Raw genomic sequence first — 144179 nt, 5'->3', positions numbered from 1 at the left:
TGAAATAAAAACCATCCCAGACCCGAACCTCATTTATGTGGCAAATTTGATCGAGATCGGTCTCGTGGTTCACGAGTGCTTGAGTTTTATTAACTATGTTTCCCCCTTCCCTACGTTCTACAAAGTGAAATGATAACATCACTCCTAGGCCCGTCTATGTTGAAAATTTGATCGAGATCGGTCGGTGGTTCAAGAGTTAATAAGTCACATAGTAACTTTCATTTTGTATATGTAGATAAATATAGTTATTTATTTGTAAACTGACTTTTCACCACCTTATATTTTAGATTGTTGTTCAGACAAGAACCGTTAATATTCATGATTTTCCCTTTTATTTATTTATTTTTTATTTATTTTTTTTTTTTTTTCAGTTTTTCCAAAACTAAAATTTTATTTTCTTCGCGTTGCCTACAAAATATAGTTTACACTTGCTTTACTAAATATTACTCTCCATTGAGAATAGTCAGATAAATGTCATTCCAAATATTTGGATGATCTTACTTAGCTAACAGGTTTTTATAAAAATAAACGTAGTTACCAAACACTGGTCAATTTACATTGTTTTGTAAGAGCTTCAGTGTGGCATTGGACTGGAGTTCTCGTTCTTTGATTTTATAATTGAAAATTACGGAAGTTGAATGAGACCTCCAAGAAGTCGTGTCTGGCTAGCTATCAATACCCTAGTGATAATTTTACGTTTATTTCAACCTTTAAGTGATCATTGAAATTATAAAAAGTATTGTGATTGCATAAGAGATCGAATGTGAAATTTCGATGGATTTAGATGGACATTGTAGCTCAGTGGTAGAGCGTTTATCCCATGTTCGATTTCAAGCCACGTGAGTTTGGTGTGTACAACATCGTATCCGTCAAGTTCTTCCTTTCCATTTGACTATCTACTTCCAACCCATTTCCTTTAAATTCCAGGGCAACTGAGACATTAAATCCCACCGAAGAAATTCTTGTTTTCGTTAAGCAGAAGTACAGATTCTTCCTTATTGTCACATTATTCATGGAATCGGAAGGGACTTGACACGTAGGGCTTTCAAAGAACGCTCCTTTTATTTACTTTACTTTCACCGTACTTCAAATTATAACAGTTTACTGATTAAAAATAATATAAATTATTTTCTTCTTGAAAGGTGCTCGAGCAAGTTTCATATGTTGGAAATCAGTCTCATTGAGAACACTGCAATACAGTGTCACTATTCCACTTCTTCATTCAAAATATGCAAAGAAAGAGTTCCGTATGAGTTACTTCATTCAATTTGACGAGGCAATTAGTAACTGACCCTGACGTTTCCTGTGTGTTTACTGATCATATAGTTTACCACAATCGCAGTTTTGTCTGTGTCGGACCAGAAAGTCTCTGATTCTCTAAACAGTCCAATCCTTTAGCAAATAACCCAGTCAAATATGCATTCGATTCAAGCGAAATTATAATACGAAACTTGTGAATGAAGTGTGTTTAAATTACTGTGTGCGCTCCCGAATCGCTACAACAGTGTTTCCCAAGCTGTGGTTCTCGAACAACAAACTGTCATTGTGATCCTCTTAGATTGAACATAAGTAAAAATAAAAATTAAACTTACACCACTATGGTTGCGAATCTCAAACAAGTATAGATTATACGAGTAATACAAGTAGTTCGAGAAGTCCCTAAACTCCTATTCTTAAGTATCACAGACAACAACGTGTGTAATTTTGGTTCATTTATTTAGTATATACTGTAAGAGGGTACTTACATCTACAAACATATACAAACTATATACACAGCGGACCAGTATATGCCCCATCGTGCTGTAAACAGAGATATATATGCGTCGCCATGTCTGACATGTTGCAGAAGATCCGAGCGGTTATCATTTAAAAGGCTTTCTCCACGCTTTCGCACCATTCTTCGCCTGTACCGTCGGAGAGATACATAAGACTTATTTCTCGCAATCAGTTGTCTAGTGTTGTAAGGTCCGGACATGGTTGAGATCATTTCAATGGGAATGGAGATGTTGGAGAACCATGCCCAATTCGGCGGCTTAAATATTTTTCATTTTTAGTAAATCACACACCTGAAGAGCAAGATGGGGTGGAATTTTGACCTGCTGTACCCACACGCGATCCAAGATTCTCTTCTCTTGCAACTGAGGTATTAACCACGTCCACACCATGTGTAAATAAGAGTGTTAGTTCACATATTTGTCAAAAATATGGTCCGACCAAGTTTCGTGATATCATTCCAGCCCATATAACATGCGGCGGGTTTCGTTCCAACTCTTGCACATAATGAAGATTTTTCTTTCACCAGAAGACCACATTCCTCGTGTATGAACTGTGATATATAGCACATTCATCTGAAAATGACACTCGTAAGCAAAACATAACATTTGGAAATTCTTAAGAATGCACAGAGGAGGCTGCCTACATATTGTTTCATGTCGTGAGATAATTCATTTCACAAGCGTCTATCTAAATGCTTTCATACGCAAAATAGTTTCTAATATGGTTATGCATTCTTGAACACAGTATATTCAGCTCAGCTGCTCTATTGTGAAGCGAATTAAGACACATCGCAACTGACCGAGGACGGCATCACACGTTTTCTCACGCGTCTTCTTACATCCATGACGCGATTTGTTTGACACATCCTGCGGTAAACAATCGTGTTGCTTAACGAAATTATATTTGCCAAAGTGATCTCTAAATAGTATTTATTACCTGTCATTGTTTGCTCTATATTGAGTCGTTTGTGCATCCACTGATAACCGTTCTCTAACTGTGTAACAGCAATCGCTCACGTCAGTCATGGTTTCACGTGATCTTGAACGCAGGGATACCAGACAATGCTGTCTGTGGCTATGAAAGCAATGTTACTAATATCACAACAAAAATTACACTGACGTTGTTCTGTGATATTCTAATCTAGGAGTACGTACATTGTTTTAGATTATAAAGTTTAGTAAAGATCATAAACTATATGTTCTATTAATGCGAACATAAAATCACGGTAATTTTGATGACGAATCTTGCATTCTGACCTTTTCTTTACAGGATGCAGATCCATTTTTCCATCACCAAGGAGGATATGATCCCCATGGATTTGGTAGTGGGAGCTCTTTCTTTGGCTCTCATTTTGGCAACCCGCACGTACAGCATGGTGGCTACGCACATGCACATGCCCATGCTGATCATTCCGGAGGGCGTACATGCAGAACTGTGACGCAGAGAGTTGGGAACATGGTTACTACGTACACGCAATGTTCATAATGATTCTGGATTTATATGCAGAATCAAGAGTTCGCCTTCAAGCTACTCAGGACACACACAAAACAGGAAGGACGGTTGTGGAAGACTGATTGTACATCGTAAATTATTTTGTGATTATTTAAGTATGAAGTTAATATTTAGTAGAAGTCACATGTCGAACGTAAAACTACGGAGAGAAGCGCTGGGAAAATATGTTTCCTAGAAATTTCAAGTACGAGGAAACATTAATTCATCTAACACTTCATCTGGTGCTTATTATGTAAGTTCGATGTGACTGTATGTCAAGTAAAGGCAGTTTCAATGGATTTCGAAGATACGTCCATATATAATTTAAAATGATGAATTCGTTCAATTTATTATTAGTGATTGTTATGTTACAGTTTCGAGTTACTTTTCACTTACATTTTGTCGTCCAAACTTACTTATGGGCTTTCTCATTGTTTTAACTTTTCCAAAACTTTGATTCCTGTCATTTGTTCATGATAAATAGCTGTTTACTATAATTTTAAACGTTGGACAGGTTACTGTTGATATTTCAAAGAATTCAATAATCACTTTAAGTTCATATGCATGTGTGTGTGTGTGTGTGTGTGTGTGTGTGTGTGTGTTTGTATGTGTATTATATAAAAATTTGTGTACATATTTGTTGTACTTCGTAAAAATTTTATTTTTTCAAAGTACCAAAAAAAGTAACTTTTCAATAGATTTTCTCAATTGTTGTGTATTTACGTATTTGTGGAAAGTTAAATGTAAGAGTTTTACCAGTGGCAGTACTAGAAATGGGTGATTGCCAAGACTATAATTTTATGGTATATTTATAGGATGCGCACAAGTATCCCTTATTCTAGTCGTATTTTAAGCGTCATGTTACAGTAATTTTAATATACTTACCAAGGATCTAGGAGAGGAAAACCGCTGTTTTCTGCAAGGTGGGTTTTCGTTTTAACTGCTAGATATTTACATCACAAGAGCTGGTACAAATTAGTTTTTTGTTACGTTGCTTTCTTCCTTTCATTTTCATTATTTCTTGTAGAATGTTTCATGTAGTTTGTACACAAGCGTCAAAATACGCAGAAGTTTCTTTCCAGTTAATTTGTTTTGTTTTAGTTCTTAATTTTTATTTTCCATGGTAAACCCAGGAAAAACCTTACTTAAGATGTCTGGCCTGAAAAAGCAGTTACAATTTTTTTGACCGAATGTGTCCACCTGGAATTGAAGCCGGGATCGCTCGCACCAAAGGCGAAAGCGTTAGCGACTACGCTACACAGGGCAACAAATTTTCTTAATGAAACATCTGTACGTCTAATGAACCTATAGAATCTATAATCAAAATTCAGCCGTGTTTGAAATGTATTTCCCATTGAGCTTTCGATAACACTGATAACAAATTTTATGACTACTGTTCACATCCGTTTCTGAAGTCTGCAGGAGCAAAGATTACTGTGTTTCTTGTGTGTATCAGTTTTGATACGATTGCAGCAAAGTATGTGTGGGTCAGCCCTACCGTCACATCAAAATCATACTAGTTTCAGACAACCAAACGAATATTTTTTAATATTTAAAAACGGAACTGCTCTTGTGTGAAATCGAATCACGGAAAAAACAACAGCCGATTAAAATGAATTCTTAAATGTAGTTATCACTAGAGACCGAATGTTTAGGGATTAAAAACCTGGAAAATAGGCCCTTAAAATTTAAAAACAGGCAGTAAAATAGGCACTAAAATCAGAACTCGAGATAATAAAGATAAAATACTCAATACAATTAAAAAATAAATTCAAGTCATAGATAATGCTCCAATAATATAGAAACATATCTATTTGTTAATATCATTTTTTACTGTATATATAAAAACTAAGCTTGACATGTTTTCCATGTATATTCCAAGCACCCTTGTCACTTTTTGTAAGCTTTTGGTTATTTTAATCTGTTGCGTATATTCCTTGGCCGGGATTAGAATTCGGCATTTGTGAACCTTAGACCTTTAAACAGTCTTTTGAACTCGAACATTTTATTTTCAGGACTTGCACTTGCTTTTTAAGCACTATATATTGACATAAGTTTGCTAGAAAAAAAATGGAAGGACGTAGGAACTAAGTTTAAATCCTACGCGTGCAAAAAATATAAGGCTTTTAAGAAAAGTGATTTTCAGATTTTTACTGCGCCACGCCGTTTGTATTTAACCTGTATCTGCATAAAAACATTTATCAGTCTGATTCTGTTGACTTTCTCTTTATCAGTTCTTCTATACATATTAGAAAGCTAGGTTATAAACACCTTTATACATTTCCCACTTGCACGTTAGGACACGAGAATGACAACATTATCTGAAATGGTTTGTTATTGATCAGTTTGTAATAGCTCTTTGTGACTAGTTAGTTTAACTTAGAAAGAATTGAAAATCAGCAGTCCCAGGATTTTATTCTGTTAGTACGTTTTCTGATTGAACATTTTTTTTTTTTTTTTTTTTTTTTTTTTTTTTTTTTTTTTTTTTTTTTTTTTTGTTTAATATGTATTTCAAGGTTCAGATGTAATGTTTGAAACATGAGTACAACATATGTTGTCACTTACTTCGAGCTGCATTATGATGGAAAGCATAAAGTTGTTGCATCGTGTATACGGTTTCCATGTCTTTAATCTGAAGAAATTTTCTATAGAATAAGCATCACTATTCGTGCTCTGTGTGAAAGAATTGCCGTTCAGAATCTCACATCAGTGGTTTATATCGTGTTTCTAAGGGTTGTAGAGAAGTAATTTTGTGCCTTTAATGTTTATACAACATATCTCGTTAAAATATCGAAGTTCTGGAGTTGGGTCGATAAGTTAATGGGATGCTTCGATATCCAACATGGTGGAAGTTTTCTCATTGGCGTCTCTGGCATGTAAAATTTTGGGGGGATATAAAGAAAGTGATTTAAATGGTACTACCTAGGCCAACCTGTTCATTATCTTTGATTACATGTGTTACTTTTCTGCTTACCTTCACGGACCCTCTGAGGTATATCAAGAACTCTGCTATAATAGTTTCACAGCCTGAATATTATATTCCATATTATTTATTATTATTATTATTATTATTATTATTATTATTATTATTATTATTATTATTAGGCCTATTATTTATATGGTATTATGTCGTTAGTAAATAAATTAAACTAGAATAAAATATTGAATATTTTGTACTTCAAAATATTGGGGGGACGCGTCCCCCTCGTCCCCCCGCCAGAGACGCCCATGAGTTTTCTTAGCAATATGTTTGTCAATTCTCTCTCTATTGTTATTAAGAGCAAAATGGAGTGCTGTGTTTAGATTTAATCTGGGAGCGCTTATCTTACGTTAATTTTTTTTTAATAAATAATAAATAATAAAACTATAAATTTATTTAATTGAATCCGGTTTGGAAATCAATCATAACTGATCATATATTAAACTAATTAGTGAAAGTATTTAATGAGAGAAATCAACGCGTATTTGTAATAATTAGTAAGGATAGTTTTGTACATGTCTTTTTAATACGTCTTGCAAAACTAAAAGTGTACAGTTTTTGATAGTTAAGTATTGGATTCCGGAATTGTGTGCCAAATTCAGTTCTTCCAAGAAAAGGCATCTGTCATTTCAAGTACAACATAGGAAATATATAGCAAGAGATAATAAACAATAGTAATAATAAAAAAAAAACTGGTTTCTAAAAAAAAAAAAAATGAATTTACCATTTTTGAGTCTTACAGACACAGTGCAAGATGACAGTTTGAAGTGATATGATGTGCGTGTTAAAAAATAAATAAATAAAATAAAATAAAATAATAGGTACTACCAAAACTGTACAGGTTTAATTTTACAAGACCTATTAAAAAGGTAAGTGCAAAACTTACTATTATATTTCCAATTGATCGACTATTGAACAGTAATCCCAAACCTTATGATGCCAAAAATGTGGCTGAATAATACTTTAAATAAGAATATATTTAATTTGTAGTACTTCATTTACCGGTATCTTTCTTTACTCGTACGCCCATCACGTGTCAAAGTATCGTATTTTGAAGACATTAAACAAATCTCACTACTACTAATACAGAAACAATTCAAAATTCAGCTTGCGCCCGTGGTGTGTCTGTTGTGAGTAACTGGCCAAAATTCGTGATACGTGAGTCAAAGAATTTTACGGAACTTTATTTGTGACTAAGTTTCTACAGTGTCGTAATTGAAAATCTGACTTTACTAGAAGTCTTGAATTTATCAATATTCTTCATTTCAAAGAACCTTTTTTCTAGTGCTTGATTCAAATTGTTAGTATCTAGATTGGTCCATTACTGACCACTGTACTCTAAGATTTTGTTTTACAAATGATCGCAGGCGTTTAATTTTGAAAAGTCAATATAAATACAAATTTTATACAAGTTTTATTGGAAGAACATGAACGTTTTAGGAACTCAATAGGTTCCTAACTGGTAAATTATGTATATGGTATGTCTTATAAGTTTCATAATTGACTCTAGAAATTGTAGGAATGTCAAGGATCACAATTGGAGACTACAAGGGAAAAAGGAGGTAAGTCAAGAAATGGCCGAAAATGAGTTAACAACAGAATAATGTAGTCTGAAAGGTGTAGTCTGCATAGACAAAATTCCACAGTAAAAAGAAGGTTAGTCACTAAGAAATTTAATTCTAAAGATTTCGCCTACAGAAGAAGTCAGTGGAAAACAGGGCAATTGTGTAAAATCATAAAAAAAACTGACTTGCCTCCTTTTTGCCCTGTAGTCTTCAATTGTGATTGATTTTTAATTGCTGTTTCTAAAATATGTAAAATTGGTTGTTAAATCATAACCCGTATGCTATCAGCACGCAACCACAAAAACTTAATTCTAATAGTAGACAAGCAAAATTTGTCCAAGTTGTAAGTCTTCACACATGTTTGAAAGCTTTGGAAAGTTAGTTTTCAACTTAACTAAAAAGTTACGTTAGTGTTTTTCATTTGATGGTCGATTGATATTACTCGAGTTCCTGGTTTGGTGTTAAGCGAACGTTTTCCAACGGAAAGCGCAACATTTGAAGGTAGTATCTGTGATAAGTAGCTATTTAACTAATAAAGGGGGGATGAGGGAATCACAAAAGAAAGTTTTATATTCCTTTTTAATGATAGAATCATGTTAACCTGGTAGATTGTTTTTGTTAATTATCTGTTGCTGTGATATTAAAGAAATTTTAAGTGTATTTTACGTATATAACCATAGTAGCGTTATATGTTTTTCGCTGGGGAAAATTTTAAGCAGTAAATATTTAAAAAAGTGTTGTGAATGTTGTACGCTTAAGATGATTGCTTATTTAGTGAAATTTCTTTGTTTATTTCATAATTGTTGAACTCACATGAATCGTAGGATATGTACAGTCACCAGCAAAAGTGCATTTCTACTTTCTTTTTTTTTTAGTCTGTTACAAATAACTCTGGAAAGATTGGATCAAGTATGGTTTTCGATAACTTACCGAGAATTATATTATCCGTACGACAAAGAAAACATTTTTTTTTTTTTTCCTTTTTGGACGTATGGAAAATCATTTTCAAAACTTCATGACGTATCTATGGACAATTCTTCTACTTATACTTTTCTCCCTTTTAGTTATTTGTATCGTTCTCTGAGTTTCTCGTGGAAGAGGACAGGATGTGCTCAAAAAATTTTATTTCTCTGTGTGAATTGTAAGATAGCAACGAAAGTAAGGTTACAGTTTCTTTATTGTAACATTATTCTCCAGTGCAGCAATAACATATATGTACGCAAATTATTTTCTTTCCAGAATTATTAACAAAAGAACCCATTATGGAAGTAGGTATGCACTTTGCTGGCGGCTATTAAATATATTATTTATTCAGCTATTTGTTTAGAGTCTGCCAACGAAAACTTGGTGGGTATTGCAATTTTCGAATTAGTCAATCACTAAGTTACTGTAAAGTCAACCTAAATTGAAATAATTTTGTGATTGACAGACACTTTATTCTTTTCTATGATTCAAAAACCTGAACGCGTAATCAAAGCCACATGTGTACGTATGTGTAATAATAATGCAATGGCGAGGTATCCTGATGTATGACCATTTCGTATATATTCTGATTTGGCATTGCTGCAGAATTTTCACGGTTCATTCTTGAGTACCAATCGATTTTAAGGTGCTCTTATTCAGTCACTCTTTAACATGGCTGGAACGATTAAAGATTGATTGCAGCGAAGATAGACTGTATGACATTAAACGAGATACCTCATTTTGTCTTGAAGGAAAATGTACCTTATCCATTGCGTGACCTAAATACCATAAAAAGGTAGCGTTAGAACGAACGTTCGCAACGATTTATCTTAATATAAGCTGTAATACATTGAGAATCTTGCAGAATTTATACAATTGCGTGTAGTTTACTGCAAAATACTAGTTATTGTGCCAATACTCTTGAGTATTGAACTTTTATCTTGTTAATATTGTCTGAAAACGCATTTGTGTATATAATGTAAATATTACCCACCATAAAAAGTAAATGTATATTTTGAATGTAAATGTAATATTGTAAAATTTGCAAATGTAAAATAAAAGCGAATATTACTGTTTATTTATTTATTTTTATTGAAAAGGGAATTTCTTAAGGGCATACACGACGTTCAAGATTTTCGTAAAATAATGGGAAAATATTTCTGATTTTTATTGGAAGACTGATAATGATGATATTTATATCGTTCCTAAATATTTTTTCCGAAGATTAATTAATTAATTATGACATAATTAACCATTAATTAACGATAAGCTATTCCTACTTTTCAACTAAATTAATAAAGCAAGAACAGTGAAACTAAAATATATTACTCCCTACACTTTCTCTAAGAGATCTAATAACTTTACAAAGTTTTGTTCTTGTTTACTTAACTTTTATGTGACTTTCTTTGAAGAAGTGCGCAACTCAATTGTAACAATTCTTTGCAAAACAACGCGCTCCAAAGTAACACTCTTTTTTCACTTTCCGTTACATTAAGATAGTGAATATGTTTATGGATTAATATATATAGTTCTATAGCCTGAGTGTTGTCCTTTCTTTTGCAGTAATTATTTACTTTTAAAATTGTACGTATTTCGAAAAAAGTAGGAATTTATTACAACATTCGATAATTTTGAATTTCCCGTCGTACGGTGGCGCCGCCATGTGAACTGTAGCCATACTTCATCCATAAGCGTAGAAAGCATCAGTGTTACTAACCACTTGCTGCTCTTTTCTATTGTGAAGCTGGTGCGTGATTTTCTATCCGTGATAATGGCTAGTAAGAAACGACCACTGTCAAAGACGAGAAAAAGAAATAAGCAATCTAAAGCACGTCGTCTAGCGTGGAAACTACGAAAACTTGAATGTGATAATGAACCGGTAAATGCCGTTACAGAGAATTTGGAAGATACTCCACTACAGGGAGACAATAGCCTTCGGACAGACCAAGACATCGGTGAAGAACCTACGAGCTCTTCTAGAAGTTTTCAACAGGAAGATAGTTTTAATATGAGGTAAGGATGTTTACTTAATAGTTTATATATTTTCTACACAAGAAAAGCAGAGTAGAATTATGTTTCTTTCAGAAACTAATAATAATAATAATAATTAAAATTAATAATAATAATTTGCTTATTATATTACTGAGAACAGCTATGTAGTAAAATTACAGCACTACGTTTTACATATCGTATGTAGACAGTGGTGTGTTCACACCGGACTCGGATATCTGTTTGAGAACTATATCCTATCAAGATAGTAACTTCGTATAGGAACAAATTAAATGTGATTAATACAAGGACTGTCACAGAATACTTTTGTACGTACAAAGGAGTTATTACGTAATCAGGTTAGGGGAGAGGGCGGATCTGCGATATGATTATTTTTTGTTACAAGGGGAGGGGAGCAACGACTCCCGAAGAAAATTTTCTGGAGGGGTATAATTGGAGCTGGTAGAATGGGGAAAAATGCAATCACGGGTCCCAATGCTCGATCTATGCATTATACATTTCCGTGAGTCAGGGGAGGACCGTGCCCCCGTTCCCCCTTAGGGCGCCCATGGAGGGGAGGTATAAGAGCAGATTAAAAAATCAAAATAAATAATTTTAAAATTTAAATTTAGGATTGTTATTATTAACTTATAGACATTTCATTTTGTGTCTTTATGATAAAATTGGAAAAGTTTCTTATTCTCATATTGAGTTCTTTTTTCTCCACAGTACCGAAGCCGAACTATTCTATGTTATCGAGCCTGAAAAGAATTATGTGTCTTCTGTAGCTCTGTGCTAAAAGGAGTATTATAACCAATAAAATGGTGAAATATGTTTCACATAATTTTAAAACAAGAAATATGTATATAGCCGCACACATTCTGTTCTTTATACTTTTTTTCTTCTTCTTTTAGACATTTGTGTTAAATTGTAATGAAGAGTAATATTGTGCTTTATATATTGTAAAATATTTCCAATATAGGGTCTATAGGAAAACTAATTTTTATATTTCAGGCATGCGTTGTTGGACAAGCGACGAAGCAACTGTTATTTGTTGGAGTGAGGAACAAATATTGTTCAGTGTGCGCTTCAGCTGAATCTAAGAAAAAACAGCCAAGCAATCACAAATGCTACAAAAATTGGTCTTCATCTTCCTCGTCAATGGAAGCTGACATTATAGTTGAAGCTTTCCAAAGGAGCGAAGAAATGCATGGCGTTCGTTATAAGAAATTCATTGCGGATGGGGACTCAAGTGTTCATGCAAGAATTATTGAAAGAGTTCCGTACGGGCGCTGTGTAACCAAAGTAGAGTGTGCCAATCATTGTGTCAGGAATTACACGAGTACCCTGCACAAACTTCGCTCTCAAATTAGTTTTTCCCCTGAAAGTAGAGCAATCTTGAGGAATAAAATTCCTCGTTTAACGGCAGCTGCTCGAGGAGCCATCACCTACAACGCCAAAAATAACCATACTGTTGAAGAACTCCGTGATGATTTAAAAAATGGTCCATCGCATGTTTTTGGAAGGCACGAGAAATGTAAAGAATATTTCTGTAGAAATGAGAAAGAAGACATTGATATGTTGCCTGTTCTCGAAGCATCTGGTCTGTATTACCATATCATAGCAGCGGTGCAGCAATTAGTGCGCAAAGCTGATAGATTGGTGCCAAACGAAACTACTAATAGAGCCGAACTGTTTATGAGCTTACTGTGCAAGTTCAATGGAGGAAAGAGATTGAATTTAACAAAAAGAGGTTCATTTCAACGTAGATGCTATATTGCTGGACTAGCTTACAAAAAAAAAAAAAAAAAAAAAAAAAAGCCATGTGGCATTACAGTCCATGGAAATCTGCAACAAAAAAGAGTCCTGGGACGTACTTCCAAAAATTCATGAAGAAGAGAAAAGCCACTAGAGACAGAGACCGGCAGTCTAAATCCACATCACGGAGAGTTAGAAGAAAACTGGAGTTACAGCCGGAGAATAACAAAGACTATGGGCCAAATGCAGAGAAGCCACCAATGTCACCGCCATCTCTTCATACGGTATGCGAAGGGAAACTCTCTTCATTTACAGTAAGTAATCCATTACTACGTCTATTATTAGTAGTTGTAGTGGTAGGAGTATCAACACTGCTTTGTTTGAGTACAAATTAATTTCCTGAAATTGCCTTGCTTCAGGACACGTAAGAACGCAGTTTTCTTTCAAGTTGTAGCGTTTTTTAAAAATGCCCATTATTCACCTGCAGCAGATAATAATAATAATAATAATAATAATAATAATAATAGAAATATTTATGTGATCTGCAATTTCCCTGCGAAAAGAAATAGCCAAAATATCATGATAACTGATGACAGGTTGGGCGGCCTCTGGGATCGATCCCAGGATCCTCGGATACCACACTCGCGTTCTGCCGCTGACCTCCATCCCTCAGATATGCATATATTTGATATCTGCTTTGTTTTGGCCGCCAATACTGTATAATTCTGGGTTTTCGTTCAAGCAACAGGAGGTAGTCCAGATTACTTCATATCATGATCAATTCTTTCCTTTTCAAGAAGATAAAATCAAAAATAGACTACGAGGTTTGTTGCTAATCGTTTTCATTCAGATTTAGCCAGGTTTCATTGGGTTTTACTAGGATTTATTCAGGGCTTATTTTTCTTGTTTCTATTTATTTATTTATTTATTTATTTATTTGTGCATTTGCGAGAGTGGCGGCGACCCCTCAGAGGGAATTTCGAACAAAAGACAAAGGCCTTCCTTCCAGGACCGACCCTTCTTTCCTGTATTTTCCTTTCTAAAATTATGCAGATTTTCAGTGTTATACTTTGTACACAAGGTCTACTTGGGTGTGCGTATAAAACTCTTTTCATTGTATTTTAGATTACTGCCGATGAGAGAGCAGCAATCGAATCTTCATCCAGAGGACAGCATGGAAATTTGATATATGAGCAACATCGGCGTAACAGACTCACTGCCTCGATGTTTGGAAAGGTGATGAAGCGAAAAGATAGTACGCCATGCCACGCACTTGTAAAGCAAATACTTTACCAAAAAAAATATTTGGACGACAGCTATTGAATATGGCAAAAATAACGAAGATGTGGCTCTTCAAAGGCTTGCATATGAAAAGGGATGGACAATAGAAAAAAGAGGACTAATTATTGATCTCCAACATGGTTTCTTGGGAGCAAGTCCTGATGGTAAGTTTTCTGACTTCTTGCAATTATTTTTATATGATGATAAACATGCAGCGGCCCTAATCTGGTCATACAATCCTTTGCAAATACTGGAGCCGTTTATTGTCCATGATTTGTCTTTCCTATTAATGCATTTCATATTGTTTACTTTATGCGTTTACTTAATGCATATTTTTTATACTTTATGCGTGTAAGCTACTTTCCCAGACGTAGTGGGAACAGTGTTGAATTCAGGCATCTTCCTCGGGAGGGCACATACTTTACCATATATATCTAGTGGTTACCGTTTCTGACTGCTGGTCGTGGGATCCCAGGTTCGATTCCTGGCTCTGCCAAAGCGAGATGGTCTAGAACGGTGCCCACCCAGAATCGTGATGCAACTGGGAAGCTACTGTGTATAAAAGACAGTGGCGAACAGGGTTGAGAGCTTCAGCTCTCCTGTTGTAACACTTCTGGTAAGCTTGTGAAAACATCCTCATTTCCTTTCTGAAAATTTCCAGATTAATTCGTGCCAGCCACTAGAGAAAAACAGTCATACTTGCAGTAGGGACCTCATCTTGGGAAAACATCCTCATTTCCTTTCTGAAAATTTCCAGATTAATTCGTGCCAGCCACTAGAGAAAAACAGTCATACTTGCAGTAGGGACCTCATCTTGGCTTTACTACGCACTACTGACCAGGGCAGAAGGAGCCTCACTTTGTGGAGATCCCTGGTTTATATATGCATTATCCACGTGACATGTCTCTTGTGGCCAGTTCCTATCTAAATGGTTTTGTTTCTTTTCCCTTACTCTTTTCATGAACTTAGGTTATAGATAGTTATTGCCTGATTTTGCAACAGTACATTTTTCTCTTCTAGATTATACCGTATAGACCAAATATGGATACCTTTTACATAATAATATAGACTTTACATAAAGTTTTCTAGTTAACTTTTCCTCCTATATCAAACATTAATTTAACATATTCATACAAAACAATATATTGGATGTTATGCCCCTTCCGTTCTCCACAAACCACGACCGACACTAGGTTCGCGGTAGTTTTTTTTCTTTCTTTTTGTGGCCGTCATATTTGTGAATCAGTAAGTCATCTACTCATGATGTTCGGCGCTTTTCATGGCATACGAATATACCTGAAGTTGCCCAGAAAATATTTTCTCTCTCACCGTGGCTCGACAGGAAGCACTCGCTTGTCAGACAACTTTTCGTTCAGCGCAACGAATTCTTTCACCGCTGTCCGTCTTCCTTCACGGGATTACGCTTCATATCAATGCATATAGCTCCAAAACTTGTGTTGGTGGGGGGTGGGAGTGGGGGTTAGGAGGAGGGCAACGAAAAACCGCAAGATACGACAGAGGTAACTCCAAACTGCCGATATATTTGGTTGTGGTGATTATAATATCGTGTGGGGGCGAGGATGTCCTAGAGAGGATGGGCATCTCTTTACATTCTTATCAAAGCCTATTCAGCCGTTCTACTGTACTAGGGGAAGTAAGTAATTAGTAATTAGAAATTAAACGTTCACAAAACTTGTTCAATCAGCTATTTTTATAACTACGAAAGTGCTGCTTGTAACACATACATGATTTACAATTCGTATGAATCTGTGCTTAATCCTTTATCCTATTCTTGTATTCTTCAGGTTTTATTGTAGAAGAGAATGCCCTAGTGGAGGTAAAATGTCTTCCTTCCCTTAGAGGCAAAAATATGGAAGAAGAAATAAGACGGAGGAAGGGTTTGTTCCTAGAGATCTCCGGTGAGGGTAGCTTGAGGCTAAAACGGAACAGTGATTGTTATTACCAGATCCAAGGACAGTTAAACATTTCAGAGATCAGTAAGTGTTACCTCGTTGTCTATATTGATGAGGCCACACCATTGCACCTTGAGGTTGTGGAGAGAAATGGAGATTTGTGGAGCAATGTAATGGTTCCAAAATGGTCAAGATTTTTTAAGGAATGCATGTTGCCAGAGATTGTTGACCCCATGGTACCACGCAACATGCATTGCAGAGACCCAGAATACATTACGAACGCTCAACGTGCATTACATGAAAGAAAAGAATGTGGGAAAAGATAATTTTCAGTACTTCCTGTTATATATATATATATATATATATATATATATATATATATATCCGTGTAACGTAGGTTCCTGTCACCACGGCATGGCGCGTCCTCAGGTTGCGGATCGAGGAGAAGGCCTCTAGATATAGAGGTTAGCTGCGAATATACTGAATAAGCAGTCGCGGACAGCCGACTAGGAGTGGTCCTCCAGCTTGGGGGTTTGGGTAAGGCTAACAACCTTATCCTGTATATATATATATATATATATATATATATATATATATATATATATATATATATATATATATATATATATATAAACACTTGTTCAGAAATATTCACAAAAGCCTCGGACAGGGATTGATAACTTGCCACGACCTCAGCAAAAGAAAATGGACATGAGATTTGGAACTTGAAATATTAGAAGTCTTTATATTTTACGCATTAAAATCCGTAACGAGTGAATTAGAGAAATACATAATTGACCTAGTAGGAGTTCAGGAAGTTAGGTGGGAAGGAAATGGAGCTGTGAATTCCGGAAATTTTAAGTTCTTTTACGGGGAAGGAAATAAAAATCACCAGTTAGGAACAGGGTTTTCGCCCACAAACGAATATTACCAGCAATTAAACGGGTTGAATTTGTTACTCAAAGATTTTCTTTAATTACTCTTAAGGGACGGTGGTGTGATATTATTGTTTTAATTGTACACGCTCCAACTGAAGATAAAGATGACGATATAAAAGACAATTTTTACTAAGTGGAACGTTTATTTGACCAACTCCCGCGGTACCATGTGAAAATTCTATTAGGGGATTTCAATGCGAAGATAGAACGAGAGGATATTTTCAAACCGATTATAAGGAACGAAAGTCAGCATAAGGAAAGTAATGACAACGGTGTTAGACTCGTGAACTTTGCAACATCCAAAAATCTAATCGTGAAGAGTACATTGTTAGGGTCGTCAAGTCTAGGAGGCTTAGGTGAGCAGGTCATGTAGCTAGAATGGAAGAAAGTAAAAACATTTTCAAAGTCTTGAATGGAAGACCAATCGGAAATCGATATATATAACTCTCTGGCCTATGAAACCCAGAGGTTCAACGCCGCGTTCACAAAAGCTCTCCACTGACTTATATCCAGTATAGCTAACTGCATCCAGTTTCTACTTTGTATTCCTATCTCTGCGAGATCCATCTTAACATTGTCCTCCCATTGGCGCCTAGGTCTTCCTAATGGTCGTTTTCCAATTGGTCTTACCATTCAAGACTTTGAAAGCGTTTCTATATATACGAGGGTCACTACGAAAGTTTTGAGATGTGAAATAACTTAATACTTAAAATCAATTTAACACTCACATTTTCTCAAAGTATTCACCATTACACTGTACACACTTTTGCATCCTCGAAAACCATTTGTGGAAGCAGTGTTGCCAGTCTTTTTCTTCAAGTGTTGAAAGTACATTCTCGTAAGCCACTACAGCTTCTTCAGGGCTGCAAAATCTCTTCCCACGAATGCTATCTTTGATCCTGGGGAACAGAAAAAAATCACACGGGGCCAGGTCAGGGCTATACGGCGGATGAGTCATACGTTTGACCTCCGTAGATTCTAAAAACTGAATTGTGATGTTGGCCGTGTGTGCGGACGTGTTGTCATGATGAAGCAGGATCCCACGCAATTCAGTTCTTGGTCGCCGTTCCCGAAGCTCTGGAACACTTTTGTTCGGCAAACAGTGGTGTACCACTGAGCAGTAACAGTCCTTTGTTCATCAAGTGGAACAGTTGCAACATGACCAGATTTGGAGAAGAAAGTTGCGACCATCTTCTTCCCCACACTTTGCGATCGCTTCACTTTCGTGGGTGGATTTTCGTCTGAAAAGATCCAAACTGTAGACTGGCGTTTATTTTCAGAGTCAAATTGATAGATCCAAGTCTCATCACCAGTAACAATGTCAGAGATGGTCGAGAATTGCCTCCATCAAATCTTGCAAGCATTTCTTCACACCATTCCACACGCATGCGCTTCTGCTGTTCAGTGAAAGTGTGAGGCACCCAACGAGATGAAACCTTTCTGAGCCGAAGATGATCATGAAGAATTTTTGTTACTGCTGGCGATCCAATGTTCACTGTAGATTCAATGTCCTTGAAAGTTGTTCGAGGATTTTCTCGAATCATTTGTTCCACAGCGGCAATGTTTTCATCTGACACAGCTATTGCCGGACGTCCAGCTCTCTCTTCATCTTTAAGCGATGTCTGGCCTCTTCTGAATTCACCAAACCATCGAAAAATTGTAGCACGGGAAGGAGCGAGGTCCCCAAATGCCCCCTGCAAACGGTCAAGGCTTTGTGTCTCGTTCAAACCACTTTTGAAATCGTAAAGGATCATTGCCCGAAAATGTTCCCTTTCGAGCTCCATTCTAGACAGCCGAATACTGCTCATATTAACAAACAAGTGAAGGCAATACGGCCACGCCGATAAGCGAGGCAAGTTGAAACTTTCTTCGCTTCTTCACTCTGGATACCACTACCGAACGCAATTGTTGGAATTCAAATACTGTACCACAACAATGCGTATCTCAAAACTTCCGTAGTGACCCTCGTGTATATATATATATATATATATATATATATATATATATATATATATATATATATATATATATATATAGAGAGAGAGAGAGAGAGAGAGAGAGAGAGGGGGGGAAACTTGAATAAAACGGAAATTCCCCCCGGACCACCCCCTGAAATCATGACTGCATAGGAGAAACCGGGGTATTCTCGAACACTGAGGTAATGCCGAACACCCAAGTTTACACCGAAGGAAACTTGTAAGAAAACAGACGATTTTGCTGCATGCTAGCGGAGGGACCTGGACAAGTGTAGCATACATTTGATAACAGTCAATTGAGTGGATTACCAGGAAGATGTTTTGTTGTGTTTGTCGATTCACCTATGAAACTGATTCAACAATCTGCGCAAAGTAACATGGCTCTTCTCTTATCTATATTATTACAGATAAGGCTATATATTTCTTTATATTTGAGCATTAGTTTTTTGTAATCTTACTAGCCAGTATGCAGTCAATAATTAGTTTCAATTTTAACAATAAATTGACGCCTCATGGGGAAACGACAGACAGAATGTTCACCATTACCTGGAGTGTTCGGGATTGCCCAATGGTGTGAAATAAATTATGAAAAAATTTTAATTAGTTTTTCCTTATTGAAATGTAAGTAATAAGTTAATGAAATTGGTTTGGGAAATACACCATGTCTTGGTATTGAGCGTTATTAGCTTTGTTAATTAGAATAGTTTGCTATATTTATTATTTTTAGAATTATTACTTCATTATTTCATAGTCAGTAATCCTATTTTACATATCTGATCTTTCATTATAGGCTGCAATTTTTTCTGTGTGTGTGATTCACAGAGTGTTTTACAAATTTATTTAGCCTAGTAGCATTCATTAGCAGTTAGCTAATTTTGTTCAGCCTATTAACCGCATTTCAACACTGGACTAATAAAGAATACTGTCTTTGGGAGAAAACATAAATATATATATGTGATTTCTACAGTTCAAAATAATGTTTTCATTTTAATGAATAATTTCCTTAATGTACCGTTATTTCTGAATTTATTTCATAAGATTGCATTTGTTTAGCCTAGTATGTATTAACTTTCATGTGTAATAATTTCAAAGATAATGAGGTCTGGACACGTTTCTCATTAATTTGAGTTATGTTTGTAATTATAATTCCTATTAAAGATTTAAATACTAAATTACAGTATAATTTTAATGTATTTTAATGCATTTCCCTTCTTTCGTAAAGGAAAGTTTAAAGTAAACAGTATGTTCTGGATTACCCCGACCACTGGGGCAATCCCGAACATAGGAACATTTTTCAAACATCTCACTAATTTATTGAAAAATGTTACTTTTGACTTTCCTCTGCATTTTAGTAGAAAGGAAAAGCTCCAAGCTTTCTATACACAAGAAATGTTAATGTTTTATCTCTAAAAACAAAGGAGTTATTTATAATCAAAGCTTAAGTGTTCGTGAATACCCCGGTCTCCCCTACATACATCCCCTGTAACTCCCGTAGAGCTGACTGGGGTGTCTTACCCCCACAGTGTTTGGGTATAATATATATATATATATATATATATATATATATATATATATATAGAGAGAGAGAGAGAGAGAGAGAGAGAGAATATGCTTTACGAATCCCCCCTTCACGAGTTTCTGGCTACGCCTCTGGACCTTTCATGCATTTCGGTCCTTCGCTATTCTTGTCATCTTGACGTAAGTATTGCACTAGGGATGCACACGAGACGAACCGAGACAGGATTTTCCTGACAAAATTCGAGTCGAGACACGGCTCTTCCAATAGAGAAATATAAATTTTTCGAGTGGAGACATCACTTTTACATCACATTTTCAAGACGAGACAGCCACAAATCTTGTCTCGTGCGCATACTTATATTGCACATATAGGCAGTAGCGGCGTAAGGGCAGGACGAGCGGTGCCCTCGCCCCGGGCCCCACTTTGTTGGGGCCCCCGACGGTAGGTAAAAAATAATTACTAAGGAACCTTGTTAGCATGAGCCGTACAAGGGCCGTCAAGGTTTATAATCCATACCTTCCCTAAAAGTAAACGCAATTAATTGTCAATCAATATTACACCAAATAACGGATAAAACAACAAATATCTGTCTAATAAAGCTAAAGAGTGCTGGATTTCCGTATAAGCTAAACAAGCTATGAGCTTCGGGTCTCACTCCCTTGGATATAGGTGAAAAATAAAGTAAACGCTTCATACTCTTGGGGGACCTAAGAAACAGACTGAATGCAGGTAATATATATATATATATATATATATATATATATATATATATATATATATATATATATATATATATATATATATATATATATATATATATATATATATATATATATATATATATATATATATAACGTTTCACTTCTTGGGGCTCCCAAGAAAATTAAAGAAAAATTTGAATATAGGTGAAAAATAAGTAAAATAAAAGTTTTACTCTCTTGGGGCTCCAAAGAAATTTAAAGGAAAAATGTACTCGTATGTGGATTAAAATATGAATAAAACGAAAGTTTCACTCTATTGAATAACCTAAGAGAAATTTATAGGAAAAAGTTGAGTGTAGATTAATATATATATATATATATATATAAGTCAAAGTATATTGTGTTGTTTACATTCTACGGTCTTATGATGCAAGTAATGGGGATCCGTCTGCTAACCTGCTTCCTAAAATATCACTGTTTATTTATTCCTTTATTTATTTATTCATATATCAGTTCAATAGAAGGGTAGAAAGAAGGGATCAACGTACATAATGCTTTATTAGGGTACTAGCATTCTTTGCTAGCTAAAAGCTCTTTAGTGCAGACGCTATAGTCGCTGATTCACTTCTTTTCCTTTTTTTTTTTTTTTTTTTTTTTTTGTCCTTTACAAGTCGAATTTTCGATGTTTATCAGACACTATGCATCGAAGAAAGACTTTTATAATAAAAAAGAATTCTGAAGTCACCACCATTCTCTGAACAGGACACAGCATGCTGGACTCACTCACTCTCCTCCTCGTTAGGGCGGTGGCACAGGAACATTACAAGAGTCATAAGTTCGTAACAATTCGCATGCCATTCGTATACTTTTACTGCACACAGTCTTCTTCACCACATGCTTTGAAACCAGAAACCGGTTCCGGTTCTCCTTCCCAACAACGGGAGAGGGAGTGGGAAAACAAATTACTTTGAAATAGATGTTGTTTCAGAAATCCGCATGTGTTATTGATCAACACTCGACCGTGTTGGTGCAAAGATGTCAAGATTGCAACGCTTAACTTTTCACTCCTAAGACATTTTGAAAAACTTTTCAAAAACGCCACAGAGTGCGCGGTCAGTCCGCGATGGCATTGCCCTCTTTAGAGAGCGCCACAAAGTTCGTGTACCTGGAAAAACTTTAAATACGAAAGTCAAACCCCGTGTCCAGAAGATTTAAACGCTTACTCGAAGCACGATAATTTCCGAAACACGTTAGTGTACATCGAAAGGTCACGAATACTTGAAGATGTAAACTAAGTTCTTAGCATACTGATTATGGCTGTTGGGTGTAATAAGTATAACTACTGTCAGCATGATTAAAAATAACTTACTTAGTTTGGTGTTAAGGTATTTTTTTTTTAATGAATACATTTTCTTAATATATGCACTATAATTTGATTTCAATGTTAAAAATTTGTCATACGTAATATTGAATCTTAATAAATGAAAAAAAATGAAATGAAATTGAGTTTTACGTCCCATGCTTATGCCGGCTAGGTTAAAGGAGACGGTGAGGATGATAAATGAGTAAAATGGTGGAATGAAGAAAGTGGGAGGAAACAGGAGAACCGCGAGGAAACCCACGCACACGGTGTTTCTCCACCACTGAATTTTAATAAATGTGACCTTTACTGAGTATACTATATTAAAAAAAAAAAAAAATGAATCTAAAGGAGTTTACTCTTGTTGACTCGTGAATGTTACAGGAGCTCTCTCGTGACTAAGCAGTTAGCGTACGTGCCGTTGGTGTGGGAGACCTGGGTTCGATTCTCGGCCGGAGTTCATGTGGTTCGCATACCACGTCAAGCTGGAGGCCCATGTCTCACATAGCCTCGCTACTACAAGATACGCTAAACTCAAATTAGTGTTAAAAGTAGTGTAAAATGTAACCATCAGTGTCAATAACCGGTTAACTTGTAATTAATATATCACAGTTATCCTGTTTGTAATCTACTTCATGCATATGTGCAAGTTAATACGAGTGCAGTTTCGGAAGTTACTTCCAGAACATTTCAGATCATCAGCAGAAATATACACAATCTCGATAATTATTTCATAATTTGCGATTAAATTGACCACCATCTTGTACAGTCCGCAGCAAATAACCTGCAACATGAGCATGTAAGTTTGTGAAAGGACGAAGTCTTTTGCTCCAAAATAAGTGTGCAGGGAGGACGCCAAGGTTTGTCCTCGCGTGATTCTTAGCATTTAGACGTTATGTTGATTCCCTGTGCTGTTACGCGTACTTTCACAATAAACCTATATTGCTCATGTTGCAGGTTTTTTTGCTGCGCTCTGTACACTCCTGGTTAGAAAAAGTGGAGCTGCCTTCCAGAGACCGTCCAAAAAGTTGAACCTACATTCTTACGTCTCTGGGATCTCCTTACAAGGGAAATCTACTTTTCCTCCGTTCTCATAGAGAGCAATGTGTATTTTCTATTAGAAATACACCATTTGGACATTACCTCCAAGTAAATATTCAGACAGCATGTAGAAAATAGTTATAGAATATGACACAAAAAGTAAAAACTGGCATACTATATAATACAAGATTAAAGTCTGTGGAAAGCACACAGTCTACAGAACAGCAACAGGTTAAATGCTAATAGTCATGCGCTCTTTCTGTAGTAGATAACGTAATGGGTTCGCGTGCTAATGTTTAATATGGTTCGAATCCTGGCTAGGCAAAAAGTTTTTGCAAGTATACTGACCAAGAGCATCATGTTTGAATGCAAGGAATTTATAAATTTATATATATATATATATATATATATATATATATATATATATATATAAATTTATAATATATATATATATATATATATATATATATATATATAAATTTATATATATATATATATATATATATATATATATATATATATATATATATATATATATATATATAATCACAGCTATGTAATGGAGGACATTAGTCAATTTGTATTAAAATTAAACAAAATCACAACTCCTTCTCTTGTCTTTAGTGTTTACTCCTGTGTGAAAGATTCATATTAGATTCCAGACGGGAACTCATGTGGTTCGGATTCCACGTTAAACAATATGTCCAAGGTCTTGCATAACCTTGGTGTTGAAAAGGACACTAAATTCCATTATAACATGGTCCTATGTTTCCTCTTGAACGGAAAGATGTTCATCCTAGAAACTAAGGGCTTTATGGAGAGTCGTTCTGATGCATGATTAGTACCATAGTAAAGAGTTCGACTAAGGCCTGCTATACACGAGATAAATCTTAGGAAATATCTTAGGATTTATCTTTAGAAAAATGTTATGACATATCTCGTAGGTTATGACATATCTTTTAGAAATCCTAACGTTTTGTGCCATACACGTGAAGAGTATTCCTGTCTGACCGAATGACGTTTTTCAATATTACGAAATAGTTCTATTTAATAAAAGTACAAAATTGATGAATTCCTATGCTAACTACGCTGCACATCATACTGATATTAATACCAGGTGTTAAATTGGATACCTCTAAAAAAAAAAAAAAAGAAAAAAAAAAGAAAGCGAGCAAGCATAAAAGACTGAATGGTGCTGGTGAACTTCTCGCGCACCACATTTTAGAAGATTTACAGGTAAAATTCAATACTTTTCATGAAAAGACATATTTATAAAGAACAAATTTCTACAAGCGATAGAATTAAATGCAACGTAATACACCTGTATTTTATTTTACAAGTGTAGGGTCATTAGAAGTGTTTTACGAAGAATAAAATAAGTGAGGGACGATGTTTAGCAGAAGGGGGAGCTATTTTTTTTTTTCTAAGAAATGTTACAATTTCGGTAGTTCCTGTTCATATTAGTTTAGGTTAGTTACTGTTAGGTTATGTTACATTATATTAGTATAGGAGTCCAGCACAATTTTCCAAACGAAAAAAAGATAAAATTTCGCTTATTTCTAGTAATATTAGGTTAGTTTAAGTTAGCTTAGTTTCATAGTGTTAGGTTGTGTTAGGTCTACGTACTTGCATCTTCCATTTATCTTGTAAATTTTGTATTTTTTACGTACTTCTGGGCCCCTTCTGCGAAACATTTCCATATGAAAGATGACCGGTGATAATAATTTCCACCATCTGTGTATTTCTGCACAGTTTACGAAAGCTGTAATTTATGTTTACAAGTGGAGCGCTAGTACCATGATACCATGACAAGCGATATTCAAACTCATATCATTGCTAAAACCCACCCGTTTTCACTATCTTCGCTCTGCCTGACTGTGTTAGATAGCATTCGCGTTTTTCAGTGGCAACCTAGCACAGGTTGGTTTGTGTTTTCCCCTACATGTTTTATATTATACATTCGGACGCCGTATTTATACGCAAATTGTAAAAGAATTGTAGTTTTTCAACAATTGCTTTTGATGATCCCCTTCAATTTTATCTATGCCATGTGAAATATTTTCATGTCGCTCAGCGAAAATCATTTAGGAAAAAGAAGAAGGAAATTAATGACAAATTATAATTTTTCAACAATTATTTCGAGGGGTCGGCCAAATGTAAATCTGCACGATCAGGCAAACATACCTCATCAGTTGTTTTCACTAGGGATGCGCACGAGACAAGATTTGTGGCTTTCTCGTCTCGAAAATGTGCTGTAAAAGTGATTCTCGACTCGAAAAATGTATATTTCTCTATTAGAAGAGCCGTGTCTCGACTCGAATTTTGTCAGGAAAATCCTGTATCGACTCGTCTCGTGCGCATCCCTAGTTTTCACTTGTTTTGTTTTCTCTTTCTCTCACCTGATGTCGCTTAAATCGAAATCTTACCATTTTTCTTTCCGAAATAGAGCGTGCTCTAAACAAGAGAATCTCATAGGATCTCAAGAAACGACATGCGATCTGATGCCATACACGTTGAGATTTGGACTCTAGGACAAATTGTAAGAGATTTCCTAGGATCTACCCTATAGTGTACAGCCGGCCTAACATATGTTTCCTGCAGTAGTCAGTCCTTTGGTACGACAATAATCATACGTCAAAACGACTCCGCATAAGACCTTAATTCTCTAATAATTCGCGCGAGTTGGAGCGCCATTTCCGGAGGGCACGTGGGCAATTCCCCGCCTCCTTGAGTTTGAGATGTTTATATATTGTACATTTTAATCAATAGTATAATAATCTATGCATAGTTTATGTATATTGTATTCTTGCTCCCCCTTCCCCGAAAGCAAAACCTAAAATATCGACTGTGGGCAAGGAAAATTATTGTGTAAGGAAATAAACAGTTACTAAATGTTGTCAATACCTACAAAAGTGTCCTTTCTGTGTACAGGAAGAAATAATAAATATAAAACCAGATAATTGAATATTGTAGAAATTGTCCCTTTTTTCTTTAAAATGTGCGCTTTTTTACACGCTGTATCAAAGTATTTTTAATCAATAGGTTGTGTAAGGCGGAGCACACGTCCAACTTAAGCAAATCCCAATATTGAGCATTTTCAGAAATAAAGAAATAGAAATTTGAATATTTTATAGATTTTTCCCTTTTCTTCCTCAGAGAGAAGTTTCCGAAAATTATTCCCTTACTTTTAATTAAGAGTTTATATACCGTATTTTACGCCTCCAACTTGAAGCATGCTTAAATTGGTCATTTTTTTTTAATAAAAAAGAGGAAATTTGAATATTATAAAAATGAGTTAGTTTTCATCTTTAGAAGTGGAATTTTTAGAAACACTGAAATACATATTTTCTTACTTTTAATTAAAAATTAATTTACCAAATTTTACACCTCTATGTTAAACAAATCCTTACATTTGGAACATTTTTAAAAGGAAATTTGGATGTAGAAATGCTTCCCTTAGAAACTGAATTTTTTAAAGCAGTGAAACCTTAAATAAATGTACGTGCCTAGCGTTTCAGAAAATTCCGCTTGTAAGGGGACAGGAACAGGGGGCAATTTTATAATATTTTTCTCAATATACAAAAGCTATATCAACATTGTCTCTCTTCACAATCACGGAGAAGCATTTGAACGGTTTCAGATGAATTTTGAAAGTTAGTACATTAGACTTGTGTCGAGCTGGGTTTTTATTATTTCATTTCAAATGAAAATTAAGTTTCAATTTAACGTCCCACGTTTATGATGTTTAGACTAAAGGAGACGATCATTGAGGCAAGTGAATGATCATGGAAGAATTGGTGAAATGAGAGAGTGGGAGGAAACGGGAGTATTCCGAGAAAACCCACGGACACGATGTTATCCACTGCAAACTTGTTTGGCCAGAGAAGGAACCAAGAACCTGACGAACCAGAGATAAGCGCTCTACCACTGAGCCACCGTGCCCCTAATTTCATTTCAATTCAAATACGTATATTAAGTGGGAGAGAAGGGGTTCAATTATATATTTCAAATATTTAGTATAATCTTTTTTTCTCTTGCAATGAACTGAGATTTCGGTAGTCTCTATATTGATTTCTGGTCAACGGTATACATTATAGAGAATTATAATTTTGTTTAGGATATACGGATACATGCTGGCGACATTTCATAGCAGTGATGTATTTTGTTATTTATAATTACTTTTCGCTTTGCATCAGGAAGACTTTACTAGACGAAACATACTTACAGGCCATAGACAAGTATGTCAGTGAAAAAAATTATTTATACCAACATGGCTTCTTTGTTCTGGTTTATCAAGTTGTCCTTTTCCCTCCCAACTTTGTGCTTATTAGGGTCATTATTTTGTGTATTTGTATTCACAAATGATTTCGAAACAAATATTGCTTGTTAGTAAAATCAAAAAGTACCCTACCTGGGATCGAACCTAGAACTATTGCTTTAAAAGCAAGAACATTAACAACTTGCCTACAAGAATCATTCCGCCTTATGCAAAGTCATCTTGACGTATGATTAGCATCATACTAAATGCTTGACTAGTGCAGAAAATATGTTAGTCGAACTCTTTAGTATGGCACTAATCATGCGTCAGAACGACTTTGTATAAGGCCCATAGAGTCTAACAAAAACTAGTAAATATAATCGTTATATGTTGTAGAAGTGGGCTGGAAAATTGTAAGTCTCAATTGAAGTCAAGTTACAAGAGAAATAGATGCAAGTACGCAGCTCTATAAGGAGCTTTTGTTGTTGTTTTTTCTTGTCTGTGACTTTATTCAAGATTAGAATATTGTTTAGTCTCCATCAGCTTCTACTATGGCTCTTAGTCGCCTTGGTAGGGATTTAATTAAGCTGGCGATATATCAGTGTCTTTGTGCCACTTCTTCCCATGGATTGAGAACTAGCTCCCATAGCTCGTTAGCTCTCCTTGGGTTGTCAAATCAGTTTTCCTGTAGAGTTCAAATAACTTCTACTCATTGAGTTTCCATTGGATTCAGATCGGATGCTCTCGGAACCTAGTCGAGTATTTTTTAAAAAAAAGTATTTTTAAAATATACTTTGAAAAATATTAACTAAATAATCGATTTTTTAGTCCTTCGTGTGTAAAAAACTTTGGATAAGTTTTTTCGTATATGCATTTTATTAGTTGAAATGCACGTTCTTCGCAAGAAAAGGAAAGGTCTATGGAGATCATTTGACAGCTATATTTAAAGGACTAGCTCGGGAGAGTAATGCTCCAGGAAGTAGAAACGAGAAACACATTTCTGATTGGTTGGCGTTATCCACTTCTTGCCACGTTGCATTCAAATAGCAGACAACAAACGCTTGCTGTTGTCGGCCTCAGTGGTCGAGTGGGCTAGCGCTGTATGCTAGTAACAAAATCCTCTTTTGGCGCGAGTTCAAACCCCGACCGAGGAAAGTTTTTTTTTTTTTTTTACATTTTTATAACACTTATTAAATTAAAATAATATGAAAATAATACTTAAAAAAGTGATTTATTTATTTTTATGCAGATAAGTAGTAGTAGTACTTATGCCCTTGTACTCCATGATATATGGTCGTTTTGTTCCCCTTGTACTTCATGATATAAATTGTGACCAACTTAAAACAACTGGCTAGGATAGCGCGTAAAACAGCTGTCTAGAGTAGCGCGCGGAAAAACGTACTTCCGGGAGTATTACTCTCCCGAGCGGGTCGTATATTTAAGGATTGAATTGGATTGGACCCCAAAGTTTGGACTCCTCCCAACGAAAAGTTTCTGGGTATGCACTCGTGTTAGTAGTTATTTCCTAAATTCGTCCAGAAATTAGGAACTAATTTCCAAAAAATATCCAAAATTCTGTTTTTCATGGTTTTTACGTTGTTAGATAGTGTTTTTCGTATTTCAAGTGAAAAAGTAACAAGATGTTATTTTCTTCATAGTGCACTGCACAGAAATTGTTTATACAGTATTATCGTAAGATGAGTGTACTTACACTTGAATTGCGATAATTAGTATTGTAAAGAGATCAGTGTTTATTAATCATCGATTGGTATAGATTTTCCACTCATCGATATATTAACTGACTGAGAAACATTATTTACCATTAAAAACTGTCATCAATGTTGTTAATCTGTTCTTTCTTTTTTTCTCTCTCTAATTGCTTAAAGCTGTTTTGTTCGCATCAAGAACGATAAACACACGGAAGGACAGTCCTAAATAATAAATTCATTTATGTCTAAAAATTCAAATTATGTATTCTTTCGTAGTTTTGTAACTTTATTGCTGGATCGTAAAAGTGTTTGTTTACGTTTATGTATTAAATTATGCTAATGTGTATTTTATATAATAAAGTTAAAAGTATTCCTTTTCCAATTATATAACCATCATTAACGTCAAAGTGCCTCTTAAAACTAACTCATATCATCAACACGTGGCTCGAGTCAGCACATCACCAGCAAATTTGAACCCTTTAATACTCGGGAGTTCTTAAGTTGACACAACCAGAGCAACAGGACATGACGTTACTTAATGTCGTCATTACCCTGGAGCACTTCATGCGCAGTGTATCCATAAGCAAGGCAGCTCTGTTGACAGCATTACGGCTGAGATAATATGCCAAGGTGGATTATAATTTAAGACATACCTGGAATTTGTTCGTGTACTGGTGGACAATAAAAAACACATTATGTTGTTACAGCGGTTGTGTGAGTTGGTTTTACATTCAACAAACGAACAAGATTATACACAAACAATGCACTGAATAATGCATAAATAATTGCGGCTTCTCCCATCAAAGGCGGGAAGAACGCCGGGATTTTTTAAAAAAAATCTCATTTCGTGCTGCGCGCTGATACTGATATCAAGATTGAAATTTCAAGTTTCCTCAGTTATGTTCTATTTTATAAGTGTACTGACATTCATGATATATCAATTTCTTTTAGTACCAAATGAACTCTTGTAGGTTTAGTAAGTGTTTTGGAGTGGCAGAAACGTGATTAAGAATACGTGGACATTTTTAAAATTACAATTTACTGGTAAAAGGTGTTAATTCAGAACAAAAGACAAATGTTTAGGGAATTTATTTATGGAGGCACAGAATGTGTATGTCATCTGTGAACATAGATACAGCAATAAGATGTTGCTTTCATTTCTATTAAACTTTCAATAAGGGCGTTATTCCAGGGTTGCAAACTAATGTACAAGGGACTTGAAATATGACTATTTCGCTGCCTGAAACTACCCTAACCTAACCCGAACTACTGCTACTCTACTACTAGTAGTATACTATTATTACTACTACTACTCAACTACTACCATTACTGCCTTACTATACTACTACTCAGGTGTAGTATAGTACCTGGTGTAGCCAGCAGGTTTGTATAGGGGGGGGCCGTCGTTTTTGAGGGGGGGCCAGCTACAATGTACAAAGCCAAAAAAAAGTGTCGCTGCTAGTGTTTTTGAGGCCTGAAAGAAAGGAAAATTTTGGTTTCCTTTTGGAAGACTAAAAACACTATTTTAGCTTCTTCTTCTTCTTCTTCTTATTATTATTATTATTATTATTATTATTATTATTATTATCCATACATTATATTCAATATAGTTTTTATTATGCTTAATCAAGAACTACTGCCCGGGACCAAACGCTATACTTTTGTGCATAACTATAAAGGTAACCAAGAAAGTTGTGTCCCTTTTTGTGGAGGTCTGTGTTCAATTGGACCTCACACTGTGAGTTGAATGCAAGTGGAGATAAGGCGAACGTCAGTTGTTGGTGTGGGTATATCCAACATACTACCTGGTTGTGGCAATTCAGACACACCGTGAACTTGCGTAAAGACAGAGGGAACATGGGACATCCACAGAGCGTCATAAGAGCATGTATGCTGAACGAGTTCAAATGGAGGTCAAACGCCGCTGTAGCGGGACAGAAGATGATATCCCAGGCCTTTGGTGAGGGTGTCGTGACAACGCCGACAGTGCAGCGGTGGTTTAACAAGTTTAAGGACGGTGACGAAACACCCGAAAACACCACGTGCCAGAAGACCAACACATATACAAAGAGGAACTGGGACTACAATTCAGTATGTGGTGAAACCATTCAGCAGCACATCCATCAACTTGTGAAACACTACAAGTTGGGTCGATGGGTCTCTCATATTTTGACTACGATCCAGAAGGCAACGCGGCAGTCGCCTGTGTTTATTTACTGTTTCGGAGCCATTTCTGGACAGGGCGTTGACATGTGATAAAAAGTGTGTCCTATACGAAGCTCCACGGTGCCGTCATCATTGGTTAGCATCCCATGAACCGATTTCAAAACAGCAGAAACCAGCACTGTACCAGAAGAAGGTCCTTCTGTGTGTTTGGTGCATCGTGCATCGGGAACTGCTACCAGCTGGTCAGAGTATCAATTCAACTGTGTATTGTCAGCAGTTGAGCTGTGCTCAACAAAAACTCAAAACTCTGGAGCCATCACTTCTGAATTGCAAATGGGTCCTCGTTTACGGGACAACGCTAAGTCCCACGTGGCTAGGATGACTCAGGACACCATTTTCCGCCTTGGATGGGAAACAATATTGCAACCACTATATTCCCCGGGTATTGCACTGTCCGATTATCACCTGTTCCATTCTTTGGAGAATCACCTTAGAGGACGCCAGTTCAAATCCCTAGTAAAAGTCCAAAATGCACCTCATACTTTCTTCGTTTCACGGCCCACCAAGTTCTACCGCGATGGATTGCATGGCCTTCCAGAACGTTTTCAGAAGGTCGTCGATGCTGATGGGACTATTTTTTTATCTTCCAGGTTAGGTGACATATCGATGTTCGAAGGTGGTGGGTGAAAAAGCAACAAAACTTTTCTTGGTTACCTTTATATTTAAATTTAAGACCTTGTATACAGAACCTGTCTACACAAGATTGGTTTTCATTGATATTTCACTTAATTTCTTTATGGTCTCCTGACAAAAATATTTATTTATTATTCGTGACAAAAACAAAACAGAATTATTTTATTACACTGAGTAGAAATAAAAGAGAGCGAATGAAATCCAAATTGAATAAAAGCATTGTTTCTCACCAAATTTTCCATCCTCTATGTCTTTTAAAAAACTTGTTAAAGCATATAAAATATACTGTACTTACAAATAAGTTTAGTACCTTTGTTTTATGGCTGTATTTGTAGTACCTTGTTGAAACGTTTGTCTTCAAACTGTCAAATATAAATTGCAGTAAATTGTGTAATCTGCTGTCACAAAAAAGTATCCTATTTTTCGATCGGTATAAGGAAAAGATACTATACTATTTTTCGATCGGTATGGAAAAACTGTATTTCTCCATACTATTTTACCATAAATTATTAATTGTCAATAAACTTTGCTACATTTAAATGAATGAAGCCAGATAATTTTACTATGATGTTTTAATAGTTGGTCATTTGGGGGGCCAGGAAACCATTTGGGGGGGCCGGGCCCCGATGGGCCCCCCCTTGGCTACACCCCTGCTACTACTACTACCAGGGGCGAAACCAGCTACAAAGGTTTGGGAGGGCCAAGTCATTAAAATTATCTATAAATATCTAAATTGTGTTTTTGTATTAATAATAAAATTTTGTATTGAAGTGTGGAGGGGCCAAAAAAGTTTAGGGGGACCTGGCCCCTCTATTCCCCTCTGGTTGCGGGCCTGGCTACTACCCTACTACTACCGCCTTACTACTACTAAGTGTGCACCCATAATTGTTTTTAAAAATGTAATTTTTGAACAATTATCTCTTGTAGCGCCCCTGAATTTTACCTGTTCCTGGTGGATCACTAGCATGCGCCAACACATGTACAGTCTAGAAGGTGTGATGACACTTTTCATCGAGAAATGTGGGTTTCAAACTAATATGAATTTGTCCACGTATTGTTTATCTGAACTGCGGAAACTGCTCTATCCCAATTTAAGGATGCATATTAACACTGATGTAATAAAGTAATTATGCAGCCTATACCTAAGCTACACGAGGTTTATGTTTACGCACCCACTGGCTCAACTTTTGAAGTATTTCGTTTTATTAGCTTATCGACGTCGACCATACCCTAGACGCCGAACGGACAAAATCGCACATAGTACGAACTATTCGCAAAATCAAACTAGGCGAATCACTTATCGACAATTTTCACATTTATTACTGCCTTAAAATGGGAAGGTCATTAAGTGACATGAATTCCCGCCTATATCTGTGTGCGTTGTGGATTACACGCACAACATTTAATGGATTTATCAAGAAATACTGAACCCACAGGTTCAGCATCCACATAACTGCATTAATGAACAAGGGCGCCTATCAGGGGAGGCAAGGTGGGGCGCTTTCCCCTAAGAGGAAATTGTACTTGGGAATATTGAAAACCCAATAGAATTTTTACATTACTTACAGCAAAATTTGAAACTACATTTGAAACGTCGCTTATACTTGCTCCTTCTTGGAAACCACAACATGAGCGCCCTTGCTTATGAACTACACACTAAGAAAAATCCGTTCTCCAGACAGCGGTATATTGTACAAATATACGAAATCCTCTTGCTTACTACAGAAATCAGTATAGAGCATATGCTACATACGCACTGTCCTTAGATGTTACATCATTCCATTGGAAGATGTCTGACATCTAACAGTTTTCCGTATATCACCTATGTTAGATTCTGCAGCTATATTCTATTCTACTATGGACATTCTGCGTCGATTTGTATGTGAGATCCTGTCCACCTATATTGTTTCATACGGAAAGTACGTATAGATGGAACACTTATACAGAAAGTATTATAATACATGCGTTTTCAGTTATACGTTTGTTGTACGTTAAGTCCAAAAACTACAGGAATTACGCATGTAACCTATCGTTTTAAGTACGCTACTTACTTTTTTTTTCTCAGTAGGCCCTATGTGCTTTGAAAACTAGCCATATGTCGGATTACAGGGAGAAAGAATTTTTTGTTGAAAATCATTGCTGTTTTCTTAAATGTTTTTGAGGTTAATCTACCTACAGCCAAACATACCATCTAACTAAAGAGCTTCAGACAGTATTGCTGAGCATGAGTAGTCGCTAATGCTCTTGCCTTTGGTCCTGGGCTCGATTTCCTGCAGGGTCAGTCGGTCGAAAATGTGTAAAAGCATTTTCAGGCTAGCTATCCTAATTGAGGTTTTTTCTGGGATTTTCTCATTCACACTAGGTAAATGCCGGGACGGTATCTATTTTACAGGCATCATTCCGCTTCTTTCCTTATCCGTTCCTTATATCCCTCCCCCGTACCGTGATTGTGTGCTCGCCGAGGATGTCATCCCTCCAACGTGACTTGCTTAAGGCCATAGATGCCGGTAATGACCATGACTTGTATCAATAAATAAATAAATAAATATTGACGAGCGAGCGCTAGCAAGCGAAGTCTGATTAGAACGCCGCAATGCACGTTGTATTCGTCCATTCTAATTAATAGCAAATAGTAATTGCAAAATTTTCCATTCCGCACACGGCATTTCCAGTCTACTCAATTCACAAATTACTCACATATCAATATCAATTATCTTTCCGCAACATGAACTCATTCTACCTATAAACATTGTGTTTTTACATAGTTTTGGTCCCCCGTATCCTACAGAACCCGAGAAATATATTACACACTTCTTTCGTAAATTTTGCAAATTCAAACTCATAAAATAGGATAGCACCATCATTTTCTACATATAGTAAACGTTATATAATTTTTAAAAATTAGTAGTACAGTCCTCTTTCACACGCAGTCATTCATTTTAATCATAAATTACTGTTTTTATGTTTATGTATTCTACACCTGCATCCATTTAACCAGCGCCGTAACTTAGATTTTTTTCTTGGGAGGGGGCTAAGCATTAATACGCGTATTTGGTGCTCTTAGAAGAAAGTTGTTTCTCTAATTCTTGGGCTCCCTCTTTCCATCTTTCTCTTACTCTTTATGGGCCCGAGTCGTTAGTTACACCTTTGGGCCCGTTCCATACATGACAAATGAATTAATAGGATAAGGGCCCCTAATAGTAAACTTTTTTATTGAAATGGGCCCACGACTCATTTTTGTTTTATTTACCTTTTAATGTGTTGTTTTGTTTATGTAATATAGTGGACATATTCGATGCTTCATTTATAATTTCATGTTCGTATCGTATACGGAGTAAGAAAATTTTGTCTTAAAATGGGTCCCTTCGAACGGCGGGGAGCTTCCTTGGGGAAGCATTTGCCCCCTCCCTCCTCAAGTTACGGCCCTGTCACTTATCACATACTAGGCTGGTAGCCAGCCCAAACATCTAGGGGAAGCGCGGTAGAAGTTTGGGAGTGGGTCCCGATCCAAACGTATTTTAGGCCTAGTTAATCATCATATTATAGCTCAGCGCACAAATTTTCCGGTCGCCATTGGCGACTAGAAATTTAAAGCTGGCGACCAGTGTTCAGTAGGAATGGTTTCTGCCTGAGCTCACAGGGCAGCACATTTTCTAATAATTGTCACTGAGTGAGAGAAAACACGGAATGTGAAGTCTTTCTTTGTCAAACCAAAGGCCGCTTTGGGGGGGGGGGGACATCTCAATTTGTACGTGAGAGATACTGGCGACCATTATTTTTGGATTGGCGAGTGCGTCTGACTTTGAAATTTTGCACTCTGTTATAGTTCATTTGAAAGCGTACTGTGAAAATTTTAGGGGACCAGTAAACATTTAGAGGGGGCCCGCCCCCTAGAACTCATGGATACGGGCCTGTCACATACTAATATGATGTAGACCTATCATTAATTTTTATGTTAATTATATACTGTATTGTGAATCTCCAAATTTTTTGTGGCAACTAATCTTTTGCGGAGCACATCATCAAATTTTGCGTGTGGAGATGCTATGTTTTCATACAAATATACAAATATCTCTTTACGTATATTACTTCATTAACAGATAATCATTTTTAAACATATTTTCTTTACCGGTCTGTTACTCTAGTATAAAATTAGTAAGTTGACACCAAATCAGTTGCAAACACTGCTCAACTTACTATCACATTTAGTGACGTCATATTATGTGGTGCTCTGGTTTTGTCAACTTAAGATCTCCCTTAAATACTCTGGTCAACCCGGAAACAGGAAGTTAGTCAAAAGAGTTAGTCAGACTCAATGGAACAAAACGGACACCGTTGTCGGAGATAATTAGTTAAAATAAATAAATAAACGCAAATATTGAAACAAACTTCAACTTCTTTAGTTAAACATACTTCAACTCAGTTGTCGGCAGGTTCTAGCCCGGTGGCTAAAGAGTCAAATATCGTTGTAATCAAAACAACAAACCTCCAATCTTACACCAAAAAAAGAAGAAGAAGAAGCCCAGCTAAAATAATAAATCGACAGGTACTATAATATCAAAATTCCTTCCTTCCTTCCTTCTCCCCTCACCAGCAAACTCTCATTAATCCTCACTTTTATTTATTTTGTTTTAAAACGTGTGTCGTCCTGTTCCAAATATCTAATCTACCAATGAAACACATGCTTAGTAAATCTTGTAAACAACATAGCTTTCTTTAAATATCCATTTCAAATTAAGCAACCGTAAAAAGGTGGAGATGCTTATTTTTTTTCTTTTTCCCTCCCGTAAAATGGTGCAAATGCTGTTTTTTTCTTTATAATCTTTCTCTCTCTCCATCCGTAAAATGGTGAAAATACTTTTAGTTTTCTGTTTCTTCTCCCGTACAACTCTGATAATTATACTTTTAATTAAATTCTAATTAAGTTAATTAAGTCCTCTGATTAAATTTATGTGTGTATGATGTCAGGGAAAAGGTGATATCATATAATACTAAATTTTGATAGCGTATGTAGTTAAAGTATTTAAGGAAAAAGGTTGAAATGTATACTTACTGCTGGCAGATATAATTTTTATGATCGACAGCACTAAGCATAGATTTTCTCCCCATGATGTTAAACGGAGAATTGTAGATGCTCGCTTTTGTTAGCATAGGTTGCAGGCAGTCTTGTACAGACATGTTGGTCATTGAAATGTACGGGTATTAAATATTTTATTTGGTTTATAATATGTTAACTTACCGTAGTACTCTGTATATCATTTTCTTAAAAAAAAATATTTGTATTAACAAAGTATTAAAATTATGAATAAATATTAGGTACTGGTCTATAGGTAAAATGCCGAATATCAGCAAAGAAGTGTTGGCATTTTCCTTTATATAGTATATATATATATATATATATTAGGGATGGCCAATTCCGGAATTTTTACTTTCCGGAATCCGGAAAGTAAAATCGGAAAATTCCGGATTTCGGAAAAATTCCGGATTTCGGAAAAATTCCGGAATTCGGAAAAATTCCGGAATTCGGAAAAATTCCGGAATTCAGAAAAAATCCGGAATTCGGAAAAATTCCGGAATTCGGAAAAAATCCGGATTTCGGAAAAATTCCGGAATTCGGAAAAAATCCGTATTTCGGAAAAATTCCGGAATTCGGAAAAAATCCGTATTTCGGAAAAAATCCGGATTTCGGAAAAAATCCGGATTTCGGAAAAAATCCGGATTTCGGAAAAAATCCGGATTTCGGAAAAATTCCGGAATTCGGAAAAATTATTTTTTCTTTTTGTAATCCTAAGAATTTTGTTCAAATGCAAACGAACAAATTTCCTTTTTGTAATCCTAAGAATGTATGATGCAAGTTAAGCTGAAACTTATATCTTAAAGTATACACTACTCAATCTTCCCATGGTTAATGAGATGTAGTCCAAAAGTACGATGTACTCCTAATATTTAATTTTTGTTTTACTGTGATATTGTCCAGAGGTAAGACATATATTACACTGAGATAAACAACTTGACATAATGAAGATGTTATCATACGTAGTTTTCCAGAAAATCGTGAGAAACGATTTTTTATGAAGTTAAAATATGCGTCGCTTGTTGCCAGTGTAATGCAATTGATAACTTTTATGCTGGAATAGTCTTCTTCTTCTTATTATTATTATTATTATTATTATTCTTATTATTATTATTATTATTATTATTATTATTATTATTATTATTATTATTATTATTAATCGTTTATGTACTGTAAAAGAAAAATATGAACCGTTAAGTAGTATATTTTATCTTGTTTTTTGATATCTTCTAACAGTAATAACAAATTGCTTGTAAATACGCAATGATTATCAAGGACAATGGCATATTAATGTAAGGACTACTCTGCAGACTAGCAATAAACAATAAACAATAACATAAACAATAGTCCCAAAAAAAAAGTAACTAACTTGGGCACGTCAGAATATTCGCGAGAATATAGGGACGCATTGAGACTAGCAAAAAACGTGGTGTTATTATTACTCAAAGGGCCGTACGATGGAGGCTTTAACGTTAATGTTAATGGCACCAATGAGCACTTACTTGCTCTAATGGTTAACCTCACTTTTGAGATGATTCTTAGAAGTGGGCGTGTTGGCATGCAGTTGGAGTACTAACGATTTGCGTCACTATCGAACACTAACTTAGCACTAGCGACGTTTAAAGTCGAAATTGGAGTCTGACATAAGTGGCTTGTCAACTTCACGGACATTATATTTTCCTTGAATGCGAGAATTTTGCGCCCTACCACAAAAATAGGAAAAAATGCACTCGCAATATATTTGCACTGGAATGTTTGCGCCCTACCCCAAAAAGAGGGGAAAATGCGCCGGCTATATATTTGCACTGGGATGTTAGCGCCCTACAATTCAACTTATTATTGTATTGTGTAAAGTAACTTCCACTCGCACTTGAACTAGGCTTGCCTCTCATCGTCTCAGTGAGTTACTCCATCCGTTATAATATTCCGAACAAATGAAAAAAAATACAATTTTAGTTCACTAAAGGGCAATCCATACAAATACAATTTTTCATTATACTACAAAATTTACAATAAACGTATAAATGACTGATATATAATTATTTATTAATATAATCAAAGAGTATAATTTAATCTACAAAAGGCTGTTTGGCTCTACCCAGATATCTCTGTTCACAATCCTTGAGAGTTGTTTGGCTTTTCAGGACACAAAATATAGAAAAGAAAATGTAAAGTGAATGTAAAATCAGTTCAGTAATATTATCAAGAAAACTATGTACAGTGTGTTTACTTGCTGGAATTACACTTTAAACACACAATTGCGTTCAGTCGTTCTTTCAGGAAAAATGTTCCGGGGGGCACATTTAGTATTCCGGAGGGGGGTCACTGCTGGTACTATTCTATTTATTATTATATTATAGACGTATTATTTTGGTCTCCTCCGAGGGGGCACTCTGAGAGCTCTGGGGAGGCCAGTGTTCCCCCAAAATCATCTCTGGAAGAAGCAGTGATTGCGTTGATCCGTTGTGTTCTTTTGGCTTATATTGAAGTTTATTCTCCCCTTATATAGCCACAATGAAAATAAATCACAAATGGCATGGTTGTGGGGGGAGGATTGTTTATGCTGTAATGTCAGCCCCTCCGAGGAAATGCGTAAGCTCCAATAGGTTCTTTTATTTCGCAGGTCTCAAACTTCCCGGTGGAGGTACATCGCAGGCGCAATTTTCCCTGTTCTTGAGGTAGGGCGCAAATTTCCCAGACGCAAAATTCTCGACACCGTTCGAATGACCTCGGAAGACTATATCTTTTTCAATACTTTTTTATAATTTTTTACTCGAGATTTCTTCATAGCTTCTTATTAAAATACTTACTAATATATCCTCATTTTATTGTCCTAACCAATCAATATGGGTATGGTGTCAGTAAAATATTTAGATTGATCGAGCCTCTGGTGTGTAACCACAGTATCATGCCCCCATTAGAAATCTTGGCTAAACGAATCAATATATGTTGCCAATAAAATAGTTTAGAATGATTGAGCCCCTGGTAAATAACCATAGTATTTCGTGACAGACCCCCCCCCCTTCCTATTACCATATTCTAGCTACGTGCCTGACTCAGCTAAATCTCTACATTCTTTACCAAGCACACATTTTCTAAAGCGGAAAATGCTCTCTAAATACCTAAGCTCATTATTTTCAGCAGATGCACAAACTGGGTAACATGCTATCTACATGAATGTTATATATGTCGATTACTGGAAACCGCTTCTCGCTATCTATTACCATATTTACTATATAATGATTAACGTTAAAACCGGAAATGGTTGATTTGTACCGCTTCCGGTTTGAATATTACATTCATCAGGGAACTCGATTCTTAACTATTGACTCTGTACATCATGGCCAAAATTGATTGGTAATCCATCAGATAGTTCTTGAGACTGTTTGTTTCACTGACGGACAGAATGAATATATGGCTATAGAGTTTTGATAAACTAAATTCGTTAATGAGTGATGATGGAACAAATATAAGAAAGGGAACCAAGAGTACCACCGGGAAAATTTTCGAACACAAAATTAGCCATCGAAAACCCACATGTCCTGGGTTAGAATACCATAGATGAAAACTCTACCACTGAGTCATCAATCACCCGCTTATTAGTTTTGTTAACTATTATATTAATATAAATTAATGAATGCCTGCTTATGTTAATTATTGAACAATTACATTATATACTTCGTAAAGTCAATTTGTATTTACTGTACATACAGTGAGCGCAGAAAGTGTTCGTACACCTATGCTATTGAAACGAGAATGCCTGCGAAAAAGAAACAGAAAATTTAAGAAGTGTAATAACACACACAATATGAATAATGAAAACTAAGCTTTATGAATATATCAATAAAGAACCACAAAGACAAGTTTAATGGTCAGAAAGTAAATAAATTCCGTAGAAAATATATAGAGTAGACGCAAAAAGTGATCGTACACCTGACGTACGAATACGAAACAAAGATACCACAACTGGGGTTCACTAGTATTCACCTGAGTATACACCTCTGTATAGCATGACGAGTAACAGAATGAGTTTAGTTGTGAATAGGAGTGAAAAAACTGCACGGTGGGCTGTCGAAATGGGAAGCAACCGAACAGAAACAAATGAGGAGACAAGAAAAGTAATTATTAAAGTGCATAAGAAGGGTAAGTCTTTGAGAAAGATAGCAAACCTCAGGGGCAGATCCAGAGGGGGGCGATCGGGGCCATCGCCCCCCCCCCACATGAGGAAACTTTCTTATTTTATATATAAATAAACCCATCCATAACAAGTTTGGAGCTCTTAAAAGTAGCAGTATTACTGCCGACCGCCCCTTCCCCAGAAGTCCGTCCTGGATCCGCCCCTGTATAGAGTAGCCACAATCGAGTATTTTCCGCTGTATGTTTGGAGTCGTTGTCTTGCTGAACAATAAATTGTTTTCAAGAACCATCTTCTGCCCACTAGTATGGAGATATTCCTTTAATATGTTAATATACACTTTGTAGATCATCACTCCATCGATAAGGTGGAGACGACCCACTCCTGAGGCACTCATACAACCCCAGACGAGCACGGACCCTCCTCCGTGTCTTACTTTAGAGACGAGATTTTGAGGATTCATCTCTGTATTCACCTTGCGCCATACCATACGCCTCCCATTGGACTCGATAAAATTAAATTTATTTTCGTCCGAAAATATGACCCTATTCCAGAAAGAAGCCTGATCCCTTATCTTTATACTCTTTTTCAAACTTTAGTCTCTTTATACGATTTGTCTTGTTCACCCAGAACATTTTCCTGGCTATCCGACCATGATACCCTGCAAATATTCCGCACTGTACTGGCTGATACTTTAACACCGCGTGTTTCCAGATCCGTTGCCAATTGCACAGCACTACTTTTTGGAACCTTTTTTCTTTCCCTAATAATGTAACGTTTAACTTGTTCACTCAACACTCTTGGTCTTCGAGTTCTTTTTTTATTATTTTTTTTATGGTTTCGCACAGTGATAGAAACATTATACATCGCAATTATTGTTTGTACTGTTGAACAAGGCCTGTCTGCAAGGTTTGCCAGGGGCGGATCCAGGACGGACTTCTGGGGGGGGGCGGTCGGCGGTAATACTGCTACTTTTAAGAGCTCCAAACTTGTTATGGATGGGTTTATTTATGTATAAAATAAGAGTTTCCTCTTGTGGGGGGGGGGGCGATTGCCCCCTCTGGACCCGCCCCTGACTCTATAATACCTTGAAACAGCTTCGCACACCTCCCCAATCCCCAGACATGAACCCCATAGAACATCTATGATCTGTTCTGGAGACAAGAATCAGAAGGCACAGCTTGTCTACTAAAGAAGGCCTAAGAAAAGCTATTCAAGAAGAATGGGACATAATCAGTCCCGAAGCTACAGAACTACGAACTACTACAGGTGAAATCAATGCCACGAAGATTACAGACAATCATTAACGCACAGGGTAATCCCACAAAATATTAAATAACGTAATATACTTTATAAGCATTAATTCAAGCATAAGTGTACGGTGACTTTTTGCGTTTACAAAAAAGGAATTCTCTCTTTTCTTCTGAACAAAACAGTGATTGTGTTTGTTTGGCCTTTCTCTTGTATATAGAAATAAAATGTATGAATGTGTAGTCTTAATTCTGGTTATATATATATTTTTCCACCTCCCGTTCTCATGCTAGCTGTTTTCAATATAAACTATGCACGGTGTACGAACACTTTCTGCGCTCACTGTAGGTATGTTGACAATAAGCGAATGTTATTAGAATATTTGTTGAGATTTATTTTCCTTCACTGCCTTTCGCCTGATTAAAAAGTAGTTTGCAGTGCTTTGGAGCAGCTGCAGGTGGGAACGCGATAATGTTTGAGACATACCGGCGACTTTTTTGTGTGTGAAAATAAGATCTTTCTCATAAAGTAGTAAATAACTGCAGTAGCAATTGTCTACGTAAATGATAAAGACATATCCAACTACAAGAAATTAATACAGTATATATAGCCTATTCATTATTGTGTTTCTCTTTTAACAACTACTAGCTAAGGATGGCCAATTCCAGAATTTTTACTTTCCGGAATCCGGAAAGTAAAATCGGAAAAATTCCGGATCTCGGAAAAATTCCGGATTTTTTCTGAATTCCGGAATTTTTCCGAAATCCGGAATTTTTCCGAATTCCGGAATTTTTCTAAATTCCGGATTTTTTCCGAATGTCGGAATTTTTCTAAATTCCGGATTTTTTCCGAATGTCGGAATTTTTCTAAATTCCGGAATTTTTCCGAATGTCGGAATTTTTCCGAAATCCGGAATTTTTTCCGAATTCCGGAATTTTTCCGAAATCCGGAATTTTTCTGAATTCCGGAATTTTTCCGAATTCCGGAATTTTTCTAAATTCCGGATTTTTTCCGAAATCCGGAATTTTTCCGAAATCCGGAATTTTTCCGAAATCCGGAATTTTTCCGAATTCCGGAATTTTTCCGAATTCCGGAAAGTAAATTTTCCGATTCCGGAAAACAAAATTTCCGGAATCCGGATTCCGGAAAATTTTGGCCATCCCTAATATATATATATATATATATATATATATATATATATATATATATATACTTTGTATAAAATACTTTATTAATTTAAGATAAAACAATATTAACAATTTTATTAAACTTAAATAAACTTTGTATATTCTTATATATTGTATGTAGATATTTATATTCATGTATTACATAATTTTATACAATTTATTTTTACAATATATATAATACAATATTTACAATGATAAAATACAGCTATATATTTATAATAATACGGTATATACAATATTCTATTTTTAAAATATTTGCAATTTGGCTATGACACTGGAGGGTGACTAGGAAAGTTTTGAGATACAGCCAAACAGGACACTGCAGGAATAAAATATTACTTGCGTGAGAATCACCTCCTTTGTATTGTAAGTGAACTCGCCCAATCTCGCGACGATCATGTCATATGACGTGGTGAGCGGTGTTACCAAGTGACTGGATTTGCCACCATTTGCACCGCAGCCATGGCAGCAATGGAGTTGGAAAGAAGGGATGTGCAAGCCATGATTCTGTACGACTTTAAATGTGATTTAAGTGAATCGTAGTCGCTGGAAAGATTGACGCGAAACTTTGGGGAGAATGCACTATCTCAAGCAACCTCGTTTCGTTGGTTTTCAGAATTTAAACGGTGTCGGACCTCATTAGAAGACGAGGATCGCAGTGGAAGGCCATCAACAGCACTAAGATAAGAAAACATTGATGCCGTGGAGCAGATGATTTAGGACAATCTGCGAGTGACATCGAGTGTACATTTGGGATTCGTGCGCCGAGTGTTTTAGTCATCCTGCACAAACACTTGCGTATGAGAAAAGTTTCGTCTCGGCGAGGGCCACACAATTTAATTAAAGTCATATGTAGACAAGAGTGGAATGGCGTCAAAACATGTTTCAGAAATTTCAAAGTGGGAGCTCTAGAAGGGTTTTAGACATTGTACCGGGTGATGAAACCTGGGTTTACCAGTTTGACCCAGAGACAAAGCGCCAGTCATCTGTTTGAGTGTTTCGTGGTGAAGCATGACCGATAATAAGCAAGAGGCCGCCAAGTGTAGAGAAGAAAATTATGACCAGTTTTATTATTATTTTTTTTTCGAAAAGTGGGTATGTGACTACGGTTACTCTAGAAGATCAACGCATAGTTACTGCCAAGTATACACAAGCGTTTGTTCATCTAAAGTGTTCAACAGAATCAGAGAGAAGCGACCAAAGGCCGATTTGCGAGGAATTCTACTGCACCATGACAATGGTTCAGTCCATTCTGTCAAACAAACAGTTGATTTCATTGACCATACAATATTGAATTTTTATCCCATTTCCCCTACAGCTCCCATCTGGAACCGTGTGACCTTTTCTGTTCCCCCTGTTTGAAGAAGAAACTTCGTAGGTATCAGTTTTCCACCTCTGAACATGCTGTGAATGTCTACAAAGAACAATTTGATAGAGTGCTTGACAGTCAATTGCACCAGTGCTTCCAAGATTGGTTTAGGAGGATAAGACATTGTGTGGAATGTCGGGTATTACACTTATAAACCTTATAATAGTTGAAGTAAAAATAGGCCTATCTATACCCAGATCTGCATGTCTCAAAACTTTCCTAGTGACCCTCGTACCTTCACCACTAGATCAACCAATTCTACTTTCACTTCCTTCTCTTTTAAATGCTTACCTACATAATTGTGACCGCCATTTTCATTGCTTGAGTAAAACATTATCTATCCTTTCCTTGTCAACTCCACAATATCTTCCCATCTGAATTCATAAACTCCTACCAATTCTAGACTATTTTGTTTCATTTCTACTTGAATATTTTATAATTTCCCTCTCTGTAACATGGTACATACGTTACATGACCTTATCCTAAACCTCTTGCTCTTGCTTGTTTTGCTTTCTCTAGTGGTCTTCCCCACACTATTGTTCTCTCGTCTAATAGTTCTCAAGATATTCCCTCCCGGAGATTCGAATGGGGTGATATTTTACCTCCGGAACTATATTTTGATCTGCAAATGACTATTGTACATACGATTTCCTTCTGCTGTCAGCAAACTGGAGGAAAATATAGTGGTGGTTTCCCGTTGCCTTCCACCCTTCAATATCCCAGCCGTTAAAGTCACTCTGACTACTTCTAGAACCAGGGGTGGATCCAGGACCGACTTCTGGAGGGGCGGTGGGTTGTCATACTGCTACTTTTAAGGGCTCCAAACTTTGGGATGGGTTATATATATATATATATATATATATATATATATATATATATATATATATATATATTAGGGATGGCCAATTCCGGAATTTTTACTTTCCGGAATCCGGAAAGTAAAATCGGAAAATTCCGGAATTCGGAAAAATTCCGGATTTCGGAAAAATTCCGGAATTCAGAAAAATTCCGGAATTCAGAAAAATTCCGGAATTCAGAAAAATTCCGGATTTCGGAAAAATTCCGGAATTCAGAAAAATTCCGGATTTCGGAAAAATCCGGATTTCGGAAAAATTCCGGAATTCAGAAAAATTCCGGATTTCGGAAAAATTCCGGAATTCAGAAAAATTCCGGATTTTAGAAAAATCCGGAATTCGGAAAAATTCCGGAATTCGGAAAAAATCCGGATTTTGGAAAAATTCCGGAATTCAGAAAAATTATTTTTTCTTCTTGTAATCCTAAGAATTTTGTTCAAATGCAAACGAACAAATTTCCTTTTTGTAATCCTAAGAATGTATGATGCAAGTTAAGCTGAAACTTACATCCTAAAGTATACACTACTCAATCTTCCCATGGTTAATGAGATGTAGTCCAAAAGTACGATGCACTCCTAATATTTAATTTTTGTTTTACTGTGATATTGTCCAGAGGTAATACATATATCACACTGAGATAAACAACTTGACAGAATGAAGATATCATACGTAGTTTTCCAGAAAATCGTGAGAAACGAATTTTTATGAAGTTAAAATATGCGTCGCTTGTTGCCAGTGTGATGCAATTGATAACTTTTATGCTGGAATAGTCTTATTATTATTATTATTATTATTATTATTATTATTATTATTATTATTATTATTATTATTATTATTATTATTATTATTATTATTATTAATCGTTTGTGTACTGTAAAAGAAAAATATGAACCGTTAAGTAGTAGATTTTATCTGTTGTTTTTTGATATCTTCTAACAGTAATAACAAACTGCTTGTAAATACGCAATGATTATCAAGGACAATGGCATATTAATGTAAGGACTACTCTGCAGACTAGCAATAAACAATAAACAATAACAGATAAACAATAGTTCCAAAAAAAAAGTAACTAACTTGGGCACGTCAGAATGTTCGCGAGAATATAGGGACCTATTGAGACTATACGTGGTGTAATTATTACTCAAAGAGCCGTACAATGGAGGCATTAACGTTAATGTTAATGGTACTAATGAGCACTTACTTGCTCTAACGGTTAACCTCATTTTTGAGATGATTCTTAGAAGTGGGCGTGTTGGCATGCAGTTAGAAGACATATCCATTATTTAAAAAGCACACGTTATCTGTGGAGTGCTAACGATTTGCGTCACTATCGAACACTAACATAGCACTAGCGACGTTTAAAGTCGAAATTGGAGACTGACATAAGTGGCTTGTCAACTTCACGGACATTATATTTCCCTTGAATGCGAGAATTTTGCGCCCAGGAAATTTGCGCCCTACCACAAAAATAGGAAAAAATGCGCTCGCAATATATTTGCACTGGGATGTTTGCGCCCTACCGCAAAAAGAGGGGAAAATGCGCCGGCTATATATTTGCACTGGGATGTTAGCGCCCTACAATTCAACTTATTTTTGTACTGTGTAAAGTAACTTCCACTCACACTTGAACTAGGCTTGCCTCTCATCGTCTCAGTGAGTTACTCCATCCGTTATAATATTCCGAACAAATGGAAAAAAAAAAAGAAAAAAAATACAATTTTAGTTCACTGAAGGGCAATCCATACAAATACAATTTTTCATTATACTACAAAATTTCCAATAAAAGTATAAATGACTGATATATAATTATTTATTAATATAATCAAAGAGTATAATTTAATCTACAAAAGGCTGTTTGGCTCTACCCAGATATCTCTGTTCACAATCCTTGCGAGTTGTTTGGCTTTTTAGGACACAAAATATAGAAAAGAAAATGTAAAGTGAATGTAAAATCAGTTCAGTAATATTATCAAGAAAACTATGTACAGTGTGTTTACTTGCTGGAATTACACTTTAAACACACAATTGCGTTCAGTCGTTCTTTCAGAAAAAATGTTCCGGGGGGCACACTTAGTATTCCGGAGGGGGTCACTGCTGGTACTATTCTATTTATTATTATATTATAGACGTATTATTTTGGTCTCCTCCGAGGGGGCACTTTGAGAGCTCTGGGGAGGCCAGTGTTCCCCCAAAATCATCTCTGGAAGAAGCAGTGATTGCGTTGATCCGTTGTGTTCTTTTGGCTTATATTGAAGTTTATTCTCCCCTTATATAGCCACAATGAAAATAAATCACAAATGGCATGGTTGTGGGGGGAGGATTGTTTATGCTGTAATGTCAGCCCTTCCGAGCAAATGCGTAAGCTCGAATAGGTTCTTTTATTTCGCAGGGCTCAAACCTCCCGGTGGAGGTACATTGCAGGCGCAATTTTCCTTGTTCTTGAGGTAGGGCGCAAATTTCCCAGACGCAAAATTCTCGACACCGTTCGAATGACCTCGGAAGACTATATCTTTTTCAATACTTTTTTATAATTTTTTACTCGAGATATCTTCATAGCTTCTTATTAAAATACTTACTAATATATCCTCATTTTATTGTCCTAACCAATCAATATGGGTATGTTGTCAGTAAAATATTTAGATTGATCGAGCCTCTGGTGTGTAACCACAGTATTTCATATCATCCCTCCATTAGAAATCTTGGCTAAACGAACCAATATATGTTGCCAATAAAATAATTTAGAATGATTGAGCCCCTGGTAAATAACCACAGTATTTCGTGACAGACCCCCCCTTCCTATTACCATATTCTAGCTACGTGCCTGACTCAGCTAATTCTCTACATTCTTTACCAAGCACACATTTTCTAAAGCGGAAAATGCTCTCTAAATACCTAAGCTCATTATTTTCAGCAGATGCACAAATTGGGTAACATTCTATCTACATGAATGTTATATATGTCGATTACTGAAAACCGCTTCTCGCTATCTATTACCATATTTACTATATAATGATTAACGTTAAAACCGGAAATGGTTGATTTGTACCGCTTCCGGTTTGAATATTACATTCATCAGGGAACTCGATTTTTAACTATTGACTCTGTACATCGTGGCCAAAATTGATGGTAATCCATCAGATAGTACTTGAGACTGTTTGTTTCACTGACGGACAGAATGAATATATGGCTATAGAGTTTTGATAAACTAAATTCGTTAATGAGTGATGATGGAACAAATATAAGAAAGGGAACCAAGAGTAGGCCTACCACCGGAAAAATTTTCGAACACAAAATTAGCCATCGAAAACCCACATGTCCTGGGTTAGAATACCATAGATGAAAACTCTACCACTGAGTCATCAATCACCCGCTTATTAGTTTTATTAATTATTATATTAATATAAATTAATGAATGCCTGCTTATGTTAATTATTGAACAATTACATTGTATACTTCGTAAAGTCAAAAATTATAAATTTTTATTTACTGTACATACAGTGAGCGCAGAAAGTGTTCGTACACCTATGCTATTGAAACGAGAATGCTTGCGAAAAAGAAACAGAAAATTTAAGAAGTGTAATAACACACACAATATGAATATGAATATACCAATAAAGAACAAAAAGACAAGTTTAATGGTCAGAAAGTAAATAAATTCCGTAGAAAGTGTATAGAGTAGACGCAAAAAGAGATCGTACACCTGACGTACGAATACGAAACAAAGATACCACAACTGGGGTTCACTAGTATTCACCTGATTATACACCTCTGTTTATAGCATGACGAATAACAGAATGAGTTTAATTGTGAATAGGAGTGAAAAAACTGCACGGTGGGCTGTAAAACTGGGAAGCAACCGAACAGAAACAAATGAGGAGACAAGAAAAGTAATTATTAAATTGCATAAGAAGGGTAAATCTTTGAGAAAGATAGCAAACCTTGCAGACAGACCTCGTTCAACAGTACAAACAATAATTGCGATGTATAATGTTTCTATCACTGTGCGAAAAAAAAACAAAAAAAAAAAAAAAAAAAAAAAAAAAACTGGAAGACCAAGAGTGTTGAGTGAACAAGATAAACGTTACATTATTAGGGAAAGAAAAAAGGTTCCGAAAAGTAGTGCTGTGCAATTGGCAACGGATCTGGAAACACGCGGTGTTAAAGTATGAGCCAGTACAGTGCGGAATATTTGCAGGGTATCATGCTCGGATAGCCAGGAAAATGTTATGGGTGAACAAGACAAATCGTATAAAGAGACTAAAGTTTGAAAAAGAGTATAAAGATAAGGGATCAGGCTTCTTTCTGGAATAGGGTCATATTTTCGGACGAAAGTAAATTTAATCTTATCGAATCCAATGGGAGGCGTATGGTATGACGCAAGGTGAGTACAGAGATGAATCCTCAAAATCTCGTCCCTAAAGTAAGACACGGAGGAGGGTCCGTGCTCGTCTGGGGTTGTATGAGTGCCTCAGGAGTGGGTCGTCTCCACTTTATCGATGGAGTGATGATCCACAAAGTGTATATTAACATATTAAAGGAAAATATCCATACTAGTGCGCAGAAAACAATTTATTGTTCAGCAAGGCAACAACTCCAAACATACAGTGGAAAATACTCGATTGTGGCTACTCTATAATACCTTGAAACAGCTTCGCACACCTCCCCAATCCCCAGACATGAACCCCATAGAACATCTATGGTCTGTTCTGGTGACAAGAATCAGAAGGCACAGCTTCTCTACTAAAGAAGGCCTGAGAAAAGCTATTCAAGAAGAATGGGACATATTCAGTCCCGAAGCTACTAACTAACTAACTAACTCTATGGCCTATGGAACCCGGAGGTTCAATGCCGCGTTCACAAAAGCTCTCCACTGACTTCTATAGTCCCGAAGCTACAGAACTACGAACTACTACAGGTGAAATCAATGCCACGAAGACTACAGACAATCATTAACGCTCAGGGTAATCCCACAAAATAATAAATAACGTAATATACTTTATAAGCATTAATTCAATCATAAGTGTACGGTGACTTTTTGCGTTTACAAAAAAGGAATTCTCTCTTTTCTTCTGAGCAAAACAGTGATTGTGTTTGTTTGGCCTTTCTCTTGTATATAGAAATAAAATGTATGAATGTGTAGTCTTAATTCTGGTTATATATATATTTTCCACCTCCCGTTCTCATGCTAGCTGTTTTCAATATAAAGTATGCATGGTGTACGAGCACTTTCTGCGCTCACTGTAGGTATGTTGACAATAAGCGAATGTTATTAGAATATTTGTTGAGATTTCTTTTCCTTCACTGCCTTTCGCCTGATTAAAAAGTAGTTTGCAGTGCTTTGGAGCAGCTGCAGGTGGGAACGCGATAATGTTTGAGACATACCGGCGACTTTTTTGTGTGTGAAAATAAGACCTTCTCATAAAGCAGTAAATAACTGCAGTAGCAATTGTCTACGTAAGTGATAAAGACATATCCAACTACAAGAAACTAATACAGTATATATATTCATTATTGTGTTTCTCTTTTAACAGCTACTAGCTAGGGATGGCCAATTCCAGAATTTTTACTTTCCGGAATCCGGAAAGTAAAATCGGAAAAATTCCGGATCTCGGAAAAATTCCGGATTTTTTCCGAATGTCGGAATTTTTCCGAAATCCGGAATTTTTCCGAATTCCGGATTTTTTCTGAATTCCGGAATTTTTCCGAAATCCGGAATTTTTCTGAATCCCGGAATTTTTCCGAATTCCGGATTTTTTTCTGAATTCCAGATTTTTCCGAATTCCGGAATTTTTCTGAATTCCGGAATTTTTCCGAATTCCGGAATTTTTCCGAAATCCGGAATTTTTCCGAATTCCGGAAAGTAAATTTTCCGATTCCGGAAAACAAAATTTCCGGAATCCGGATTCCGGAAAATTTTGGCCATCCCTAATATATATATAATAAGAAAGCTTCCTCTTCTGGGAGCAATCGCCCCCCCCCCTGGATCCGCCCCTGCGTAGAACTTATGTCCAAGTTTCCGTACCAATCACTGTCTATTCCGCGAACTTAAATTCTGGAGAACTGTTGCCTTCTCTCAAAACACTCTTCGTCTGGCTACTCCATTTAGACCAATTTGGTTGGGATGGCCCTTCTTGTAGGGAACTACTACAGACATGGCTTTAAATTTCACTGTAGCATGCAGTTCTCCCTACCCGACAGTGTCTTAAGTGTCTTCGTAAAAGTGACGTTTATCGAGTATTCACATATTAAAATTGGCTGTCTACGGTTTTCACACCCCACATGTTGTGTGTTTAATGGTCTGCTTTCAAAGATTATCAATACATCCTGACGAAATTTATATGGAACTGCTGGGAAAGTATACAATTTGGAACAATATATATATATATAAATCGATGCACCTAGGTCGAAGTTAGTGTGAACATACGCACATCATGCATATAGTACCTAGGTATACAAATGGGTCGAATTTAGAACTTCCTTCTTTTTTCGAAGTCAGTTAAGAAACGAACGGACAGACAGAAGGACACGACTAATATTTATAGAACATTTCGTTACGACATTAACGTCAAATATTGTAGGATATATCATATATGTTATTTGATAGTAGGTAATAGCAGCATTTGACATGCGATTAGCCGAGCGTATTTCCCAATGACGTACACTCAATATTCAAATTGCAGTTCCATAATTTCCCCGAGTGAAATAAGATGACATTCGACTGGTCGGCTTGCACCCTTTGGGCTTCTACTTAGCAAATCTTGATTATAAATACACTGCTCTTATCTATCTATTAAAATGCTACAATAGCAATTAAGAGCGACTGAGCTCCAACCTATAACTTTCGCTTTCAAACCTTTGATTTACGGTTATTTGTGATTTCACGTTTATAGCAAAGACAAATATTTTTTAAAGGTGTAATTTAAATAAATTGTAATTTAAATGAATTACTTAAAGATATCTTTTTCACAAAATGTATCCTTTTAAATTATTGTTCAAAGCCTTTGCATTTTAATAAGCCCTCTCCGAAATAAAAGCAAATGAATTGTGCTGCCATCTCTGGAGTTTTTTAAACTATACGTTTGTGGACGTTTATATGTTTGTGGCAAATGCTTTCGACAGTGAGATCTCGGAAACTACAGGCTTTAGAAAGATGACGTTTTCACTGGTCGATTGCATATTTTGCGTAATTGTCCAGTTCTAACTCAATATTAAAAAAAAAAAACATGGCCATTATTTGTTTATTAAATTTTTACGGGTACACTGGAAGTGTTGAAATAAATAAAAAAAAAAAAAAAAAAACTAAAGCACCATATCCTACCTATTATACATTCCAACACCATATAATTGTATATAGGGGTTGAATATCTCTCAGGTGTTAGTTTCATCGCCAGATAATAATGAAAAAAGAAGGGTAACCATTTCTCCAGTCTAAGTTGAATCTTTATTGTTTGGAGTGTTTTGCCCAATGAACACCATATATCACTGACATTATAATTGATTGTATGTGTAATGTATTAGCTTATTTTCAAATGTATAAAACGATAAACATGCCTGTATTCTGTATGGTTGCGAAATATGGTCTCTTACTCGGAACGAAGAACATAGATTGAAACTACTTGAGACGAATATTCGAACCCAAGAGAAACGGAAATAGGGAATGGATGAATCTTCATAACGAGGAACTACATAATTTATACGGTTTATCCAACATTGTTAGGGTCATCAAATCTAGGAGGCTCAGGTGGGCAGGCCATGTAGACAGGATGGAAGAAAGAACGAACGCTTTCAAAATCTTAACTGGAAGACCAGCCGGAAAACGATCATTAGGAAGACCTAGGCCAGATGGGAGGACAATATTAAGATGGATCTCGCAGAAATAGGAATGCAAAGTAGAAACCTGATCCAATTGGCTGAGGATAGAAGTCAGTGGAGAGCTTTTGTGAACGCGGCATTGAACCTCCGGGTTCCATAGACCAACGAGTTACTTAGTTTATGAATTTGCTTATTGCATACTGCATGCAAGAAGAAAGAAAGCACAGATCATACATGAATTAAAAACTGCAACCGGAAGTATGCTCAAATCTTGCAAACGGTACGAGATATTGGAAAAATAATCGGAAAAATCTCCCCTTTACGATATCTCTTGCCTATTTTTACCAAGAGTTTTTTCACTTGTGTCTGCAAAGGGACATGTACAGATGTGAGGAATAACAAGGAGATTCATGCTCATATATGAATGATGCGCTGTTTAAAGAGTGAAGGTTCAGCTAGTCTATATTTCAAAATGTTTGTCTCCAAACAAAAGTTTATATGTTTGTCTCGAACCCTTTCGACAATGAGATTTCGAAAACCACAAGTGCTAGAATCGTGCCGTTTTCACTGGTCGATTCCAAATCTTCTGTAGATTGTCCAGTTCTAATTGAATATTAAAAAAAAAAAACATGACTGTTATTTTTATTACATTTTTAAGGGTACACCGGAAATGTTGATTTTTTTAAAAAAAAAAAAAAGCATCATATCCTACGAGTCATACATCCCAATACAACATAGTCGTATATGTGGGTTGCACATCTCTCAGGCGTATGTTTCATGGATAATGAAAAACGAAGGATAATTTCTCCAATCTAATATGAATCTTTACTGTTTGGGGTGTTTTGGCTAATGAACACCATATTTCATTAACAATATAATTAATTGTGTATGTATTGTTTTTGATTATTACATACTGCATGTAAGAAGGAAGAAAACATTGATCATACATGAATTAGAAACTTTAACCGGAAGTAGGCTCAAATCTTGCAAACGGTGCGAGATATTGAAAAGATAATCGAAAAAAAAATCTCCCCTTTACGGTATCCCTTGCCGATTTTTTTCACCATGCCATTTTTCACCCGTGTCTGTAAAGGGACATGTACAAATGTTGTAAAGAATGACAAGGAGATTCATGGTCATATGTGAATGATACACTGTGCATAGGGCGCACAGGTTCAGCTAGTCTATATATTAAAATGCTAGGTTTATATGTTTGTCCCCAATCCTTTCGACAATGAGATCTCGAAAACCACAAGTGCTAGAAACGTGCCGTTTTCACTAGTCGAGTCTAAATTTTGTGTAGATTGTCCTGTTCTCATTCAAATTTTCATAAACCGTGCCGTTATTGTTCTATTCAACATTTTTGTGGTCGTTTTGAGTCCATAAGATTAACGTTGTTGGAGGCCGAAACTACGGTATTAGACAACCAGTAGGGATGTTATGTATGGCAGGTTGACGGACATTGCAGGTGCTTTACTTAAATCTGAATGGCAAAACCTATTGCATGCGGGCAACTTCAAAGGCCTCAAGAGACACAATGAGGCATTCTCGGACGGATATGGATTTATTAGAAAAAATATTTCCACTTAATATCGGAAGTAAAAGTGGTAGTACAAATTTGCTACAAACTCATTCCAACAACTATACATACCGTAGCAATTCACTTTTTTTGTGAGTGTCCTATCCTTTAATTGCGTGAGTAAGGAGACATGCACAGTGGGAAGGAGATTCATAGTCATAACAGAACGAAGCGCTGAGTAGACAGCGTAGGTTCAGCTAGTCTATATATTAAAATGCTAGGTTTGTATGTTTGTTCCCAATCTTTTCGACAAGGAGATCTCAAAAACCACCGGCCTAACACCGTTTTCACTGATCTAGTCTAAATTTTGTGTAAATTGTCCTGTTCTCATTCAAATTTTCATAAACCGTGTCGTTATTGTTCTATTTAACATTTTTGTGGCCGTTTTGAGTCCGTAAGATTAGCATTGTTGCAGGCCGAAACTACGGTGTTAGGCAACCAGTAGATAAGTTACGTATGGCGGTTGACGGACATTGAAGGCGCTTTATTTAAAAATGAAATTAAATCTAAGTTTTAACGTCCCACGGTTATGCCGGTTAGGCTAAAGGAGACGGTGATAATGAGAAATGAGTGAAATGGTGGAATGAAGAAAGTGGGAGGAAACGGGAGAACTCCGCGAAAACCCACGCGCACGGTGTTTGTACACCACAAAGTGCACACGGCGCGAGCTTTGATCGAACCAGGGACCCCAGGAACCGGAGGTGAACGCTCTGCCACTGATCCACCGCGCCCGGTGCTGTGGTGTCTTTAACAAGTTGCGAAACCAAGGGAAAACGACGTCCAATCGTCGAGGGGTCGGGCGCCCCCCACCTCATTACAGATGTCTGACGTCGTAAGCTGGGCAGACTGGTAAAACAGGACAGACAACGAACTGTGGCGGAACTAACATCAGACTTTAATGCTGAGCAAAGTACGAGTGTGTCTGAACACACAGTGCACCGAACACTCCTAACCATGGGCCTCCTTAGCCGACGACCCATCCATGTGCGAATGTTAACACCACGACATCGGCAACTACAACTGAAATGAAGACGTGACCATCGCCACTGGACCTTGGCGCTGTGGAAGAACGTTGCATTGTCTGATGAATCCCGATATCTTTTTCATCATGACGATCGAAGGGTGCGAATCTGTCGTGTTTCAAGGAAACAGTTTGTTGACACCTGTACTGTGGGACAGAGACAAGCTGGCAACGACTTAGTTGTGCTCTGGGGTATATTCACGTAAGCATCCATGTGTCTAGTGGAGCTCGAGCAAGACACGACGACGGCCGAGGCGTATCGCACACTGCTTGTAGACTACGTACACCCCTTCCTGACGACCATGTTTTCCAACGGTAGTGACATTTTTCGACACGATAATGCACCATGTCACAGGGCCAGGAGTGTAATGGACTGGTTCGAGGAACACAAGGGCGAGTTCCGAGTAATGTGCTGGCCCCCTAACTCGCCGGATCTGAACCTAATTGAACACATCTGGGATGTGATTGACCGTGACGTCAGAGCACATCGCCTCTCTCACCATAAAGGAAGAAGCCATTTCGGGACAGGGTGTTGACATGCGATGAAAAGTGGGTCCTGTACGAAGCTCCACGGTGCCGTCATCATTGGTTAGCATCCCGCGACCTGGTTCCAAAACAGCTGAAACCGCCACTACACCAGAAGAAGGTCCTCCTGTGTATTTGTTGGACTTGGCATCATGCATCGGGAACTGTTACCAGCTGGTCAGTGCATCAATCCAACTGTGTATTGTCAGCAGTTGAAAAATATTCAAGAAAAACTCAAAACTCTGGATCCAGCACTTCTGAATTGCAAAGGTGTTCTCCTGTTACATGACAACGCTAAGCGCCACTTGGCTAGGATGAACCGGGACACAATTCTACGTATTGGATGGGAAATACTCTTGAATCCGCCATACTCCTCGGACATTGCAATGTCCGATTATCACCTATTCCATTGTTTGGATAATCACCTTAAAGGACGCCAGTTCAAAGAGGTGCAAAATGCACTTCATATCTTCTTCGCTTCACGGTCCACCAAGTTCTACCGCGATGGATTACACGGTCTTCCAGAACTTTGGCAGAAGGTCGTTGATGCTGATGGTTACCTTTTTATTTTTTTTATTTTCCAGGTATGTCTTAAGTGACATATCGACGTTCGAAGGTAGTAGGTGGAAAAGCGGTAGAACTTTCTTGGTTACCTTTGTAACTTAAGGAATAAATAGAAGTCTCTGGGAGCAAGATCTGGAGAGTAGAAAGGATGTACAAGTAGTTGAAATACTGGAACTTCAGATGTTGCTATTGTGTAATAACTTCTGTGGGTGGGGGCGTTATCCTAATACAGGAGAACTTGTCTGCATAACATACCTGTACCTTTCTGTGTATTCAATACAGTGGTCATAACTTTACCAACGGCTGGTTCGGCATTTAATTTCCAGGAAGGGGGTATCTTTGGTGCAGCCGCAGCATGCCTTACTGTTAACCTTCATGTTCAAAATGGTGTATCCATGCTTTATCTACAGCTATGTATCTGACAATAAAGTTCTCAGACTAGCTTGAACAGGGCTAAATTGGTTTGTGATGTATGTGTGCACTCTTTCGCTTTATTGATCCAAGTCAACATTTTTAGGATCCATGTGGCAGACAATTTTTTCAACCCTCAAACAGTTGTCATGCAAAATTCTTTCTTCTGAACTTGTGGATATGCCTGTGGTCTCACTTATTTTTCTCAGTGTTATTCTTGAGTCGAGTTGACTTGATTTTAACATCTCTTTCAGCAGCAAGGCTATATGAGGCGTGATTAACATGACATACGAACCACACGAGCTGCCGCCTAGAATCCAACCTGGGTCTCCCAAGCATACGGAGCGTATGCTAACCTCTTAGCCACGAGTGAGCTCCCACTGTTACTCTTTTCTCATTCACTACCAGATCATGCACTAGATAAATGTTTTCTTCCATACACAGTACACACTGTTATAGAGGACCACCACCACTACTTGCGCGTTCACAGCTTTATCTGCCACAACAAAGTTAACGTGATCAGCCTTTTTTCACTTGCTAGAAGAGAGCACATTCACTCAAAACACTAACCACATCAATGTGCATCTTCAACGGTGTTGGGACTTTCATCTTGAAGTATTTGAACACGACATACCTTTACTACTTGCCTTGCAGTTTTCTCCACGTTCATAATCCCGACGCACTTGCTACCTGTAAAGCACAGAGAACACACCCAATATGAATAACATTACCCCTCACTTTGACACACGTTCTTTTAAAGATTTAGTATAGGTCTACAACATATTACAAACACAATATTTTTTGTTTAACTTCTATATCAGGGACAATAAATGTTGAGCACACCTCGTACGTGATTGAACGTTAAATATTTTTTTTCCTTTTTAATAAAGTCTTTTGGGAAAAATCCAGTTTTCAATTCCCTGTAACTTTGTTTCTATTCATTCGAAAGACGTGATGCTCATAGTATCTTAGTATCATCATGATCAAATAGGTGATATTTGACATTAAGGTACTTTGAATGTGCACGCCCTTTCCATCTCACCTGCATCATTATTGTTGTGGAGACTCAGGGCCGTAGCCAGCCCAAAAATGTAGGGGAGGGCAGTAGAAGTTATGGGCCAGATCCAACCATATTATAGTTCATTTGCAAGCCTAACGTGAAAAATTTAGCGGACCAGTAAAAATTTAGGGAAGGGGCGGCCCCTCATGGATACGGGTCTATGGAGACCTCCAATATTTGGATATTTATGATACCGTAGCGTCCTTAGTTTGTAACATTCAATAATAAATCTGACATTGTAGGTTTTTGTTTAACATGTAACAATTGGCATGGTACCATTAAAAAAAAAGAATTTTATGTTGGGTTGGCAACACTGTTAATCTAATCACAATATAGATGAGCTAATTTGGTGTTTAGCGTCCCGTTTAGCACCGAAGCTATATGAAACGTATATACGTGAAAGTTTACGTGGGACCTGAACTGCATAAGCACCCACGGGGAATCAAATCTGGATATCTCGGGCCGAAAGCGCGCACTAACCATACAGGCATGAGGGAGTTCTGGTGCTATAGAGTATGTCTCACAATGAGTCTCTGCCTATCTTTATGTCGTACAAAATTTCAGCATTTTTTTATTCTATTGGTGTAAAACTTACAAAGGAGTTTCAAGATAAATGGTCCAGGCTAGAGGAGCACCCACGAGGGACTACCGGGTCTGGATGGACCACCAAAATTTCCTAACTCAACATACGTTTGTACACTATCTTACTAAAAGTATACTTGTTTAACAAGAACATCATTGATGTAGCATGAATTACACTTGTAAATTATTCATTGTAGCTTTGGAAATTTCAAGATTGCAAATAAAACTCTATCTGACCAAAGCAGTAGGGGAGACCGAGACTGGTTGGCAGCAGGGGCTGGTTGACGAACTGCATATAACTCCTTCATTAATTAACATAATGAGCTGTTGCTGCTGTCATAAAAGAGCGACCTATGGATGCAGCTGCCACCTTTATATGGAATTTGTAACTTGCGGATTATGGCGTCTATTAGATAAAGAGTGTTTTTGCCAGTCTGAAGTATTTTTTTCCGTTCTCCCTTACAACATCACAGAATCGTCACTACTTGGAGTACAGAGGTAAGTAATATAGCATTAGTTAGATCTGAATTTTGTTTTTATGGATATTCAAACAATTAAACGTAAATGCCAAACAATTGCTGAGTAATTACGACTTTGTTGCACAACATGGGCTTGGGGTTAGTTGGCGTATAGCATTTGGGGTTGGTTGGTAAGTGCGCCAAACAACCCCGTGTGGAATTTTATTTCATTTCACTTTTATTGTTGCATTGTTTGTTTTATTGTTATGTTGTTTACAGTTCTACTAATCTTTTACTTCAATATTATAGAATAGCATGCACGTATTGGATTACTGTCAAAATTTAGAAATCGAGATAAGACTGTATGCCGGACTCTGAATTTTCTGAATAGGCCTAATTCTCAGGATCAAGAATATTTTGTATTTATGTGCTCTTTTGTTACAAAAATAGAGGCCTAGCTATTGCTTTCTCTTTCTCTGTGGAAAGTAGGATGTAAACTGCATTTCTCGATAATTCAGCTAAAACATATCTTAGTTTATCTTAGCTACTTTGTGAAAAACGGGAAATAAACTACGTTTCTTGATAGTTCAGTTATGTTAATTACATTTTGAAATAATATGAAGAATTAACCTACACCAAATCATATTAAAACTGATGTGGTTTGATAATCTTGTAGCTTTCGATGTCATGACAACCAAGCTAGAATGAAAGAAAGAAGTTTTCATCTTTCATAATGCTGATTCTTTTAAATGTTGTGAATAAAAGTAATTTCAAACTTCAAATAGCCTACTTCATTGCAATATATATATAATAGAATTTAGAAAAATAACGTTTATTTCTAATAAATCCAATTTTTGTTTGTGTTTTGCTATATTTAAAAGGTATGCCAACTAGTCCCACAATATCAGCCAACCAGCCCCTTACTAGGGGTCGGTTGGCATACTCTGTTTTAAAAGAAAGAAAAATTTATTTTTCGAAAACTGTAAGCAACAAAACAAAAAAAAATGAATTTATTAGAGGAAACATTGGTCTGTCCGTACACATCAATTACATTGCAATACAGTGCACCATCTGCTCATAAAAAAATAAAGAATGAAAAGTTTGCCAACCAGCCCCGGTCTTCCCTATATGTAAGTTCGTTACTGAATCATCTATGCGTGTGTGTGTGTGTGTGTGTGTGTGTGTGTGTGTGTGTGTGTGTGTGCGTTTGTCTGTCTGTCTGTCCGTCTGTTTGTTATTTGAGATGTTTTTTTTTTTTTCAATTTTGATCCCTCCATTCGATAGAGCATCAAAAACTATCTGATAAAGTGATGGAATTTTTTTGCGTCACTCTTACCGTTCCTGAGATATTGGCCAAAAAATGGCCGATTTCGAGAGATTTAAGGAGCCATATCTCGGGAACCATAAGCTATAGAGAGATGATATTGTTGTTGATCAATACCTAAGAGGATGGTAAATATTTTGGTACCAAATAGTAACGGGTAGCCACTGCCTAACTGGCCACTGGTTTGGCCAATCGTCAGCTGGCCAGTGGCCACTAACTAATAACGGTACCAAAATGTTTACCACCCTCTTAGATATTGTCTAACACGGATATCATCTCTCTATGACTTTCCGTTCCCGTGATATTGTGTAAAAAGTGGCCGATTTGCAGAGATTTAAGGAACCATGTTGGTCAATATCTAAGAGGATGGTAATTATTTTAGTGCCAAATAGTAACCGACGTCCGATGTCCAACTGGCTTGGCCAGCGACCGTCAATTAATATCGGTACCAAAATGTTTACTATCCTCTTAGGTATTGATTAACACCAATTCATCTCTCTATGACTTACCGTTCCCGTGATATTGGCCTAAAATAGTTCCGATTTCGGGATATTTGAGGAGCCATATCTCGTTAACTGTAAGTCATAGAGAGATCATATTGGTGCTGATCAATACCTAAGAGGATGATAAACAGTTTGGCATCAAATAATAACCGGTGGTCAGTGGTCAGCTGGCTACTGGCCAGCTGGCTACCGTTCCCCAGATATTGGCCAAAAAAGTTCGAATTTTGGGAGATTTAAGGAATTACATCTCGGGAAATGTAAGTCATAGAGAGATGATATTTTGCGTATGTTTTGCGAGAAACAGAACAATGTGTGGATAAAAAGATTTACTTTTACGTGTAGATACAATCACAGTTTTCCTTCCCTCTCCATCAATTTAAGTTCGTTCTGGCAATGCTCTTGGAGCATTCTCTACTTTTTTTTTCTAAATATATAGGAAGAAGTATTTTACAATTACTTATCGGGTACAGAATAATACCCGTTCAATACTACATAGACGTAGTCACTTTTAGTATTGAACCCCCCACAGGTTGGACCCCCCCTAACAAAAATTGTGGGTGCGCGCCTGGTTCAGGCTGTGTTATATGAAGAAAAAGTAATCTTGTTTTAAGGAAAAGTATTGCAACCATGCCCGGCCTCCCCATTCTCTCAATGTTGATGTGCTAGTATTAAGAATTCTGGCCCATAACAAGGACTGAAACTTGTAACCTTGCCCATTATCTTTACATTTAAAAACAGTTTTAGAATTTTACAGAATTGAGAAAACACAATATGTAGATAATGTCGTGGCTGAGTTTGAAAATTTTCATTGCTGTTCGTTGAAGGTTGGCGTCTACTTTCAACACTGATGCAATATGAGACAGTTTAAGGTCGAATTTGAAAAACCGTAATGCATTTAATGCTCTACTTCGGGGATCGAAGCCGGGCCACATGTGCCAAAGGCGCGTGAACTAGCCACTAGACCAGCGAGAAGGGCATTAAGAGAACCTATAGATATATATGCTCTGATCAACAGTAATGTACTCATACCCTCCCCATTTGTTCAGTGGCTAGCGCGTGCACCTTTGCTGCATATGGTCCTGAGTTCGATTCCTGATGGGAGAGATTTTTTTAATGAACGTATCACGGTGGTTTGGTTTACATATTAAACTGTATATCTGCGTGTTATATAACCCCGTGCTGAAAAAGGAGGCTAAACTTCGACGAACAAACCAGAATTTATCCTTGATTCTCTTTTATTTGATATATGTTACTAGTGATATATAATTCAATATTTGAATTTATTTGAAATCACTAGGACTGTTTGTTTCTAGAGTAAAATGAAGTATGTTAGAACTTCAATGCTTTTTCTTTCCTACTAATAAAGGGAAGTAAATAGGTTAGTGGGAATTTCTGGAAATTCAATCATAAAACAGTGTAGGTTATTGTTGGATAGTCACAAATACTTTTACTTTGTGTTCCAAATGTTTTAGGCTTCAACCAAGGGGTAATGTTCTTTTTTGCAATATCCCGTCTAGATTTACATGATGAATTGATGTTCACGAACGATCACGACATCTGTCGACAAACCTCGGGAACTGTGCTCATGCGCGTTCGGGAGTTTGCTTTTAATTCACCCGAATTGATTGCGAGCAGTAAGAAGAAAACCTCACGTCTCCTTCCTTATCGAATCAACAGAAAGCTCCTCCTTGTAACAAGTAAGTTATATATATTTATATAAACTGACTTTTTGTAATCAGTTATTTGTACGCTTCACCAATGCCTTCATTTGTTTCATGATCAAATCACCTCTCTGACACAGAGATCTCCAAAAAATCAATACAAACCCTATGTTGCAATAGTCCCCTGTTATTGTTACAGCTGAAATCGTGGAAAATCAGTTCGTTTACGGACCTGTAAAAAAGAAATAATTTACAATCATTCGCAAGTATATATTTTACAAATTTGCCTGCGAAATAAGCTGTTTTCAAAAATATATCTGGTGAAAGATTATTTTTCTTTTTGTTTAACAACAATGTCACCTACGTAAATATAAATAAAAATATTACATAAATGTATAATTGTTTTTTTGTGAATAATCAGTACGTTATTTATTCAATTGACAACAATTCCGTTGAATTGTAAGTGTAGGCTAAATACAGAGATTTACGTTTTTTAAAAAGGAATACAGAGGAAAGTTCCTTCTAAAAGAATATAGTTCGAAGGAAATAGAAAATAGATGTTCATTTATTTCTCAGTTAATATATTTATTAAAAACAATTTGATATCACATATAGAATTACGTTTAGAAGTATTAAACACGCCAAAACATACACCGACAATTGCCTTAATGAAATATTATTTTTAAAAAAAATAAAAACAATGTATTTTGGTGTTTTACGAAAATAACGAAACTTCCGAGGTTGTGCATGTGTTGAGCTATATTTTCAAACGTACCATTTCTTTATTAGTTTACATTTTTCTCTCATTTGAAAAAGCTTCCAGTGGTGAAACTGAAATCAAAAGTGAATATATGATTAGTGTACATAAAACGACTCCATTTTGTGAATCGAGGTTTTAGTTTGTTTTCGATTTTAAGGTCATTAATTGATCCGTATGTAGAAAGAGAAGTGTTCTTATTCTGTATACATTTTTGGTACTATGTCAAGGAAGAATGTTTTTAAGTGTTGTTTCGAGTGTTGTGTTGAGTGTTAAGTTTTATCGAAATGTCCTTAACTATATGGATCTTTCTCATCCAGCACGTTCAAGCAATTGGGGCGGACGTGACAAGAATACTCTTAATACAAATTGGAAGAATGCTTAATCGAGTATTCAAGTAAATATGTCACAGTCTAAAAGAAATAAAGCGCTGACTTGCTATAATTAAACAGAAGAATAACATTTAAATACGATAGCACAGAAGTTACAAGTCTTATGTCTCATGGCTTTAAAGTCAAGGTTCAGATACTGTGCAGGGCCGTAACTTGTGGGGGGACAGGGGGCAACTGAGTTCCAGGGAAGCTCACCACTGTTCGAGGGGGCCCACTTTAAGACGAAATTTTCTTACTCCATACAAGATACGAATATGAAATTATAAATGAAGCATCAAACAAGTTCACTACATTACATAAACAAAACAACACACAAAAGGCAAATAAAACAAAAATGAGTCATGGGCTCATTTCAGTAAAAAAAATGTCTACTATAGGGGGCCCTAGAAACAATTGTTCGTATGGCTTTGAGATTTGTCAATATTGTCCCCATAATTAATTTGTCATGTATGGAACGGGCCCAGGGACATAACGACGGCCCCGCAGACCTTGCGATGCGGGAGGACCCACAGGTTCCGGGGGACACATGAATAAGAGAAAGATGGAAAGAGGGGGGTCAAGAATTAGAAAAATACGACTTTTTGGGGGGATGCGGATACATGTATTAATGCTTGCCCCCGAGAAAAAACATCTAAGTTACGGGGGTGATCTTGTGATTGATTATTCACTACAATCTTCCTTCCTTAGTTATAACTTGTCAAGTTCTTTAAGTGAAACTATACTAATTTGACTTTCTTCTTCCTATTATTATTATTATTATTATTATTATTATTATTATTATTATTATTATTATTATTATTATTATTATTATTATTATTGCTGTTTCTCGGTTTAAACCGGTTTCAGCGTAATAATCTGGCTATCTCTGGTAAGTGCAGATTATTTGAAGAGTTTTTCACCAAAGAACTTTCTGTCCATGTAACAGGTGTCTAGTATTACTGATTTTTGTAGGTTTGTTAGATGTTTTGCGTTCATCTGCTCAAGTTGCGTAACAGTACTTTTAGGGATTATTATTATTATTACTATTATTATTATTATTATTATTATTATTATTATTATTAATAATAATAATAATAATAATAATAATAATAATAATAATAATAACAATAATAATCTGTTTGTGACCTGAAAGTATAGATAAATGCGAAAGCGTTGAATACATTTTGGTCATAAAAAATATATTGTGGTTATATTTGTATATAACTAACTTCATGGCTTAAGTGCACCCGAAATTGCATCATCACAGAAACAAAAGCTCGACCTCACCTATATCGTACCCAGGGCCGGATTTAGGGGGGTGCACTGGAGCACGTGTACCCTCCCTTCGTTGCAAATATACACTATCTAAAATGAGAAGCTAGCAGTGAAAATAGCAACACCTACATAAGGATTGTGTACGATTCAAGTGCCCATCATATTCCAAGAGTCCATGATTAAAGAAATTCCTGATCTAAAGCGACGAGCTAATTATATATTTAAAATTATACTGTTACGAAGCGGCCGTAGCTCAGTTGATAAAGTGTTGGCTTTGTATTCGGGAAGTCGTGGGTTCCATTCCTGAGACCATAAATTTCCAGGGTAGTTCCTTCATTCACACCATAGATGCCTAAAGACATTTTTAAAAAAATCAATTTTAATTCAAATGTATTGGCAGTTATTGGTGCACCCCCGTCAGAAAATTCTGGATCCGGTCCTGCTCGTACCAATCCATTTCAAACAGAATGGCTGTTACTCATTTTCCTAAGATTCTGCTTTATATAATTTTATCGTCTTCATATTGGTTTATTATAAGGTCCCTTTCTCAATAGTTTTTCAAATATCAATACATCAAGGCATTTCAAACGTAATTCTCATGCAAATAAAATTTGCCACCCATCTTACGGTCAGATGTCTTGATCTCATTATCTGTATGACATTTAGTGACATTTCTTATGCATACTTATGTTCCAGAAAGTTTGAATACCTACTATTATTTCTAAAGCTGTAAATTCTTATTCCTGTATAGAGTTGAGCTCTCTCGTAGCTAAGTGGTTAGTGTACATGCCTTTGGTGTGGGATACCTGGGTTCGATTCCCGGCGGAAGCTCTTTGGATCCCACGTTAAATTGTAGATCCACGTCTCATATAGTCTCGTTGTTGAAACGGATGCTAAACTCATAAAAAGTTTTTTTTTTAATACAAAGATATGGATATATTTCAAATCCTATTCATTAAGTATACCACGTACAAACTTACATATAATTAGATAGAGAGCATTTAAAACAGATAGATATTGAAGTTTTCTCTTGAGTCTACTATTTACCTATTTTGAAATTTGTATTGTGTAGCTCATCCATTCATCTCCTTTTTTCACCAAATGTATTCGTCCATATCTTTGAACCATACAGATTCATAATATTAATATGATCATCACACAGTGGATTTGATATCGTCATATACTATGATTAATATCAATCAAAACAATCATTGATAGATCCTTAACAAGTCACCATCTGTGAAAAACGTGTCCTGCGTACTTATTGTGGAAGGAGTTAAAAGTTAAGTTATCCTAATTAAGATGTAAATGATTAAGTCATCGTTGCAAATGCGACGTTCCTGAAAGATTAGAGATGACCAGCATGCAAAATGTGTGACTTCATGTCACAGATGAAGAAAATATTACCACCTGTGCTATGTTTATGTTTTATTTATGCTCTACGTAATATTTTTTTCTCACTGTGTGTATATCGTTTTTCAAATGCGGAGAAAATCATTACAAAATTAAATTGAAATGGTTAATGTTACGTTAAAAATCTCACTTAATAAAATTTGTATTCGTAACGTTTCCATTCACATTTCACTCAGAGATGTGTATGATGGGCAGCGTGTATAGATAGTGGACTATTTTAATTTCTTGGCGATGTTTATTCTTGGTGAAGAAGTTTTATTGTCCGAAATATTTTTTTCATTATTTTTTGAATGATGGACGTACACAATGCTTGTGATGGATTCTGAGTTGAGCAAGGACATAACAAACAGTCTTACTTGTTTTGACTTTGAAATACTTTCTCTACGTCAAACTCATGTACGTATCTCTCACAAATGGAAATAGAATATCATGGTCGCAGCACGTGTTCCTTACGCAGTCAAAAAACAATTATGCAGAAGAGAGTCTATTTTGATTTAACGAAGCATGTGCATTTTGCCATAAAATTCTTGGCTGAAGGCAAGCAGGCAGAAATCTTGCCAAAAATCCTAATACTAAATGCATATTTCCGGAGGAAAATACTCGTAATGTTCTCTTCAACTTTTTTGCTTTTTTTTAGCGTAGATAAAGGTGAAAAATACAAATCGATTTATTTTCTATAATTTGTATACATACAGTATATGCAATAAAAATATTTAAGTATATTAATACAAAGTTTTGGAAATATCTGTAAGTGGCTCATTTTTTTTAACAAGTATGTCTCATAAGAAAATATTAATTAATACTAATTGCATATAAGTGCAAGCGCAGGACACTATTGTTATCTGAACAATTGAATATGATGCAAAATAAAATCGGTGATTCTTATATATCCCTGTCCCCTCCCCATGTTGCGGGGCACGGCATTGGAAGTATCATTGTTCATCTCAGCGACCCCAAAAACAGAAGTGTCACTGTTCATCTCAGCGACCCCAAGAACTATAGATTCGACACTAATATCGGTCATTATCGATCATTTTCAAATGTCTCTCCCCTCCTTTCAAATGTCTCTCCTTCTCCTTTAAGTTACGCGTCAAAGTGATATGACAAAAAACATGTCAGATTCGAACTTCATCTAGGTTGATGAAAATTTGATCGAGATCGGTGAGGTGGTTGAAAATTTGATTATTTCAACTTCCCCCTCCCCTACGTTGCATCGTCAATGTTAAATGATAAAAATTATCCCAGGCCCGAATGTCATTTATGTTGACAATTTGATCGAGATCAGTTAAATGATAAAAATTATCCCAGGCCCGAATGCCATGTTTGTTGAAAATTTGATCGAAATCGGTCAGGTGGTTCAAGAGTTATTAAGTTTTATTTATTTTTATATATATTTCCCCTCCCCGTCTCCTGCCCTAAGTTCTACAGTCAAAGGGATATGACAAAAGCCACCACAGGTCCGAACATCATCAATCTTGATAATTTTATTAAGATCGATTTGGTGGTTTAAGCGTGATGAAGTCACAAAGACAGTCACTTTCATTCTTTTTACATATATTGTCCCCCTTCCCCTCCCTTACATTGTGCTATCAAAGTAAAATGAGGAAAACATCCCACGTCCGAAACTTATCTATGTTGAATGTTTGATTGAGATCTGTCTGGTGGTTCAAGAGTTATTATTAAGTTTTATTCATTTTCATACATCTACTCTCCTTCTCTTCCTTCCCCTAAGCTCTACCATCAAAATAAAATAGTAGAAAAAAAAACTTCCCAGGTTCGAACTTCATCTATGTTGAAAATTTGATTGAGATCGATCGGGTTGTTCAAGAGTTATTAACTCCGAACATGGTCACTTTTATTTTTATATTTATTGATTTTTGTATATCACCCCCTCTTGCCCAACCCCTAAGTTTTTCCGTCAAAGTGAAATGGTAAAATCCATCCCAGGCACGAACGTCATCTATGTTGAAAATTTGATCGAGATTAGTCGTTTGCTTCAAGAGTTATTAAATTTTATATTTTTATAATTCCCTTCTCCCCCCTCTCCTAAGTTCTATCGTCAAAGTGAATAGCTAAAAGCACTCACAGGCCAGAACTGCATCTACGTCAAAAATTTGATCGAGATCGGTCGGGTGGTTTAAGAGATTAAAAGTCACAAACACAGTCACTTCTAATTTGGATCTGAAGTTTCTTAGGCCTCATCCCGGCGAAATTAAAATACCGATAAATTTTGCTATAATTATGTGATATCTTCAAGTAGATAATAGATAATCAAAATGTGGAACAAGACCGCCCTAGACAATATCGTTTTACATGAGATATCGTTATCACGACTCACTATACTTTCGATTTCGAGCCATTTTGAAAATCGGCATTTATTTTCGCGTTTCTAAACAGCTGAAAACGGAAACCCAATAGGTGACTTGTGATAACGGTACTTCACACAAAATAATATTGTCTAGGGCGCTCTTGTTCCACATTTCAATTATCTTTTATCTATTTGAAGATATCACTTAATTACTGTAAAATTAGCGGTATTTTAATCACGCCGGGATGAAGCCTACAGTTCGAATTGATTAATTTTATCTGTCTTTCTTGTTTTAACTAAGAGAGTTGAGTTGATTTTAACGTCCCTTTCAGCAGCGAGGCTTTATGAGACTGGACCTACTGATTAACGTGGAATGAGAACCACATGAGCTCCCACAGGGAATCGAACCCGCGCCTCCCACGCCAAAGGCGCGTACGCTAACCGCTTAGCCACGAAGGAGCTCTTTTGTCTGAGAGATGGAGTATTCTAACCATACTTCATTTATAATTCGAAAGTTATGGTGAGCTTTTCTGTACGTAAAACAAGTTCTTGACACAATTTAATTAACATAAAATTGCACATAAAACGTTTTATAAGACACAATAATACATTCAAGTATTCATAACGATTAGAATTACTACTTATCGTTAAAAATACTTCATTTAATTAATATATTTTACTTAAACACATATTGTATTATTATTATTATTATTATTATTATTATTATTATTATTATTATTATTATTATTATTATTATTATTATTATTATTATTAAGGACAACCGTGGAGGAAATGAAGCTCAATTTTACATAACGAAACTGTACTGTATTATGCATTTCGGCGGGTCTAATCTTTGTTTAGAGTTTAGCGTTGTTTTTTAATACGTTATACGAAAAGTATAAAAATAACCATATGACCTATCGGATATCCATCCAGATCTTCTGGGCCAAATATATCCCTACTTGCCCACAAGGAAGCTCAGAGTTCAATTCTTGTTTCCATTTTCTTTCTTATCCAGTATTTTTTATTTCTGATCTTCATTATATTTATTACTACTTTTCTTAATTTTGTTAAGTAAGTTAAAAACAGTAAACAGTATAACAAAACATGAAAAGTAATTCTGATAGCATCTAGAGAAGATATCTGGAGGGCTAGCCCTAGGCAATTTGCAGCTCCGTGCAATGGCATCATTTACAGCACTCTTTCCCCAAAAAGAACAAATCTTAAAAGCCACGATTTTAAGCATGCTACCCCATCATGAACAACGAAGAGAAGGAAAATAGCACTCGCACTCAGAAATGTCTAAATACTACAAATACAATCTCGCTGTGTCTGTTTTCTAAGTGTATGTTATGCTAAGTTTTATGTTAGTGAAAGATAAAGCAAAGAGACTTGCATAGGGAAGATGGTAATCAATTTTATATAATTCAATATCGAGCTTCAATCTCAATATATCAGTTTGCAATTCCAGTGCAACTAGCTCTTTGATATTTATTTCTTGATTTGCCTTCTACAGCTGTTAAAAATTTAAAAAGTAAACTTGTTCTCACCTTTAATGATAAGGAACTTGTTTGTAACAAAGACAAGACTAGTTTTCATATCAAAACTGTGATAACTAACTAAATGGAACAGGTGTTCGCTACTGTACTGTTCGAGAATAGAGTTCTTGTATTTTACAACAATCAAGCAATTCATTCTGGCATTTGTTTGACCATTTGCTTTAGCGCTGTCCATATGACCTTAAACTAATGCAACCTAAATGTGATTTATGAATGTAGTATTCAAATAGAAGGTTAGTAAATTTAACTATCACCACCATGAAGTCTGTTTCCAACAGGAAATATTTACTTTAAATAATATAGTTACGACAGATTTTGCCGTCCCGTGCAAATGCATGTGTTGCACATATGATAGAACCGGCCATGCTCCCAATAGAAACGCATACACTTTAAAATGAGACATCACTTTCACAACACTTGTTCGAGATGAGACAGCCTCAACTGTTCCCTCATACGCAATCTTATTTGTAATACAAGTTTCATACGTTACTGTAGGCCTATTACCTTTTTATAATACCACAAGAGGGAGACCCGGATTCTATTCCCGGTTGGAGCTTATGTCGTCTGGATTCCATGTTAAGCTGTAGGTTCACGTTTCACATAGCCTCGCTGCTGAAATGAATGGTAAATCCAAAATCCAATCAAAATCAAAATAACATCACAAAAATAATTTTGAAAATACAAAAAACAAAAAGAAACAAAACAAAGTAATGAAAGGATAAGAAAAAGGAAAAAAAAATGTTGTTTACAAAGGTGTCCAGATATAACTACAAATTTGCATATAACTTGTTAATAGCTCAATTATGTTCTGTAAACCACTTAATATTACCTGCTACTATTATTCGATTGATATGATCTTTCACACACAAAAGCAAGTAGCCTATAATAATCACTTGCTACAGAAGTATAAGAAATATTGAAAGATACCCGAAGAAATTAAATATAAATTTCATGTTGAATCGTTACAGGAAAAGAGAGAAGAAAAACGTGTTCTGGTGATAAGGTAATTGAGTAATTGAGTAATCTACTAAAATTCAAAGAAACAATGAAGTGCGAAGAGAATCCTAAAGTCAAAAGTGCAAAGATTTCACACGCAAAGTATGCATGTTCTTGTTGATCGAGAATGCAAATGGAGCACTTAAAATATCAAAAACAACTCCAACTTTTGTACGTACAAGCAGTTAATGCTTGAATGATAAGCTTCTATTACTAACTGCTTTTGTACTATTAAAGTCTAATGTACCGTAAACTACGTAGTGTTTACATTTTTATTCAAAATGTAAAAGTCCATCATTAAGATTCCCACTCACTTAAATAGATTTCTGTAACCTGTCAACGGTAACTGACATATCTTTCACAAACAAACTTATCTATCTACATGATACAAGTGATTCATTATCGTTCTATCTGTATGTGAATAAACACCATTGTTATCTGAAGTGATTTGTTTGAGGCATGTGCTACCAGAAGAAAAAAATAACATGAATTAATACTATAATAATTTGATGACATGGTAAGAAAGAATTGCTTGAAGTCAAAGTATGAAGTTCTGGATAAATCGAATTTGACTAATTCTATGGCCTATGGAACCCGGAGGTTCAATGTCGTGTTCATAAAACTCTCCATTGACTTCTGTCCTTAGTCAACTGGATCCAGTTTCTACTTTGTATTCCTATTTCTGCGAGATCCATCTTAACATTGTCCTCCCATCTTCGACTAGGTCTTCCGATGGTCGTTTTCCGATTGGTCTTCCAGTCAAGACTTTGAAAGCGTTTCTACTTTCTTCCATTCTAGCTACATGACCTGTCCACTTGAACCTCGTGGATTTGATGACCCTTACAATGTTTGGTAAATGGTATAAATTATGTAATTCCTCGTTATGAAATTTCCCCTATTCCCCATTCCCATTCCTCTAGGTCCGAATATTCGTCTCAGGATCTTGTTCTAAAATACTCTCAGTATACTTTCTTCTCTCAGAGTAAGCGACCATGTTTCGCAACCATACAGAACAACAAGCATGATTATCGTTTTATATATTTTAAGCTTCAAATTCCTCGACAGAATTCATGTCGACAAAAGATGTTGAACTGAATAATAACACGAATTCCCTGCTTTTAGTCGATGTGGTGAATGTGGGTTTGGTCTGTTAATATTGATCCTAGATATTTGAATGTATCCACTTTGCCAAAATTATTATTCGATATTTTAACGAATCCATAATTTTCAATAGTACTATCCTAACGAACTTCCATGCATTTAGCTTTCTCTAAATTTACTTCTAAACCCGAATTTAAACAACAAAATTAAATAACAAATGTCAAATATACAAGAACTGGTATTCTACACTTCTTAAATGTGCTGTACAATAGACATTTTATGCCAACAATGTTTGATACATCGGGTACAATCGGTTTTTGAAAAATTTGGAACTTGGGTCTAGAATAGATAGTTTTCGATTATCGCACATTCAACTGTACAATTTTGTCAAAATAATCTTGGGACCAGAGTGGCACATTGGTAGAGTTATCTTTCAGGTTTGAGGAATCCTAATTCGATTCCGACTGATACGAGTTTATAGTAGGAACTGGATCCAGTTGGTTAAGGATAGAAATCAGGGAAGAGCTCTTGTTAACGCGGCATTGAACCACCAAGTTCCATAGGCCATAGAGTTAATTAATTAGATAGTAGATATCATCGTATCCACGAGTTTTGTCCGCGTTCTATATAGTTTTTTCCAACAATTTTCATTCCACCGAATTCTTTATGTAACCATTCATTTGTATTTATCATGCATTTCCCTTAGCGTACAGGATACAACCATGAAACAGTAAAGATTTCGAAGTAAAACAAGGGTGCTAGTTAGTACGATGATCTTGAAGTTTTGGTGGCGTCTACTATTAATCCAATGTTCTCGGGATTGCTGCCAGAGTGAATGTTGCTGTGCTGAGCTTTCGTTACCATACATGATGTGATGATATGTTGTTGCTATATGATGTGTTGTTCTGAAGATGTTACCGCTGTATGGTAACGAAAGCTCAGCACAGCAACATTCACTTTGACAGCAATCCCGAGAACATTGGATCAAAAGTGCTAGTTATTAGTTGGTTTGAAATGCTAGATAGTCTCTGCCTACTATACATCCTCCAATCTTGACTTTTTTGTGCCAAATAACACTTAAGATCTTCATTTCTAATGTGAGTTTCAAGCAGATTTTCTCATAAGAGCTCAAAAATTAGGGCATGGAATATAAGCACATAGAACATTTGTTATTATGTTATTCCAGTGGCATATGAAATAGGCAGGAAACCATTCATATGCAGAGCATTGAAATACCTACTAAAAATGGAAATGTAATTAAATAAAATTGACTCTAATTTAGCGTTCTTGGTTATGCCCTTTAGGCTAAAGAGAAAAAAAACAGGTTGTTAACGAAAATGAATGATTAAGAAAGAATTAAGGGGGAAAAGTAGACAAACTGCAGGAACTCTGTTAAAACCAGCGGAAATTATGTTATCAACGAAAATTCCATGTGGCTCATGATCGAACCAAGGACTATTCGCACCAGAAGTGAACTCTCTACAACTCACAAACTGTGCATGCTCCCTTAACTAAAAATGTGTTAGATGTGAACTGAGTACTTCAGTGATAAGACATATTTTAGTATGTTATTTCAAAGATAAACTGTTTCATTGGAGAGATTAGTACGAAGCCCATTTCACACGACAAAGTGTATCACTAGATGCACTTCGGGTTCTACGTGCAGAACAGTTTAACCCAAATGATGTGATGTAAAAGTAACAACCCTTAGGCAATTAGAAGGCAGATTTAGCTTTAATTACCTTTAAAATCTCTATATATAAATGTCTGCTGCATTTGGGCTGTGGCAGGCACAAAAATAAATATTTCGCAGTAATGAGAAACAATACTTAAGGCATATTACTCTTTTATATAATAACTTCAAAACGATTTATCACTCGTTTCTTTACGAGTCAACAATTTAAAAACAAATATTTTTGTAAGAAAGGGATGGCCTACTTATAAGAATTTTTGAGTGATATTTGATTTCTTTGTATCTCTTTTATCGTAAAGGCGGATTCAATATTTATTCTTTTTTGAAGTCAGTTATTATCTATTTTAAATAAATAGTTACACAAATTGGTATGTGCTTTGATCCGGCTTCTGTTTGGAATGGTTGATGGACTAACAAAATTACAGATTTTGTTATAGATAACAGAGCTCTAGATAATGTTGTCGGATAACCAAAAGTAGAACAAGTTAGGTTTTGTCGAAGAGTGCTAACAACAGGAAGCAAAGAATACACATCAATATAGCTCGACTGCGACGACTTGACTACTTGACACAGTTGAGAACTAAAGTTAAAAGGTGCACGGTGGCTCACTGGTAGAGTGCTTATCTCTGGTACGTGGTGTCCGTGGTTCGATTCTCAGTCAAGTAAGCTTCTGATTGACAACATCGTGTCCGTGGGTTTTCTCAGGATACTGCCGTTTCCTGATATATTCTCATTCTACTGATTCTTCCATTATCATTCACTTGCTTCAATCATTTGTCTCCCTTAGCTTAAAGGACACAATCGTGGGACGTGAAATTCAAAGACTTCATTTTACTTCGTTTTTAAAGTTAAGAGTCTTCATCCCGGCGAAATTAAAATACCGATAAGTTTACAGTAATTATGTGATATCTTCAAATATATAAAAGATAATTGAAATATGGAACAAGAGCGCCCTAGACAATACTATTTTGCGTGAGATACCGTTATCACAAGTCACCTAGTGGCTTTCCGTTTTCAGCTGTTTAGAAACGCGAAAATAAATGCCGATTTTCAAAATGGCTCGGAATCGAAAGCAGATAAGTGAGTCGTGATAACGGTTTCTCATGTAAAATAATATTGTCTAGGGCGCTCTTGTTCCACATTTCGATTATCTTTTATCTATTTGAAGATATCACTTAATTACTGTAAAATTAGCGGTATTTTAATTTCGCCGGGATGAAGACTCTTAAGAGCTAAGTCCTCCTCACTTGTCTGGTGACTAGCGTACGTGCCTTTGATGTACGTGGTCCAGGTTTGATTCTCGATGTAAGTGCATTAAAATTTGTACGAATTTCGTTGGTTCGGATTCTGGTTCAAACTGTGGATTCACGTCTCATCAAGACCTTGATGCTGAAAAGGGACGCTGAACTACAACAAGTAAACAAAGAAACATAAAAGCTATAATGAAATGAATAATACAAGGAAAAAAAGACAGTTTATTCAGAATAAACTATTACAAAGAAATTTTAATGCAGTGGTAGGTAATCTTGTAATGAGCTTTGAAAAGTCTCAGTCAGTGACTGCAAGCTCTCCAGCTATCAACTAATTCCACTTGGACTATATTAGCTATTAAAACATATAGTAAAGAAAATACTACAATAACTGATTTAACAAGATGATTTTTTTTAATATTTAGAAAAGGCAAGAATAGGTACATGATATAAAGATCAAACAAGTGCTTTGATGAAATGTTAAAAATAAACTTTTCGGAGAATTTTCAAATAAATTTCTTAGCGGGATTTTGCAGCTATGTGCTAGGTCATATATATTGTATAACCTAACAGACAAATTCTGACCAAAGCATATATTAACTAATAAATAATAGCGTTACAGTTTCGGCAAATTAACTTTGTCTTCATCAGACATATTATCTGATGACGGCAAAGTTAATTTGCCGAAACTGTAACGCTATTATTTATTAGTTAATATATGCTTTGGTCAGAATTTGTCTGTTAATTTATACAAGAAGTTCCAAAGCTAGTATGAGTGGTATTGTATAACCTATGTGCAAATTTTAAAATTGTCCCATGCTTTTTAAATGAAGATCAGGGGCTCACCCACTGAGGTGGGGATCTACCGGGTCCGGACACTTCATAATTAAACTTACATTTTTACACTTTTTCAATAAAATTATACTAGTTTAACAGGGAAATGTTTGATGTAGCATGAATTTTTGATCTTACACTTCATCTGTACTCTTTCGTTCAATAAAAGCATTCTAGTTCTATCATTCTTTTTCTTAAAATATAGATGAAAGTATTTTACAATTACTTATCGTCTTTTCGGGTGCAGAAGAATACCCGTTCAATACCACATAGATATAGTGGCGTGCAGTATTGCCCCTCCTAAAGCTAGAACTCCTCCCAACAAAGATTTCTGTGTTCATGCCTGGTGCAGAGTATAGGGAAAAGCAAAGTCCAAAAAGTGAAAGTTTTCAAAGGAAAAGAGAATTCATACTTTCAATCACAGTGTATGCAAATTCAGTTAATTAATCTTTCAACAACTTGCCAATGAATGTATTATTCCCCTTCACAACTTGCCGTGCTTAAATTAACATTGGAACGAACTGAATGACGTGATAACCTAATTTTGGAATTTTGTTATTTTCCCCCTTGAACCCCTCAAACGTGTATCTACAGGGTGTTTCAAAACAACACCGACAACGTTTGGAAGGTGATTCCTGACATCAAGACAAGACAAAAAGTATAGACCAACCTGGGTGCACAAATGCCTCCTTTCGGAGTTATAGGCTGCCGAAAGTATGAAAAAATGAACTTTCAAGATCCATAGCTTCAAAACTATGGAACCTACCGTAGTCGGGTCAAGACTTTACTTAGGAATTAGTATGTGCCCTATCCAAATATCCATGCTTCAGAATCTTGCGGTACTTCCGCAACAATTTTTATAAAGGTAGTTGGTGAGTACTTCAAATGATGTGCCCGTAGCGAAACTCCCTCTGCAAAAAATGCTGCGTTGGTACCTTAGGATTCTGAAACACATATTTTTGGATAGGGCACATGTTAGTTCCTAAGTAAAGTCTTGATCCGACTACGATAGGTCCCATAGTTTTGGAGCTATGGACCTTTAAAGTTCAATTTTTCCTGTTTTCGGCAGCCTATAACTCCGAAAGGAAGCTTGTGCACCCAGGTTCGACTATACTTTTTGTCTTGTCTTGGTGTCAGGAATCACCTCCCAAACGTTGTCGGTGTTGTTTTGAAATACCCTGTATATTTACACTGTCCGCCATCTTGTTCAATCCCATATCATGCAAGACAAGACACAGTTTTAAGTGTTATTTGTTTCTTAAATCAATCATTTTCAATTCAAGGTTTTGTTACATCACAGACTGCTATTCTCATTCGCATTAAAGCAATCAAGGACATTAATGTACATATTCCTGATACACTGGTTTAAGTAAACAAAAATTTTTATGGTGGAGGTCATTGTCTTACAGGATCATCACTCATGAATGAAAGACTACTCGTACACTGACAAACATTTCTTAACACTGTAAGAGATCCCTCGTGGCTATATGGTTAACACAAGCACCTTATCGTGAGAGACCAGGCTCGATTCCCGGTAGGATCTCATTTGGTTCGGATCTATAGTTACAAGAAACCCTCTTTTGCCCGGACACGTACTCTTTTATGGTCCTAAAAATGGTATGGGCGGTATTTTAGGCAAGTGGAAGAGCCTACAGACAACTACTTCAAGATTTTGTATATATTGTTTATTTTAATATTGTTACATTGTTGAAGTGTTCACTTTCCATGGAAATACAATACATCAAGCTGTGAGCGCGAAGGAAACAAATTTATTATTTTCGTAAGCTGAATAGTAAAGGTTAGTTGTGTTACATTTTCTCGCTATGCTATTAAGGAACTTATAGAGTAATATATATATATTTTTGTGTGAAATTTAAAAGTAGCGTTTCCCACAAAATGAGACAAGATAAAATTTTTGTGTTGAGATATGAGACGAGACAGAGCTATTGCAACAGAAACTGATGTAACTTTCGAGATGAGACATCATTTTCACGGTACCATTTCGAGAGGAGACTGCTCGAAATCTTGTCTCATGAGTAACAATACCTAAATGTGGTTTATGTTTTAAAATCTTGTCATATAGCAGCCCTACTCGGATCCCACATTAAGCTGTAGGTCCACGTCCTATATAGTCTCGGTGCTGAAAAGGGACGATCAGCTTCTTAAAACTCACTAAACTCACCCCTCCGTTTAATCCTTGGTCGTACTGGCTTTTCAGATACCTGCTCCGAAGAGAAAGGCATACTGTAACGTGATTCATCGCTGAAATGGAAATTACTCTCTTAAGTGGCCCTAAAAATATAAGGAATCTGATACACAATTTAAGTTGTTACATTGTTACATGCAAGAATAGATGGGACTATCGGGCACCTTCACTAGTGTATGATGTCTTTCATACGTTTCATTATCTATGTTCAGGAGAACATGGATGGTTGATCGAAGCAGGGGTAGATAACCAGATAGGTGGAACTAAATAACACAAGTGTTGCCAGTGTACGAGTAGGCATGAATCCATTTGTATTGTATCTGCAAAACCATTGACTACGACTTGTTTGACCGTCACCACTGTCTTTTATTAACGTCAAGTATATTGTCTACTCCTTGCTCTCTCTGTCCTGTTTATTGAGAATGGGAACAGAAAAATGTGTCGTCATAGAACGTCCTCTTGAAAATGACTGTTCTAATGTTTACCAAAGGGTTTGCTTGTACCAAATTTCGTGCTTGTACACTCAGCGATTAACTATTAAAAAGTTCGATGTGGTGAGTGTATAAGAAATACGTGCAAATGGAGGAAGAAATGTAATGGAGGATGTCACATCACGCTCAACAAAAAAATCTGCCTACGTGCTTGTAATATAGCCCACATTCTCTGACAGGTTGAATATCTCTGACTTACGCGCGTGATTCGTTAGAAGAAATAAATTGATTTCGAATATTCGAAAACTACCTAGTATAACGTGAGGAACTAACATTATGATTCCGAGAAGAAGTATGATGGTCCACTGGTAGAGTGCTCACCTCTGGTACAAACGGTTTCTGATTCAATTTAGATCATTTGAGCTTGTTCTGTACAAGACTGGGATTGTGAATTTTCTTGACGTTCTCCCGTTTCCTTTCACTTCTTATTTCACATTTTCGTAATCATTCATCTTCGTTAGTTTCAAACGCTTAATCGTGGGATATTAAAAGATTTCCATTCCGTAATATACATAACTGATCTTATGATTGTCTCTTGTCGTTGTAGCTCTGAAGCTCGACGTCTCTTAGCAAATTATAAGTTCTCTTGCTGTACACACTTAATTTAAGTGAAGATTTTCCTGACCTGCGCGTTGTCTCATGTTAGATTTTTGGTGCGATTTGAATACCGTCTCAAACTACAAGTCTGCTTTTTATACAGCCAAGACATTGAAAAGCGATTTTAAACTATTACTAATTATAGTATCTAAAATCACCAATAAGAAATGTTAAGATTATTACTTGTGCCTGTATGTGTTTTGTGGCCTTATGTAATATTAAGCTTATGTAGGACAAGTCATTCTTTTACGTGGGATCTGAACCAAGACTATACCTTAAATCCAGTGCATTTGTCGAGTGCAATGTGGTGATAGCAGAGAACTCAGGTCACCTGGGTTATTTGGTTAGCGACTTTTGTCTGAGTTTCGGATTAGCAGGGTCTGGGGTTTCCTTCTTAGATCCAGTCTGAGTCAAACTGACTTAGACAGACGCGGCGATCAATACAAACCCGCAATGAAATACCCGAAAACCCAGACAGACCCGGACAGTCTCGATGACCCGGAATATGTCAAAATATCATTTTTACAGCATTACTGCAGAATTTTAGACTGAATTAATGATGTTCACTACTCGAGCAAGAATATTCACGTATTTCCAGTTTGACTTTTCCTAACCAAGATACTGCGTCTTGATTAATTCAAATATAATTTTATGTTTATTCATATTTCTGTTTTATGTTTATAGACATACTGAGAAATAATGCAGTGGTTTTAGAGACAGGCCATATAAGATTGTGCTCAATGTTATCGTTATACTCTACGTGACAAATTTTAGTCTCGCTTCATTAAATTTTGATAATTTCCCGTAACAAAAGCATGGTGTTTTTCTGTTTTGTGATTCTCACGCGTTTACACTTGTAGTTATTTTTCGGTGCAATGCTTTTACACCCAGATGCACATAACGAAAGAGAAAGAACATTATAGATCTAGTGAGAAGAAAGAAGAGAAAATTATTGTTTGTTAGTACCCTCATAAATGCCCTCCATGTGCATGACGATGAATCATCATCTACGTGTCACATCGTGTCTCGGATCTGTCCGGCTCACCGGTTCAGTTCGGGACACAAATCTGTTCGTGTCAACGGGGTCTGGCTGCTTCCACGTTAAGGGTCACGAAGTTCGTGACCTGCTCTACCACTGGTGCCCAGACGATCATGAAAGATCAACCCTCAGAGTATACCGTTCTCCACCAACGTATCTTCCCTTCAAAAGATATGGATTACAGGACCAGGCTACCAGCTTATTTCTTGGTTCGACAGAAAATTAATGACTGACGTTAGTAATTTGATTTGGGTACCAGCATTCATGTCGATTATAGAATTTAGTGTAGAAAAGTATTTAAGAAGCTCATATTCTAGGGAGGTGCAAGATTTTATTATTTATAAAACAAATTTATGGAATCACTAACCAGTGACATTCGTAAATATCGTTTTACGTATTTCTTGTAGTTAGTATCTGTTGGAAATTGCCGTTACGATGTGTTTATTCAAGGCGATAAAATAGTAAAGTGTTTTTCATTGGAAGAGTGACAATGTACTGTAACTTTTCTTTGAAATAACTCAGTTGTTTAATAACAATAATAGATATTTCAAGGCCATCAACATAAGACCACTTATTCATATTAAGTCAATATTGTCAACTAAAATTTCACAAAATCTCTTTAAAAATATCTTGAAATTTTATATAACATAATAATAACAAAGTAAACTTATTGACAAAAAGCGTCTAATCTTATCATAATTCCTCGTGACTGTCACGTTCGTTGATCAAATGCAAGGTGTGTCATTGAGCAAGATTGTTTAAGTATTGTAAAGAAGGCGTTGACTTTGTAATGGAGAGTTTTGGTTCTGGATTGCTTTTTTCATCTAAAGTAATTGATGTTTTCTAAGTATTGAAAGCTAGCAACAACGTAGTGAAAGTTGCATCAGAAGGAGATACTTTTTTAAAAAAAAAAAAACACTGAATGCAATTAGATTCCCGGCGGTAGCTTAAGTGGTTCGGATTCCACGTTAATCAGTAGGTGCACGTCTCATATAGCCTAGCTGCTGAACGGGACGTTGAACTCAAAATCAACTCAACTCAACTCAACTGAATGCAATTACTTTGTTATTGATAACAATAAAACAAAGACTATTTCTACATAATGTTGAAAGATATACAGGGTGTTGCAAGATGAATATCGGAGTTTTAGGGTCTTTGTAAAATGTATTACAATTAACTTACAATTATAATTAATGTACCAAATGAAAGCGTAACAATGAAAGAAAACTTTTGTACGTACGCAGGTGCATGCACTGTTTCCTCTGTCTGCCGTTAGAAAACCCTAGTAGCAAAGATGGCACACAGAGAAAAATCCGTTCTCCGGACAGCGGTATATTGCACAAATATACGGTATCCTCTTGCTTACTATAGAAATCAGTACGAAGCATACGTTATGCTACATAGGCACTGCCCTTAGATGTTACATCATGCCGTTGCAGGATGTCTGACATCTAACAGTTTTCCACATATCACATGCATATACTTATGTTCCCTTCGTCAGCTATATGTTATATACGTCCATTTGTATGTGAGATCCTGACCGCCTACATTGTTTCATACGGAAAGTACGTATAGATGGAATACTTATACAGAAAATATTATAAAACATGCGTTTTCAGTTATACGTCTGCTGAACGTTAAGTCCAAAAACTACAGGAATTACGCATGTAACCTATCTTTTTAAGTACGCCACCTACAATTTTTTTTCTCAGTGCGACTAGTGGGTACAAAGCTTTTTGTATTTTACATTCTACAAAGACTGAATCTGTAGTTACAGTGCAGCCGTATGTGCGGAGAATTTTAAGGAGACTCTTACAACTACGTCCTTACCGTTTGTAGTTACTATAAGCTCTAAAGCCTACAGACTACGGTTACGTGTCAACTTTGCAAATAAAATGTTGCTGCATGACGATGAACATTTTCTGGATCATGTCGTCTTCAGTGATGAATCGACATTTCACTTAAATGGCGATGTGAACACTCATAATGTTCGCATCTGGGGATCAGCAAATCCCCACGAGAATGTAAACTTGCAACGAGACTCTCCTAAATTGAATGTGTTTTGTGTCATATGCCGGCTTAAAGTTTACAGGCGTTTCTCGTCTATCGACTCGATGTGTACCGTTTGTCGAATTGTGCTCCCATTGAAGACTTGTATCAAAACTGTTTGAGTTGCTCTTTCATTTGATATATTATTTATAATTAAACGTTAAATGTAATAAATAGTACTACAAAGCCTTAAAACCAAGACATTCATTTTCAAACACCTCTATTTCATAAGAGTATACTCAAAGGATTTTCAAAATTTGAAAATAATATTGTATATACATCAATAGATTAATTGCTATATAAGCAATATAACAGATATCTTGATTTGTGCTGTTAAGATTTGAATAATTCATTTTTCGAATATTCCAAAAATGGATTCTTCCAAGAATCTTTATTCAAATATTATAACAAAATTCGTTACTCGAATAAGAATATTCGAATAATATTCGAAAATCGATCATGATTGTTGCAAATGAAATATTTTGTAGAATACATTTTCTCTATTTTGTTGGGATCAATAAATTTGTTGGACCCACTGTTAAGTTTTTCAGTTCATATTATTTTCAATGCATTCTTTGCTCTTAGTGTTAATCCCATCAGGGAAGTCTAGACTCCGGAAAGCTAGTCGATTCATTGCCAATAATTCATTGAGAATTGTTTGATTGAATTATATTTACGTCCTTCGTTAGGGGTGCACCGGGCTCGATGCCTAGTGGGGACAGACACTCAGTCAAAAAAGGTGTAACAATTTTTTCAGGCTAGCTATCCTTAGTGAGGATTTTCCTGGGTTTTCCTCATTCAGGCCAGGCAAATGCCTGGATGGTACTTAACATAATGGCCCCAGGTCGCTTCCTTTCCCATTCCTATATTCCTCTCAATGTGATCGCCGAGCGACATCATCTTTCATATGTGTGACGAATTAACATGATCATAGATGCCGAAAGCCCAGAACTCTAATTCCTAACCCTAATCCTAGTCAGCAGTGAAACTATATATCGCCCCCTCGCTGATGTAGTGGCTAGCTCACGTGGCTTTGGTGTACGAGATCTTCGGTTCGGTTCTCGGTGGGAGAGTGTAAAACGCATTATGGTTCAGATTCTACTTTAAGCTGTAAAATCTTGTCCTATATAGCCACTCTGCTGAAAAAGGCACGCAACTACAAATCATGTTAAACTATATGGGTTGAGACTTATATTTTAAACTGTAGGTCTTTAATGCTAAAAGGAAGGACGCGAAACTTTAACAAACTAGCAAGAATTTAATTTATTCTGAGACATTTAGGTAGAATGAATCCTTGGGTTACACGCTTAATCTGTTCTGTAACGCTATTTATAAATTAAACTTATTTTTCCCATTGAAACTAACGTAAATAGACTACATTTAATCCGTTCTAGCCATAGAAATATTGATTTTTTTTATATTTTAGTTTTTTTATGATAAAGAATATACAATTGTGTTTCAAAACAACACCGACAACTTTTGGAATGTGATTCCTGACACCAAGATAAGACAAAAGGTCTGGACCAATCTGGATGTCCAAATGCTTAATGCTCCCCTTTTTTCTGCTTAACCTTTGTAATTTTTTTCTTGATAAAAATGAAACGAAATCTTTAAGTTTTACGTCCCACGCTTATGCCGGTGAGGCTAAAGAAGACGGTGATGATGAGAAATGAATGAAATGGTGGAATGAAGAAAGTAGGAGGAAACAGGAGTACCTCCGAGAAAAACCACGAGCACGATGTTTGTCCACCACAAAGTCCACACGGCGCGAGCTGGGATCGAGCCAGGGACCCCAAGCACAGAGGTGAACGCTCTACCACTGAGCCACCGCGCCCCCATATTTTTCTTGACAAATGAGTTACTCTATGTTGCTAGGTTAGTAACGAAATATTTACTTATGAAATATGAACAAAATAGTTTCAGTCGTTTTTGAGAAAATAGTGTGGTAAAAACTCACCCGCAAGAATAAACTACAAGTTATGAATATTTTCATGACAATTGAGTTATGCCATATTGTCAGGTTAATAACGAAATGTTTAATTTTAAAATATAAGCAAGATTACTTGAATCGTTTTTGAGAAAATCGAGTTGAGTTGATTTTGTGTTTAACATCCCTTTCAGCAGCGAAGCTATATGAGACGGGACCTACTGATTAATGGGAAACCGAACCACTAGAGCTCCCGCCGATAATCGAACTCCGGTCTCCCACACCAAAGGCGCATACGCTAACCGTTTGAGAAAATCTTTCAAAAAGAACTCACCCTTAAGAGTAAACTACCCCTTCTGGATGACTTATACCAAAGTATAGGGTTATTAATGAAATTTTAATTTATGAAATTAAGACCGTTGGAGTCGTTTGCGAGAAACTTGCAGTCCTCTATTTTCACCCTTTGGTAAACTACTCTTAATTTTGGGAGTAGGAAGAAAATTCGAAAAACACCACTAGGGGAAATTGTAAAAATCTTAATTTTAAAATTTGGTGCGGGTACGTTGAAAAATACGGTCTCTAAGCGAGTGAACGCACATCGGGGCTAACTTACAGACAGACGGACGAACGAACAGACATAAAAAAATCACTTTTTTCATATGTAGGAGCAATGAAACATGTACATTTATGAAAATTTCGAATTTGATTGTTTTTTTACGATCACCGTTCTTTCCTCTCTCTTTATCGTCGCTCGAAAGTAATAAAGTTGTTTAAGATACTTAAAAATTAATAAAATAGTGGAATAAATAAATTATTAAATGATTGGGTGATTCAAAGAGGGATCTTTAATACATTTGTGTCCATGAGCTATGGGTCACCGTGGAAAAAAGATTAGGGATGCGCACGAGACGAGTCGAGACAGAATTTTCCTGACAAAATTCGAATCGAGACATAGCTATTCTAATAGAGGAGAATACATTTTTCGAGTCGAGACATCACTTTTACAGCACATCTTCGAGACGAGACAGACTCAAATCTTGTCTCGTGCGCAACCCTAAAAACGATACACTTTTGAACACAGTGAACCGATGTTGATTTGCGGTATCGAACGTGTAGGAGAGGTATCCAGGGACCAAGGTGAAAGGTTATGTGACACAGGAATACAGAAAATGGAAACTGTAAGGCACCTTGAGTGTTCATCCCGTCAGTTTCATATTGGTTCCGTTTGACATCACCAAATGTTCGGTTTTGAGTTTGATCGAATAAATGGCTGTGCAGGTTGCATACCGTGTTTTTATACTGCGTATCAGGCCAGCTAGCAGCTCTTAGTGTAACATATCCCATTATTGCACAAGGACCAATCCGAGGTCATTCAGGGTCTCGAGTGCTGGAAAACAGGTTGTAATTGGAAGTCCAAGGGCATACCAAACATGTTCAATCGGATAAAGAACCGGGGAACGTCGTGACCACCCCACACGCATGAAATATTTATATACTAGGTACTCCTCCGCCATCTTTGCCCTGTGTTAGCTGCCATTATCGTTCATTGAATGACTCCTATGGCCATATACAACTCACATATTGTTGCAGTGTGACATCCCAATAGATTGCATCCTGGGGAAATATATGCAGGGATATATATATAAGTGAAGAAAAGTGGATGTGCAGGGAAAAGAGGCGGGATTATAAGGTGGCCAAGGACATGAACTTTTATTTGAAATAATTGAACATTTGTTTTAGCGTTCTTAGATGTTTCACTGAGAATGGTAGAAAATAGTGTAGGGTGTTTCGTTAAGATACCCAGGCTAGACGTTCGAATTTTGTGCGAGACAAAGACTTTAGACGAATTCTATATGAAAGGTACAGAAGGAACATGCAAAATATTGCCCACTCTAACACGTTGGGACATTTGCTACTAACACAATAAGCTAAAAGCTACGTGTCTAAAAGAAAACATTTTGTATGAATTTCTGAGTGTATGGCATTTTATATTACACGTGATTTGTAACTATATTGAACCTGTAAGCAGTAAGTCAATGATTTTAACAAAACCCGTCTCTGCTAGTTGAAATGAATGGAAATTAATTCTAGATATTATGGTAACTGATGCAAGATGAATGAAGAGGTTCTGTTTCTGATAAAATGAACTACACGAGTATTTTTCTTCTCACGCTCAAGAAAATTAGAAATATGTGTCAATCAAGATGGTGGATGTGAGCGAGAATCAGAAATTGAATCACTCCTTTCCGGTCAATATGGAACAATAAAGTATCGAAAAGTGATTTCTTATTTCACAGAGTTTTGACTTCTTGTGTTTTACGCCCGTATGCAATTCCACAACTATAAAAGTCATGATCTGCAATTAACGTGGAGCTTGAATCCATTGGAGTTGGTGGACACGCAGTCATAATGTAAGACAAATCCTTATAGTATAGACCAGTGGTTCTCAAACTTGTCGTTACTGCGACCCACATTAAATAATAAAATATATTTGTGGCCCACTTACTTTTATTCAAATTCACATTGACATTTTAGAAAATGGTGGTGTATTTCAAAGCAGTTAAATTTTGTAAATCATATCTCTAATTCCACTTCGTTCAATAACAGTCCGTAAGAGTGATTAACATGGAATGTATTTGGGGATTTGTGAACACCCCTAGCGACCACGAATGTTACAAAGTACAAATCGATGTTTAAATTCTAATAAATCCAAATTTAGTTGATTTCTTTTTTTTATGTCTATTGTAAATATCTCACTTTCAAACTAAATTGTAATGTAAATTTATGAATGTTGTGGTCCAGTCGTTTAGAGCAGTGCTATTCAACCTTTTTTTCTCGCGTATTCGTAGACACAGTTAACAATTTAATTGTGTACCCCCGAAGCTGTTTTTTTTAAAAAAATAAATCGAAATGAACTTATTAAAATTAATACTCATGTTTTGTTGATTAAAAAGAGGGACAAATCGAGACCCAATAAAAGGACAATCAGCATGCCAATCAAAAGACTATTTAAGGGGGATAAACTGCACATCCGGAAAAATTATCATGGGAAATTTCAAAATTGTCTTCAACTACGATCATTCAATATAAACTAGAAATATGCTTATTTTAGGATTACGTACTTCCTTTCAATAGCACTAGTTTAGAGAATATCAATGTATCGAGCAAATGTAATGTATTTTTTTTCACAATAAGTATATCATATGAAACTGTACGCATGTGCAAAGAGGGTTAAAGTGTTTCCATACAAAGGTAACACAGAGATAATACTACTTCCGACGCAATGACCTACCCAACAACAGATTTGGACTCACCCACTATCTTCCCATCCTATCCCAGCATCTCTACTGATTGTTTAATAGAGCAGTGCTCTGTGTAACCCCTTACTTTTCGCCTCATTAACAAAAACTTCCAATTTTCATTTGCTGAAGAGTACTTCACAACATATGTTTCTGCATTTTAAAAAATCATAATTGAAAGGAAAACTTCTTGCGACGCACTTACAAACAGTCCGCGACCCACCAATGGGTCGCGATCCGCACTTTGAGAGACACTGGTATAGACTGTTCCCCACCTATCTTGCCTTCAACAGACCTAGATTAGAGAATCATGCTAGCAGCTCTGGCTCTGATTTTGCAGAGGTATTAGTATACAAAGTATTTGCTGCCTACTGTATGTCTTGTTTATCATGAGCCAATACAGTAGTCGGTTGATGGATTACGGATTAATGTTCCTTTCCAGCGCCGAGGTCATTTGAGAAGGTACCTACCGTTTAAAGAGGGGGTCAAAACCACACTACTTGGGTTTATATTCTCAGTTCCCCCGTTGCTTAGGGGTTAGCGTATGTGTCTTTGACGTTCGATTTCCGACGGGAGCTCATTTGGTTCGGATTTCACGTTAATTTGCGGGGCCATGTCTTATATAGCCCTCCGCTGCTGAAAGGAAAGTTAAACTGAAATCAAATCAAGTGGCTCTGCGTAGCGTAGTCGCTAACGCTCTTGCCTTCGGTGGGAGCGGTTCCGAGTTCGATTCCCGGTGGGGACACTCGGTCGAAAAAGTGAAAAAGGTTTTTCCAGGCCAGACATCTTGAATGAGGTTTTCCTGGGTTTTCCTCATTCACACCAGGCAAATGCCTGGATGGTACCGAACATATAGGCCCCAGGCCGTTTCCTTCCTTCCCCAATCCTTTCTTCCTTCCCTTTCTCCGGATTGTGTGCTCGCTGAGGGACGTCATCCTTTCTCCGGATTGTGTGCTCGCTGAGGGACGTCATCACTCATACATGACGGGCTAACATGGCCATAGATTTCGAAAGCGCAGAAATTTAGATCCTAAAGCAAATCAAATCAAATAAAAATAAAAATCGAGTTTGTATCCGATGAAGCATACCTACAAGGGATCAAACTCAGGACCACACACACAAAAGTCAGAAGTCAAGAATATAGAATATGATCACAATCGTGTGAAGAATTCAGCCGTTTGCAGAAAATTACAAAATGTCTGTCAGTACCTGAAAGTATCACAACTCAGAATGAACGACGATGGTTTGAACATTCTCTTTATGAAGCTACTCCGTTAGTCGATAATGTCCTTCTTGTAACCTTGTACTTTATGCTTGATTACTCCTCGTTCTTCAGCAGAGCTTCATCACGTTTCATTTCTTCGTTGGATAACATCTCGAGAAAACATGAGCGAAATATTGACCGGATCTCTATGGACTGTGACCGTGCTATCAATCTATCAACACAAATCAACAAGATAACTCACAAAGGAAAGCCACTTATCAAAGTAAATATTCTTTCGTCACAAAGAGCTGTTAAAAATACCGTGGTAACACACTCAAACAAGTCTATTGTAGCTCAGTCTTAAATTAGTTGGTGAACCGATAGGAGTTAACATACCAGTATGGGAGTCAAACCAAGAGGTATGTTACCGCTACGAAGTTAAAATAGTGTAACAACACATTTTACTGCAAGTTTGTTCCTTATAACACTAATGCTTAAACAAATATTGTTGTGTGTATATTATAGATATCCAATATACAGAGTGTTCCGCGATTTATAATATAATTTTGCTGGTAACATTATCCACGTGGAAATAAAAGTTTTCTATTTTTGGGAGCTGCTTTGTTATGAAGTTACAGCAGTGAGAAATATGTGCGGATAACATCAATTTACAGGAGCGTACCATCGAGTATGTTCAAGGTTTCTTTGTGAAGTTTATCCAAAACCCCTTCACATCTTTCAAAGGAAATCTAACGCAGATTCCTGCGCATACAGAGATTCCATTTCACTTCTCATATCAAAGATAAAAATGGGGAATCTGTACATTTTTGTCTACTATTGCAGGAGTAATTAATTAAGATATTAATGCATTTCGTTGTTACAATTAAGTCTGACAATGGGATTTAATTATTACACAAGTACCGGTACTTATTTTCTTCATGTGATTTTTGGAAAACATATTTTTGAAAAACTTAGCATGGTGGTAAACCTTCACTTCCTATACAAGTTTATAGTTGCGTCGTGTCTATGAGGTTAAGGTACGCGTCTTTGGTCTACGACACCCGAGTTCGTTTTTCGGCTGAATCTCATGTGGTTCGGATCCCACATTAAGCTGTAGGTCCACGCTTTATATAACCGTGGTCTTGAAAAGAACGCTAAACTCTACTGCTACAAGGAGCCACGGTGGCTAAATGGTGGAGCGTTCAACTCTGGTGCTTGGGATCCCTGGTTCGATCCCCGTTCAAGCCGAGTGAACTTTGTGGTGGACAAACACCTTGCGCGTGGGTTTCCTCGAGGTTCTCCAACTTTCTTCATTTCATCATTTCATTCCTCATCATCACCGTCTGCTTTAGCCTAGCTGGCATAACCGTAGGACGTAAAACTTAGAGATTTTATTTCATTTTTTCTACTGCTACAACAACAACAATCCTACACAAGCTTGTGAAATATGGTATGCAGGCATTTGGTTTCCAAGCTGTTGATCGTCAAAGTTAAGGAATGGACATTGCCATAGTATCCATAGTATCCAAGTATCTATAGTATCCATAGTATTCAAAATCAAAGTGTCAATAATAATAATAATAATAATAATAATAATAATAATAATAATAATAATAATAATAATAATAATAATTGTCATCATCATCTCTAGTTGCCATTTGGAACAAAAACGCAGGGAATAAACCTTTTATTAAACGTTAATTTTATGCATAAGAAATTGAATGTTGAAACTTGACTATGTTGTAAATTCTGTGTGTACTTACAGGAAAGATGTGCTTACTGCTTACAAAGATTTTTTTTTAATGAAAGAGGATTCTTTCCGCAATAGGAAAACTTGCTACTTATATTCTTGAGGGCTGTAACTTTATTAAATACTTATCTTGTAGAAGAGTAACCTTTCTTTCTTTTATGATATGACGGAAATATTTTATATGAATTATGATGGGTATACCATGTAATATCACCACAACTATAAGTGTTTTGTCACCACTGACATATCGTTTGTCGCAATTAAGAAATCTCCATGTACTACGGTTCTTAGCCAGTTTCTTCGTCTTAACGTAGAAATTACTGCTGTAATACCCAAGTAGAGTTGGTGGCTCAGTGGTACAGTGTTCACCTCTGACGCTAGGGACTCTGGTTCGATTCCAAGACGTGTAAGTTTGTGGTGCACAACATCGTGTTGCTGGGTTTTCTCAGTGTTCATTCATTTCTCAATACATTTCCTTTCCACCATTTTTTTTTTTAATAATTCAGTTCTAAGCTATTTGCTCCATTTAGCTTAAAGAGCATAATCGTAAGACAGTAATGCTTCCATACAATCTGCCCTTTGTTGTACTTGCAAGCGATGCTTTAGACTCTTCGCAGAGCGTCATAACAACACTGGCCGTTCATTGACTATTGACTTGACTTGACTTGAAAATTGTTTGCGTCAAGCTTGAATGGAACACTCAATGCAAGGTTGTTCCCATGTAACTTCCTTACTGGAATCCATCTTGCGGCATGCTCTCACGTTTTCCAATCAAGCTGTATGAAATCTTGGCCGACTTGCAATTCAAGCTTGCAGCAAGCGGTTTGCAAATTGTCTCTGCTACTAGGGAAACTACAATTTCGTTTCAGTTCATTGCTTCTTGTTAGTTTTAATAATTTCTTGTATTTTGCTGTCCCTAACTAACTCTATGTCCTATGGAACGCGGAGGTTCAATGTTGCGTTCACAAAAGCTTTCCACTGACTTCTGTCCTTAACCAACTGGATCCAGTTTCTATTTTGTATTCCTATTTCGGCGAGATCCATCTTAATATTGTCCTCCCATCTGGCCTAGGTCTTCCTAATGGTCGTCTTCCGATTTATCCTCCAGTTAAGACATTGAAGGCGTTCTTACTTTCTTCCATTCTGGATACATGCCTTCCCATCTGAGCCCCTTAGATTTGATGACCCTAACAATGTTTGGTAAACGGTATAAATTATGTAGTTCCTCGTTATGAAGTTTCCGCCATTCCCCATTCCCGTTCCTCTTGAGTCCGAATATTCGTCGCAGGATCTGTTCCTGCTTTTTCATTACTTTTTCGTTCAATCGAGCTTAAATTTTCTCAATTCTTGTATAAATGTATGACTTGAAAGCCTTAAACGTTTATGTATCCGACATTCAGTGCACGAGTGATTCAACCAATCCAAATTCGGTCATTTCGAACATATGTTATATTTAAAACCTCTACCTAAAGCTCCTTTCAGTACTTAAAATATTCATGTCCAGATGTTGTACTCTTTTAATGTAAAAACAATGTTCATTTTTATATGTAATTCAACGACGTGTACAAACTTTGTCTCTTTCTTTGACAATTTTGATAATTGAATTTGTACCTCTTGTGGTCTAAAGCCCGATATTAGCTTCTTCTGTACAGTACACCGATGAACTAAGCTACCGTTGTTTAATTAGTCTGAAAATTATAGTTACAAATTACGAAGTTATTACAGACTTTTGATTACATCATAATCGTAATTTATATGTACTGTTTAATTTTTAAAAGTAATATTTTTAAAGGTTATATGTTAAGTATACATTATCTAGTAAAGTATGATTTTAATGCGCAAATAGCAAAGTTACATTTGAGATAGTCGTCAACAATCTTGCTCATAACTTTGGAATAAATATACCAATTTGAGCTAGATTTTCTCTATGTAAAAAAAAAAAAAAAAAATACTCAACTTATGCTATTTATTACAAAGTCATTGACGGAATAACATGTAAGAGGTACATATAGACTTCTGCCAGCAGTAAAACTTCTCGAAACTTGACACTGTACGAACACTTCGAACACTTTTTAAGTTACAGAAGTGGCCAAAATAAAATGTTTGAGCTTAAATAAATACATAAGTAGATTTTATTTCAGTTTCGGTTATAGGTGTTCTACATAAACCTCCGTCACAAAGAGGTGTCCAACTTGTGTATTTTCTGTATATGTACAGCCTTGCTATAAAAAACATGGTCACCCACCTCTCCTTGAAAAGCTCTGTATTTTAATCAACATTTGTCATTAAATGAAATGAATGTGGATCTTCTTGGCCAAAACAGATCTTTATTTAGGACCAAAGTATTAGAGTTTCGCACATACAATTGCCCGAATATGATATTCTAACGTAAACTAGGTAGCCAGAATTTTCTTGAGCAAGATTGTTCATATAATACTGGATATCTTAAAACCAGTGATCTTATTTCTTATAGTTATAACACTAAACCACTTTATATGCTGTAACATGTATTATTATGGTTAAAAAAAGCTGTAGGTGGGATATTATAGTGGAAAAAGAAATAACGTTGGACATTTGTCCACCATTTATGTAAGGACACTAACGAAACGAACTTTTATTAACTTTCTCTAAATTTCCTTGTCAGAGATCACTACTAAGAGATGACATCCACTTTTATCTCAGTTTGTAAATCCATTAAATTCTAACATTTTTACATGGCGATAGTCACAACAAATATATGGGAGACCTCTTCACGACCAACGAGTTGTGTCGGCGGATATTGATTCTCATAGGCTCTCTTGCAGAAAATTATATCTGGGAGCCAATCAAAATCTGAGAAGGCTGCACTGCCACACCATTTGCTAAAAGCGTGCCCTATACAAGAGTGCGACGTAGTTAATTTATCTTAGTTCAGGGAGGGGGAGTATTAGGCATCCCCGTCCCCACGGACTTCGGAATTATGCCTTAAAATAACACTGACCACTCATTTTTTTTTTTTAAAAAAAGACAACTGAATACGTCAATATGACTGTTGAAGTTAATATAAATGGGGATAAACCAAGAGTATTAGCTACTCTTAAAGACAACATACCCGTCGAAATTACTGATCTCTGGCAAGAAATTTTGGAGAAAGTTATACACAAAGTATGATTTCTAGAATCATTGTCGTGGCGTAAAGAGTGTTAATATACAACATATCCATTGCTATTTTCCACACGAAATATTCTATCCATAGGCTTCTTATGTTTGTAAGAATATCCACTATAGCGTATAAAGTGTTTTAGTAATAAACAAAATAAATCCGTTCATTACCTTTAGGGCACTCTGTGTAACATGTTTCCTAGCTTGAAGCATCACACACTGAACACAATTTGTGTGTGATGGGTAAAACAACGAGTGAAATGAGATTTTCAACGTTTTGTTTAAGCTGCTGTATTTTGATCGAAGTAGTACCTAAGTGAATAACAAACAGCACAGGCTATAGAAAACACGTTAACTATTTTCACTTTAACAAACTGCTATATTATATTTACTAAATAGAATATTGTGTGTAGTATGAAAGTTGTTACGAGTGCGAAATGGTACTTTGACAAGATTACAAAAGAGTTTATTTATTTTGTAGGAAATTTAAAAATTATATATATATATATATATATATATATATATATATATATATATATATATATATATATATATATATATACAGTGGCGTATTTAGGGGGGTGGCTTCCGGGCTTAAGCCCCCCCCCCGAAATCTTACTTATTATAGTAAAGTATATGAAATATATTGCAGAATTTTCACATTTTCAGGCAAAGCCCCCCCGAAAGTTAGCAAAGCCCCTCCCGAAACAAAATCGTAAATACGCCACTGTATATATATATATATATATATATATATATATATATATATATATATATTGTTGAATTAGAGCAAATAAAGTAAAATATTGGAATATTCATCAAGTACTAATATGCTTCGTGATATTTACGGGTACATTGTCCTTTCAGTTGGAAACATTTGCTGTTGTGGTTTCATTCAAGTAATAGAGGTCAATTTGCAGGTCACTTTGGAAGTGGGGTCTGCTCGCGCATTGCTCCTCCATGTTACTTCGTGATATTTTAAGAATTTTTATGAGCACGTTTTGGCTTTGCTCATACATCTTTTTATTTCGTTCTTTACGAACTTCACTTTTGTTATTGTTGTTGTTGTTAGGAATGTTATTTTAATTTTCAATGAATGACATTTCTTTCCTTCGACGTGATATGTGCCTTTCTTCAAATGTGGCATTCACGTAGAATACGAGTGCTACATATATGCCAACAGTACAAACACGACTAAAGGAGCAGCCTAAATAGGGTTTAAAAGAAGCTTCTTCTCGAACATGCTGGTACATCTACCTTAGTCGTTAAATTGCGATAGCTGGCTACCTATAATTTCTTCCTAATTTAAGTTACAACTTATTATGAGTCGCAGCATTTGAAACAAAAATAAGTTCGCGTTCAGGGCCGACTTTTGGATGTACGGGGCCCAACTGCCAATAATTTTGGTCGGTTCCAGTTTCCAGCTTATTGCTTATATATTGCTTATCTTTAGTAGCCACGACAGATTAAATTTAAATTAATACAGTTTTAATATTAAATTTTGTAGCACTAATAATTGTTATTAGCTTTTAAAAAAAATCACTTTAGGAAATAACGTAAAACCTAGTTACGTTCAGTGTCCTTAAATCACAACACTTTACGTCATGTTATTTTTTTACAACAATCACTGCTGTTCTCCGTGATTTTAATTTGATTTGATTTGATTTTCAGTTTAGCGCCCCTTTCAGCAGCGAGGCTAAATGAGGCGTGAATCTCCAGCTTAACAGTTAATTCGAACCACATGATCTTCTGCCGCAAATCGAACGATGGGCGTCATTTAGGGTGGCGGGAGGGGGCAATTGCCCCCCCCCAAGAGTTTGAGGAATACATACTTTAATCGATTGTCTACTAATATACTAGTACAAAACGTGAAAGTCTTATGTCAGTGGTGCTCTTGCCCCCCTCAAGCCTCTGAAATGGCGCCCCTGAATCGAACTCGGGTCTCCCACGCCAAAGTCTATTCTCTGTGAACAGGAAGTATATTACATATATATTGCGAAGTGTTATTGTATGTATTTGACAAACCGGGAGTAGATTGCACTCTAGTGTGGGACCTAATTTAGAACATTTGTTCCAATCGGCTTAAGGTCCTGTTTGCGCTGATTAATATACGAGAGTTCTGTTCTTCTCTACGGAATTTGGAAAAGGGGATGCTTTAATATTGTCAACAAAACTTGACAAGTTAAGTGAGGTTTGGAAACTAAAGTTATAGGAAAAAAAACAGAATGTAAAATATCGACCGTTCTCCATAAAAGTGAACTCTATAGAAGGAGGGAGTTAGATTCATCTCACCGTTTGTGTGGTGGCTGTGAGTAGTACTCCCCCCCGTATGCGCGAATGACTCATCCTCACTCTCTTTCATGACCGGGGTGAAAGGTCAATGACCTGGCCCGGGGGCAATGACCTAGGGGTACCTAAGACCACCCCCTCTAAATTTTGGCAGGGGTACCATGGCCCACCCCCTAAATTTTGGCAGGGGTACATAGGACCACCCCCCTTAAATTTTGGAAATTGCCAAATCTAAAAATTTGGTATGGTAGCCTAGAACCATAGTATGTACCTCTATCAGTATTGGGTGTCTATGTCGTTCCCTTTCATGGGTAAAAAATTGCCAAAAATTCAAATTTCGGAGGTTTTTGACCTAATTTATCCCCTTTGATGAGGTGTTATTACCTTATATAGTTATATGGGCGTATACAGGGGTCCATTACCTTTCATAAGACATGGGTATATTAATGCACCCCTTGAAAAATTTGGGAGGGGTACCTTGGCCCACCCCTTAAATTTTGGAAATTGACCCATTTCAACATTGGGTATTATAGTACAGGACCCTAATATGTATTATGATAAATTTGGATGGTCCACCTCATTCCCTTCTAGGGGTACAAAATTGCCAAATCTATAAACGTAAGCAATACGTAGTACCACGTGTTTGGTTTTTGGTCGATTTTATCTCCTTGGATGAGGTCCTATTACCTTATATGGTTATATGGTCATGTATAGGGGTCCATTACCTTTCATAAGATATGGGTATATTTGTGCACTCCTTTAAAAATTTGGGAGGGGTACTTTGGCCCACCCCTTAAATTTTGGAAATTGCTCATTTTATATATTTGGTATTATAGTACTGGACCCTAACATGTATTATAATAAATTTGGGTGGTCCACTTCGTTCCCTTTTAGGGGTACAAAATTGCCAAAATATAAACGTAAGCAATACGTTGTACCACGTGTTTGGTTTCGACCCAAGTTATCCCCGTGGATGAGGTCCTATTACCTTATATGGTTATATGGTCATGTATAGGGGTCCATTCCCTTTCATAACATATGGGTATATTGGTGCACCCCTTTAAAAATTTGGGAGGGGTACATTGGCCCACCCCTTAAATTTTAGAAATTGACCATTTTACATATTTGGTATAATAGTATAGGACCCTAATATATATATATATATATATATATATTACTATAAATTTGGGTGGTCCACCTCGTTCCCTTTCATGGGTACGAAATTGCCAAATTGTTAGTACAACCACGTGTTTCGTTTTTGACCTAATTTATTCCCTTGGATGAGGTCCTATTACCTTATATGGTTATATGGTCATGTATAGGGGTCTATTACCTATCATAAGACATAGGTACATTGGTGCACCCCGGGAGGGGTACTTTGGCCCACCCCTTTAATTTTGGAAATTGCCCATTTAATATATTTGGTATTATAGTATAGGACCCTAATAGAGATTACTATAAATTTGGGTGGTCCACCTCGTTCCCTTCTAGGGGTACAAAATTGCCAAAATATAAACGTAAGCAATACGTTATACCACGTGTTTGGTTTTTGGTCGATTTTATCCCCTTTGATGAGGTGTTATTATCCTATATAGTTATATGGGCGTATACAGGGGTCCATTACCTTTCATAAGACATGGGTATATTAATGCACCCCTTGAAAAATTTGGGAGGGGTACCTTGGCCCACCCCTTAAATTTTGGAAATTGCCCAATTTAAACATTTGGTATTATAGTACTGGACCCTAACATGTATTATGATAAATTTGGGTGGTCCACCTCGTTCCCTTCTAGGGGTACAAAATTGCCAAAATATAAACGTAAGCATTACGTTGTACCACGTGTTTGGTTTTTGACCTAATTTATTCCTTTGGATGAGGTCCTATTACCTTATATGGTAATGTATAGGTGTTCATTCCCTATCATAAGACATAGGTACATTGATGCACCCCGGGAGGGGATTCGGTATCATAGTACATGACTCAACATGTATTATGATAAATTTGGGTGGTCCACATCGTTCTCTTTTAGGGGTACAAAATTGCTAAAATATAAACATAAGCAATATGTTGTACCATGTGTTTGGTTTTTGGCCCAATTTCTTCCCTTTGATGAGGTTCTATTACCTTATATGGTTATATGGTCATGTATATAGGTTCATTTCCTATCATAAGATATGGGTACGTTGATGCATCCTTTAAAAATTTGGGAGGGGTATCTTGGCTCATCCACTCGGTTTTAGAAATTGTTTAATATAAGCATTTGGTATCATAGTACAGGTCTCCAATATGTACCACTATAAATTTGGATGGTCCACATCGTTCCCTTTTCATAGGTAAAGAACTACCAAAAATCAAATTTCGGAGGTTATTGACCTCTATTTAGCATGTTATATGGATATGTACAGAGGTTTATTACCTTTATATGTTTATGTTCCCTTTTAAATTTGGGAATTATCAAATAACAAAATTCGGTAAACGTTTTCTAAGCCCCATTGTAGATGTTGATGTTCCTCTTATGGCCAAATATTCAAAATTTAAATGTTATTGACCGGCTTTATTATTATTGAATAAGTACAGGATTTATTACTTTTTCATAAGACACAGGTGTATTTGTGTACCAATCTTAAATTTTGGAAGGGGTACATTTCTTATTGTCGTATCAATAATTGGTAATTGGATAGTATTTCATTCATTGGGTAAATCATTAGGATCACGTGATCGGTTATTGACCTATGATGGGATTAGGAGTCCAGGACATTGGTACATTGAAACTTTGTAGGATAATTTGATAATGCGTCATTGGTTTTGATTATTCCCGCCAAATATAAACGTAAGCAAGACGTTGTACCACGTGATTGTCCTTGATGAGGTAGTGTACAGGGATTCATTTCCTTTGTTGTGGTACTTCTTAAGTTTGAGTACACACACACACTTCTAGAAAACAGTTGGTTCTACTCAGGTAAACAATTGACGGACATTATTGACCTTATTGAACATATAATGATATGATTAACTCTAAGACTTAGGTATATCAAGAGAAGTATTCTTTAAATTTGGGAATGGTGATAAACAGAATTTTAACATAAGGTGTGAAATTTGAAACAATACATTGAACTTTAGTCACAGCTCATAGTCTAAGATCATTGGTGGTGATTGATTTGAAATCTGATAGCTAACCTTATTGAATCTTATGATTCATAGACGAAAGGCAATACATGCTACAACAGTTTAAAATTTAATCATAAGGTGATGTAATCTGACACTAGCAAAGTTATTGTTAATGCAATTTGATTGGATGATCACTATCTTTCCTGCAATCTGATTGGTTGATCACTATCTTTCGTGCAATCTGATAGGTTGATGAGTTTTAAATCTTTTTCTGCATTCAGTTTTAAGTTTTGTTTAACATTTAAAAATCTTGGTTTCGTTCAACATTTTGCACTCACTGATAAATATGATCAAAACCGTTTATTTGTTAATCGAATAGTTAAAAACCGGATAAAGTTTGACGGTTAACCGTGAAACGTAAAATTTTTTTAGTTTGAAATTTTTTTGCTTGAAATTTTTTGTTTGAAACTTTTCGTTTGAAATTTTTGTTTGAAAAAATTTTTGTTTGAAAATTTTGTTTGAAATTTTTTTGTTTGTAAATTTTTGTTTCAAAATTTTTTTTGTTTAAAATTTTTTCGTTTGAAATTTTTCGTTTCCAAAATTTTTTTCTGTTTAAAAAATTTTTGTTTGAACAGTTTTGTTTGGAAAATTTTGTTTCAATTTTTTTTTGAAAATTTTTGTTTGAATTTTTTTTTGAAATTTTTGTTTGACATTTTAAAAGTTTGTGCACTCATTAGTAAAGAACTGGAACTGTTTAGAACTAAAACCTCTAGCAACATTGTGGTGCACGTCAGAACATGATAATGCAACGTCATCAGTTTTGCATCATATATAAGTATCGTTCGAGTTAGTATTCATGATAACGTCATCATGGCTACTTGTCTACAGTTTCTAAACACGCGTGATGTGATGAAATCATTTACCAAAATTACCGATTTACAACAGAATGTACCTTATAGAATCTTAGCTAGCCAAATGACCCCTACAAAGTTTGGATTAAGAATCGTAGTGAAGCTTGAAAATGATAAGAATATAATTTTACCAGCAAGATATTTACCCATGGAAGCATCAAAACAAGAAGAACTGCTGCGTTTCTTAAATACTGGATCTGTATCTTTATGTTACAAAGGATTCTTGGGTCGAAGTCATCAACTTGAATTTAGTACACAGCCAGATTCGTCAGCCATTGTGATGAAATCATGAATCAGCACATTTCTTTCCAATGACGTCAGCCGTAGTTGTATGAATTTGGTTGGTCGGCATGACGTCAGCAACTGTGATGAAATCATGAATTCAAACGTCAGCACATTCCTTACCAATGACGTCAGCAATAACTATAAACCAGCAAATACAGTGTCATCCCACGAAATCATTTGAGCAAGTGCTTTTCAGGAGGAAAGATGTGTACTTCTAACGATAAAGAGTTCATCTTCGCAAGCTATTATCCAATAAACAAAACATGTGATGATTGGTATCAGTGCTAAAACATTTGACCCAGTGATTCGATTGGGCAAAGCAGAACAATTTGGTGCTCAACTGACCTGTGAAGAATGGCAAATATTATGTTCACGAATCGACCAAATGAACGATTATTTTCATGATGAGCTAAATGTGACCATAGTCAAATCATTAGGCTCAAATCATGAAGTGGTGCTGCGTACAGTCCTCGAAGAGAAGATGGTGCTGTTACGTAAAAAGAGTACATTTCATGTCCCTCGCAACATGGTGTATCTAACACAAACGGAATGGAACAAATTTATCAGCGTATTTCAGTGTGTGAAACATGCAGTGGAAGTGTGCAACAAAACTAGTATATTCCTGAAAAAGTACTATTTTGAAAAATGTGTTATGCATATTGTACAACATGTATCTAGATATTGTGATGGTTGTCAACATCGTTCTTGGGTGCATAACTGTATTGATAAACAGTTTATTTGTGATCAAATGGACATTGAGTTTCCACCAATTGATATTGCATTAGACCTTAAAAGACTTCAACTGGAATTAAAATTATATGCTAAAGACAAACTAGTGCAAGAAGTTCAAAATACATTGTATCGACCATATCCAGAACCACTATCTGGTATGGATGTATGTGGAGTGTAATAAAATGATCCATTTCAATGAATTGTGTTTTTTCAAGTACAACCCCAGGTTCTGACGTGTACTATTGCACCACAATGTTGTAAAAGGTTTTTGTTCTAAACAGTTCCAGTTCTTTACTAATAAGTGCACAAACTTTGAAAACAAAAATTTAGAACAAAAATCTTTGAAACAAAATTTTGAAACGAAAAAAAAATTCAAACAAAAAATTTCAAACAAAAAAATTGAAGCGAAAAAATTTCAAACAAAATTTTGAAACAAAAAATTTCAAACAAAAAATTTGGAAACGAAAAATTTCAAACAAAAAATTTTAAACAAAATTTTCGAACAAAAATTTTTCAAACAAAAATTTCAAACGAAAAGTTTCAAACAAAATTTTGAAACAAACAAAAATTTCGAAACAAAAAAATTTAAACAAAAAATTTGGAAACGAAAAAATGTCAAACCAAAGTTTCAAATTTTTTAAATGTTAAAACAAAACTGAATGCAGAAAAAGATTTAAAACTCATCAACCTATCAGATTGCACGAAAGATAGTGATCAACCAATCAGATTGCAGGAAAGATAGTGATCATCCAATCAAATTGCATTAACAATAACTTTGCTAGTGTCAGATTACATCACCTTATGATTAAATTTTAAACTGTTGTAGCATGTATTGCCTTTCGTCTATGAATCATAAGATTCAATAAGGTTAGCTATCAGATTTCAAATCAATCACCACCAATGATCTTAGACTATGAGCTGTGACTAAAGTTCAATGTATTGTTTCAAATTTCACACCTTATGTTAAAATTCTGTTTATCACCATTCCCAAATTTAAAGAATACTTCTCTTGATATACCTAAGTCTTAGAGTTAATCATATCATTATATGTTCAATAAGGTCAATAATGTCCGTCAATTGTTTACCTGAGTAGAACCAACTGTTTTCTAGAAGTGTGTGTGTGTACTCAAACTTAAGAAGTACCACAACAAAGGAAATGAATCCCTGTACACTACCTCATCAAGGACAATCACGTGGTACAACGTCTTGCTTACGTTTATATTTGGCGGGAATAATCAAAACCAATGACGCATTATCAAATTATCCTACAAAGTTTCAATGTACCAATGTCCTGGACTCCTAATCCCATCATAGGTCAATAACCGATCACGTGATCCTAATGATTTACCCAATGAATGAAATACTATCCAATTACCAATTATTGATACGACAATAAGAAATGTACCCCTTCCAAAATTTAAGATTGGTACACAAATACACCTGTGTCTTATGAAAAAGTAATAAATCCTGTACTTATTCAATAATAATAAAGCCGGTCAATAACATTTAAATTTTGAATATTTGGCCATAAGAGGAACATCAACATCTACAATGGGGCTTAGAAAACGTTTACCGAATTTTGTTATTTGATAATTCCCAAATTTAAAAGGGAACATAAACATATAAAGGTAATAAACCTCTGTACATATCCATATAACATGCTAAATAGAGGTCAATAACCTCCGAAATTTGATTTTTGGTAGTTCTTTACCTATGAAAAGGGAACGATGTGGACCATCCAAATTTATAGTGGTACATATTGGAGACCTGTACTATGATACCAAATGCTTATATTAAACAATTTCTAAAACCGAGTGGATGAGCCAAGATACCCCTCCCAAATTTTTAAAGGATGCATCAACGTACCCATATCTTATGATAGGAAATGAACCTATATACATGACCATATAACCATATAAGGTAATAGAACCTCATCAAAGGGAAGAAATTGGGCCAAAAACCAAACACATGGTACAACATATTGCTTATGTTTATATTTTAGCAATTTTGTACCCCTAAAAGAGAACGATGTGGACCACCCAAATTTATCATAATACATGTTGAGTCATGTACTATGATACCGAATCCCCTCCCGGGGTGCATCAATGTACCTATGTCTTATGATAGGGAATGAACACCTATACATTACCATATAAGGTAATAGGACCTCATCCAAAGGAATAAATTAGGTCAAAAACCAAACACGTGGTACAACGTAATGCTTACGTTTATATTTTGGCAATTTTGTACCCCTAGAAGGGAACGAGGTGGACCACCCAAATTTATCATAATACATGTTAGGGTCCAGTACTATAATACCAAATGTTTAAATTGGGCAATTTCCAAAATTTAAGGGGTGGGCCAAAGTACCCCTCCCAAATTTTTAAAGGAGTGCACAAACATACCCATATCTTATAAAAGGTAATGGACCCCTATACATGACCATATAACTATATAGGATAATAACACCTCATCAAAGGAAATAAAATCGACAAAAAAAAAACCAAACACGTGGTATAACGTATTGCTTACGTTTATATTTTGACAATTTTGTACCCCTAGAAGGGAACGAGGTGGACCACCCAAATTTATCATAATACATGTTAGGGTCCAGTACTATAATACCAAATGTTTAAATTGGGCAATTTCCAAAATTTAAGGGGTGGGCCAAGGTACCCCTCCCAAATTTTTCAAGGGGTGCATTAATATACCCATGTCTTATGAAAGGTAATGGACCCCTGTATACGCCCATATAACTATATAGGATAATAACACCTCATCAAAGGGGATAAAATCGACCAAAAACCAAACACGTGGTATAACGTATTGCTTACGTTTATATTTTGGCAATTTTGTACCCCTAGAAGGGAACGAGGTGGACCACCCAAATTTATAGTAATCTCTATTAGGGTCCTATACTATAATACCAAATATATTAAATGGGCAATTTCCAAAATTAAAGGGGTGGGCCAAAGTACCCCTCCCGGGGTGCACCAATGTACCTATGTCTTATGATAGGTAATAGACCCCTATACATGACCATATAACCATATAAGGTAATAGGACCTCATCCAAGGGAATAAATTAGGTCAAAAACGAAACACGTGGTTGTACTAACAATTTGGCAATTTCGTACCCATGAAAGGGAACGAGGTGGACCACCCAAATTTATAGTAATATATATATATATATATATATATATATATATATATATATATATATATATATATATATATATATATATATATATATTAGGGTCCTATACTATTATACCAAATATGTAAAATGGTCAATTTCTAAAATTTAAGGGGTGGGCCAATGTACCCCTCCCAAATTTTTAAAGGGGTGCACCAATATACCCATATGTTATGAAAGGGAATGGACCCCTATACATGACCATATAACCATATAAGGTAATAGGACCTCATCCACGGGGATAACTTGGGTCGAAACCAAACACGTGGTACAACGTATTGCTTACGTTTATATTTTGGCAATTTTGTACCCCTAAAAGGGAACGAAGTGGACCACCCAAATTTATTATAATACATGTTAGGGTCCAGTACTATAATACCAAATATATAAAATGAGCAATTTCCAAAATTTAAGGGGTGGGCCAAAGTACCCCTCCCAAATTTTTAAAGGAGTGCACAAATATACCCATATCTTATGAAAGGTAATGGACCCCTATACATGACCATATAACCATATAAGGTAATAGGACCTCATCCAAGGAGATAAAATCGACCAAAAACCAAACACGTGGTACTACGTATTGCTTACGTTTATAGATTTGGCAATTTTGTACCCCTAGAAGGGAATGAGGTGGACCATCCAAATTTATCATAATACATATTAGGGTCCTGTACTATAATACCCAATGTTGAAATGGGTCAATTTCCAAAATTTAAGGGGTGGGCCAAGGTACCCCTCCCAAATTTTTCAAGGGGTGCATTAATATACCCATGTCTTATGAAAGGTAATGGACCCCTGTATACGCCCATATAACTATATAAGGTAATAACACCTCATCAAAGGGGATAAATTAGGTCAAAAACCTCCGAAATTTGAATTTTTGGCAATTTTTTACCCATGAAAGGGAACGACATAGACACCCAATACTGATAGAGGTACATACTATGGTCCTAGGCTACCATACCAAATTTTTAGATTTGGCAATTTCCAAAATTTAAGGCGGGTGGTCCTATGTACCCCTGCCAAAATTTAGGGGGTGGGCCATGGTACCCCTGCCAAAATTTAGAGGGGGTGGTCCTAGGTACCCCTAGGTCATTGCCCCCGGGCCAGGTCATTGACCTTTCACCCCGGTCATGAAAGAGAGTGAGGATGAGTCATTCGCGCATACGGGGGGGAGTACTACTCTGTGCTTAATCATTGTTTGTCTATTAGCATTCCTTTTCAACACTGAGGCTATATAAGACGTGGACCTACAGTTTTAAAATAAAGTCCGAACCATTGCAATGCAATGAAATTTCAAGACTGTCCCGCCGAGATCGGAACATGGGATCTTGTCCACCAAGAGTGGGTTTAATAAATTTGCCAAAACATTGAAAAATGGCATTTTTCGTTTCAGATTTACCAATAATGAGTATACTCCATTGAGTTGAGTTGAGTTGACTTTGACTTTAATTTTCCGTTCAGCAACGATGCTATATGAGACATGGACCTACTGATTAACGTGGAATCCGAACCGCATAAGCTCCCGCCGGGAATCAAACCCGGGTCTCACATACCAAAGCATGAACGCTAACTGCTTGGCCACAAAGGATCTTTTATACTCCATTGAATTTTCTATAATATTAGAAGTAATTCCTAATGAGGGAAGAAGGACTATACTTCTTCATTCCTGGATTGAATTCCCTAATTTCATTGGCATTCGTGAAATTCTTGAAAGTTTAGAAATTTAACGATCTATTAGGTGAAGGATGTGTATACCAGGGGCGGATCCGGGGGGGGGGCGATCGGGGCGATCGCCCTTCCCCCAGAAGAGGAAACTTTCTTGCTTTATATATATAAATAAAATCTATCCCAGAGTTTGGAGCCCTTAAAAGTAGCATTATGACAAATCACCGCCCCCCCAGAGGTCGGTCCTGGATCCGCCCCTGGTGTATACTAGAGTAATAACTTAAGAAGGAGTAAAAATGCTTACTCAGCATTTAATTTATGCTGATGTTCAACTTGAAAAACTATTAAAAGAGAACTTCCCCGTATGCTCCTTAGTTTGCATAACGACAGAACAGTAGACTGAGATTCTACATAGACTCCTTTTCCATTGTTTTTCTCTGATTTCTTATCGACGTTTCATACGTCATTTCGCTTTCGTGATACTTCCTCTTTGAGTCTTTGTCTTTCTCCTTCAAGAAGTTAAAACAGTATCAGAATTGCTGAAAAGAAAAAGAAAACCTCTTTCACAACCTCTTCCACAAAGTACGTGACCAAGCAAATGTTATGATTTATAATGTTATATCTAAATGTATCCGCACATTCACACGTTCCGCATCTGCCAATCAGCACATCTTTTCCTGATTGAACTACGTGAAGGGCCTCTAAATTGAAGACGTTGAATTACAGCTACTTGCATGCGCAAGATTAAGTCTCTTGAGCACATTCACAGAAGAATTTAGTTCTCAAAGTTTAACTAATGTTATTTCCACTCATTTCCGTGCAAAACTGCTGTAACAATATCATTCAAAATAATAGTTAATATCTAGTGGCCAAGAACTGTATTTGAATGATTTGGAATAGGAACTGATAGTCTATTCTCTTCGGTTTTTTTCTGTGTAGCTGGAAAACCAAGCAGTGGAATGAACAAACTTTGTCGTCAAGTGAGCATTGAGAGCCCAGGACCTACGATTAAAGATTGTGTATTTAGCTTTGAAGTGCCAGTACCAGATGCTCCACCTAACGGCGCCAGGATAAGGGTAAGTTATAGGTATACTCTTTTTATATCATCTCATGAAGTAAGTTACGCAATAAGAAAATGTAATTTATTTAAGTGAAACGTATAGGGAAACTTTAAAGCTTTCCAAAATAATGTTATCATTGTTTTCAGTCGTAAGTACATAAATTACTTGACCATAACATCAAACTGTGGATTGAGTTGAAAGAAATATTTTTCCAAGAGTCAGAAAAGATCTATGAATGGTAAGTGGTGTATGCATTCTCTTTAACCTATCATGTTTCCTACTATAGACGATCTTAGTCGTTTATTTTCTTTTGTTATAGAGTCTACACTTTTTTTCTCTCATCTAATGAGCACTAGACCATTTTTTTTTAAATTCAAATGTAATGCATTTCCATACTATATTTGCAAAAAGTATTGGGTTGTCTTGTTTTAATTTCGTGTTAAGACAGCTTACGGTGTGTCATGAAAGTAGCAATTCTACACTAATTTGCGACATAATTAACAGAATTGTTCAAGTGAATATATCTAAACTGCGCGGGAGGAACAGTATGTCAAAAAACACAGGTTTTCAGGAGGCGAGTTTTTACTTTACCAAACATGAGTATGAATCACTTATACTTACAGTACCAAGACGCTATTATTCAACTCATGTTTAGAATTGACTTATATCAAGTTAACCGGAGGTGGAGCATGACACATACATCTCCAATTTTGATTTATCTCATTTTGGCTAATTTCTGACTTCTAATATTTCTCCCGCGCAGTCTAGATATCGTATTAAATTGTATTTATCAATTTAAATTATTGCACTCGTAATTTATGAATTTCTTAATTAAAAATAGCTTATTTCTTCTAGTCATCTCCAGTTTTTTTTACTTAATAAACTAGTGACGTTCAATTACATTATTTAATTAAAATTGCATAGTTATGACATTAACTTTGTGTTTTTAATGCTCTCTAATCGTTCTTTAATGTTAATTAACTAAAGAAATGTTCTTTAATGTTTGAAATTAACTAGTAAATATACTGTATATGATTGTTTTATTTATTTCGAAGTCAATTGAAAAGAATAAATTGAAACCAATTGGTTGATAAGTTCAGAAATTAAAGATTTCTGAACGAATTTAATTTGTAATTTAGGAATTCAAATTTTTAATCTTTAATGATCTCCTAATTCTTATTTGTTTTGCAATGGAGGAGAGTTAATTGTTTTAGGTGATAATTAACTTTGGACACCTAACTCTGAGCAGAAAAGAATATTTTACTTTGATGGCAGCATACGTTTGAGGAAATATGTGCACTGTTTTGCCACAACCCCTGTAGTATCAATGTAAAGAACCATTCTGTGTGTTATAATCAAAATAAGAAAAATACATTTGCGTACGAGATTGTTTCTAAGAATTGAACATTTCTTTGCAGCTAGTGTGTGCTGGTGCCTGTTATCGCATCAGACGTACTCCTTCAGTATCCAGTATCTCAAGTGTGTCTAGTTCGTCCAGTCTATGTAGTGAGTTATCTACAGATCTTTCAGTCACAAGTGCTACTGTTCACTCTCAAAGCCCCGCACATCATGGCGTGCGAGATGGAGCACTATTTCCAGGGTATGAAGTGGCCGGAGTGATCGAATCTTTTGGCAACGATGTAGGATCTAATTCAGAATTCCAAATTGGAGATCGAGTAGTTGTTTATCCTTATGAAGGCATTCCTCATGGGTAAATATTTTAATTATATATTCATGGGTAATACTGAATAATGATATTAAAATGAAAACACCATATTTGATTGATATTGAATGTTCGACGATATTTTAATAATTGTAGTAGTTGTTTGTCCTTACGAGGCTTTTCTCATGGAAAACGCGATCCTTTTCGTGCGTAAATGAGTAGCAATCTCATCTTTATTGAGTGTTTTTTTTACGAGTTCGATTCCCGTTGACAGTACGCGTGATTTGATTTCATGTTAAAAGTTCATAAATGTATCTTATGTGTAATAGATATCTTGACAATGAATTTTAAACTTCGACTAACCAATCATGAGTAAATAGGCTATTTTTAATTTTGCTTGAATGAAAATACATTATTTTAATTGCATTCAAAATTCGACCAAATTTCATTTCCAACAATTAAACACAAGTAAATCTGTCGTATTGCTCATACATAAATTGCTTTTAATCAAACGTCTTCTAAAGTTGAGTTATAGAAACAAATATAGTCGTTTAAATTGCAGAATATACAAGAGAAACTTTTATAAAATGTAATTGAAAATTCCCTGACGTGAGTAGAACTATTTTCCTTGGTTTGGGTTTTATGAGTAATATTTTTCTTTTCAGCTACGCGGAGTTTGTCATCGTTCACGACCTGAAGTATTTAGTCAAAGTTCCAGATAAAGTCAGTCTGAGTGTCGCTGCCATGTTACCTACAGGTGCTCTTCTAGCAATGAACACTGTATATTCAGCACATAAGTACATCCAGACTATATTGGAGGAACGAGGAGAAGGAAGTAAGATGATATAATATTAATGTTATCTATAACCAATATATAAAATTCATGTTTTTTTTTTTCTTAAATGCGAATCGGTCCGATCAATTTTATTTGTTTCCTTTCGATGTAGAGAAAAACCAATTGATAGTAGAAATTATTCATTTCAATTAGTCATTTTTTTTTTGGAAGTTAGGCAGAAGAACATGTAGAGTGTGTTCGCCCATTTTTGCTGGTACTATACATGATAGAACTGACAGACAGAAGATAGTGTCTGATGAAGCCAAAGTATTAGTTGGTGAAACTGTAACACGTATGTAGTTTTTTGTTTAAATGTGAATATATTGTTTTGTTCAGCAAATAGTTTGTTTGTGTTTAAATGACAGAACTAATAATGGTAAACTACACAATAGTGAATCGATAATTTTATTAGGAATAGTATTTTTTTTTGCGTCTTCCTCTCATTATCAACAAAAGATACAATAGCCAGCATATATCAGAGTTATTTCTGTTTTCATAATTTTTTGACGTCGTTAGTTTTCCATTGCTGGCATTTCTAGTGTATTCACATGAATTCCTGGAACCATTTAAATTAAAATTTCGCTACACATAATTATATAACATTTGTAATGTAATTCTTCTGGACATAGAACAAAGAACAAAATGCAATATGGAAACTATGCAAATTTAAGCTTAAAAACAGCTATATCAATCATTTTGTTTAATTATATATATATATATATATATATATATATATATATACAGGGTGTAACATAAATGCATGGTAAGAACTCCTTCGTGGCTAAGCGGTTAGCGTACGCGCCTATGGCGTGGGAGATCCGGGCTCGATTCCCGGCGGGAGCTCATGTGGTTCGGATTCCACGTTAATCAATTGGTCCACGTCTCATATAGCCTCGCTGCTGAACGGGACGTTCAACTCAAAATCAACTCAACTCATAAATACATGGCCAAAAGTGACGAGGTGATTGCGGACATCGAAATAAGTAAAAATGTTCCTATAAACATGAGTCCGATGCTGCTTCGTTTCTGAGACACAGAGTGTTCAAATGTCTTGTCCCTCCAATGGCTCACTATGGGAAAGTGAATGGAAAATGTTCAATATTACAGAAAAAAATACAATCAAGTGGAATTATGTCAGTGCAAATACATTTACACTAACCTAGAGAAAGAAACTAATTAACATTTGAGGTCATTGGTTTGTCAGTGTTGACAACCTGGTACAAAGTATTATGTTTTCAAATAGCACTAGAGGACCACATGTTAGCATATGATTGCTGACATCAAAAGATTCCTAAACATGAGGAATATTTCGCTTCGTTTTCGAAAGACAAGGCGTCCGAGTGTGAACTCAACTAACGGCTCAAAAATAGTAAACAACGGTTTATAGATCACAACTATTGCATGTTTCCTAAGATAAGCTAGGTGAGAAGGGTATTCGATGGAGGCCACAGCGTTCGTTCTTACCACACATACACTTGGGAAGACAGTGCCCCATGTTTAGGAACGTTTTGATGTCAGCAATCATATGCTAAAGTGTGGACGTCTAGTGCTATTTGAAAACATAATACTTTGTACTGGTTGGCAATACTTACAACCCAATAACCTCAAATGTTGATTAGTTTCATTCTCTCGATTAGTGTTAATGTATTTCCACAGGCATAATTCCACTTGATTGTATTATTCCTGTAATGTTTAACATTTCCATTCACTTTCCCATAGTGAGCCATTGGAGGGACTTGACATTTGAACATCCTGTATCTCGGAATCGAAACAGCATCGGACCCATGGTTATAGGAACATTTTTACTTATTTGGATATCCGCAATCACCTCGTCACTTATGTTACACCCTGTATATATAATATTCTGTAGTTGAATAAGCTATTAAACATCTAGGACAGCATTGCGATAAATATCTTTACTATTAACAATTCTAAGAACCCTGTCAAAGTCCTTAGTAACACTTAATACTAGAAGTAAGAGTAGTTTAAAATTTGTGAGAAGATCCATTAAAACAATTTATACAGTTATTTATAGTTATTTATTTCATTAAGTGCCCAAATACTTAAAATTACGAGATTCAAGTCTTAATTTTGAACACTGTTGCCACAAGACGAGCCGAGACAAGGAATAAGGCTATCTCATCTTGTACGGTAAATTTTGTAGAAGTCTCGTTTCGTCTCAATTCTCGAAAATCTTTTATTGTCTCAAATTGTAAATTTATTTAAAATAAACATTTATCCTGATATTTTCTTAATTTCATCCAGAAGTTGTCAGGATTCTTTAGTGTTACGAGAAGTCAACGAAGGATATGATGTAATAACATTTGAACCATATTTCTTATGGGAGTATTTGTGCAATGATTTGCGAATCTCCAAACGTTAATAAATGCCCTTCATTGCGTTCGTAAAATCATTTTATCAATTTATTGTTTATATACTATAAAAGATGTAACAGTATTATATATATATATATATATATATATATATATATATATATATATATATATATATATATATATATATATATATATATAGGGAGTTTCAAAACAACACCGACAACGTTTGGGAGGTGATTCCTGACACCAAGATATGACAAAATGCATAGACCAACCTGGGTGCACAAATGCTTACTTTCGGAGCTATAGGCTGCCGAAATCGGGAAAAAATGAGCATTAAAGCTCCATAGCTCCAATACTATGAGACCTATCGTAGTCGGGTCGAGACTTTACTTAGGAACTAACATGTACCCTATCCGAAAATACATGTTTCAGAATCATAAGGTACTCACGCAACAGTTTTTATAGAGGGAGTTTGGCCACAGTCCTATATCTTGAAATACTCATCAACTACCTCTATAAAAATTGTTGCGGAAGTACGACAGGATTCTGAAACTTGGATATTTGGATAGGGCACATATTAGTTCCTAAGTAAAGTCTTGACCCGACTACGATAGGTCCCATAGTATTGGAGCTATGGACCTTTAAAGTTCATTTTTCCCGTTTTCGGCAGCCTATAACTCCGAAAGTAAGCATTTGTGCACCCAGGTTGGTCTATACTTTTTGTCATATCCTGGTGTCGATGTTGTTTTGAAACCCCCTGTATATAACTTGCGTGAACTAGTATTGTCTACGAGACTCGTAATTTATTTTTCCTTTCCTCTCGAATTAAACACGTCCTGACTGTGTGATTCCATTTGGAATGACAAGCTTCCTTGCCTTTCATAGAGCATATATCGTGCCGAATGATTCCAAGTTGTCTCATACGTTGTAGTTATAGCACCCTGGCAATATATAATTTTGAGAAAAAAAATGGATTTTCTTACTTCCTTAGACTTCATCATATAATCCATTAAAATATTTTTTTTCATTTCCAAACATAATTCAGGTCAGAAAGGGTTTTAAAAATGTACTTTTCATCTAGTTTTCGAAATGAGAATCAAGATGAGACAAAAAAGTTCTTGTGTCTTAAGGAACACTAATTTTAATCTACCATATACTACGAAGAAGTTGCAGTTATTTATATATAATGTCGGTTCATTCTTTTTCTCTTATTCTCATCCACCGTAAAATTTGTATAACCTATGTTAAACTTGATCTCAATACATAATATTCAGTAATTGATTCTATAACTGTCTTTTGTGCTCTTGCTTTTGATAAAATCATTTAATATGTGTTAAAGTTTGCAGTTACTAACATTTACGAGTATTTCTGTTTAATGTTTAATATCCAGATTCTATTCTTTGATCTTTATTTTACATTTCACTTTAAGATTATAGTGATATTGTAGATCTTAATTGAATTATTTCAGTAGCTAAAGTGTTTAAGAACGAACTCATGAATATTTTTATAGTAAGAATTCATTTAATATTAAAAGAAACTTCATTTGCTGAAAGCGAGATTTGAGCTTGAAACACATTGTGAAATATTATTCACTTCTTACTAATTGCAGTCATCAAAAATAAGGATTCTGTTATGTTTAATTTCAATGCGTAGTACCTACACCTGACAAAATTCTTCGTGAGATTTTGATAATATATCCGTAAGATAAATGTTCATTGACTTAATTTCCGTTTTTTACAGGTAAATGTAATATGCTGATAGTAGGTACTGGTGGATTAGCTCTGTGGGCCATTCGAATCGCACGATATTGTTTCAGTGGTATGAACGAGAGGGTAAAAATCACTGTAGCGTCTCTCAGAGATGAGGGTTTCCTCCTGGCCAAGGATCAAAGTAGGTAAGACTCAATTTTAATGCTTTTCAGAAGTAAATAATTTTAAAAATATCGCCTTAAATATTATCACTGACGGGACACTTGCCACAAAAATAGAAGCTTCGGTGTACTATGTTCCTCAAGTGATATCATTTTGATATAAAAATTATCTCTTTAAATCATCCATTTTTGTTCCTCTCTTACTGTTATGTTCTATAATTCTAACATTTCACTCAAAAATTATTTATTCTCAAATAATATAATAACCAAGTTGTTTTCTTTATAATTATCTTTAGTATTGTTCGTCTCTCCTCAACTTTTTCGCCTCTTGCCCACTGGTCTTTCGTTTCACTTAGCTAATTTTCTTCAGTATTTTCCATACTCACGCCTGGATACTCTCCAACATCATCTGTCAGTTTTTGCATGTCCATATTTCTGCTTCGTACACACGCAACATTTTTTTTTCTTTCCTAAGCTTTGTTTCTTATTCTCATCCTTGCTTTCATTTCGCATTGACATTTCAAATCCTCAGCTATATATATTTAAATATATATATATATATATATATATATATATATATATATATATATATATATATATATATATATATATATATATATATATATATATATACTGCGTTCTGTTCTACAACTTGAACAGTTCTCTTTATTCCAATTATCATTTGTGTCGTCTTTTTATTATTTATTTTGATACCGTACTCTTTACAATTTTTACTAAAGAAATAGATACACACACTCAGAAACAAATACATAAAGGTAACCAAGAAAGTTCTGTCGCTTTTTATGGAGGTCAGTGTTCCATTGGCTCTCGTAAAGTGAGTTGAATGCGAATGGAGATAAGGCGAAGGTCAGTTGTTGGTGTGGTTATATACAACCATACTACCTGGTTGTGGTAGTTTAGTTACACCGTGAACTTGCGTAAGAACAGAGTGAATATGGGACCTCCACGAGCGTTATAACGGTGTGTGTGTTGTACGAGTTCAAAATGGGGTCAATCGCCGCTACAGCGGGGCGGAAAATATGCCAGGCCTTTGTGAGGATGTCGTGACTACGCGTACAGTGAAGCGATGGTTTAACAAGTTTAAGGACGCATCACGATACACTCGAAGACGCATCACACACCGAAAGATTAACACATGTACAAAATGAAGATCTTCTGGCAGTATTTGAGGTCAGACATGTGAAAACTGAGACTACAATTCAGTATGAGTGGAAAAACCATTCGGCAGCACCCCCATCAACTTGGAATGCACTACAAGTTGGGTCGATGGGTCCCACATGATTAGAATTCGGGCCAGAAGGCAACGCGAGCAGACACCTGTCTCGTCTGAGAAAGCAGCCATTTCTGGACAGGGTTTTGACACGCAATGAGAAGTAGGTCCTGTACAAAGCTCCATGGTGCCGTCATCATTCGTTAGCATGCCGTGAACCGGTTTCAAAACAGCCGAAACCAGCACTGCACCGGAAGAAGATTCTCCTGTGTGTTTAGTGAATTGCCCCCTGCATCGTGCATCGGGAACTGCTACCAGCTTGTCAGAGCATCAATGCTACTTTGTACTGTCAGCAGTTAAGCCGTGTTCAAGAAAAGCTCAAAACTCTGGAGTCAGCACTTCTGAATCGCAAAGGAGTCCTCTTGTTACAGGACAACGCTAAGCCCCACGTGGCTAGAATGACCCGGGAAACCTTTCTGCGTCTTGGATAGGACACACTACTGCATCCGCCATACTCCCCAGACATTGCACCGTCCGATTATCACCTGTTCCATTTCTTGGACAATCACCTTAAAGGACGGCAGTTCAAATACCTAGTAGAGGTGCAAAATGCACTTCATACTTTCTTCGCTTCACGACTCACCAAGTTCTACCGCGATGGAATCTATGGCCTTCCAGAACGTTGACAGAAGGTCGTAGATGCTGATGTGGACTATTTTTGATCTTCCATATACATATGTCTTAGGTGACATATCGATGTTCGAAGGTGGTGGATGAAAGAGCGATAGAACTTTCTTGGTTACCTTTATACATAATTAGTTTTCTTCTGTTTACTGGATAAATGTAATTTTCAAACTATTAGCTGAAGTTATTTTAACATTTAATTACCGTAACCATTGCTTAAATCTGTGATTTGATGTTGCAATCATCCCCATATTTTTATGATTCCAAAATAAAGATATTAATACGTGATACATGTCACATATTACAGTTTTTAATAAAGACGAAAATAGTGTTTATCGATACTAATCAAAAATCGTGGCAAAGATTTACTGCGATTCAGATCTGAAATATTTGCAAAGTTTATGTTTATTAAGTTTTAAGGTGTTCTCGTTTTTAATCCCTAACGTGAGTAGGTAGAGACAACGTATCACTGAAATTTTGTGTTGAAAGTGACAAGAAGAATATAACTACCAATGTGGCGATTGTATATTTATTGAATACAGAACCAAATATACATTTTGAGTGTTTATTTTACACTTACTTTTCGGAAACTACTTACGTACTCAGAATTTTGTTTCCATTTTGTGGCATACGTATTTGTTGTTGGTTTTGTTAATTAACAGCACGAGGTGATATTTTGTCTTCTCTCATGGTAAAGAAGTGAAGGTTCACTTTAATGTTTACTTCTTGAAAATTTGTTACCCAGTCAAGAACATATTTTAAATTGGCTATAACGGTAAATAGAAGCTTGTCAGTGGAGGATATGGTAGACGGTATGAATTACCCCTGGTAGAAACCAAGCGAAATAAATCAGCTTTCTTGCTTCGCAAACAGGAATTCGCGGGATTGAATTCCGAGATCAACATTCTGCCTGTGGTTTTGCTAGATTTTTCTAATCTTACCAGGAAATTACCGGGATGGCATATTCAATGTATAGATTCTGGTGGATTTTCTTCCAAGTTTTCGTTTTATTTGGTGTTAGTATTTTAATGTAAAATGTCCTTTAAGCTGTTTCTGAAATTTTGCTTTTAAGTAAATAGGCTTTCACTTAATTTTATTGTTTACAATGTTCAACGGAAATTGTGCACTTTGTACGTTTCAAAATGTGTGCTCATACTTTGAAGAATTTTTAGCATGTAAATCAATACAATGAACGTTACGAATCAATTATTTTCTGGTGTACTAAAGTTAGCACAATTTTCTATTGAACATTTGTGTCAAAACTCTATTAGTCTGAAACTCTGAATATTTCATTATTTTCTAGTGCAAAGTTTTAAGACAATATTTTAATTTTTTTATAGCAAGCTGCAGTACCGGTTTCTTTCTTTTTGTCTTATTTTTCCTTTTAAACACTGGATGATCATTGATAAATCTTCTTCTTTTCTATTCTTTTCTATTTTCTTTTCTATTTTCTCCACTGATTCTTTTCTAATTTCTAGAGTTAACGTAGTGCAATGGAATGAAGATCTGTATGAAAAACAACTGATTGAACGTACAATCGACGCTTGCAAAGGTGAAGTTGATGTGGTCATTGATTTCGGAACAACATCTCGTAGTTTACATAGATCTCTCCAATGTCTTAGTAAGGTAAGGAATTAGATTTAATTACTCGTAACGTTTGAAAATACTATATTTTTCAGTTTTGGCTATTGACACTGATTTTTTTTCATTTTTTTATGTAGTAAGTAAAATCATGTTGTCTTAACGTTACTGGCAACATTGTTGTAGAGTAGGACTATTCACAATTTCTAGCTTTCTTAAAGAATTACAAACACAAGAATTACATAGAATTTCAGAGAAATAAAATTCATTTCACGTTTTTTTTCCCTCGAAATATAATGGTTTGTTGTCAGAAAGTTTGAGTACGGCTGACTACGCCCTACGACAGAATTCCTCCTGTCGAGAAATTTGAAGCTTAAAATATATCGAACAACTATCATGCCTGCTTGTGCTGTACGGTGGCGAAACATGGTCGCTTAGGCTAGTCGCTTAGACGGAAGCATTTATCGTAGCATCTCTCCTAGCAGATGTGCTGCCAAAAATCTCCTATAATATTCTATGGCAGCGAAAGTGTATAGTGCTTTTAGCACGGTAGCATTTTGATAAGCATCTTGTCGTGACGTAGCAAACAAATCACTGGAGAAGAGCGCAATTATGGCTCCGGAACTAAAGCGTGAGGTAGCTAAAGCTATAGTGGTTGTAATAACAGTTCTCGCCGGTTATATTAAAAAAACGAAAACCACAAAGAAGTATGTGGGCAAACAGTATCCCTACTCCAACTCATTTTTTTACTGCAATTCAATTTCCCACACAAAACAAAGAGCATGGATATTTCGCACAAAATCATTTGCTTTCTTATGGCGCTGCGATCGGACCAGAAATGCTGGGGAAAATGCTACGAAATAGAGCAGGTTCTATCGACAATAAATGCCATAAGATATGCCATGGCATGGGAATGCTATAGCATTTGCTACTTTACACGGTAGGATATCGATTATACGATTTTTGCTACGATAAATACTTCCGTCTAAAATTAGCCTTACTCTGAGAAAATAACTTAGACTGAAAGTATTTGAGAATCAAATCCTGAGACCCAAGAGGAACAGGAATGGAGAAGGGCGGAAACGTCATAACGAGGAAGCACATAATTTATACCGTTTACCAAACATTGTTAGGGTCATCAAATCTACGAGGCTCAGGTGGACAGGTCATGTAGCGGGAATGGTAGAAAGTAGTAACGCTTTCGAAGCTTTAACTGGAAATCCAATCGGAAAACAACCATTGGCAAGACCTTCCGTTTGACATTTACCGAAAGAAATTGAAACTTCGCGTGACCATCTTTACTGTTTCTAGCAGGGTTTATTATTCCTTGCAGCAAAACGTATCATTAAATGCTGGTGTGATTAAATTTTTCAATCGATATCAAAAGTGTCATTTTAACCATACATACGAGAAGCAGTCAAAATGTTCCCGGAATGATGATGTAGTTTTGGCATTGATGCAATCACAATGAATCTTGTACAATGCAGTCCTTAGGTTGCCTAATTATGAAATTGACAAGTATGAAGAAGTCATAACAGGCAGTGTACGAATAGTGTAGCTAAACATAGGAGTATGTGGTGATTAGTTGTTGAAATTTCAGAGATCGAGCAACGCACAAATATCATGTGCAAATTGGGAATATATGATTCAAAGAGTTTGATAGCCTTAAAAACAGTTTAGCACCATCGGAAGTTTGGCTCTTCCCAAAGCTAAAAATGGGTCTTCTTAGTTTCTCCAACGTAGAAGAGATCAAAACCAATGCGATGGCTGAACTTCGGAAGATACCAAAAGAGGCCTTTCGTCGGTGTTTACACCAATCGCTGGAGCGGCGGAACAAGTGGGTATGTGTTCCAAAGGTGCCGACTTTAAAGGCGGTGAAGTAAATATGTACTTATGTTGTGGTAATAAAGACCTACAACAGAAGTCCGGGAACTCTTTGACTGCCTATCGTAATCTGTGACAAAACTAACTCTACTGTACATACAGTTTATAAATAAAATGTGTTTCTTCTTTTGTCGATGACTGTATCTTTTCACTTGTATGTTATATTCTTTTGTAACTTATATGCATATTTCAGTATCGGTCTTTCATTTTAGTTGCAGCATGTTGGTATTTTATAGCGTCGAAGAAACATCAAATATTAAATGCAATTTCATTCTTTGTTTTAGGGTGGAGTTGTTTTTATCAGTTCTGAAGTCGCAGAGAGGTTATTGCCAAAGTTCAGTCGACGAGCAGAAGAGAGACAACAGCGTATGAAGCCAGTCGATATGGGGAGCATAGAACAGCTGAAGGAATTAGTACAACTTGTAGGAGAGGGAGCAGTAAGTTTCGGAATAGTGTATAGTACTATCCAAAAACAAATTGAGCGCCATTATATATATATATATATATATATATATATATATATATATATATTTTTTTTCAGAAAGCTGGGTGTAAAGTCTCGTGTTAACAGTCATGTAACTATCTGAATGATCTAATTGAAATGATCTCTCGAATCTCATGTATCTAATTGAAATGATCTCTTTTACGTAGAGGTCTCTTCCGCTAATTGTCTTGCCATAACGTTCTAATCTACATCAAGAACTAGTGATACTATTTAACTTACCTCATATATTTTTTTAAAAAAATTTTGCATGCGTTCCTCTGTGCATAACACGAAAATGAAAACAATTCTTGGCTAGTATCAAATACTTAAGAACTTTCTCTTCAAGTTATTTATTACAAACAATGAACGTTTTCAAACACACATTCGTTTAAATAAGTACCTTATTTACTAAAATAATTTTACAGAGTATAAAATGTACAATATCTAATCATAACGTCCCTATATTTAATTTGATTTTATTATTCATTAAGATAAAGTTAATATTTATTATGTAAATTAAAATACTGAAACTTATAATTCTATCACTAAATCCTGCAACTACAGAGTTCTGTAACAATAAATAAATAAACCTGAAAGTATGGGCCGAAGCACTAAACCTTTTACTCTTGTTTCTCAGATAAAATCATGTAATGGTGATTATTATAACTGAAATATTTACTTATTTATTACTGAAATATTTACTTATAAAATATGAAAAAATATATAAATAGCATTTTGTTCAAAACTTCTTCCGAAGACAATTCGCCATATCATTTGTTCTGAGTTCTTCTGAAAGAAATAGATTATGCTATATTCTAAAGTTATTATTAATATATTTATTCATGAAATATTAGAAAAGTCATTAGAACTATTTTCGAGAACAACATAACAAACCTTACCCCAACAGGCAAATTACTTGTTCTGGAATTTGATGGAAACAACCAAATTTATTACAAATATTTATTTATAATTTATAAGCTTCATTGAGCCGTTCTTTCGTAAAATCACGACTTGTTTCTAATGAATCTTAAAAGAAAACGTAAAGTTTAATATTTCCTCCAGTTTTATCGAACGATGTGACATCTAGGCTTGTGCACATTTATTGGAATGAACAGATGGATGGACTTTCAAAATGATTGCTTGGCATGCAGGAGTCATGAAATGTAAATCCACTGAAATCTCGAATTCATTTTTTTTCAGGAGGATATAAATTTCTTGTTTTCTATCGTTTTTCAAAAATAATGAAACTAATAAATAAGAGAAATGTATTTTCAAATAATTTTTGTTGTGTTATTATTAGTACTTGTTACCGAGAAACTTTCGGCTTGCTGTACACTACGTTAAAATCGCCTTTAACTAAAAGTTGTAAATGTTTATATTTTACTTTTCTTCTAAAATTACCAACGAAGAAACCTGCTGTAACACAAACATTAATGCTCAAAATTAAATATGGTTACTTAATTGTCCTAATAATAAGTAGCCAAGTACATTTATATTCACCATCTTCACTATTCATTTTAGAACAACTAAATTGAAACAACACATTTTAAGTTGCAATTAAATTGTCATAAATGTATTACTATAGAAAGACACAAATGAAACACTTGGATGCCACATAGTGTAAATTCAAAATTGAAATTTTTCAACAGAGGACTTTGAAGTTCATTATCTCATGAAAGAGACAGATTTATTTTACGTTGAGAAGCAAAAAAATAATAATTATCAAGTATATTTTCTAATTCTGATAGTGAGTTACATTCCCTTGATGTGATTTACATGGCATGTTGAGATTCGAAGTTCTCTCCTGGAAAATTTCAATTTTTTAGTTCCACTCCAAGCGAACCAAATATAATTTCTCAAACTTGGATATGGTTAAGAGTTTGTCCTATTTTGAGGCCCTATGAATAAATTAAGGCCCTTAGAATACCCAAGACGTATGCGTCAAAAGCTAGTTTTGAGAAAAAGAGGCAACTAAAGTTTTATCAAAGCATGATATATCAAAATAATTGATAAAGACTGTAGGAATTGTTCAGATATGAACACTTCTTAATGTCTTTATCGATTATTTTGATATATCATGCTTAATAAAATTTTAATTGCCTCTTTCTCACAAAACTGGCTTTTCGCGCATACGCCTTTGTTATTCTAAGGCTTGAATTGAAACAACATTGTTTTAAAATTGCAACTAAATCATGACCATGGTTTTAATCTGCAAATTGCCTGCATGTTAGCAACATCTATTGACGTGAAGCAGGTGGCACACTAACTGCGAGTGTTAACGTGTTTACTATTAGAAATTAGCATTACTCACAGACTGAGACACTTTTCTATTTATTATTATTATTATTATTATTATTATTATTATTATTATTATTATTATTAGTAGTAGTAGTAGTAGTAGTAGTAGTAGTAGTAGTAGTAGTAGTAGTAGTAGCAGTAGTAGTAGTAGTATACTCATAAATTTCTATTACTAAATTCAGAATACTACCGTAATTATTATTACATGATTTAAAACTTGTATTATATTATTAGTATTTCAAGGATTGTAATATTACATAATCATTTGTCTATTAAAGTGGATACAACTCATTTGAGATGCAAAATTAAACTTACGAGTGAACCCTAGTATAACACAACAATCCTCCCTTAAAGTAGATGCTGAGATTTTCCAAAGTGGTTACCTAGGTACACAAAATTTCATTTATAATAGAAACCGGAAACTTATAGACCTTTATCAGCCTATTGCACTTAATCGAGAACATACGGTCTGAATATAAATGTTATAATTTCGAACTTCACTTTCGAACCTCGAGCATCCCCCTTCCCAAAGGTTACCCTAACTTCAGTTGATTTTGCGATGCATAGATCCACTTGTATTCTCATACAGACGACTTCAAGATACCTGGAGCCCAGTGTTGCTATAGTAACTGAAAATGCGAATCCCTTGCCTAGATAGTTTAACACAAAACATAAAGAATTATGTTGTAATTGCATTTGTATTATTCTGTTAGTTGGTTTTCGGAACTGGTGCTTAAGCTATAAAGAAAAGTTTTCAAGTACCTTCGATATATTTGGAATATTTTGATGAAAAGTCTTGCTATTTGACTAATTTCCCTTCCGCACCACCAGCATAATAATGATTCACTTCCCAAATGACTCTTCTGTATCCACTAACACTGTATCCACTAATAAATTCTCATTTAATTTTATATTGTGGATTCGAAGGTAATTGGTTAAGACTGTTTGTCGTGATTGACCGCGTATTTTTATTTTTTTAAGAGTTTGATTTACCAAAACTATTTTATTTTATATTTACTATGTCCGTTTGTCTATCGAGGAGAAAACATCTCAAGAACTACTTGACGGATCACCATTAACTTTGACTAACCGAAGCAGTCATCGCAAAACCGTTGATCGCGAGCTACTAGTATCTCGCGGTGAATTTTTCGGTAGATCGCTTTAACGCTCCGGTTGGCTAACATTGATCAGCGTTGCCACTTTGGTGTAAAAGTTGCTATATCTAGAGGATTCAACTTCCATAAAGAACTTGTTGGTGACAAAAAAAAAAGTTCAGTTCTTCTCATTAAAGTAAATAAGTCTGATTTTTTTTAAAAAAAATCTGTCATTACATTAGTTAATTATTACGAACTATACTTGAATTTCTTTCTTATATACATTTCAATTCCAGTTTCTTTCTGTTATGTACAGTACAATTCAATTAAAATTAATAGAATATTTTTTTAGAAATGTAAGTTTATAAGCAATAAACAAACAAGATTTAAAAAAGTAAGTTGGTAGTTCTTTTGGTTGGTAGCTGACCGAAGGATTTAAAAACGGTACACTAGCTCAGAATCTTTATAAAATAGGCAACCACTGATGCAGAGAGTCAAAAAATAGTGATCGGGTTCGTTGATGGAGATGATATTGAAATAAAAATGGTAGAAATCGATCATTTTCGGTTCTAACGTTGGTCACTATAGAGCTAAAACGGTAATAGATAGGGAAAAATGGTTTCCTGCAGTCGATTAAGCATCCAAAGAATACATTTTGCCTCCATTTTTTTTTTAAATCTGAAACCGGAAGTAGCAGTACCCTACTACAGCTTCCAGTTTTAATATTGATCACTAGAGACCGGATGTTTAGGCACTAAAAACCTGGAAAATAGGCAGGCAAATAGGCACTTAAAATTTAAAAATAGGCAGTAAAATAGGCACTAAAATGTAACTCGAAATAATAAAGATAAATACTCAATACCATTAAAAAATAGATTGAAGTCATAGATAATGTTCAAAGAATATAGAAATATACTTGTTTGTTAAAGAATATCTTCTTTTACTGAATATACAAAAACGAGGCATGTTATGCATTCCACATACTGGGTGAACCTGAAAGATATGCACATACTTCGGGAGGTGATTCGTGACATGAAAAGAAGACAAAAAGTGCTGTTGCATGTTGTCGAGTTCTGCGTCGTGTTCAAGTGACTGGGGTGCCAACTTGGAATCGAAAATCGAATCCTGACAATTGGAAAGGGACATAAAGGTGCGCACATACTTCAGGAGATGATTCGTGACATTCAAGAGGACTTTTGTCTTCTTTTCATGTCACGAATTACCTCCCGAAGTATGTGCTCATCTTTGAAGTTCATCTTGTATAGCTATGTATTGCAACGTACCACATGTTTGTGTTTACAAACACATAATATACGTAAAAATGTGTGTATTATGTTACATAAATTATATATTTTCCCAGTGAAGGCTTATTTTGAAGAAAATGCATAGAATAGGCAAAATTAGGCACTAAAGCAATTATTTAGGCAGTAAAGGTCGAAATAGGCAAAATAGGCAAAATAAAATTGCCTTAAATCGAAACTATAACCCCCCATATAAACTTTAAAACGTTATTTTTCATAATATCTTTAATATTAAAGAATAGGCATTTTGCCTAACATCCGGTCTCTATTGATCACTATAAAGCAAGAATGATGAGTCATAGAAAGAAACTTTTCTTTTTGTATCGATTTAACGTTCTAAAAATATGTACTATATTTTCTCTTAACACTATTCAAACCGGAAGTAGCAGAAGTCAACCGTTTTCAGTTTTAACGTTGGTCGCTATAGAGTAAAAAAACCGGAATTGATATCGAAAAGCAATTTTCTGTAATCAATTAAGCATCGCAAGAATCTTCACTCTAATCTCTTTACTAAAACTGGCAGTGATAGAAATTTACTACCACTTGCAATTTCGGCATTGATTGAGAACATACACAAACCAAACTCCTTCACGTGGTGTACATGTGGCACTGTTACTTGTTTAAATACTGATAAACTATAAAAATATATACTAATAATTTCAAAATTTTACAACACAATATTTTATAGTGTTGAAACAAAATTTCAACCTTAGTCCTTTATAACGATATAAAGGAAAGGTATCAAATCTAATAACTAGAGCAACCCACGTTATGCTTTATTTTTTGTTTAATTATGCTTTATTTTTTTCCAAATTATGTTTTGTTATGCTTTATTATTAATTTCAATCATCGTTTTACATTAATCGTGTATAATCTATACATTAAATATTCTAAATATCTTGATCTATTTATAAATATTTTATGCAACCAGTTTCTTTCATATTTAATGAACTTTCTACCTAATGCAGTGTAAAGAGATGCTTTACTCGAGTCAGTTTTTTTAATCACTTGTGTGTGCCTTACAGGTGCATATATACTGAAAGGGAAAGTAAAAGATGCCACCAAAAAAGTACAGAAAGTGCTAAGTTCGAGAGGTACACAACAATATAGTGTGCAGTTCTTGTGTACTATTCATTGCTGGCGGAAGTTTTCTTCTTCTTTTTTTTCTTTTCTCCACGTCAAAAGATTAGACCGAAAAGTTTACAGAAATAAAAATAAGCTTTTCATTGTTGCATTGCTATGTTCTCAATGATTTTACATTGTAAATATTGATTTTAAAAAATATTAATACAGTATGTTAAACTCGTAGTTAAAGAGATTTTTTTAAAGAATTGTGCTATATCTTTTACGCTTTATTTTCTAAAATTATTCTTTATTACGCTTTTAAAATTAGTTTCTTCTGGATCCTTAAGCAACCACAACCATGTTCAAGGTAGCAACCATATGTGTAAATAGCTATTATGCTTTTTATGCTTTTGTGTTGCTCTACTAATAACTAACAAGAAACCCCAAATTAAAAATATTACAAAATTGTTTGTATATATCTTTTTCAGATTGAACCACCTCCTCATACCGTGTTTCCAGCAGAAGAAGCCAGTGAAGTAGTGAAAAAGCTCTGCCACTCAGAAATACAAGGTCGAGCCATACTTCGCTTTCATTCCATAGACTAAAGTCGCATATCTAGGTATGGTAAGGTGTCTAATGGGACAAGAGAACTGGCATAGTTTTTCACTCAGTAGAATCTTGTCGAGCTAACGACCACCAATATGCTGCAATGCAATATTTTTCATTGTTATTTTTTTGAATGTATAGTTCTGAGGAAAATTCGACACCAGTTCTGTGGTTATTGGTGTCATCTCATTTACCAACACTAATTTGCCTTGTATAAAATTAAAACTGTGTTGACAAGGTTATATTATACATAACCTTAGATATTGTGCATGTATATATTATTGTTATATACATATATACCATATACATATATTATTGTTAAGCACATACTATTATGCAAATTTATCTTAGTGAAATTCGAGAGACCACTGAACAGATGTACTTTTTGAATAGTGAAGGGTTTCTTTTATAACTGTAAAGAAAAATATATATGTTAGTAATAAAAGACTACAATGTTGAATTTGTTTTTAAATAAAACCAAGTGAACAGTGTTACAAGATAATGTCATGTTATTTAAACTATTATGTTCGTCAAAATGCATTAGTAATAGTGTTTGTGATCATGAATATTATTGCTCTTGTTGAACACCTAAACGACTTCTGAAGTGAATAAAAACAATACCACACAATGCAATATTTAACACCAATGTACAAATCAGATATATTCTCCCGATGGTAGTCAAAATTAATAACTCTTCTTTCAGAGGAAATGCATATATTTTTCATGTAAATATTCTCGCTTCAACATACTAAATAAACACACATCTTATATTTGCGAAGGGGGAATACTCTGGATTCCCCCTCAGTTTTCCATGCTTAACACACTAAAGCAATTTGAATAATTCTTTGGTTCTTTACGTGTGCCAAAATATGGAAATAATGAAAAAAAATAATTATCTCTTGCCTGTAAAGTAAAAACAATAAAATAAAATAGGTTTACTTAAGATGTTCAGTTCCAGAACAAAGAATTTGGTCATAATTTCAGAGAAGCATATGTATGTCTACTCCTGGAGTTAGTCTCAGCTATTGATGTGTCCGTGGTTTCACGAAATTGGACATTAGCGTATCAGGTTGTTTTCGTTATAATAGTAACCGCTTTCTTTCCGATGACAAACATCTATTATCGAAACCCCACAGAACATTTGATCCTTCTACGTATTCTATTTCCATTCATGTGATACAAGAAAATGTAAGAAAATATCCACATAGAATAGACTATATATTGCCTTTTGATACAGAGTACTCTCATCTTGAAATATTAATCATGTATTTCTTCATTCGTATTATTCATTATTAGTATTGTGGACACGTAATGGAAGACCCACTATTAGTACGTATATAAATTAAACGATTTTGTGAAAATTTCTGGCATTGTAACTGTTTCGGCAATTCTTTACAACGCCGATAAGGCCCTAGTTGCATTATGTGGAGGTTCCGTATCAAGTATGATATGTATTAAAGATACCTTATTCTACAAAAGTGGTAACATGACGCGTTAGTTATCAACAGGGCCCGGATCTTGTTGACAAGTCAACTTTTTTCTGTTACGCATAGGACAAGGCTAGTTCAAATAAAAACGTTACCCATCAACTCTAGGTTCTAAAAATATTTTTTTTAGGGTCAACTTTTGGTCACTTTTTGCCGTTTTGAAATTTTAGGTCATTTTTTAATATTTTAAGGTAACTTTTAGGTCACTTATGGTCTTTTTATTCTTTTTCTTCTACATAAGGAAATCTTTAAATAAACACGGTTTACGAATGTGGAAAAGACGAAGTTGAATCATCTCTTTTCTTGCTTCCTGACTATTGGGGTGGAAAAACTGCATTCTTGACAAGCTAATGAAAACTAAGCTGTAGCTGGTTAACGAAAAGTTGGGGTTGGTAGGTGTCCAAACAGATAGTTTTGGGTTGTTGACTACAAAGGATGTGATCACGCGAATAACTAAAAATGGATTAGAAGGCGTACAAGGATTTTAAACAGGTTTCTATCTATTATTTTCATGTAGTCTACACTTGCGAACTTTTATTAAGAGTGCTTCCTAGCTTCAACTCGCGAGTGAATTGACGCTTTCAATACTTACAATGCCGTACAATGGGCTGATCATTATAAATAAATGATCAATAGACTGCAACTAAGTGAAACAATACTTTTTGAATACGAGTGAGAAATGTTAATTAAAAATCCAATGGATATTAAAAAATGTCAACGTTTAACGAAATAAGCGTTTAAGAAAACGCAAGTTTTAAGGTCAATTTTTGTGATTTTTAGGGTCATTTTACAGGAATTTTAGTGTCATTTTATAGGTCACTTTTTAGAAAATTTTAGGTCAACAACATCCGGGCCCTGGTTATCAACAATTTATCGTGTTACTCCTCCCACTGTATAATAAAATAAGATAATGCACATAACACAACGACACGGTACCTCCACTTATGCGAAAAGCGCCACATTAATGTAACAAATTGTTGTTAATAGGCATATCACCATCACGAACGCGCCCCTTCTCTGTCGCGCGGACCTCCTGGCTTTGCACTGCCTTGAACCGGCTTAGGTGCAAGACTAGTTTGTAGTATTTACCTTGTACAATCCGCGGCAAAAAAACCTGCAACATGAGGATGTAAGTTTATTGTTAAACTACGCCTAACAGCACAGGGAATGAACATAACGTCTAGGTGGAACGAATCACGCCAGGATAAACCTCGGCCTCCTCCCGTGCACGCTTATTTTGGTGCAAAAGACTTCTTCATTTCACAATAAACTTATATGTTCATGTTGCAGTTTTTTTGCCGCGGATTGTACAAGCTGACTCAGTAGTCCCACATTTCCCACTGAAACAAGCCAATCCTGGTAAAGAGAAATAGGTCAACAGATTTTAGCAGTTTTAGAGTCAAATGAATTCTTCTCAAGGAGAAAAAGGAGAATATCTGACAAATAATTTGTGCTTAAATCATACCATTTAGTAGAATACTAACAAAAAACAAGCTGAAACTAATCTTACCTAACGTCCATTTAGACAGCCCCTAACTCATCAAAATCATTCAAAAATGGTGTCAACCATTTGTACATTGTTTGTGCAAAAATGTGCAAGACAACTTTTTGTTTGTGCAACAATGAACAACTAGTTATAACAAAAACAAAGTAGGGCTGTCTAAACGGTAACCCCCTAACTTGTCGTCGAAAGTTGTGTCAATTGTTTGTGCAGAAATGTGCAACACAAATTTTCGCTTGTGTGACGTAGAGGGCTGTCTAAACGGTAGCCCCACCTTGTCAAAATCGGTGAAAATGAAGTCAGTCGTTTGTGGATCGTTTGTGCAGAAATATGCAACACAAAATGTCGTTTATGCAACAATGAAAAATGAACTAGAACAAAAAAGTGATATCTGCCTATACGATAGCTTTCCCCATCTTGTCAAAATCAAACAAAAATGATGTCAATCATTTGTGCAAAAATATGCAACACAATTTTTTTTTTCTGTAACAATGAATAATGATCTAGAGCAAAAACAAAGTGGGGCCTTCTTTAACGGTAGTCCCCCCCAACTTGTCAAAATCGGTCGAAAATTGTGTCACGTATTTGAAGCTATCACAGAAAAGTTTCACGGGATACCAGTACGGGTCTGTCAAGTTGCTTCTGACAACGTTCCTCTTCGTTTCCAGGCATGTATCGAATTGGATGGTTCATTGGTGGACTTTGCAATGGAGAACAGAGATTAAGATTCTTGTAAGGAAAGATATGAGATTAATATGTTTATGTTCAATTTTATGTTCCAGTTAAGTTGCTAGCTTCTTTACCGCAGTCTTTGAAACATCGTATACCTAATTATTTGTCATCCTATAGATAAGCTACTCCCTCTGTTATCGCAAGGTGACCAGACGTCCCGTTTTAGCCGGGACAGTCCCTTATTTTTAACCGTTGTCCCATTTTTTTCTGATTCTCAAACGGGACGCCTAAATGTCCCGTTTTTAAGCAAACATGACCCAGCTGTCCCGTAATTATTATCCAAAATATAAATGGTCAATGCTAATTCTACACTCTTCCGTACCAACACTCATTGGGAAGGTTCAGCCGTGCCTAGAACTTCTGAATATTCAAATGAGAATTGAGTGTTCTGTGGTTCAAGTGGGAATTGAGTGGGAATTCTGAGTATTGAAGTAGTTAAAAGTATTGTTGTGTAGTACTTAAGTTAGAAACGCTGTGTTATCATTCTTACTTGTGTATTTTGTAAATTGAAAACACTGCTGAGTCCCAAAATGTAATGCGGAATCCCCCTCCCCCGTCGCCGATTCGCATGCGTCCCGTTTTTGAAAGTAAAAGTTCTGGTCACCTTGTCGGCATGATAACTCTGTAATAAGTCTAAATGAAAATAAATACTCTGGAAGTAGGTTTATCACCACTGTTTCGTCAAAAGTAACCGATGTTTGAACTTTAACATGTCTTTTAAAAATAATAATAATTTTACTGTATACTATACGTTTGAATTTGTATGTACTTACTACATATATATCCCAAACGAGACTCGTACTCCGCCTTTATGCAACAAGTTCATTAATGCTAAACATACTCACATTTTTGAATTTAGAGTTATGTTGAACGGCGTTAAAACAATAAAATTTACTTTGTAAATGAATTATAAGACACAAGACAGTTGGATGTTGCTGCATTTTGTTTGAACTGTTAAACTGTTAACTTGGCTTCATTTATGTAGTACGGTAGCAGACATTATCAGTAACAAATGTATTGGAGATGTAATGATATTTTTTACTTCCTGAAAACAAGAAATGTACTCCCAAAACGCCCTTTACTATTGTTATGTCTTAGAAGATCTGTTAACAGAAGGTCAATGTCTAGGAAGGGTAGATAACGAGAAGGAAAGGCTTGGCAATCATATCAGATTGTAAGTAATGTTCTTGAAAGAAAACTCTGATAGATATTTATTAGGCCTACATATAGAGTCTTGTATTGCAGAAAATGTTTTTTGTTTAGGTTTTAAAGTTATTTTCAAACTTTCAATCCTTATCATAAGCGCAAAACGTGCCAGCCTATGAGTAACGCAAATTCCTAATATTTAATAGTGGCGCTCAGAGGTATCGTTACCTGTGCCGCCTACCTCTCTTCCTAATGTCAATAGATGGCACTAACGTGCAGACAATTTGCAGATTTAAAACTATTGTTACGATACATCGGGTTGAAGGCTTGGGCGCAAGTAGGACTATATTACTATACTAGCTAAAATTGCCATTATTTGCATGCGTCAGATAAAATATCTATGGAAACAAACTGAACAACGAATGGAAAAAACTATCGGTCATTTCTACTAATTTTGCATATGCCGTAAGGGCCCCCTGAGACTTCCCGGTTCGAATTTAAAAAAAGCCTCTAGCTACCATCCAATGGGGGTTGTATTTGGAAGTCAATGGCTGTGAGAGTATCTCCATTCATCTCAGCGAACGCGAAAACTATGGATTTAACACTAATATCGGTCATTTTGGATTACTTGTGTACGTCTCGGTACCCTCCCCATCCGCAGATAACCCCCGGCCCGTATACAATGGTACCTGAATTTGAAAGTCATCGCTAATGGAAGTGTCACTTTTGATCACAGAGACCGCGAAAACTACGGATTTGACACTAATATCGGTCACTTTGGATTATTTTTACATGTCTAGACAACCTCCCGGTAACTCCCGGCCCGCATACAATACTAGCTGAATTTGAAAGTCATTGTTAATGGAAGTGTCACCATTTATCTCAGCGACCGCGAAAACTAGGGATATGACACTAATATCGGAGATATTGGATTATTTTTACGTCTTGGTATGACCCCGGTGACCCCTGTCTTGGTGTAGGGCTTGGATCAAGGTACTTCTGACCAAAATTTGGTAACTCTCGGTCCACTGGTCTGGTCCACAGGCCGCACACAGACAGACAAACAAACAAACTCTTTATTTTATTTATATTAGATTAGATGGTACGTATTATTGTAGAAATACTTCATTTTATTGATTTAGGCAATTCCTGCTTCAGTTAGACAGCACTCCACGGAGAAACATGACTAAAACGCTTGCTGTCGTTATGGTCTTCGCAGATTCAAACTAATGGAAGTGAAGGACAGTGATCAAAAATTGGGTAGTAGTTCAAATTTCAGTTTAATAGTAGATTCCATATTCTGTAAACTCGTGGTTTATATATAGAAAGATAAAATATCCCGGAACGTTTACTCAGAGAAATATATCATATGACGCACATTTGTAATGTATTTCTTCGTTCACAGCAGTTCGTATTTTGTATGCAGTAAAGAAGGAGTTGATCAAGCGCTAATTTCACAGCGGTAACAAGTTCGCAAGTGATTCTTACAAGTGGTAAAATATTACAGACATAGTTCATTAACAGTAAAATCGTGAGAGGAAAAAGTTAGGCGTTTTAGGAAAAGCAACAAGTTTATTATTTCTGATTCATTCTTAGGATTCAAACTATTTAGAGATGTTGAGTCATTATTTTTTTATAAGACATTTTCACAACTCTATAATATTAATATCACAAAGTCCACTCATAAGCTCCACAATAGCTATTGAAAATAAGTCTGTGGTGGTACTTTGTTACCCTTTATCACGGCAAAACTTTGTTACAAAGTCCACGGGGCACAGATATGAGCTTATAGATTTAAACCCTAAATCTGAATATCCTATATTTCATAACAAAACGCTGCACATCAAGTTCTATATTCTATTGGACAGCCTGTATGTGTATTATTAAATCGAAGATTATTATTATTATTATTATTATTATTATTATTATTATTATTATTATTATTATTATTATTATTATTATTATTATTATTATTATTCGAAAAATACTAATACTCGAAAAAAAGTGGGAATACAATATCCCGGTACATCAACTATTTATTGATTTTAGAAAGGCTTATGACTCGGTTAGGAGAGAAACATTGTACAACGTTCTTACAGAACTTGGAATACCGAGAAAGCTAATCGGATTAATTAAGATATGCTTAAGTGAATCCCAAAGTAAAGTCCGGGTAGAAAAATTTTTGTCCACGAGCATTCACGTCCAAAATGGCCTGAAACAAGGAGATGCGTTGTCGCCATTATTATTTAACTTTGTGCTGGAATACGCTATAAGGAAAATCAAAGATAGCAACCAGGGCCTAGAGTTGAACGCTATTCACCAGGTGATGGCATATGCTGATGATGTAAATTTAATAGGGGATGATAGGAGAACAGTAGAAATAAATGCAGAGATCTTATTAAACGCTTGCAGGGACATGGGTTTAGAAGTAAATGCAGAGAAAACTAAATACATGGAAGTGCGTCGGGACCGTAATACGGCAAATTGTGGAGGCGTTAAAATATTAAATAATACTTTTGATAAAGTGGATACTTTCAAATATTTAGGATCAATATTAACAGATGAAAATCATATTCACGAAGAAATTAAATGTCGACTAAAATCAGGGAATTCGTGTTACTATTCGGTTCAAAATCTCTTGTCGTCGCGAATTCTGTCGAAAAATTTGAAGCTTAAAATATATAAAACGATAATCATGCCTGTTGTTCTGTATGGTTGCGAAACATGGTCACTTACTCTGAGGGAAGAACATAGACTGAAAGTATTTGAAAACAGGATCCTGAGAAGAATATTCGGACCCAAGAGGAACGAGAATGGGGAATGGCGGAAACTTCATAACGAGGAACTACATAGTTTATACGGTTTACCCAACATTGTTAGGGTCGTCAAGTCTAGGAGGCTTAGGTGGGCAGGTCATGTAGCTAGAATGGAAGAAAGTAGAAACGCTTTCAAAGCCTTGACTGGAAGACCCATAGGAAAACGACCATTAGGAAGACCTAGGCGCAGATGGGAGGATAATATTAAGATGGATCTCGCAGAGATAGGAATACAAAGTAGAAACTGGATGCAATTAGCTAAGGATAGAAGTCAGTGGAGAGCTTTTGTGAACGCGGCACTGAACCTGCGGGTTCTATAGGCCATAGAGTTAGTTGGTTAGTTAATTATTATTATTATTATTATTATTATTATTATTATTATTATTATTATTATTATTATTATTATTATTATTATTATTATTATTATTATTACTTTCTTCTTGTTTTAAATATTTAGTGTATGACTATCACTGATATGAAAACGTTAAAATTGTCGCAAAATAATTTATTGAAGTTGGATAAAGAATTTCAGTGTTGGGAAGGTGCATTAAGACATATGGGTTGCTCCTATAAAATTTTTAGTTCAAATGGGGTTATCTTGTGAAGGAAACGCTCATTTACTAGAGCAGCCAAACAACGGAAATGTTCTTGGTTGTATGGAATTATTGAACAGTTTGTTCTGTTTTTAAAATAGCATTTTAAAAATATGGAAATGAAGGGAAAGGGCATGTATCTTACTCGTCACAGACGGTATGTAATGAACTTGTTCACGTCATGGTTTCACAAGTATTGAAGAGAATTGTGCGAAATTTAAGAAGTCACAGTACTATGCAATAATTTTAGATTCAACAGCAGATGGAGAACATATTGATTAACTTGCTGCAACTTTTTGTTATTGTCTTGAAGAAAAAGTATACGACCTTTCTCTCTCCTTTATACCATGAGAAAACAACACTGGGAAATCTTTTAGGAAATTATTACCGTGTTTCACGAGCAACACGGCTTGGATATAACTCATTGCCTAAGTTAGGGCAACGACTATGCTGCAAATATGTCTGCGGAATACAATGACTTACAAACACATATTAAAGAAAAACAAGTTACCATTTATTCTTCATATGCAACTCATTCTTTAAATTTAGTTGGTGTGAATGCAATAAAATGTTGCTTGCAGATTAAAAAAGAAATTTCTAAAAAAGCTCTTTATAGTTTCCCAAGTTATACACAAGGTAAAATTTGTCGTGTTCCGGACTTAAACCAAATGGAGACAATCAGTTATTAGTTTTAGAATGGTCAAGTCATGTTGACTCTTACTAAGCCTCTAATTTTAACCTATCAAACAATTATGAAGATTATTTAAGAAAAAAAGTAAGTAAGAATAAAGAAGAACGCACGGGTATTCGGCGAGAAGCTAATGCTTTTTGCAGAAACATATTAAAATATGAACTATTTTTCGTTATTGTTTTGTGAGATAAAAAATTAATAAGATTTTATGAATTTAAACGGCGTGACAAACATCTTGGCATTTGAAGGCGGCGCTCCAAGTTCCTTTAAATGCTGCTACCAAATGAGAGGCCAGCGATATTGCCACATTTATTTTGTACACATTCACGTCCATCCCCTGTCATCTAATCGCGCTGTAGTTTGTCTGCTTAGCCATAGCCACACCCCTTTACCACTTGGCAAATTCGCCCCAGAGCTTGCGTTTTATTCGTTTAGCTGAAACGTCAAAATGTTTGTCACAGGCTTTAGTTACTATTTGCAAAAGCCAGACTTGGATATTGTAACAGCAGTCGATTTGTTGAAAAGTTTCGAAACATTTTATCGTCATTAAGGGAAAAAGTTATAAAGCTACAAAGAACATAAGTGCTACAAATATCAACAGAAAGTGTAAGATATGAGAATGATTCACCAGAAAGATGCAGAATCAAGAAGTTTGCCGATGATAAAGGTGAGTTTAATTTAATGTTGAAGAAAATTTCTAAGTTGAGACAATGTAATTATTATCGCTACACTTCTTGGCGGAACCAATGCCGCACATTAACATGTATGCTCCATTTTCCATCATGATCATAAATAGGCTCAAAAAAGTGCATAATGAAGATGTAAGGGGCACAGTGGCTCAGTGATAGAGCACTTACCTCTGATGCATGAGGTCGCTAGTTCGATCCCTGGCCAAGTAAGCTTGTGGTTAATAATATTATGTCCGTGATTCTCTTGGGGTACCTCTGTTTCCTCCCACATTATCATCCCAACAATTCTTCCATCGTCATTCACTTGCCTTTATAATCCGTCTCCCTTAGCCTAAGATCCATAATGGTGAGGCGTTAAACTGAATTTTTTTCATTTCATGAAGATGACCAACAATTTGTTAGAGTCTACAAGGAAGACATGGAAAATGACAATATACAAGTTACGTTTTTAAACCAAGATCCGTCTGGTATTGAAAAAAATGAGCTACTAAACATTTCGAGTATGTTATACTTTTAGGATATTTTACATGTCTTCAGCTACTTTCCAACATAATTTCTTTCATGTCATAACAATTTTTCATCTGTCGAAGACACACGCGCTAGCAACTAATCAAGCTAAGAAGGTTAACTGCATCGAGTATTGAAGGGGAGATTAAATAGATGGACACACGAAAATATAGAAGGACTGTTCGAAGTTTGACGAGAAGAGATACTAATAATATAGTTGGCTTGCCTCGAATAATACAAAGGGAAGGAGGTGTTTGTTGACTTCTTGAAGATTTCATTTGCGCGTACTATGTAATTTTGATGGAGGTACTTATGAAGCTAGGGATGGAGTGGAAAGATGGAATACCTAGAATAAACTTATAAATGAACTAACCACTGAAAGTTAGGAGAAAGATTGACAGATTGGTTGACTGGTTGTTTGGTTAGAGTTTAGGGTACCTTTCAGCAGCGATGCTATATAAGACGTGGATCTACAGCTTATTGTAGGATCCGAACCACATAAAATCCCACCTGGAATGGAGCCCTGGCCTCCTGCGCCAAAGACGCGTACGCTAACCACATAGCCACAAGGGAGCTCTAAGGAAAGACAGGGTATAATCCAATCTGAAAATAAGTTTGACAGTGATATTGCCACTCACTAAGCTTATTCAATATCTATTTAGAAGACTGCAAAAAAGGGTTTGAGAAGGAAAGAGATTGTTCCGGCAGAGGGATTAACTTTATTATCTTTGCTGATAATGATGCTCTTGTGACAAAATATGAATCGAAAATTAACTTAAAGGAAATGTGTGAAGAATGTTTACTGAAAGTGAACGTTGACAAGGAAAAGAAATGGTCATTGGATTTAGGAAGCTGACAGGTTCTGCTTAGTTCTGAATTTAAGATTAAATGGATGGACAACTTTCTTTATTTCTTTTTAGCCCCAATCCTAAATGAAGCACGACCTAAATTATTAAAGTGAGATCCGAACCCCTCTTCGGATTTGCTTCCGAGAAAATTACCCCACCGGAAATCGAACCATAAACACAGAACCTTGCTCGTTAGCTATGAAAGGGCACAAAATGGATGAAGCCGTGAAGCTGTGTATGTTAGAAAGGAGAAAGTAGAATATGTCATTAGATTTTGCTACGTAGGAAATATTATTGACGAAGACCCGAATTGTGAATGGGAGATGAAAAGAAATGTTAGGAATCAGCGATGGAACGGCTGATGGGTTGATTTGAGTCAAGACTTTTATCGAGGTCGTCCGGGTCTGGGTCTTGCTTCTCAGATATGGTATGAACAAGTGACCCGGAGACATACACAGACTCGATGACCTAAATAGACCCGGGGACCCGGAAGTAGTCAAATATCAGGTCTACAGTATTACTGGAGAATTTTATGGTTGATTAATGATGTTTAGCACTCGAGCTCGAACATTCATTTGTATGATTCCTGTTGCGACATATCTTAATAAAGATACTATGTCTTAAATATTTCAAATATAAACTCATGTTTATTCGTCTTCGTGTATTGAATAACTTACAGTGTTCTTGGACATGAACTATACAAATAATAATAATAATAATAATAATAATAATAATAATAATAATAATAATAATAATAATAATAATAATAATAATAATAATAATAACTAGCTGACCTGTGCTCTCTACAAAGCGCATCATTCACATGTGAGTATGAATCTCATTGTTATTCGTCACAACTTCTGTACATGTCCCTTTACAGACAGAATTCAAAGACGTGTTGATAAAAAAAAAAAAAAATGGGAAGGGGTATCATAAAGGAGGGATCTTTTCGATATTTTTTTCCAATTTTTGCACAGTTTGCAAGATTTGAGCCTACTTCCGGTTGGAGTTTCTAATTCATGTATGACCAGTATGTAATAAGCAAATTCATTACATACACAATTAATTACAATGTCAGTCATGCATGGTGTTTATTAGGCAAAACACTCCAAACAATAAAGATTCATCTTAGGATGGAGAAATGGTTATCCTTCGTTTTTCATTGTCATTTGCGGGGGCCGGGTGGCTCGGTGGTAGAGCGTTTACCTCTGGTGCTTGGGGTTCCGGGTTCGATCCCAGCCCCCACCAAGTGAACTTTGTGGTGGACAAACACCGTGTGCGTGGGTTTTCTCGGGGTTCTCCCGTTTCCTCCCACTTTCTTCATTCCACCATTTCATTCATTTCTCATAATCACCGTCTCCTTTAGCCTAACCGGCATAATCGTGGGACGTAAAACTCAAAGATTTCATTTCATTTCATTTTCATTGTCATTTGGTCATGAAACAATCACCTGAGAGATATACGACCCCTGTATGCAACTGTGTTGTGTCGGAATGTATAACTCATAGGATATAATGTGTTGTTTTTTTTAATTTCAACACTAACAGTGTACCCTAAAAATGTAACAAAGATATAACGCCCACATTTTTTAACTATTCAATTAGAACTGGACACTCTACACAAAATTTGAAATCGACCAGCGAAAACAGCACGTTTCTTGTACTTGTGGTTTTTGAGATCTCATTCTCGAAAAGATTGAAGACAAACACATAAACTTTTCTTTGGAGACAAACATATAAACCTAACATTTTAATATATAGACTAGCTGAACCTGCACTCTTTAAACAGCGCATCATTCGTGTATGACCATGAATCTCCTTGTTATTCCTCACATATGTACATGTCCCTTTGCAGAGACAAGGGAAATAATAGTTGGTAAAAATCGGCAAGAGATACCGTAAGGGGATATTTTTTCGATTACTTTTTCAATATCTCGTACCGTTTGCAAGATTTGAGCCTACTTCCGGTTGCAGTTTTTAATTCATGTATGATATGTGTTTTCTTTCCTCTTGCATGTAGTATGTAATAAGCAAATACATAAACTAAGTAATTCTAATACTTTCTAACTCAGGATCTTGTTCTCAAATACTTTCAATCTATGTTCTTCATTCCGAGTAAGAGACCATATTTCGCAACCATACAGAATACAGGCATTATTATTGTTTTATACATTTTAAAATAAGCTAACACATTACACATACAATCAATTATAATGTCAGTGATATATGATGTTCATTGAGCAAGACACCCCAAACAATAAAGATTCAACCTTGATGGAGAAATGGTTATCCATCGTTTTTCATTATAATTTGGCCATGAAACAAACACCTGAGAGATATGCAGCCTCTATATACAATTATACGGTGTTGGAATGTATAATAGGTAGGATATGATGCTTTAGTTTTTTTTTTTTTTTTAATTTCAACTCTTCCAGTGTACCCGTAAAAATGTAATAAATAAATAATGGCCATGTTTTGTTTTTTTTAAATATTGAGTTAGAACTGGACAATCTATGCAAAATTTGCAATCGATCAGTGAAAATGTCATCTTTCTAGAGCCTGTAGTTTCCGAGATCTCATTGTCGAAAGGATTGGCCACAAACATACAAACGTCCAGTTGAAAAGAACTCCAAAGAGCGCAGCACAATTCATTTGAATCTATTTCGGAGAGGGTTTATTAAAATGCAAAGGCTTTGAACAATTATTTAAAAGGACAAACTTTGTGAAAAATGTCTCTTTAAGTAATTTATTTAAAGTACACCTTTTAAAAAATATTTGTTTTGTTATAAACGTGAAATCAGAAATAACCGCAAATCAAAGATTTGAAAGCTAAAGTTAATTAATTAAACAATAAGTAATTTAACACATCATACTTCGCTGGTTTCCAGCTTTCTCATTTGAGGCATTGTTTACAGTGTCAAGTCCTGACTGAGGATATTACGAGCTTGTGGACGCAAGCCCGGCAGTTCTCAGTGGCGGGCGAGAGGGTGAGAGAGACAGAGAGTTTCACTCGAGTGGAGACTGCACTACCGTACACGTTAGTGTGCATATTTTTGGAAACTTAGCTTCATCATCCATTTCATCATCTTTTCATCTTTCGTTCAGCATACTGATTTTCAATCATTGGTTTTCCATCCACCATCTTCATTGGCCACTATGGCCAGCGGACAACACCAGTCTCTTCCTGTGACAGCTCCTACACCATCAGGCCTCCCTGCGGCTGCTCATAAAGTAGAGAAACGAAAGAGCTACAAGGATGCGTTTGAAACACCAGTACTTGCGACACCACGACCAGATGAGAATACCAGGACTACGGAGAACGGCAACATAGCATCTACATCTACATCTCCGCCTCACAAGAAGCACCATGACGATAACATCAGTATTGCTAGTTCCGACGACAGCTCCCGACTCATGATAGTAGACGGCATCCAGCAACTCTCTCACAAACCTCAACCGGACGTACATAATTTTCTTCTACAAAACTTTGATCCAAAACTCCGCAACACCAAACTGTTACTTCAGCAAATTCTTAAATACCGACCACGCACAGAAATTTTACAAATAGTTCAAACACAAAACGGCTACATCATAAAGTCACCTCTACCGCATTTTGCTACAACAATACGAGACAAGCACAGCTTCGAAATATTTGGCAAGACAGCAAAACTTACAAAACTCCACGACCAACGTACCAAACTACTACCGCCACCAAGACGATCTCCTACACTATCTGTGGTCATTCGCGGAGTGGATCCATCATACAGCGATGAAGAAATTGAAGAGGAATTACGTCAAGAAGGGTACGTGTTCAAGAAATGTTTTCGCATCCGTAACAACCAAGGAGTTACTTACATGGTGCGGGTCTTGACCGAATCACAAGACACTATTGATGATCTCTTGGAACACGGGGCATACATCTACAAGAAACGACACAGAGTCGAACCATCGAAAACTCCAATACGTTGCGACCGCTGCCAGGAGTATAAACATCCAACATCAAAATGTACTAATACTTTCAAATGTGGTTACTGTGGTGGTCCCCACCACACCCGAACCTGTCCAAACATGCAACAACCACCTGACTGTCCTACCTGTCACGAACGTCATCCTGCTTATAGTTACAAATGCAAATCGAAACCTGTTCCTCAAGAAGCACAGCCTGAATTAGTTGTTCCTCTCCGCATGCATGATGCACAAAATCAAACTTCTGACACTCATACTACCTCAGATCAACCTATAACAATCAAACAACTCCTAGCTTTCATCACGCTCACGCTTCAAAACATACATCCGTTCGCACGTCCTCTAGTTTTGCAACACGTTCAATTCGCTGCACAATCAGTCTTTCACCTTCAATTTCACGCAACTTACAATGGACCTACGGCCTACTTTCATACTTTTCCATCTCAGCAAAGCCTTTAAATTCCATCCTGTCATGAGCATTATGGGTTTAGTCTTTCTCTTTCTAAATATTCGTTCACTCTTCACTCACAAACTACTTTTCGAACAACTCCTTCTCGAAGAAAAAGCAAATGCTTTCCTACTGAACGAAACTCATCTTACTCCGAAATTACAATGCAAAATTCCAGGCTACACATTAATCCGCAAAGACAGCATTCTACCAGCACGACGTGCAAATGGTGGCGTTGCTATCGGCTTCTTACCCCATATCCCATATCGCATACATACATGTCCAGCACAGAATCTACCAGAACATCTCATAATCACCCTTTACTACAAATCAGATTACATCACCATAGCAACAATCTATGTACGACCAGGCCACCCAATCCCTCTGGGCTTCTTTCAGTATATTTCAAACTCGTTTCAGCGCTATATCATCTTAGCTGACATCAATATTCATAGTCGTTCTATCAGAGACAAAACGAATTTTGTGAACTTCATCACCACTGCTACAACAGGCACATATCACCAACTACCAAAACCGACACGCCCAGAATCAAATACGACCCCTGACGTAGCTATTACTTCAGCTACCTTAACACAGCGCACAACACTTGAAGTCTTAGACCCATTAGGAAGTGATCATGTACCGATCAAGCTATTCATTCAATGTCGCACTCCTCGACCTTTTGATGCAACTCCACCTCATATGATCTTAAGATATGATAAAGCAGACTGGGAGAAATATCGTTTATATCTTTCAACACACCTAGAAGGACTTGATCCACCTACTACCGAAGACGAACTATATCATCTATTGGATACTATTACACGCCATATCAATCACGCTTCAGCACAATATATACCACAATCACAATATACGGCATATAAGCCTAAACTTCCGCCGCAATATCTTGCCATGGTGCAGCGATCGCGACACTTTTTTCGGGACTACATTCATACAGGAAGTCGAGAGGCTCTTCGCCATCACAGAGCTCTACAACGTACAGTCCAAAACTATGTTAAAGCCTATAAATTACGTCAGTGGGTAAAAACCTGCAACACTCTTGCAGAGACATCCCACCCGTCACGTTACTGGAAACGCCTCAACGCTCTTTCTGGCAAATCAAATAGAACGTCATATCCACTCATTCTTAACGACAAACCTCTTCACTCTGATCTCGATAAAGCAAATGCCTTTACCACATATCTTCAGGATATCTTCACACCACTTACTCCTGACCGTCCTGTTCATAATCATCCGGTGGATCAATTTGATTTTTCATCTGCTCATCTTCAGCCAAACAGTAACCACCAGCTGAATATTCATAAAACACTAACAGCGGCCATCACTCCTGATGATATTACTTCAGCCATTCGAAGAAAACGTAATACAGCCCCAGGTATAGACGCAATCTCTTATCGCCATATTAAGGAATGTTCATATGCAGTTCTCTACCTTCTCTCACTAATCTATACTTTCATCTTACGTTCTGGATTCATACCATCACAATGGAAGACGTCTAAAATTCTGATGTTTCTCAAACCTAATAAACCAGCCGACAGTATTTCTTCATATCGACCTATTCAATTAACGCCTGTGCTCAGTAAAATTCTCGAAAAAATCTTAGTTCAACGACTGCATATCCATCTTACTCATTATAATCTTTTACCACGGTCGCAAGCTGGATTTCGCCCAAATTTTAGTATCAACGACCAATTACTCCGTCTTCTCAATCACATCACCAACCAATATAATACATCACGACCATCTTGCCTTACCTTATTTGATTTGGAGAAAGCATTTGATAAAGTATGGCACGCAGGACTTATGTACAAACTTTTGAGCTTCCGGCTTCCTCTTGCTTATA

At 35.9% G+C, this 144179-nt stretch overlaps 2 protein-coding genes and 1 long non-coding RNA gene across 4 annotated transcripts in view; all 3 read left to right on the top strand.

The window, feature by feature from the left end:
- The window catches only part of LOC145688006 (dnaJ homolog subfamily B member 9-like), a 27637-nt gene extending 17784 nt beyond the window's left edge, over nt 1-9853 (top strand). Inside the window, exon 4 of the mRNA XM_081761674.1 lies at nt 3046-9853. Coding sequence (XP_081617800.1) covers nt 3046-3261 — 216 coding nt within the window. The 3' untranslated portion in view covers nt 3262-9853. The remainder of the gene's footprint in view (nt 1-3045) is intronic.
- A 2050-nt stretch (nt 9854-11903) lies between these two features.
- On the top strand, nt 11904-16258 carry LOC145687666 (uncharacterized). Its single transcript, XR_014131705.1, has 3 exons — nt 11904-12836; nt 13648-13967; nt 15609-16258. It is a non-coding gene; the product is annotated as an uncharacterized LOC145687666 (long non-coding RNA).
- Nucleotides 16259-63361: 47103 nt separating this feature from the next.
- Nucleotides 63362-127352, top strand: Drat (Death resistor Adh domain containing target). 2 transcript variants are annotated; one of them, XM_081761672.1, is made up of 8 exons: nt 63362-63483; nt 107836-107972; nt 109376-109668; nt 110286-110455; nt 114535-114688; nt 118058-118205; nt 120329-120481; nt 126775-127352. In XM_081761672.1, exons 1-8 carry the CDS (start codon nt 63372-63374, stop codon nt 126889-126891), a joined length of 1284 nt encoding a protein of 427 aa, XP_081617798.1. In that variant the 5' UTR covers nt 63362-63371; the 3' UTR covers nt 126892-127352. The 2 variants fall into 2 exon arrangements, with proteins under 2 accessions (XP_081617798.1, XP_081617799.1); XM_081761673.1 differs by lacking the exon at nt 63362-63483 and adding an exon at nt 90081-90235.
- The last annotated feature ends 16827 nt before the right edge of the window (nt 127353-144179 follow it).

The sequence above is a fragment of the Thermobia domestica genome, chromosome 6, assembly GCF_964235325.1.
Source record: "Thermobia domestica chromosome 6, izTheDome1.hap1.1, whole genome shotgun sequence".
NCBI classification, from domain to species: Eukaryota; Metazoa; Arthropoda; class Insecta; order Zygentoma; family Lepismatidae; genus Thermobia; species Thermobia domestica.
Note: the sequence above shows the minus strand (reverse complement) of the source record. Positions and strands in the feature narration are given on the sequence as shown.

What these genes read in the sequence shown, in the direction of transcription:
- Drat (XM_081761672.1), top strand. Translation starts at nt 63,372, where the DNA reads ATGCGCGTTCGGGAGTTTGCTTTTAATTCACCCGAATTGATTGCGAGC. An exon ending in CTAACGGCGCCAGGATAAGG is followed by an intron (nt 107,973 to 109,375) that starts GTAAGTTATAGG and finishes ATTTCTTTGCAG; the next exon opens with CTAGTGTGTGCTGGTGCCTG. An exon ending in TATGAAGGCATTCCTCATGG is followed by an intron (nt 109,669 to 110,285) that starts GTAAATATTTTA and finishes TTTTCTTTTCAG; the next exon opens with CTACGCGGAGTTTGTCATCG.